Consider the following 144,179-nt stretch of genomic DNA (forward strand, 5'->3'; position numbering starts at 1 on the left):
TATCACAGCTTCCCTAAAACCAGACACACTCTCATTCTGTACTGCAGCTTACCTTATACCCCCCTAACACCTGGCACTCTCATTCAGGGGAGTATCACAGCTTCCCTTACACCAAACTCACTCTCATTCTGTACCGCAGCTTCTCTTCTACCCCCCTAACACCTGGCACTCTCATTCAGGGGAGTATCACAGCTTCCCAAACACCAGACTCACTCTCATTCTGTACCGCAGCTTCTCTTCTACCCCCCTAACACCTGGCACTCTCATTCAGGGGAGTATCACAGCTTCCCTAACACCAGACTCACTCACATTCTGTACCGCAGCTTCTCTTCTACCCCCCTAACACCTGGCACTCTCATTCAGGGGAGTATCACAGCTTCCCTAACACTAGACTCACTCGCATTCTGTACCGCAGCTTCCCTTATACCCCCCTAACACCTGGCACTCTCATTCAGGGGAGTATCACAGCTTCCCTTACACCAAACTCACTCTCATTCTGTAGCGCAGCTTCTCTTCTACCCCCTAACACCTGGCACTCTCATTCAGGGGAGTATCACAGCTTCCCTAACACCAGACTCACTCTCATTCTGTACCGCAGCTTCTCTTCTACCCCCCTAACACCTGGCACTCTCATTCAGGGGAGTATCACAGCTTCCCTAACACCAGACTCACTCTCATTCTGTACCGCAGCTTCTCTTCTACCCCCCTAACACCTGGCACTCTCATTCAGGGGAGTATCACAGCTTCCCTAACACCAGACTCACTCTCATTCTGTACCGCAGCTTCCCTTATACCCCCCTAACACCTGGCACTCTCATTCAGGGGAGTATCACAGCTTCCCTAACACCAGACTCACTCTCATTCTGTACCGCAGCTTCCCTAACACCAGACTCTCTCTCAGTCTGTACCGCAGCTTCCCTTATAGCCCTCTAACACTTGTCACTCTTATTCTGTACTGCAGCTTCCCTTATACCCCCCTAACACCTGGCACACTCATTCAGGGGAGTATCACAGCTTCCCTCACACCAGACACACTCTGATTCTGTACCGCAGCTTCCCTTATACCCCCTTACACCTGGCACTCTCATTCAGGGGAGTATCAAAGCTTCCCTAACACCAGACTCACTCTCATTCTGTACCGCAGCTTCCCTTATACCCCCTAACACCTGGCACTCTCATTCAGGGGAGTATCACAGCTTCCCTAACACCAGACACACTCTCATTCTGTACTGCAGCTTCCCTTATACCCCCCTAACACCTGGCACTCTCATTCAGGGGAGTATCACAGCTTCCCTTACACCAAACTCACTCTCATTCTGTACCGCAGCTTCTCTTCTACCCCCCTAACACCTGGCACTCTCATTCAGGGGAGTATCACAGCTTCCCTAACACCAGACTCCCTCTCATGCTGTACCACAGCTTCCCTTATACCCCCTAACACCTGGCACTCTCATTCAGGGGAGTATCACAGCTTCCCTAACACCAGACTTACTCTCATTCTGTACCGCAGCTTCTCTTCTACCCCCCTAACACCTGGCACTCTCATTCAGGGGAGTATCACAGCTTCCCTAACACCAGACTCACTCTCATTCTGTACCGCAGCTTCCCTAACACCAGACTCACTCTCAGTCTGTACCGCAGCTTCCCTTATACCCCTCTAACACTTGTATCACAGCTTCCCTAACACCAGACACACTCTCATTCTTTTCCGCAGCTTACCTTATACCCCCTAACACCTGGCACTCTCATTCAGGGGAGTATCACAGCTTCCCTAACACCAGTCTCACTCTCATTCTGTACTGCAGCTTCCCTTATACCCCCCTAACACCTGGCACTCTCATTCAGGGGCTTATCACAGCTTCCCTAACACCAGACTCGCTCCCATTCTGTACGGCAGCTTCCCTTATACCCCCCTAACACCTGGCACTCTCATTCAGGGGAGTATCACAGCTTCCCTAACACCAGATTCGCTCTCATTCTGTATCGCAGCTTCCCTTATACCCCCTAACACCTGGCACTCCCATTCATGGGAGTATCGCAGCTTCCCTAACACCAGACTCGCTCTCATTGTGTACCGCAGCTTCCCTTATACCCCCCTAACACCTGGCATTCTCATTCTGTACCGCAGCTTCCCTTATACCCCCTAACACCTGGCACTCTCATGCAGGAGAGTATCACAGCTTCCCTAACACCAGACTCACTCTCATTCTATACTGCAGCTTCCCTTATACCCCCCTAACACCTGGCACTCTCATTCAGGGGAGTATCACAGCTTCCCTAACACCAGACTCACTCTCATTCTGTACCGCAGCTTCCCTTATACCCCCTAACACCTGGCACTCTCATTCAGGGGAGTATCACAGCTTCCCTAACACCAGACACACTCTCATTCTGTACTGCAGCTTCCCTTATACCCCCCTAACACCTGGCACTCTCATTCAGGGGAGTATCACAGCTTCCCTTACACCAATCTCACTCTCATTCTGTACCGCAGCTTCTCTTCTACCCCCCTAACACCTGGCACTCTCATTCAGGGGAGTATCACAGTTTCCCTAACACCAGACTCACTCTCATTCTGTACAGCAGCTTCCCTTATATGACCTAACACCTGGCACTCTCATTCTGTACCGCAGCTTCTCTTCTACCCCCCTAACACCTGGCACTCTAATTCAGGGGAGTATCACAGCTTCCCTAACACCAGACTCACTCTCATTCTGTACCGCAGCTTCCCTTATACCACCTAACACCTGGCACTCTCATTCAGGGGCTTATCACAGCTTCCCTAACACCAGACTCGCTCCCATTCTGTACGGCAGCTTCCCTTATAACCCCCTAACACCTGGCACTCTCATTCAGGGGAGTATCACAGCTTCCCTAACACCAGATTCGCTCTCATTCTGTATCGCAGCTTCCCTTATACCCCCCAAACACCTGGCATTCTCATTTTGTACCGCAGCTTCCCTTATACCCCCTAACACCTGGCACTCTCATGCAGGGGAGTATCACAGCTTCCCTAACACCAGACTCACTCTCATTCTGTAAAACAGCTTCCCATATATCCCCCTAACACCTGGCACTCTCATTCAGGGGAGTATCACAGCTTCCCTAACACCGGACTCACTCTCATTCTATACTGCAGCTTCCCTTATACCCCCCTAACACCTGGCACTCTCATTCAGGGGAGTATCACAGCTTCCCTAACACCAGACTCACTCTCATTCTGTACCGCAGCTTCCCTTATACCCCCTAACACCTGGCACTCTCATTCAGGGGAGTATCACAGCTTCCCTAACACCAGACACACTCTCATTCTGTACTGCAGCTTCGCTTATACCCCCCTAACACCTGGCACTCTCATTCAGGGGAGTATCACAGCTTCCCTTACACCAAACTCACTCTCATTCTGTACCGCAGCTTCTCTTCTACCCCCTAACACCTGGGACTCTCATTCAGGGGAGTATCACAGCTTCCCAAACACCAGACTCACTCTCATTCTGTACCGCAGCTTCTCTTCTACCCCCCTAACACCTGGCACTCTCATTCAGGGGAGTATCACAGCTTCCCTAACACCAGACTCGCTCTCATTCTGTAGAACAGCTTCCCATATATCCCCCTAACACCTGGCACTCTCATTCTGTGCCGCAGCTTCCCTTATACCCCCCTAACACCTGGCACCTTCATTCAGTGGAGTATCACAGCTTCCCTAACACCAGATTCTCTCTCATTCTGTACCGCAGCTTCTCTTCTACCCCCCTAACACCTGGCACTCTCATTCAGGGGAGTATCACAGCTTCCCTAACACTAGACTCACTCGCATTCTGTACCGCAGCTTCCCTTATACCCCCCTAACACCTGGCACTCTCATTCAGGGGAGTATCACAGCTTCCCTTACACCAAACTCACTCTCATTCTGTACCGCAGCTTCTCTTCTACCCCCCTAACACCTGGCACTCTCATTCAGGGGAGTATCACAGCTTCCCTAACACTAGACTCACTCTCATTCTCTACCGCAGCTTCTCTTCTACCCCCCTAACACCTGGCACTCTCATTCAGGGGAGTATCTCAGCTTCCCTAACACCAGACTCACTCTCATTCTGTACCGCAGCTTCTCTTCTACCCCCCTAACACCTGGCACTCTCATTCAGGGGAGTATCACAGCTTCCCTAACACCAGACTCACTCTCATTCTGTACCGCAGCTTCCCTTATACCCCCCTAACACCTGGCACTCTCATTCAGGGGAGTATCACAGCTTCCCTAACACCAGACTCACTCTCATTCTGTACCGCAGCTTCCCTAACACCAGACTCACTCTCAGTCTGTACCGCAGCTTCCCTTATACCCCTCTAACACTTGTTACTCTTATTCTGTACTGCAGCTTCCCTTATACCCCCCTAACACCTGGCACACTCATTCAGGGGAGTATCACAGCTTCCCTCACACCAGACACACTCTGATTCTGTACCGCAGCTTCCCTTATACCCCCTAACACCTGGCACTCTCATTCAGGGGAGTATCACAGCTTCCCTCACACCAGACACGCTCTCATTCTGTACCGTAGCTTCTCTTCTACCCCCCTAACACCTGACACTCTCATTCTGGGGAGTATCACAGCTTCCCTAACACTAGACTCATTCTCATTCTGTACCGCAGCTTCCCTTATACCCCCTAACACCTGGCACTCTCATTCAGGGGAGTATCTCAGCTTCCCTAACACCAGACTCACTCTCATTCTGTCCTGCAGCTTCCCTTATATCCCCCTAACACCTGGCACTCTCATTCAGGGGAGTATCACAGCTTGCCTAACACCAGACTCACTCTCATTCTGTACCGCAGCTTCCCTTATACCCCCCTAACACCTGGCACCCTCATTCAGGGGCATATCACAGCTTCCCTAACACCAGACTCGCTCTCATTCTGTACGGCATCTTCCCTTAAACCCCCCTAACACCTGGCACTCTCATTCAGGGGAGTATCACAGCTTCCCTAACACTAAACTCACTCTGATTCTGTACCGCAGCTTCCCTTATACCCCCCTAACACCTGGCACTCTCATTCTGTACTGCAGCTTCCCTTATACCCCCTAACACCTGGCACTCTCATTCAGGGGAGTATCACAGCTTCCCTAACACCAGACTCGCTCTCAATCTGTAAAACAGCTTCCCATATATCCCCCTAACACCTGGCACTCTCATTCTGTGCCGCAGCTTCCCTTATACCCCCCTAACACCTGGCACCTTCATTCAGTGGAGTATCACAGCTTCCCTAACACCTGATTCTCTCTCATTCTGTACCGCAGCTTCCCTTATATCCCCATAACACCTGGCACTCTCATTCAGGGGTGTATCACAACTTCACTAACATCAGACTCACTCTCATTCTGTACCGCAGCTTCCTTTATACCCCCCTAACACCTGGAACTCTCATTCTGTACTGCAGCCTCCCTTATACCCCCCTAACACCTGGAACTCTCATTCAGGGGAGTATCACAGCTTCCCTAACACCAGACTCACTCTCATTCTGTAAAACAGCTTCCCCTATATCCCCCTAACACCTGGCACTCTCATTCAGGGGAGTATCACAGCTTCCCTAACACCGGACTCACTCTCATTCTATACTGCAGCTTCCCTTATACCCCCCTAACACCTGGCACTCTCATTCAGGGGAGTATCACAGCTTCCCTAACACCAGACTCACTCTCATTCTGTACCGCAGCTTCCCTTATACCCCCTAACACCTGGCACTCTCATTCAGGGGAGTATCACAGCTTCCCTAACACCAGACACACACTCATTCTGTACTGCAGCTTCCCTTGTACCCCCCTAACACCTGGCACTCTCATTCAGGGGAGTATCACAGCTTCCCTAACACTAGACTCACTCGCATTCTGTACCGCAGCTTCTCTTCTACCCCCCTAACACCTGGCACTCTCATTCAGGGGAGTATCACAGCTTCCCTAACACCAGACTCACTCTCATTCTGTACCGCAGCTTCCCTAACACCAGACTCACTCTCAGTCTGTACCGCAGCTTCCCTTATACCCCTCTAACACCTGGCACTCTAATTCAGGGGAGAATCACAACTTCCCTAACACCAGACTCACTCTCATTCTGTACCGCAGCTTCCCTTATACCCCCTAACAACTGGCACTCTCATTCAGGGGAGTATCACAGCTTCCCTAACACCAGATTCACTCTCATTCTGTACCGCAGATTCCCTTATACCCCCCTAACACCTGGCACTCTCATTCTGTACTGCAGCTTCCCTTATACCCCCTAACACCTGGCACTCTCATTCAGGGGAGTATCACAGCTTCCCTAACACCAGACTCGCTCTCATTCTGTAGAACAGCTTCCCATATATCCCCCTAACACCTGGCACTCTCATTCTGTGCCGCAGCTTCCCTTATACCCCCCTAACACCTGGCACTCTCATTCAGGGGAGTATCACAGCTTCCCTAACACCAGACTCACTCTCATTCTGTACCGCAGCTTCCCTAACACCAGACTCACTCTCAGTCTGTACCGCAGCTTCCCTTATACCCCTCTAACACTTGTTACTCTTATTCTGTACTGCAGCTTCCCTTATACCCCCCTAACACCTGGCACACTCATTCAGGGGAGTATCACAGCTTCCCTCACACCAGACACACTCTGATTCTGTACCGCAGCTTCCCTTATACCCCCTAACACCTGGCACTCTCATTCAGGGGAGTATCACAGCTTCCCTCACACCAGACACGCTCTCATTCTGTACCGTAGCTTCTCTTCTACCCCCCTAACACCTGACACTCTCATTCTGGGGAGTATCACAGCTTCCCTAACACTAGACTCATTCTCATTCTGTACCGCAGCTTCCCTTATACCCCCTAACACCTGGCACTCTCATTCAGGGGAGTATCTCAGCTTCCCTAACACCAGACTCACTCTCATTCTGTCCTGCAGCTTCCCTTATATCCCCCTAACACCTGGCACTCTCATTCAGGGGAGTATCACAGCTTGCCTAACACCAGACTCGCTCTCATTCTGTACCGCAGCTTCCCTTATACCCCCCTAACACCTGGCACCCTCATTCAGGGGCATATCACAGCTTCCCTAACACCAGACTCGCTCTCATTCTGTACGGCATCTTCCCTTAAACCCCCCTAACACCTGGCACTCTCATTCAGGGGAGTATCACAGCTTCCCTAACACTAAACTCACTCTGATTCTGTACCGCAGCTTCCCTTATACCCCCCTAACACCTGGCACTCTCATTCTGTACTGCAGCTTCCCTTATACCCCCTAACACCTGGCACTCTCATTCAGGGGAGTATCACAGCTTCCCTAACACCAGACTCGCTCTCAATCTGTAAAACAGCTTCCCATATATCCCCCTAACACCTGGCACTCTCATTCTGTGCCGCAGCTTCCCTTATACCCCCCTAACACCTGGCACCTTCATTCAGTGGAGTATCACAGCTTCCCTAACACCTGATTCTCTCTCATTCTGTACCGCAGCTTCCCTTATATCCCCATAACACCTGGCACTCTCATTCAGGGGTGTATCACAACTTCACTAACATCAGACTCACTCTCATTCTGTACCGCAGCTTCCTTTATACCCCCCTAACACCTGGAACTCTCATTCTGTACTGCAGCCTCCCTTATACCCCCCTAACACCTGGAACTCTCATTCAGGGGAGTATCACAGCTTCCCTAACACCAGACTCACTCTCATTCTGTAAAACAGCTTCCCCTATATCCCCCTAACACCTGGCACTCTCATTCAGGGGAGTATCACAGCTTCCCTAACACCGGACTCACTCTCATTCTATACTGCAGCTTCCCTTATACCCCCCTAACACCTGGCACTCTCATTCAGGGGAGTATCACAGCTTCCCTAACACCAGACTCACTCTCATTCTGTACCGCAGCTTCCCTTATACCCCCTAACACCTGGCACTCTCATTCAGGGGAGTATCACAGCTTCCCTAACACCAGACACACTCTCATTCTGTACTGCAGCTTCCCTTGTACCCCCCTAACACCTGGCACTCTCATTCAGGGGAGTATCACAGCTTCCCTAACACTAGACTCACTCGCATTCTGTACCGCAGCTTCTCTTCTACCCCCCTAACACCTGGCACTCTCATTCAGGGGAGTATCACAGCTTCCCTAACACCAGACTCACTCTCATTCTGTACCGCAGCTTCCCTAACACCAGACTCACTCTCAGTCTGTACCGCAGCTTCCCTTATACCCCTCTAACACCTGGCACTCTAATTCAGGGGAGAATCACAACTTCCCTAACACCAGACTCACTCTCATTCTGTACCGCAGCTTCCCTTATACCCCCTAACAACTGGCACTCTCATTCAGGGGAGTATCACAGCTTCCCTAACACCAGATTCACTCTCATTCTGTACCGCAGATTCCCTTATACCCCCCTAACACCTGGCACTCTCATTCTGTACTGCAGCTTCCCTTATACCCCCTAACACCTGGCACTCTCATTCAGGGGAGTATCACAGCTTCCCTAACACCAGACTCGCTCTCATTCTGTAGAACAGCTTCCCATATATCCCCCTAACACCTGGCACTCTCATTCTGTGCCGCAGCTTCCCTTATACCCCCCTAACACCTGGCACCTTCATTCAGTGGAGTATCACAGCTTCCCTAACACCAGATTCTCTCTCATTCTGTACCGCAGCTTCCTTTATATCCCCATAACACCTGTCACTCTCATTCAGGGGAGTATCACAGCTTCCCTAACATCAGACTCACTCTCATTCTGTACCGCAGCTTCCTTTATACCCCCCTAACACCTGGAACTCTCATTCTGTACTGCAGCCTCCCTTATACCCCCCCTAACACCTGGCACTCTCATTCTGTACCGCAGCTTCCCTTATACCCCCTAACACCTGGCACTCTAATTCAGGGGAGTATCACAGCTTCCCTAACACCAGACTCACTCTCATTCTGTACCGCAGCTTCCCTTATACCACCTAACACCTGGCACTCTCATTCTGTACCGCAGCTTCCCTTATACCCCCCTAACACCTGGAACTCTCATTCAGGGGAGTATCACAGCTTCCCTAACACCAAACACTCCCATTCTGTACGGCAGCTTCCCTAACACCAGACTCACTCTCATTCTGTACCGCAGCTTCCCTTATACCCCCTAACACCTGGCACTCTAATTCAGGGGAATATCACAGCTTCCCTAACACCAGACTCACTCTCATTCTGTACCGCAGCTTCCCTTATACCACCTAACACCTGGCACTCTCATTCTGTACCGCAGCTTCCCTTATACCCCCCTAACACCTGGAACTCTCATTCAGGGGAGTATCACAGCTTCCCTAACACCAGACTCACTCTCATTCTGTACCGCAGCTTCCCTAACACCAGACTCACTCTCAGTCTGTACCGCAGCTTCCCTTATACCCCTCTAACACTTGTATCACAGCTTCCCTAACACCAGATACACTCTCATTCTTTTCCGCAGCATCCCTTATACCCCCTAACACCTGGCACTCTCATTCAGGGGAGTATCACAGCTTCCCTAACACCAGGCTCACTCTCATTCTGTACTGCAGCTTCCCTTATACCCCCCTAACACCTGGCACTCTCATTCAGGGGCTTATCACAGCTTCCCTAACACCAGACTCGCTCCCATTCTGTACGGCAGCTTCCCTTATACCCCCCTAACACCTGGCACTCTCATTCAGGGGAGTATCACAGCTTCCCTAACACCAGATTCGCTCTCATTCTGTATCGCAGCTTCCCTTATACCCCCTAACACCTGGCACTCCCATTCAGGGGAGTATCGCAGCTTCCCTAACACCAGACTCGCTCTCATTCTGTACCGCAGCTTCCCTTATACCCCCTAACACCTGGCACTCTCATGCAGGGGAGTATCACAGCTTCCCTAACACCAGACTCACTCTCATTCTGTAAAACAGCTTCCCCTATATCCCCCTAACACCTGGCACTCTCATTCAGGGGAGTATCACAGCTTCCCTAACACCGGACTCACTCTCATTCTATACTGCAGCTTCCCTTAAACCCCCCTAACACCTGGCACTCTCATTCAGGGGAGTATCACAGCTTCCCTAACACCAGACACACTCTCATTCTGTACCGCAGCTTCCCTTATACCCCCTAACACCTGGCACTCTCATTCAGGGGAGTATCACAGCTTCCCTAACACCAGACACACTCTCATTCTGTACTGCAGCTTCCCTTATACCCCCCTAACACCTGGCACTCTCATTCAGGGGAGTATCACAGCTTCCCTTACACCAATCTCACTCTCATTCTGTACCGCAGCTTCTCTTCTACCCCCCTAACACCTGGCACTCTCATTCAGGGGAGTATTACAGCTTCCCTAACACCAGACTCACTCTCATTCTGTACCGCAGCTTCTCTTCTACCCCCCTAACACCTGGCACTCTCATTCAGGGGAGTATCACAGCTTCCCTAACACCAGACTCACTCTCATTCTGTACCGCATCCTGTCTTCTACCCCCCTAACACCTGGCACTCTCATTCAGGGGAGTATCACAGCTTCCCTAACACTAGACTCACTCGCATTCTGTACCGCAGCTTCTCTTCTACCCCCCTAACACCTGGCACTCTCATTCAGGGGAGTATCACAGCTTCCCTAACACCAGACTCACTCTCATTCTGTACCGCAGCTTCCCTTATACCCCCCTAACACCTGGCACTCTCATTCAGGGGAGTATCACAGCTTCCCTAACACCAGACTCACTCTCATTCTGTACCGCAGCTTCCCTAACACCAGACTCACTCTCAGTCTGTACCGCAGCTTCCCTTATACCCCTCTAACACTTGTATCACAGCTTCCCTAACATCAGGGGAGTATCACAGCTTCCCTAACACCAGACTCCCTCTCATGCTGTACCACAGCTTCCCTTATACCCCCTAACACCTGGCACTCTCATTCAGGGGAGTATCACAGCTTCCCTAACACCAGACTCACTCTCATTCTGTACCGCAGCTTCCCTTATACCCCCCTAACACCTGGCACTCTCATTCAGGGGAGAATCACAACTTCCCTAACACCAGACTCACTCTCATTCTGTACCGCAGCTTCCCTTATACCCCCTAACACCTGGCACTCTCATTCAGGGGAGTATCACAGCTTCCCTAACACCAGATTCACTCTCATTCTGTACCGCAGATTCCCTTATACCCCCCTAACACCTGGCACTCTCATTCTGTACTGCAGCTTCCCTTATACCCCCTAACACCTGGCACTCTCATTCAGGGGAGTATCACAGGTTCCCTAACACCAGACTCGCTCTCATTCTGTAAAACAGCTTCCCATATATCCCCCTAACACCTGGCACTCTCATTCTGTGCCGCAGCTTCCCTTATACCCCCCTAACACCTGGCACCTTCATTCAGTGGAGTATCACAGCTTCCCTAACACCAGATTCTCTCTCATTCTGTACCGCAGCTTCCTTTATATCCCCATAACACCTGGCACTCTCATTCAGGGGAGTATCACAGCTTCCCTAACATCAGACTCACACTCATTCTGTACCGCAGCTTCCTTTATACCCCCCTAACACCTGGAACTCTCATTCTGTACTGCAGCCTCCCTTATACCCCCCCTAACACCTGGCACTCTCATTCTGTACCGCAGCTTCCCTTATACCCCCTAACACCTGGCACTCTAATTCAGGGGAGTATCACAGCTTCCCTAACACCAGACTCACTCTCATTCTGTACCGCAGCTTCCCTTATACCACCTAACACCTGGCACTCTCATTCTGTACCGCAGCTTCCCTTATACCCCCCTAACACCTGGCACTCTCATGCAGGGGAGTATCACAGCTTCCCTAACACCAAACTCACTCTCATTCTGTACCGCAGCTTCCCTTATACCCCCTAACACCTGGCACTCTCATTCAGGGGAGTATCACAACTTCCCTTACACCAAACTCACTCCCATTCTGTACCGCAGCTTCCCTTATACCCCCTAACACATGGCACTCTCATTCAGGGGAGTTTCACAGCTTCCCTAACACCGGACTCACTCTCATTCTTTACTGCATCTTCCCTTATACCCCCCTAACACCTGGCACTCTCATTCAGGGGAGGATCACAGCTTCCCTAACACCAAACTCACTCTCATTCTGTACAGCAGCTTCCCTTATACCCCCCTAACACCTGGCACTCTCTTTCAGGGGAGTATCACAGCTTCCCTAACACCTGGCACTCTCATTCTGTACCGCAGCTTCCCTTATAGCCCCCTAACACCTGGCACTCTCATTCAGGGGAGTATCACGGCTTCCCTAACACCAGACTCACTCTTATTCTGTACCGCAGCTTCCCTTATACCCCCCTAACACCTGGCCCTCTCATTCAGGGGAGTATCACAGCTTCCCTAACACCGGACTCACTCTCATTCTGTACCGCAGCTTCCCTTATACCCCCTAACACCTGGCACTCTCATTCAGGGGAGTATCACAGCTTCCCTAACACCAGGCTCACTCTCATTCTGTACCGCATCTTCCCTTATACCCCCCTATCACCTGGCACTCTCATTCAGGGGAGTATCACAGCTTCCCTAACACCGGACTCACTCTCATTCTGTACTGCAGCTTCCCTTATACCCCCCTAACACCTGGCACTCTCATTCAGGGGAGTATCACAGCTTCCCTAACACCAGGCTCACTCTCATTCTGTACTGCAGCTTCCCTTATACCCCCCTAACACCTGGAACTCTCATTCAGGGGAGTATCACAGCTTCCCTAACACCGGACTCACTCTCATTCTGTACTGCAGCTTCCCTTATACCCCCCTAACACCTGGCACTCTCATTCAGGGGAGTATCACAGCTTCCCTAACACCAGGCTCACTCTCATGCTGTACCGCAGCTCGTCTGTTTCCTAACACTCGCCAAATACAGGATGAGGGTAAGATACAGCTGTCCGGAATGCCGCATGTCAAAATCCTGATTCTGGAAGCTCGACCAGGGACTAAAGATAGGCGCCTAAATCCCGACACCTTTCTTTAGCTCCACGCCGAAAACCCGAACAAAGGTAAGACGGGTTTTTAAGCTGTTAGCTGCTGAGGGAAGGGTTAGGGTTATACACCCCCAGAGAGGGTTAGGTACCCCCGACCCCCCTGGGTTAAGTTTAGGGTGCGAGAAAGGGGCGGCTAGGGTTAGCCACCACTTGGGGAAGGTTAGAGTTAGGCACCCCCCGCGGAGGTTAGGGTTAAGGAACGGTTAGGGGGAGAGGGGAGGGTTAGGGGGAGAGGGGAGGGTTAGGGTACTTACCAGCCCTAGCCGGGATCTTAACTGTTCAGGCTTCCGGCATCGGTATTTGGTCTGCCGGGAATAGATCCGCCGGCATTCTATACCGATTCCGCCAAATACACTTTTATTCAGGGGCGCACCACCGCTTGATTAAAAAAAATAATCCTAAGGATGCAGATTTACGTATAAAATGACCCTGGAAGTGGAGAAATTAATCTAATAAGAACTTGGAGGCGGACGCGTGGCAGCCTATCCAGTCACTAGGAGCCAGTGACATCACTGAGAATTAAGCCAATCCATACACTAGGAACCAGTGACATCACTGAGAATGCAGCCTAACCAGTCACTAGGAGCAAGTGACATCACTGAGAGTGCAGCCTATCCAGTCACTAGGAGAAAGTGACATCACTGATGATGCAGCCTATCCAGTCACTAGGAGCCAGTGACATCACTGAGAATGCAGTCTAACCAGTCACTAGGAGCCAGTGACATCACTGAGTGTGCAGCCTATCCATTCACTAGGAGCCAGTGATATCACTCACTGTGCAGCCTATCCATGCACTAAGAACCAGTGACATAACTGTGTTCAACCTATCCATTCACTATGAGCTAGTGACACCACAGAGAATGCAGCCTATCCATGCACTAGGAACCAACTGGTGACATCACTGAGAGTGCAGCCTATCCATTCACTAGGAACCAGTGACATCACTGGAATGCAGCATAACCAGTCACTAGGAACCAGTGACATAACTGTGTGCAGCCCATCCAGTCACTAGGAGCTAGTGACACCACAGAGAATGCAGCATTTCTCTTCACTAGGAACTAGTGATGACATTGAGAGTCCAGCCAATCCATTCACTAAGTACCAGTGACATCACTAAGAACTAGTATTGGCGTACTCTCTGGGGAGAGGTGCTAATGTGGTAATGATGTGTGGTGACAGTATTGGTATAATCAGTGAGTAGAAGTATGGGGATTGTGTTGGTGCAATGTGTGGGTAAAGGTGTGTGGGTGGTAGAGGGGTAATTGTGCAGAGAGATGTATTGGTGTAATGCATGGGGAGAGGTATGGGGGTGGTATTGGTATAATATGTGGGGAGAGGTGTGGGGGTGGTATTGGTATAATATGTGGGGAGAGGTGTGGGGGTGGTATTTGTATAATGTGTGGGGAGAGCTGTGGTGATATTGGTATAATGTGTGGGGAGAGGTGTAGGGCACTATTGATGTATGTGTGGGCATAGGTGTGGGGCTGTATTTGTGAAATGTGTATGGGGAGAGGTGTGGGGGCAGTATTGGTGTATTGCATGAGGAGAGGTGTGCGGTGGTATTGGTGTAATGCATGGGGAGAGGTGTGGGGTGGTATTGGTATTATGTGTGGGGAGAGGTGTGAGGGTGGTATTGGTATAATGTGTGGGTAGAGGTGTTGGGGTGGTATTGGTATAGTGTGTAGGTAGAGGTGTGGGCGTGGTATTGGTATAATGTGTGGGGAGAGGTGTGAGGGTGGTATTGATATAATGTGTGGGTAGAGGTGTGGGGTGGCATTGGTATAATGTGTGGGGAGAGGTGTGGGTGGTATTGGTATAATGTGTGGGGATGGTATCGGTATAATGCGTGGGGAGAGGTGTGGGGGTGGTAATGGTATAATGCATGGGGAGAAGGTGTGGGGGTGGTAATGGTATAATGCATTGGGAGAGGTGTGGGTGGTATTGGTATAATGTGTGGGGGTGGTAATGGTATAATACATGGGGAGAAGGTGTGGGGGTGTTATTGGTATAATGCGTGGGGAGATGTGTGGGGGTGGTATTGGTATAATGTGTGGAGAGAGGTGTGGGGTGGTATTGGTGTAATGTGTGGGGAGATGTGTGGGGGTGGTATTGGTATAATGTGTGCCGAGAGGTGTGGGGTGGTATTGGTATAATGCGTGGAGAGAGGTGTGGGGGTGGTATTGGTATATTGTGTGGGGGTGGTATTGGTATGTGTGGGTGGTATTGGTATAATGTGTGGGGGTGGTATTGGTATGTGTGGGTAGAAGTGTGGGGGGTATTGGTATAATGTGTGGGGAGAGGTGTGGGGGTGGGATTGATGCATGGGGAGAGGTGTGGGGGTGGTATTGGTATAATGTGTGGAGAGAGGTGTGGGGTTGGTATTGGTATAATGTGTGGGGAGAGGTGTGGGGGTGGTATTGGTTTAATGTGTGGGTGCTATTGGTATAGTGTGTGGGGAGATGTGTGGGGGGTGGTATTGGTATAGTGTGTGGGGAGATGTGTGCGGGTGGTATTGGTATGTGTGGGTAGAGGTGTGGGGTGGTATTGGTATAATGCGTTGGGAGAGGTGTGTGGTGGTATTGGTATAATGTGTGGGGAGAGATGTGTGGTGGTATTGGTATAGTGTGTGGGGATATCATTGGTATAGTGTGTGGGGAGAGATGTGGGGGTGGTATTGATATAGTGTGTGGGGAGAGGTGTGGGGGTGGTATTGGTATAGTGTGTGGGGAGAGGCGTGGGGGTGGTATTGGTATAGTGTGTGGGGGTGGTATTGGTATAATGTGTGGAGGTCGTATTGGTATAATGTGTGGGGAGAGGTGTGGAGGTGGTATCGGTATAATGTGTGGGGAGAGGTGTGGGGGTGGTAATGGTATAATGTGTGGGGGTGGTATTGGTATAATGTGTGGGGAGATGTGTGGGGTGGCATTGGTATAATGTGTGGGGAGAGGTGTGGGGTGGCATTGGTATAATGTGTGGGGAGAGGTGTGGGGGTTGTATTGGTATAGTGTGTGGGGGTGGTATTGGTATAATGTGTGGGGAGAGGTGTGGGGGTGGTATTGGTATAATGTGTGGGGAGAGGTGTTGGGGTGGTATTGGTATGTATGGGTAGAGGTGTGGGGTGGTATTGGTATAATGTGTGGGTAGAGATGTGGGGTGGTATTGGTATAATGTGTGGGGAGAGGTGTTGGTGGTATTGGTATAATGTGTGGGGAGAGGTGTGGGGGTGGTATTGGTATAATGTTTGGGGGTGGTATTGGTGTAGTGTGTGGGGGTGGGATTGGTATAATGTGTGGGGAGAGGTGTGGGGGTGGTATTGGTATAGTGTGTGGGGTGGTATTGGTATAATGTGTGGGTAGAGATGTGGGGTGGTATTGGTATAATGTGTGGGGAGAGGTGTTGGTGGTATTGGTATAATGTGTGGGGAGAGGTGTGGGGGTGGTATTGGTATAATGTTTGGGGGTGGTATTGGTGTAGTGTGTGGGGGTGGTATTGGTATAATGTGTGGGGAGAGGTGTGGGGGTGGTATTGGTATAGTGTGTGGGGGTGGTATTGGTATAATGTGTGGGGAGAGGTGTGGGGGTGGGATTGGTATAATGTGTGGGAGAGGTGTGGAAGTGGTATTGGTATAGTGTGTGGGAGTGGTTTTGGTATAATGTGTGGGGAGAGGTGTGGGGGTGGTATTGGTATAGTGTGTGGGGAGAGGTGTAGGGGTGGTATTGGTATAGTGTGTGGGAGTGGCATTGGTATAGTGTGTGGGGAGAGGTGTGGGGGTGGTATTGGTATAATGTGTGGGGAGAGGTGTGGGGGTGGTATTGGTATAATGCGTGGGGAGAGGTGTGGGGATGGTATTGGTATAATGCGTGAGGAGAGGTATGGGGGTGGTATTGGTATAGTGGACCACATTCAGAGTCGGTCGTTGCAGCCGCACGGTCGTACGCCACCGATGTTTCGCTATACTGTGCATGGGTAAAGTTCGCAATGCGCGTGCGCAAACTAGCCGCTACGATCAGAAATTTCTCTTTCCTTGAACACAGCCAGGTCGGTAGTTTGAGTGACAGATGGAGGCGTTTGTGGGTGGTAACAGGGGAAGGTGCTTGAAAACAGGGGAGTGGAGATCCGAACGCAGGCGAATGGCATTTTAATGGAGTGCATACTGATTATGGGAGTGCATAATTAACAAAGTAGCGTCATGGCACATTTGACATGGGAGGTTTTTACACTGACATGATCGTAGAGCTTAAGAGAGGGTATGGTCAACATCAAGCTCTACGACCAGTTCCGATGGTCTCGATTAATCCTTATATGCCCGGAGATGACGTGCAATGCGTACGAGAAGGGGGCGTATTTTTTTTTGTTTTCCGACCGCTTCCTCCCCTTGGTCGGCCAACTACCGATCCGAACTTAGGGACGCAACTTGCGAGGGAATCATTTGCATATCCGGCCCCTTTTTCCGTACGAACGTGCGGCCGCTTCGACCGACTCTGAATGAGGTCCAGTGTGTGGGAGTGGTATTGGTATAATGTGTGGGGAGAGGTGTGGGGGTGGTATTGGTATAATGTGTGGGGAGAGTTGTGGGAGTGGTATTGGTATGGTGTGTGGGGGTGGTATTGGTATAATGTGTGGGGAGAGGTGTGGGGGTGGTATTGGTATAGTGTGTGGGAGTGGTATTGGTATAATGTGTGGGGAGAGGTGTGGGGGTGGTATTGGTATAGTGTGTGGGAGTGGTATTGGTATAATGTGTGAGGAGAGGTGTGCGGGTGGTATTGGTATAGTGTGTGGGGAGAGGTGTGGGGGTGGTATTGGTATAGTGTGTGGGGAGAGGTGTGGGGGTGGTATTGCTATAATGTGTGGGGAGAGTTGTGGGGGTGGTATTGGTATAGTGTGTGGGGAGAGGTGTGGGGGTGGTATTGGTATAGTGTGTGGGAGTGGTATTGGTTTAATGTGTGGGGAGAGGTGTGGGGGTGGTATTGGTATAGTGTGTGGGGAGAGGTGTGGGGGTGGTATTGGTATAGTGTGTGGGGAGAGGTGTGGGGGTGGTATTGGTATAATGTGTGGGGAGAGTTGTGGGGGTGGTATTGGTATAGTGTGTGGGGAGAGGTGTGGGGGTGGTATTGGTATAGTGTGTGGGAGTGGTATTGGTTTATTGTGTGGGGAGAGGTGTGGGGGTGGTATTGGTATAATGTGTGGGGAGAGGTGTGGGGGTGGTATTGGTATAGTGTGTGGGGAGAGGTGTGGGGGTGGTATTGGTATAGTGTGTGGGGAGAGGTGTGGGGGTGGTATTGGTATAGTGTGTGGGAGTGGTATTGGTTTAATGTGTGGGGAGAGGTGGGGTGGTATTGGTATAATGTGTGGGGAGAGGTGTGGGGGTGGTATTGGTATACTGTGTGGGGAGAGGTGTGGGGGTGGTATTGGTATAGTGTGTGGGAGTGGTATTGGTATAATGTGTGCGGAGAGGTGTGGGGGTGGTATTGGTATAGTGTGTGTTGGTGGTATTGGTATAGTGTGTGGGAGTGGTATTGGTATAATGTGTGGGGTGGTATTGGTATAATATGTGGGGAGAGGTGTGGGAGTGGTATTGGCATAATGTGTGGGGAGAGGTGTGGGGGTGGTATTGGTATAGTGTGTGGGAGTGGTATTGGTATAATGTGTGGGGAGAGGTGTGGGGGTGGTATTGGTATAGTGTGTGGGGTGAGGTGTGGGGGTGGTATTGGTATAATGTGTGGGGAGAGTTGTGGGGGTGGTATTGATATAGTGTGTGGGGAGAGGTGTGGGGGTGGTATTGGTATAGTGTGTGGGGAGAGGTGTGGGGGTGGTATTGGTATAGTGTGTGGGAGTGGTATTGGTATAATGTGTGGGGGTGGTATTGGTATAATGTGTGGGGAGAGGTGTGGGGGTGGTATTGATATAATGTGTGGGGAGAGGTGTGGGGGTGGTATTGGTATAATGTGTGGGGAGAGGTGTGGGGGTGGTATTGGTATAGTGTGTGGGGAGAGGTGAGGGGTGGTATTGGTATAATGTGTGGGGAGAGGTGTGGGGGTGGTATTGGTATAGTGTGTGGGGAGAGGTGTGGGGGGTGGTATTGGTATAGTGTGTTGGAGTTGTATTGGTATAGTGTGTGGGGGTGGTATTGGTATATTGTGTGGGGGTGGTATTGGTATAGTGTGTGGGGAGAGGTGTGGGGGTGGTATTGGTATAGTGTGTGGGAGTGGTATTGGTATAATGCGTGGGGAGAGGTGTGGGGGTGGTATTGGTATAGTGTGTGGGAGTGGTATTGGTATAATGCGTGGGGAGAGGTGTGGGGCTGGTATTGGTATAGTGTGTGGGGGTGGTATTGGTGTAATGCGTGGGGAGAGGTGTGGGGGTGGTATTGGTATAGTGTGTGGGGAGAGGTGTTGGGGTGGTATTGGTATAGTGTGTGGGAGTGGTATTGGTCTAGTGCGTGGGGAGAGGTGTGGGGGTGGTATTGGTATAGTGTGTGGGAGTGGTATTGGTATAATGCTTGGGGAGAGGTGTGGGGCTGGTATTGGTATAGTGTGTGGGGGTGGTATTGGTGTAATGCGTGGGGAGAGGTATGGGGGTACTTCTCACAGTGATCAGGATATAGAAGCACCTGGCAGAACTGATGACATTAGTATATGTGTGAGTGGCATAGGGAGCATGAGAGGGCATCTGGTACAGCGGATGACATGTAAGGGGTATAGTGAAGGGCATATGCTGGTACACTAGTGGCACGGATATGGTGGTGACATAATGTTGTCAGTAAGAGCCCTGCATGAGCTTCCTCACACTTACTGCAGGAACACAAACGCTTATTCCTTAGGAAGAAGATATTTTCCCGGTTTCATTCTCTTTCTCTGATGTCATAAAGACAATTAGGGGAGATGTACCGAGCTTTGGAGAGAGAGAGAAAGTGGAAAAATTGCCCAAAGAAACCAATCAGCTTCTAACTGTCATTTCTACTTCAGGGTCCATAGGGGGTCCACAGGGTTGACCTTGGGGTATAGGTTGGGAACCATATCCGGGCACCAGGCAGTTAAAGCTTTTAGCTCCCAGGATGCACTTGGGTCCACTCTCCCTATAACCCCACTCCCAGCCAGAGGCACCTCAGTTTAAGTTGGTGCCCGGCCGGAGTCGGGTCACCGTTTAGTGCAGTGGGGAGCTGATTAACAGCCCCTAAGCTATATATTTTTTCAAAGAACAGAGGGCCTGATTCAGACCCACTCGCGAGCGGCTGTCCGCTCGCAAGTGGGTCGATGGTGTGCACTGCGCATGCGCACGACGGAGGGAGCTCCGTCGTGCACATGCGCGAGACGCGAGGAGCGAAGGACTTTCCTTCGCTCGTAGTGTCTGATCAAAGGGAGGGTGCTGTCGATGTTGATTGAGGGAACGCCTACCGTCAGAAGCCGGCCCCACAGACATGACTAGTGATGTCAGTGGGAGTGATTTTGGCTCTGATAGAGCCAAAATCACTCCGGGCCTTGCGGTTGAGAAACTCAACCGCAGGCTTCGGCTCGCAGTGGTGATGGTCGCGATGGTCAAGACCATCGCGACCATCATCCTGCACGCTCGTATATGCTGTGGGTGGTGACCCACAGCTATACGAGCGTCCAGGAGGACGCTCCATATTTATGGAGGTGGGCCCTGATTCAGAGCGAGCGCTCTGGTCAGAGCGTCCGGCTCTGAATCAGGGCCAGAGTTTTTTATTTTTTACTTTGGACTTTTAGAGCGGCAGCGTCGGACTGTCCATAGGACGTCTAAGCTGCCGCTCCGTCACCCCACCGGCGCTGAGACGCCAGTACAGATCTGGGGATCTCAGCGGGACCCCAGAGTCTATACTAGCCGGACTCTGCGGGGGCCCAGGACTGCTGCCGGATCCACGGGGAGCAGGTAAGGCGCGGGTCACCGCTTGCGGTGATCCGCGCATTTAATATGCAGTCCTGTGCCTCCGGTCTCTGGGGACAGACCGGAGGCGCCGGCAGTGGCGGTGGGCCCTCCCATACCCCGTGTGTCCACTAGACCACCAGGGACTTACTGATCGGTGCAGGGAGCCGGCGTCCCGGAGGTTAATAGCCGGCCAGGGGAGGCAGCCTTCTCTGTTACAGCGGCTCCTCCCCTCAGCTCAGCGCGCCTTTCAGTATGTATAGTCTGGCGTCGCTGAGCTGCTTCCTCCGCGGGCCACGCTTCTTCTGAGGTCTCCAGCGGCCATTTTCTTGTGGTGCAGCAGAAATCTCTGGAGATGGCAGTGAGTCCAGTCCCCCTGCTTACCTCACCATCAGGTCAGTGTACACAGCGCTGTAGCCTTCCCAGACACTGAATCTGGGTAAGTTGAATGCTGTGTAATAGTGCAGTATATTATATGACATGTTTATGTATATATCTGCATGGTATGTGACTTATGCTAGTGCTGACTGTCTGCATTTAATTCTCTCACCTGTCAGTGTATATCTATCCCTTTTCTTTATCTGCCCTAATACAGCTGTACTTAGGGTGGTTCTGAGACCTCACATTTATATACTCGTTAATATTTGTGAGGCTTGTCACATACTGTTGCGTGCTGCACGTTGCCACATTTTAGTTGGAACTGTGTGTTGCATACGCTGAAAATGGGTCCCTGCGGCTAATTTTGGCATCAGTCAGGACCAGTATAGCGCTGCTTGATATTTCCGCCAAGATTGGTCAGATATGTTTGACCAGCACCCATTTTTACTATCCTGCAAGCCATGTGCTGCAGGTGTTAGTGCGGAGGATTTGACTCATAAAGGGTTCTGTGTGTGGCGTCATCTGGTGCCGGCCCCTTTCACGACACCCTTGGGCGGTTTGTTTTCTCGGGATCCTCTCAATTTGCGGATCGCCGGGCGGGCCCCATTGTTGTACCTCACTTGAGGTTACTTCACCATACTGCCCTTTTCATCTCAGGGTATCTCGCAGTTTCTTGCACTCTTCCCCTGTGACACAGACTACCGCTCCCTGCAGGTTTTTTTTCGCAGAATATGAATTCCCCCTGGTGCCACAACAGTCTGTCATTCCCCTCGCAGGGATTACCACAGCAACCCTGGGTGGATGTCGTTTTCTACGAAACGCAAAGTGGCGTGGTTGACGCCCTGTGGTTACTTCCTAGTTGGCTCTGCCGTGAACTGGGTACTGTTGTGGGCTCTTTCCCTCTTACACGGGGGGAAGCCTATTTCAGGTATTATTATCCCTGCTTTGGGGCTGGTAGCAGGTCCATTCTGGTTAGAGTGAATGTTGACCTGCACCTGTATCTTACACCCTCAGTCTTACGTGCCTTCGGGTTCCCTGTTGCTGACTAGTGGGTGGATCGCATGGCGGGACTCTGGCTGTTGCCAGATACGAGGTATTGCAACAGATATGGGCCTCCTGTCCCAAATTCCCTGAGGGTCATCACGAGTCCCTCCTGGGGTGGATGGGCGTGCTACTCGTCTGATTTCAGACGTTGACGCCTTCCATTCCTGCGTGGTCGGATTCTTCGGATCCGTAGGGGGTAACTCTGCCTGAAGTCAGTATACTCGCTTTCAGGGCTTGTTACCCATCCTACCATGGCGATAGCATGGTTGGTTAGTACTATTGCATACTGAGCTGATGCATTTGTAATGTTTTTTCCCCTCCAACACGTCTGGGGTTCAAATGTATTTGGTCGCTCACGTAATATATGCAGTTGTCATAGGTGGAAATGCCTATATTGGATATCAGTCTCCTAACTTTCATGCGACTGTATCCTCCGTAATACCCTATGGCTGCGCTCTGGGAGTGCAGAGGTGCAGATACCATCTATAGGGTAGATCTTGTTTGGTCCTGACCTTGACAGGATTGTAGTAACATTGGCAGTATTACTAACGACAAGTTTACCGCCTTCAGCTATGCCCACTACAAGGCCTCAGACTAAGTCTGTTAAGTCTTTTTGTCCTCTGGATCAGCCTAAAGGTCTGTTTCTTCATAGACTGTCGGCCTCTACGAGGGCCGACATATCCAGTACCGAGCAGGCCTGGACTGCCAGCCGAGCCTGCTTCTGAACCTACGGATATCTCTTCAGCCTGACGAGTCAGGCCTACCACTGGGAGATGGCGATTTTCTCAGTTCGCCCAGTACTAGTGTCGAGTTGCCGCTTTCCAGGTGATGGTACGCAGGCCCTTATTCAGACCCGAACAGGGCCTTACAAATCCAGAAAGCTATACAGTTGTTGCGGTAAGCGGAGCTCATTAGGCCATCCCCACTTTCTCAGCGAGGGACTGGTTGTTCTGCTTTCTTTCCGGTGCGGTGGCTGAATGGTCCTCTTTGGACTATTCTCTGTCTCACTTCCCTGAACCAGTTCCTAAAGCTACCTGGGCTCAGGAGGCAATCCCTAGGCTCCATCATACTATGTTTGGAACCTGGGGACTTTATGGTATCACTAGATATACAGGACGCGTGCCTACGGGTACTTACAGAGACCTTGCCTCAGCATGGACTGAGGTTTGCTGTATCACAGCACTTACAATTTTTCGGGCTCTGCCTGTTGGGACTGTCCTTAGCCCCACAGGGGTTTACCAGCGTTTTGGATTTTCTGACAGTTCTCCTGTTCAGTATATCCCAATGCTCCTGTACCTGGACGGCCTCCTGCTCTTAGCAGGATTGCCGGGGTTCTCTACAGCCAGGTCAGGATGACCGTGGCTTCTTCAGGGTGCAGACGTTTAATCAACGGGGAAAAAGTCATCCCTGCATCCCTCTCTGGGTATTCTTCATCTAGGAGCCCTGCTGGATTCTCAGAATCTGAGAATTCTTCTGGCGTAAGACGGCATCTCCACTCTTCCATTAGGAGTACATGGATGTCTACGCAGTCGACATATGTCTTTACACTCTGGGATGCATGGTCCACTATTCAGTGTCTGCCTTTGGAAGGGTGGAATGGGCTCAGTTCCATTCCAGGCCTTTCCATAATTGGCTTATCTCCAGATGGAACGAGTTTTTTCTGTCGGATCACTGTTCAAACGATGATGCTCTCTCCGGAGGCAAGTCGGTCCCTTTCCGGGTGGCTATGGTCATCTCGTCCAGGGTATTCTTGGCTACGGACAGTGTCTGGTTCGCATCCATTTCAGTGCAGTTGGATGTCTGTCGATTCCACCCTGTCAATTAACTTGTTGGAACTTTAACCTGTCTTGGGCCTTCACTCTGGCATAACTCTTGTTTCCCGGTGAACCTGAAAAAGTTCAGTCCAGCAGGGTCAGGGCAGTGGCTTCCTTTTTAGCAACACTGTTCGTTGGGTGGCAATGATAGGCATGTCACACATTCGGACATAGTCCGGGGGTCTCCTCCCGACCATCTCGGCAGCGTTCATTTCAAGTCCTCAGCCGTCACAAAGTGCATCCTGGGGACTAGTCTCTTCCCCAAGAGAGGTTTCATCTCCTGGTGAGCAGGGGGGGGGCCCTGAGGTGACCCTCCTGGCCTTCTGACTTTATCACACTATGGTGTTACAGTCCAACTCTGGAGATTCTGAAGCAACCTTCAGTGACTCTTTGTCGGTGAAGTGGTCCTTCCAATTTGAGTACCTGTGTTCTCCGGTCTCCCTTCTTCCTCGTGGGAAGTGTTTCAAACGAGACGGAGATGCTTTCCTGCTGGTGGCTCCTGATTGCCCCAGATGTCAGGGGTACTTGGATTTTCGGAGTCTCTCCATCGATACTCCATTCCTTGGTTTTGCCTTGGACCTGGGTCGCTTGTCTTTGACTGCGTCCCCTACAGTGGTCTTACGGCTTCCCTGGCTTTGTAATCGTTGGAATGATTAGAGCACATGGATCAGCTTTTGCTGGGACCTACCACAAACTGTGGCAGTCATAATTTTTATGGTATTGTACCTGTCGGTAAAATCCTCCGGTGTCCAGGATTTCCTGATATTCTGGCATTCCTTCCGGCTGGCTTGGGTTGCACCCTCGGCCTGGCCTTCCTGTCAGTGCGGATCTCTACACTGTCAGTATGGTTAAGATATGGAATTGCTCCGCTCTGGTATCCAGTTCATCCTTTGGAGTGTTTTCTGGATTATTCCTCCATTTGTCCTCCCTAGTGGTTCTTCGGGGACGGTCTATGGAACCGCTGGTTGTGATAGCCATTACATGGTCTATTGCTTAGGCTCTCTCTTTCTCTCAGGGTGTTTATATCACCCAGATGAGTGTCGGAATTGGGAGCGTTCTCATGTGGCTCCCTCTTCTGGAGGGCGTCATGTCAGGGTGTGAGTTGCTCTCACCCTGTGTTTCTTCTTAGTGATTTTTAGGTTCCATATTATTCTGGAACTTATGATATGGCCATTCAGTCCCCAGTCCTCTCGGCTGGTGTGGCCTCATTGACTGTGGTCCGGCCTCTGTGGATTTATGTGATCCGTTCAGGCTCCTTACGGAAATCGGACTCCTTATTGGTGGTCTGAGATTTCTGGTTTTAACAGGAAAGGATGGCCGGCCTATAGCCAGATGTTTGCTGGACGGCCTCGTATGTCTTCTTCAGGGGCCTCCCTCAGGTAGGCCTTTCTGTTGTTGATGCTTGTTTTTTCTCGGGCCATGTAACCCTCGTGGGCGGCTCGCTGTGGCGCCTTGGCTGTGTTGCCTTACTAGGTGGCCACGTGGTCTTCTGTCCACACCTTTTTTAAGGTTCTAGGCATTGGTTTCCTTTGCCTCTCAGGATGCTTCCTTTTTGGCGACGGATTCTCCTCTCAGCACAGGAGCGTCCCCACCCTTGGTTGAACTGCTTTGGGACATCCCCAAGGTCAACTCTGTGGACCCCCTATGGACCCTGAAGTAGAAAACAAGAGATATGGTAAGAACTTACCTTTGTTATCTCTGTTTCTACGAAGTCCATAGGGTCCACAGGGCACCCGCCCTGTCGCACCTGGCTTCATATGGGCTGTGTGGCTGGTCACCGGTTTTCCGTCTCCCATTTCTGTGAGTATGGTTATTGAGTGTTCCAGTTTTCTCTCTCTTTTTCTCTCCTCCTCCGGCCTTTGGCTACTTACAAACTGAGGTGCCTCTGGCTGGGGGTAGGGTTATAGGGAGAGTGGACCCAAGTGCATCCTGGGAGCTAAAAAGCTAAAAGCTTTAACTGCGTGGTGCCCGGATTTGGTTCCCAACCTATACCCCAAGGTCAACCCTGTGGACCCTATGGACTTCGTAGAAACAGAGATAACAAAGGTAAGTTCTTACCATAACTCTTGTTTTATCTGATTGGTTGCTTTGGCCACTTTACCAGGGCTTGATACATATCCTCCTCAATGTTTCGGTATATAGGAATTCCACAATGCCTTTAGATAAAAAAAAATAGGAAAAATTAATAAACAAAGGTTTAAACAAATAATCCCCAAAAAGTGTCTGTTGCCGGCTTATTGTGACAATATATATATTTTTTTGCTTTGTTCCGAAATGTACCATATGGATTAGCCCTCCCTATAAAGAGCCTGAGCTTTCCTTGCCTGAGTAGCAGTGGAGCCTGGACAGTGTCCTGCATAAGACGTCAGTGCAGCTGGATTGCAGCCTCAGAGCATCAAAAAGAGGCATAACAATGGCGCTAATATCAACTGAACTTGAAAATTACTAAAATAAATCTAAAATAATGTTAAATAAAAATCTATACATAAATGTTAAATATATATGAACATATACAGTAGTGATGTACATCTGACGCTGCAAAAATAAAAATCTGCAAGTTCAAGCCATCTGGCTTAGACGCCCTTAAGAGTAAGAGTAAAGCTGCCCGACTGCGGCGTGCCACGCCATTGTGCCCAGCATTACATGTTATTGGGCTCATAGACCCCGGCTTTGGTACGCCACCTCCCAGGCTCTTTATCTCCAGCTTTAAAAATAAATAAATGTGGTTAGTAAATTACCGGCGTCCCTCTGCGGTTTCCTGATGTGCAGCACTAGGAGAGTAATTATGTCTGATACTCTCTAAGCTGATTTCTCTCCAATTTCCCCTCTAGTAACATCCCCCCTCCTGCCTTCTCTTTCCTAAATCCCCCTTGAGTTTTCCTAGGGGCGCTGAGAGAGGATGGGGTGGGTACAAATTACCCGAGCCGCTGTAGATGCCCAGGGGTACAGGGACGGCGTAACAAACGGTTAGTGTAGCATTTACACTCTAATCTCTTATTACAATAGGACATGTAATATTATTATTGGCACATTTTCATCTCATAACATTACACCCTGATAAAGGACATTTGTCTTTTTTTTATATCGTTTTTAATAAGTATTCTCAGTTATTTAAGAATATCATGTATACATCTTACTATAATATTCCAAAATGTTCTATTCAACGCATTTCACCTCCACGGCCGGAGCTGGCAAATAGAGCTGTCTATATGAAGGTAGTTTAGGATATTTCTATGCAAATCTCTGTAGGTGTTATTCTGACTTATTGCCTGTATTCTGTGCTATATATATATATATATATATATATATATATATATATATATATATAGATTCTAGGGACTTGCACTCACACCTCACTTAGCAAGCCAACATGGGGGTGCCACACGGATTTTTTAGGATCCAAAAATAGAAAACAATTGTCGTAGACAAGGGCACTCTCCATATGATAAACACAATTTTATTAAGGCTACATATAGCCGTCCATGATATAGAGAATATCAATCTTCCAGATATAAATCCAGATAAAATTCGTCAACGTTTCGGTCCCTGACGGACCTTCCTCAGGACATTACATCGTACAAGAATGAAACAATGATCTGGTCATCTATTACAGTAATATCTGCGGAAAAAACAAACATAGAAAAACACAGGCTCAGTCTCCCAGGCTTCAAAACTCTGTGGCCAAAAAATATATAAATGATAAATAAATAAATAAATAGAATAAATAAATAAATACAAAAAAAGAAACAAACAACATTACCCAACTGATATGAAATGTGTCAAATAAAAAATAATAAATAATACCATAAGGGAAACTCATAAAGTCCATATTCACATACCTTTGACACATACAAATAGTGTGGACACAGGATGAAAGGACCTAACAGTACACTATTCCATTACATACGCATGTCATACACATACAGATTGTGAGCTAGTGACTTAGTCACCACCACAAATCACAGGTGACTCAATGAAAAATATATGTGGTTATCCAATAGTATATACATGCCACAACACCAATTACAAGTGCAACAAATTGTATAATATACCTGAGTTGAATACTGAAACCCAATAAATGTAGTCACAATTTGCAGCTCACAGGGACCAGCGCGTGTATACAAAAAAAAACAGAGGGTCCAGTGCGGCTGAATAACAGAAGGAGCAGAAAAACGAATATTAATAGGTCATTGGACGACCAGCGTGTCCGCTGTGTACGTATACAAAAATACCAATGCTAAACAGATATGCCACCAACGGAATCTCGCTCCTGTATTCAGGACGCCCGCTTCCATCCGACACCAATGTGTGTGCCGCTGGACAAACCATGCCGCTCTCTTAAACCGGAGGTTCCGGAAGTGCGTCACGTGACACGCACGCTGATGAGTCATACTGCTAGTATCCTGCTTAGTCATGGAAACGCACAAGCTTGCGTTCCATGACAACTCAATAACCCCTGACACTAAACATCCGGTCTGCCTCACCCCTATCACAGGTGCATAACCCAATCACTGCATAGTCCATCTGTGCATATAAGTTTCCATCCAGGGACATAGTATAGAATATCTCTAGCTGGCTTAATTGCTATATCAGCCTGCCAGCAAAACATAGATAACGAAAGATAATAAAATAGAATGGACGTATGGTGATGTCATTGTACCACAAATCAACAGATAGGAATTTAGCATTGTGGCCCACTAGTTTTCATCCTCCAGCATTGAAAAATAATCTGCGTATTTCACAGTACCTGAGAGTGATGAGGATTAACGATCCCACGAATAGGGACAAGCAGCTTCAGGAAATGACTAATAAATTCAAGGAGAGAGGATATAAATCTGAACGACTGGTAACGCCATTGCAGGACAACAGACACTCAAAAATGATGGTTAGTAAAGAAGATATAGGGGCCTATTCATCAACACTAAAATAACAGTTTTAAGGACATTTTCCTTAATTACCGTTATTTTAGTATTCATGAACACACTTATCAAATTCCGTGTTGTGCAATGAATCGTACGATTCGTCGTTAGTAAAAAAAAAAAACCCTCACGATCGGCTGCCATCGTGTTCCAGGTTGGCTAATCTGCCCTACAGCACGACAGATCAGAGGATGCGAGGTATGAACCAGGAGACTCCCGCAGGATAGGGAAGTATGATCCTTACCGATACAGTGACTAGTATATACCCCACTGTGCCTAGAAGGCACACAACCCCCATACCCATATAGTGCTCAACAAACACCCCCATTCCCATAGTGTTCAGTATACACTAGGGATGAGCGGGTTCGGATTTCTGAAATCCGAACCCCCTCCCCGAGCCCCCGCGATCCGAGTCGTGTCCGAGTCAGGCTCGACTTTTCCCGTCTGACTCTGAACTGAAATCGAGGCAAAACATCATCATCCCGCCTTCCGGATCTCGCGGGTTTTGGATTCTATAAAAGGTCCCCGCGTCGGCGCCAGTTCTCACTCTGGTTGTGGACAGTGAAGAGGGAGGGTGGGAGCTAGGGCTGGCTGGGCTGTGTTGTGCTGCTGTTGTCCATAGGGGCTGTGACCACTCAGTCCGTAGGGGCTGACTGGGCTGTGTTGTGCTGCTGTCATAGGGGCTGGCTGGGCTGTGTTGTGCTGCTGATGTCCTTAGGGGCTGGCTGGGCTGTGTTGTGCTGCTGATGTCCTTAGGGGCTGGCTGGGCTGTGTTGTGCTGCTGTCATAGGGGCTGGCTGGGCTGTGTTGTGCAGTCAGTTGCAGTCATAGGGGCTGTGTCCACTCCAAAGTCTATAGGGGCTGGCTGGACTGTGTTGTGCAGTGTCCCATAAAGGCTGTAGTCCTAGAGGGGTGCTGTAGTGTTGTCCAGGGGGTGATCTGTGCATCAGGGGTGCTCCCCCAAAGTGCACTCCAAACAAAATAAAAACTTATTTTCTGTGTTTGTGAATTGTGTGCACTGTGGCCGCATGTGCATCAACAAAGTAGAGGCAAGCGTGCGCCTGAGTCATAACTAAAGGGTCGGCTGGCTCGTCTGTTAAAGGGTGGTGTAGCCCCCAAAGTGCACTCCAAACAAAATAAAAAAATATTTTCTGTGTTTGTGAATTGTGTGGGCTGTAGCCGCACCTGCATCCCCAAAGCAGCAGCGACAAGCGTGCGTCTGTCTGTTAAAGGGTGGTGTAACCCCCAAAGTGCACTCCAACAAAAATAAAACATTTTCTTCTGTGTTTGTGAATTGTGTGCACTGTACGTGCATCAACAAAGGAGCAGCACCAAGCGTGCGCCTGTGTCCCATAAGTCTGTTAAAGGGTGGTGTAACCCCCAAACTGCACTCCACAAAAAATAAACAATTCTTTTTTTTTCTGTGTTTGTGTGCGAAATGTATGCTCAGTAGACTCACGTGCATCAACACAGCAGCAGCGCCAAGCGTGCGCCTGTGTCATAAGTCAAGGGCCGGTTTGGACATCTGGTCCGGACTGAAGGACATGCCAACAATTTCTGTCAAGTCTACTGTCACTACATATGATACTGTCACCACTGACAGAATGGTGGAGGATTACATCGGTGACAGCATCCAAGTAGGCATGTCAGACAGTCCGTACCTGTACTGGCAGGAAAAAGAGGCAATTTGGAGGCCCCTGTACAAACTGGCTCTATTTTACCTGAGTTCCCGCCCCCCCTCCAGTGTGTACTCCGAAAGAGTGTTTAGTGCAGCCGGGAACCTTGTCAGCGAAAGGCGTAGGAGGTTGCTTCCACAAAATGTGGAGAAGATGATGTTCATAAAAATGAATTATCAACTCTTCTAGGGAGACCAGCCTCCAGAATGTACAGAGGCACCTGTGGTGGTGGATTCCAGCGGGGACGAGTTAATACTCTGTGAGGATGAGGATGTACACAACACCTGAAGAGGGTGAGGAATCGGTGGATGAGGACGACATCTTGCCTCCGTAGAGCCAGTTTGTGCAGGGACAGATTAATTACCAGCTTGTTTTGTGGGGGCCCAAACGAACCAATCATTTCAGCCACAGTCGTGTGGCAGACCCTGGCGCTGAAATGATCGGTTTGCTAAAGTGTGCATGTCCTGTTTATACAACATAAGGGTGAGTGGGAGGGCCCAAGGACAATTCCATCTTGCACCTCTTTTTTTTCTTTGCATTATGTACTGTTTGGGGCCTAGTTTTTCAAACTGCCATCCTGTCTGCCACTGCAGTGCCACTCCTAGATGGGCCACGTGTTTGTGCCGCCCACTCATGTCTCTTAGCATAGTCATCCAGCTACCTTGGTGCAATCTTTTGGACATAACACTATTGTGAGGTGTGAGGTGTTCAGAATAGACTGGAAATGAGTGGAAATTAAGGTTATTGAGGTTAATAATAGCATAGGAGCAGAAAAACCCACAAATTCTGTGATTTTAGCTGTTTTTATGCTTTTTAAAAAAAAAATACAGATCCAAAACACAAAACCCAGAACCCAAAACACTGAAGGGTGGAATGGCAAAACCGATCCAGATCCAAAACACGAAGAAAGATCCAGATCCAAAACCAAAACGCGAAAAGTGGCCGGTGCACACCCCTAGTATACACCCTCCCATACTTACACTCCGCATAAACCCCCCTATACCCATACAGTAATCACCATGCATCCTTACCAACACAGTGCCCAGTATATACCCCCACATATACCATACAGTGCCCAGCATGCATACCCCATACCAAAACAGTACCCAGTATATACCCCCACATATACCATACAGTGCTCAGCATCCATGCCCATACAGTGCCCAGCATGCACACCCCATACCAACACTGTGCCCAGTATATACCCCCACATATACCATACAGTGCTCAGCATACATACCAACACAGTGCCCTGTATATAGGGCCAGCCCTAGCCAAAAATTTTTGGTAAGTGAGTATACTTTTTGGCGCCCCCCTATGCAGTGCCCCTTTTACAGTGCCACCGGTAGTGGTCCCCCCTGTGCAGTGCCCCTTGTACCCCCAGTAGTATTCCCCTTATATAGTGCCCCCAGTAGTAGTCCCCCTATGCAGTGCCCCAAGTAGTGGTACCCCCTATGCAGTGCCCCTTATATAGTGCCCCCAGTAGTAGTCCTCCTATGCAGTGCAACCGGTAGTGGTCCCCTCTGTGCAGTACCCCTTGTGCCCCCAGTAGTATTCCCCTTATATAGTGTCCCCAGTAGTAATCCCCCCTTGTAGTGCCCCCAGTAGTAGCCCCCCCCTTGTGCCCCCAGTAGCAATCCCCCCCTTGTGCCTCCAGTAGCAATCCCCCCTTGTAGTGCCTCCAGTAGTGTGCCCCTAGTAGCAATCCCCCCCTTGTGCCCCCAGTAGCAATCCCCCCCTTGTAGTGCCTCCAGTAGTATTCCCCCCCTTGTAGTACCCCCAATAGTAATCCCCCCTTGTAGTGCCCCCAGTAGTAGCCCCCCTTGTAGTGCCCCCAGTAGTAATCCCCCCTTGTAGTGCCCCCAGTAGTAGCCCCCCTTGTAGTGCCCCCAGTAGTATTTCCACCCCTTGTAGTGCCCCAGTAGCAATCCCCCCCTTGTAGTGCCTCCAGTAGTATTTCCCCCCTTGTAGTGCCCCCAGTAGTAATCCCCCCTTGTAGTGCCCCCAGTAGTAGCCCCCCCTTGTATTGCCCCCAGTAGTATTTCCCCCCCTTGTAGTGCCTCCAGTAGTAATCCCCCCTTGTAGTGCCTCCAGTAGTATTCCCCCCCTTGTAGTGCCTCCAGTAGTATTTCCCCCCTTGTAGTGCCCCCAGTAGTAATCCCCCTTGTAGTGCCCCCAGTAGTAGCCCCCTCTTGTAGTGCCTCCAGTAGTATTTCCCCCCCCTTGTAGTGCCCCCAGTAGTAGCCCCCTCTTGTAGTGCCCCCAGTAGTATTCCCCCCCTTGTAGTGCCTCCAGTAGTATTCCCCCCCTTGTAGTGCCTCCAGTAGTATTTCCCCCCTTGTAGTGACCCCAGTAGTAATCCCCCCTTGTAGTGACCCCAGTAGTAATCCCCCCTTGTAGTGCCCCCAGTAGTAGCCCCCCCTTGTAGTGCCCCCAGTAGTATTTCCCCCCTTGTAGTGCCTCCAGAAGTAATCCCCCCCTTGTAGTGCCCCCAGTAGTAATCCCCCCCTTGTAGTGCCCCCAGTAGTAGCCCCCCCTTGTAGTGCCCCCAGTAGTATTTCCCCCCTTGTAGTGCCTCCAGAAGTAATCCCCCCCTTGTAGTGCCCCCAGTAGTAATCCCCCCCTTGTAGTGCCCCCAGTAGTAATCCCCCCCTTGTAGTGCCTCCAGTAGTAATCCCCCCCTTGTAGTGCCTCCCGTAGTATTTCCCCCCCTTGTAGTGCCTCCAGTAGTATTTCCCCCCTTGTAGTGCCTCCAGTAGTAATCCCCCCTTGTAGTGCCCCCAGTAGTAATCCCCCTCTTGTAGTCCCCCCAGTAGTAGCCCCCCCTTGTGGTGCCCCCAGTAGCAAACCCCCCTTGTAGTGCCCCCAGTAGTAGCCCCCTTGTAGTGCCCCCAGTAGTAGCCCCCCTTGTAGTGCCCCCAGTAGTATTTCCCCCCCTTGTAGTGCCTCCAGTAGTATTTCCCCCCTTGTAGTGCCCCCAGTAGTAATCCCCCCTTGTAGTGCCCCCAGTAGTAATCCCCCCTTGTAGTGCCCCCAGTAGTAGCCCCCCCTTGTATTGCCCCCAGTAGTATTTCCCCCCCTTGTAGTGCCTCCAGTAGTAATCCCCCCTTGTAGTGCCTCCAGTAGTATTCCCCCCCCTTGTAGTGCCTCCAGTAGTATTCCCCCCCCCTTGTAGTGCCTCCAGTAGTATTTCCCCCCTTGTAGTGCCCCCAGTAGTAGCCCCCTCTTGTAGTGCCCCCAGTAGTATTTCCCCCCCTTGTAGTGCCCCCTGTAGTATTTCCCCCCCTTGTAGTGCCTCCAGTAGTATTCCCCCCCCTTGTAGTGCCTCCAGTAGTATTTCCCCCCTTGTAGTGACCCCAGTAGTAATCCCCCCTTGTAGTGACCCCAGTAGTAATCCCCCCTTGTAGTGCCCCCAGTAGTAGCCCCCCCTTGTAGTGCCCCCAGTAGTATTTCCCCCCTTGTAGTGCCTCCAGTAGTAATCCCCCCCTTGTAGTGCCCCCAGTAGTAATCCCCCCCTTGTAGTGCCTCCAGTAGTATTTTCCCCCCTTGTAGTGCCTCCAGTAGTATTTCCCCCCCTTGTAGTGCCTCCAGTAGTATTTCCCCCCCTTGTAGTGCCTCCAGTAGTAATCCCCCCCTTGTAGTGCCTCCAGTAGTAATCCCCCCTTGTAGTGCCTCCAGTAGTAATCCCCCTCTTGTAGTGCCCCCAGTAGTAGCCCCCCCTTGTGTTGCCCCCAGTAGTAGCCCCCCCTTGTGGTGCCCCCAGTAGTAGCCCCCCTTGTTGTGCCCCCAGTAGCAAACCCCCCTTGTGGTGCCCCCAGTAGTAATCCACCTCCCCCCGACCGCAGTAAAAAAATACAAAAAAAACACTTACCTGAAACCCGCTCCTGCTCCTGGTCCCGCCGCCGATATCAGCTCCTCCGTCCGCCACTTTGCATGATGGGAGTGATGTCATGACGTCACTCCCATTACCCACTGCGGGAGCGGAAGATGTCAGGCTCTGGCAGTGGGAGCAGCAGCCGATGAGTCTGTCTGACTCTCATCAGCTGCTAAAGCAAACACACAGCTGCCGGAGCCGGCGACTGTGTGTTTGTGCCATGTAGCGCTGACCGAACTCCGTCCGGTCAGCGCTACACACGCGGTGCAGCTGTGTCACAGAGACACAGACTGCCCGCATGGTACGCAGCTGAGGCGCCCTTCACTATGTGGCGCCCTACGCAGCTGTGTACCATGCGTAACGGGAGAACTGGCCCTGCCTGTATATACCCCCACATATACCATACAGTGGCCATCATGCACCCCCTCCATACCCACACAGTGCGCTGGTACTTATAGTACCCCTGTAAAATGAATATTACAATAAAACAAGGACACTGATTGTTTTAACGTTTTATTTTTCTGCCCCTTCACCTGGGGGGCGGCAGCCTTTAAGCTCTTTCGCATGGCCGCCACCTATCCAGGACTTCCCCGGTGTCTTCTTTCTTCAGCAGGTCTTCTCTCCTGCCACCCGACCGATGGACTGCCGTGCTGTGCCCTCGCACTGGCTTATATAAGCCAGCTGAGGGGGTGGGGCGATGATGTCGCGTGCCGTGATTGGCTCGCGACAACCATCTTTGAATTTCCAAGATGACGCTGAGGCACCAATTTTTAAATGGGCACGCATGGTTCTCCCCATTGAATTCAATGGTGAGAACCGCTCATTGGCTGAGAGGCAGAAGGCTCGCCTCTCTCAGCCAATGAGCACTCCGCATAGTGATTTCTGTACTGAAATCCCGCGGCGGAGCTGTCATTCGGGTAGTAGTGTCCTTAGAGGACAGTACTAATGTCTGTGGTTTCAGTATTTCATTATTTTTGCCAAGACCCCGGATTGCCAACTTTGGAACGAAGAGGACAGATCCACGCATAGGAGGAGGTGAGTATGGATGTTTTATTACAGGTACCCTATGGATTAGCTACATGGAGAAGAGGACTGACTGGCTACAAGGATACGTAGGTGAGTATGTGAGATAGTGTGTGTGCATGTATGTTTTAATACAATTTTACTTTCTATGGTGTGTGTTAGTTCTGTTTTTTTAATATCGCTTTTGCTGTGGAACTACAGGTACCAGCGGGCCTGTAATGCAAGTACCAGCATGTGGGGGAGGCTTGCTGGGAACTGTAGTTCCACAGCAAAAGACAATATTTTAACTTTTTACTTGCACCACACTTTACATTATCAACCCGGCACCCACTGGCCAGGGGTGCCGGGGATAGTCCCGGCCTATCAACCTGGGCCTGGGGTGCCCTGGAGAGGGGGACACCTTTTTTGGGGGGGTCCCCAGCTCCACAAGGATCTGGGGCTGACTAGCGGTCAGGCGTGATGCTTCAGCTGGGGGGCACGGTGAAAGGGCTCCCCTGACTGTGGCATTACCCCCCCATTAGAAAGGTTCCGGTGCTTGTTCTGGTAAATGCAGGGGGACCCTACACATTTTTTCCCCCTGTATTTCCAGAACCAGGACAGGCTCAGAATCATCGTTATTTGTTCGCCGTATTTTGGAAACCGGGACTGGCTCTGAATAGCCTGGTGCTGGTTGTGCTTAATATGGTGGACCCCTATGTCATTTGTCCCCTGTATTTAGCACAACTAGTACTGGGTTTCCAAAGGCCGGTGCTGGTTGCTTTTATTTTTTGGGGGGGGAGGGGAGCACACTTTTTATTTTTACACAGGTTTTCTTTTCTTTTTTTTTTTTTAAACACAGATGCACAGACGGATCTCACTGATCCCATCCGTGATTCTGTGTTTGTTTATTTATTTAGGTATTATGGATCATTAAAATCCGAGCCTGCCTCTGTCTGCACCACCGACGCTAACGCCCACTACCGTCCCCGGGTCTTGGCCGCAGCTAATGCTCGCTACCCCCCCTTCCTTCCCATGGGTCCCAGCCATAGCTATTGGACGCTTTCTGCTACCGCCCGCACTGGCCAGCCATCTTGGTGCACCCAAGCTTTTGAGGTGTAGACCCTTAAACACCATGCCCCCCCCCCCCCACCCTCAGAAGTTCTTTATGGGAGAATTCCGTCTTTTTAGATTCAGCCTTAGTATAAGGGCAAGACTGTGGGGCCTATTCATCAACACTAAAATAAAGTTTTTAAGGACATTTTCCTTAAATAACGTTATTTTGGTATTCATGTAGCCACTTAGCACAGGAGATATCACAGATATCTCCTTGCTAAGTTCCCCTGCATTAATTTCCACACTCCCCATACATTAGTACATTAGTACATTAGTATGGGTACATTAGTATGGGGATGTGGAAATTATGGTATTCATCAAATTCCGAATTATGAATTTTCGGAATTTGATGCAGTTACTATTCGCCACTGTGAGGTGGCGAATAGCAGAATCGACTTACCTGTATCCGCGTGTGCAGGTCCCCCGACGAGTCCCTCCGGCGCTCTGCTCCGTCCTCAGGCTCCGGAGGCTGGTCGGACATGTGTGCTCCCCAGCAGAGCACAAGAAAGTTTAGAAAAAGAAATTTTTTTTTTTTCTTCTAATCTGTCATGTGGTCTGCTGGGAAACCACATGACAGACCAGCAGGACGGAGCCGGAGGCTGCTGCGCGGACAGGTAAGTCGGGGGGGGGGGTGAGCAGAGGGGGGAGAGGCGTTGGGGAGGATCGGGGGGGGGTACACAAACTTAACGCATTTGTAGGCAGTGCTGCGCATGCGCTGGTTTTACAGATGTAACAGCGCATGCGCAGCACTGTTTCCAGACGCGATAAGGTAGTGTAGAGAGGGAAAAGTATCTATTTCCCGAAAAGCTGTCATCGCAAAAATGACAGCTTTTCGGAATAGATACTTATGGAGAGGTGGAATGATGAATTCCACCTATAATTAACTAGGACTCCATGAGAGTTCTAAACCTAATTTTCTCCATCAAATTTTTAGGGTTAATGAATAGGCCCCTCAGTCCTTATAATATCCCTACCACAATGGACCGCTGCTTCTGATTATTGTTTTTTCAAAGCAATCGCATTATCCACTGGAAATTAATTACGTTTTTTCTTACACCTCATGGTGTTTCTCAGATTAACAACGTGACCAAATACATATATCATCAGTGTTACATTAATATCTGTGGTTCATTAGCTCATGCTCTCCCCAGAGCCCCCGGTGCTGTTTTACCACGTGGTTCGTGGTTCGTCTTCCAGCCTAGGCCGAACCTCAGGCCTGATGGGCGCTGTAGAGGGTTAGTGTGAGAGAAGGACGCTGTGGCTTTTGATTGGTCCTGGGGCTTACACGCCCCTTTCACAAACAATTTACATAAGTAAACACACAAATGTTCCCCCCCTGTAGATAGTAATACAGACCTAAAGGGGTAAATTTACTAAAGGCGGGTTTGGTGGCATTTTCTCCACCCTGTATAATGCCGGCAGTTTTCAGCTCCAAAGTGCTGGATGTACCCATCAGCGATGTGACGTTTGCCTTTAAACTCACAATAAATACTTTTGCTCACTTAATGAAATGAAACATTTTTCCATCCAATTATGTTAATAAAATAAGATTCCCCTATTAATTTTATTATTTATGTTATTTTCCTCCATAAAATTGTATAGTGATTCCTCACCTCCCGCATATAGACCGAGTGATTTCACCGGTCACAGCTACTTCTATCGCATTGCCGGTTATTCCAGTGGTTTTTCTGCGCTTTTTAAAAACCGCCACTTGATAAGTCAGGAAGTTTCTATTCTATACTAAGGAAAAATCGGGATGGTGATGTCCCTGACGACGGTTTCTAATGTGTTTCTGGCATTTTTTTCGGCGGTTTTGCCTTTGGTAAATTAAACTCTTTGAAAACCGTCTGGATACTGGTGGTTTTAAGAAAGTGACCTTTAGTAATTCCCTTCATCACACAATACAACACCAGCGCAACACAGATTAAACGGATCATACACAAACACTGGAACCTACTCCTAAAAGATGACGCACTTGCAGAAACACTCCCACCACGACCAAAAATAATCTACAGGAAGGCACCAGACGTCAAAAACAAGTTAGTCTCCAATCACATCCCACCACCCACCCTCAAACAAATGTCACTAAACAGTCAACCCATAAACAAGGGTTTCTACCACTGCGGCACATGCAACAATTGCCACACACTAGGGTACAGAAGCACAAACCAACAACAACCTTCACCTCAACCAAAATAGGCAAAGAATACACGATTGAAGAACACATCTCCTGCAATACCAGCCACGTGATCTACCTACTACAATGCACATGTAATCGACAGTATGTAGGCAGTACTAATAGGCCATTAAAAACCATAATAGCAGAGCACATTAGGAACATCTCAAACAAATCCGACAGCCATAATGTTCCATTACCTTTCCTGGAAAAACACCAAAGCAACCCCAAAGACATTAAATTCACAGGCATTAAAACCATCAACAAGTACTGGAGAGGAGGCGACATCATCAAATGGCTCAATCAAGAAGAAGTTAGATAGATGTTCACATCACGCACATTCACACCGCACGGCCTCAATATCGACAACGAAATCCAGTCAGTCATCTCCAAATAAACACAATACCCACTCTGTCCTTAAGACCATCATCAACACACTGGATTAACAAACGCAAGACCCCCCACCCTACTCCATCCCCACTGGCACAGACCTTCACCCGACACAACAATTTGCCGCACCGACACCAACCAGACGACCCACAAACAATTACCACACCCCACGACACACCACCATCACACATACCACACCCCCCCGGACACACACACACCCTCCACCCCCGGTAACACAACCCAACAAAACCCACCAGTAACTGAGACACACACAGACCAGCAACCACTACTAACACATCCCCGGTATAATACCAAGTCCACATCATCTATCACCTTTAGTGACAAACATACACCACGGTACCTCATCATCAGCGCCTGTACCCAAAACAACGGACTACACACACACGTCCACCCCGCATATACAACAGCAACCACGAACAAACTAGAACAGAAAGAGGGACCCACACACTGCACACAACCTAGGCCCCACACATAGGTACTATACAACCACATATCAACAACAGATCCACCCATTTAAAACAGATACACATATCCACCACATGTAACACATACACACCTAGTCCACACAACCACACTCCACACATTACTCATACTCATAACCACCCCCACGCACACTTAATCCACAACCCCATGATCCGCCAGATGCACCATAACCGCCCACTGATCACGATCCCAGACCACCGCGTGATCTGCCAGCTGCACCACAACCGCCCCCCGACCACTCCCCCCAAACACCACCCACCTCCACCTCACCAGTAAAGTCGCGATACCAACCATATAAAACGACACTCAAAGCCCCGCAAACACACACACCACCCCCCACCCCAACCACCCCGATCCACACACCCCATATAATTAAGTAATCCACAACAGCACGCTGACACACCACCTTGCACAGATACACACACGCCCACACACCTCCACCTCCCCATTGGACATAAACACCCCCCCCCCCCGCCCACCCACAGCGGTCATTGCACCTGCTCCACATCACTTCCATACACATCCTGATTGGCCCAGCCATCACACCTGACCAATCAACAGCTGACCTCTCCTGCTGATAAATACCCAGCCTCCACTTCAACTCAGTAACTCCTTGAGAAAGGCCAACGGGTCGCAACGCATCGGAGTCCTTGATACAGCTATTTACATCCACTTGAACTTGAACTTGCAATCTGCCAAGCCGGAACCTACTCCAATTCTTAAAACACTGCAGCATTTGCCCGCCCGCAAGCATCAGCAACACCACTCACGTCCAGGTCCCGTCCACACGAGAGCCGCGGCAGCAGGCGCACACAGCAGGCTACGCCAGCGACACCCCCACCGCCCATGCACCGCACGCGGCCCCCGCAGCAGCAGTGTGTGCACTCCCCAGCAGGCTTGCTGGTCAGAGTCAGTTACTCACGGCCGGCGCTCACCCACGCCGCAGCCCCCGACGGTACCACGCGGACTGCCGAGCACTAACACAAGGGTTATCACGCACAGCAAGCAGGTAACCCCTTCCTACACCCACAGGCACGCGGACCACCCACGCAGCCGCAACCAGACTACTGGGCCTCAACTGGAAACCGTGAGAACTGCTCCCTGCCACAGAAGTCGGGCACCTACCGGTAGGTAAGCATTACCTCTCCCCACCAGTGCGGACGCCGCAACTGAAAACACCCCCAATTCACCACATCCAGGGCATCCCAGTTCCCAAGACTGTAGACCATAGGTCCAGTAGGGGAACATGCAGTAGTCAGGACCGCATGCACAAGGAGCCCCCTCAAAGGGTCCACCTACCCCCAACTGTGGATTGCACCTGCTCACCCCACCTCCTTCTCACACCAACCGGGCAGCATGCCCCCACGAACTACCTAGAGACTACGAATTCCCGAGGAGCACTGTGACTCCACACGAAGGAAGGGACTTTGTGTCAGCAACAACTAACATCAATCACACGAATAAAATGTCTACCATTCCACTCACTAATCCAGCCTCATGTGTGTTCTTTACACCTCACCAACACACACCTGATACCACCCCCACTTCCCCACACACACCACCAAGGAGCGCGCGTAACCTAACCCTCCATCACGTACTTGAAAGTAGGATCAGGTACCCCTACTCTTATGCTACAGCACCACCACAATCCCAACACACATCCCTGAATCCCACTCTAAAGCGAAGCTCATCTGACCCAATAATCTTCAACATTTAGAAGATTTAAACCAATGTGTATTACCTGCAAACAGCGGAGGCAGCTATTGTGTGATGAATCCAATATTCGTAATCAATTCTCTATTGACCAGTGCCTCATGCCTCAGTGATGCCAGCACTAGTTGCTGTTGAGGTGATAGGCTACATTCTTATGAATTTTGTCTCAGCACACAAAATGGCTGCCTCCATCTCATGTAGCCGATAGGTCAGTCCTAATACACGTTAGTTCTATATACTGATGTACTAAAACCTTGGAAAGAGATAACGTGAAGGGAGATAAAGGGCCTCCTTCAGAGATGGACGCTAAGGCGATTTTTACGCAGATCAATAAGCGATTGTTCGCCTTTGCGCATGCAATATAAGCCGCGCTGCGCATACACTGCGAATGTCTTGCGATTCCGCATACACAGAGGATCCATTCGCAAAGTCAGTGACGGGTAGTTAGCATTTGGGGGAGGTAACGGGAGGGTGGTCAATAAAACGCAGGCGTGTCTGACTGTTTAAATGCCGTTACATGGGCATGTATAAATTAACCATGGCAACCTCCTATGCAGCATGAGGGCCCCCTGCGTGCCTGCCCAGTCTGAGGTTGGTCAGACCTGCCATATGGGCAAGATGCTGCTTGATGTGCATCAATGTTACCGATATTTACGCAGGTAGGCGACGTCGTACGCATTTGGGAAGGCAGCGGTGGGCGTCCCTATGCTCTGTAGGCTTTGGAACTATTAGCGTATTTTCACAGTGGCGTTCCGTTGGAAATCGCAGCTTCGATCGCACTACCAAATGGTGTATTGTGCTACAAAACCTGGCAAATCCCAGCCTACCGTTATTGCCTACCAGATAGACATTTATACGACATACAATTGTCTTACTTGCCAGATATGCACATTGTGTGGATAAAGGACATTATAAATCACTGAACCATACCAACCATATCATCTAGTTGACCCCGTAGCCTACACCGGTTATAATAACTGTTAGGTGTAACAAATAAGTTTTTTGATACCATAGAGCGCCACCCTGATGTATGATACGATTGCATTAGTGTCCATCTCTGAATCAGGCCCAAAGTTAGGAGCTGATTGGTTGGTACTTTCTCTCTCTCCAAGGCTTAGTACATAGACGCCCGTTCTCTTCTGTCCTTGAGGAAGTTCCTGTGTTTATAGTTTATACTGAGCATTGTACGGTAGCACCTGTCTCCCTGCATGTGCTGATCTCACGTTGGGGCGATTACTTCTCTCTGTGACTCATTAGGAGACTTTGTAGAGAATCCCACAGAAGGGGAAGTAATGTCCGAGCGCCTGGAACACTAATGGGCTATATTTGTGTACCTTAGTACAGAGGTTAGTGGCTGAAAATAATTGTAATAAGCCACTTCCAGGGCCTTTGTTCCGTCTAATAAAACTGAGAATATGTGGTGGTAAGGCGGGGGTTGGGGTGAGAGATGGGGAAGATGATTTGTTTAGTGAATATTATTTTCACAGCACCAAAGTGCCTCATTCTACCTTCTAATTTTTCATTTCTAACACCGTTAGGCACCTAGAATGTCTCTAAAACGAATGTTACAAAGAGCGTCTAAAGGTGCATACACACGTAACGATTTTTCGAACGTTTTAACTATAATGACGTCGTTATCGTTCAAAAAATTGTTCCGTTTCTGAGTTATAACAATGAACGATAATCGTTCATGCCCGTTCCCGTCTGTAGTTTGTAGTTCATCGTCCATTCAGACTGACCAACTTAACGATTTTCATTAAGGAAAGGAACATTTTTCGTTCATCGTTGAAAAAAATCGTTCATTACACTTCAAAAAATCGTTCACTTTTTCAAAGGAAAAACTGAACGAAAATCGTTACGTGTGTATGCACCTTAAGGGGTCACTGACCTGTTGATGAAGATTAATACGGAAGCTGCGCGTTTCATTGAGATAAGGAGGGGGGGGGTTATATTTATGGTTACAGAAACACATTTTTGTAGGGTTTACTAGAGGTATAAAACATTAGGGCCGTATTCAATTTGGAGCCAAAAGTCCAAAGCCGGACTTTTCGCTAACATCGGAGGTTTTTTTGCCTGCGAAAAAGTATTGCGCGTATCCTCGCGTATCCCTGTATTCAATTCCAAATCAGCCAAAATGGGATCCGGTGAAAATGAAATGAGCGGAAATTTTTTTTAATTTTTGTGGAAATCACCCTGACACCCCCCAAAATATGCTCTGACATGGGGGTGAAGAATAGCATTTAGCATCTTTTTTTGGGGAAAATAACTAGTCCCATTAAATTTGGGGTACATGAAAATGGGTGCAAGCATATTTTAAAGTTGCTAAAGTGAAGAATTAACCAAAAAAACAAAAAACGCACCTTCGGCAAACACCTGCAACCCAAAAAACACCTCCCCCATACATGCAGACCCCCCAAAGGCTATTTCGCTAGTTTTTGAATTTGTACCACCACTTTGAAGAAGTGGGTGAAAAAAAAAAAAATCAAAGTGCTTTTTGGGGTGTCCTTTGAGGGGCTGTTTTGCGTTTTTTTATGCAGTTAGCATCAAGGGGGGGTGTACAAAGGGTGCAGGGTGGTTCCCGCAAGTTTGCACCCCAAAACCCCAATTGTACACTTTTTTCCGCTGGGTATTCATAGGCGAAACTTTTTCGGCTATAACATTGCATTGAGTTTTCGCACCGGCGAAAAAACGCTGAAACTGAATACGGGGATGAATGAAATCGGTGAAAATTACGTAATCGGTGAAAAAGTTTTCGCCGAAAACGGCTTTTCGCTCTATATTGAATACGGCCCTAAGTACAGAAGAGAGGAGACTTTGTACTGTGCAGCTGACTAATGTGATTTATATCAGGGAAGTAGATCCCTCTGAGCAGGGTGCTCTGTGGTGTTATAGACAGGTGCCCGTCCTTGGTCTGTGATGTGAGTCTGGTTACCGCATCCTCTGCCCCGTCGCTCAGATTTGCACCATCCTTGTGTCATCTGGAGAATAACAAACACTCTCTGCAGTTATCAGTTAGCGGGTTGTACTGAAATAAATTCAGGTTGTGGTGTTACGTGTTCTACTTCTCCCCCACAGTGATGCGATTGAGGTTAATGCAGTTTCCTTTACTTGTTGCACTGGACAGAACATCAGTTAATTCCCCTTTCACAGTTGCTGCTGTCTCATAGCTGTAACTTACACGATGGAGTAGGTGAGGACCCCTCGTGTCGCTATGACTTTACACCGTCCTGACCTCAGCCTGCTGCTGGTGTGTTCTGTCCTCCGCATCGCAGGTAAGACAAGGTCCATGGTACATATATATGTCTCTTATTGTAACATGATGTTATAAAGACCAGCAATCGCTCTGTATGATCTAATAATGTACATGACAGCAGCACCATACAGAACATTGTGGGGGCACCTATAGTTCTGCTGCTAGCAAATGCTTACTCACTATGGTAAAAAAATAATAATAAAATATATATATATATATATATATATATACAGTATATATTAGGGGTGTGCACCGGCCACTTTTCGTGTTTTGGATCTGGATCTTTCTTCGTGTTTTGGATCTGGATTGGTTTTGCCAAAACCACCCTTCCGTGTTTTGGGTTCTGGGTTTTGTGTTTTGGATCTGTATTTTTTTTTAAAAAAGCATAAAAACAGCTAAAATCACAGAATTTGTAGGTTTTTCTGCTCCTATGCTATTATTAACCTCAATAACCTTAATTTCCACTCATATCCAGTCTATTCTGAACACCTCACACCTCACAATAGTGTTTTTATGTCCAAAAGGTTGCACCGAGGTAGCTGGATGACTATGCTAAGCGACACGAGTGGGCGGCACAAACACGTGACCCATCTAGGCGTGATACTGCAGTGGCAGACAGGATGGCAGTTAGAAAAACTAGGCCCCAAACTGTACATAATGCAAAGAAAAAAAAGAGGTGCAAGATGGAATTGTCCTTGGGCCCTCCCACCCACCCTTATGTTGTATAAATAGGACATGCACACTTTAACAAACCAATCATTTCAGCGCCAGGGTCTGCCACACAACTGTGGCTGAAATGATTGGTTCGTTTGGGCCCCCACAAAACAAGCTGTCAATTAATCTGTCCCTGCACAAACTGGCTCTACGGAGGCAAGATGTCATCCTCATCCTCCTCATCCACCGATTCCTCACCCTCTTCAGTGTGTAAATCCTCATCCTCACAAAGTATTAACTCGTCCCCACTTGAATCCACCACCACAGGTCCCTCTGTACGTTCTGGAGGCTGGTCTCCCTGGAAGAGCTGATAATTAATTTTGATGAACATCATCTTCTCCACATTCTGTGGAAGCAACCTCCTACGCCTTTCGCTGACAAGGTTCCCGGCTGCACTAAACACTCTTTCGGAGTACACACTGGAGGGGGGGCAACTCAGGTAAAATAGAGCCAGTTTGTACAGGGGCCTCCAAATTGCCTCTTTTTCCTGCCAGTACAGGTATGGACTGTCTGACATGCCTACTTGGATGCTGTCACCGATGTAAACCTCCACCATTCTGTCAATGGTGACAGTATCATATGCAGTGACAGTAGACATGTCAGAAATTGTTGCCAGGTCCTTCAGTCCGGACCAGATGTCCAAACTTGGTCCTGCCTGCCCTGCATCACCGCCAGCAGGTTGCTTAGGATACCTAAGTTTTTTCCTGGCAGCCCCAGTTGCGGGAGAAAATGAAGAAGGAGCTGTTGATGTGTCACGTTCCGCTTCAGCTGACAGTGTGTTCACCAGCAGGTCTTTGCACCTCTGCAGGCTTGTGTCGGCCGGAAAGAGAGACACCACATAGGCTTTAAACCTAGGATCGAGCACAGTGGCCAAAATGTAGTGGTCTGATTTCAACAGATTGACCACCCTGGAATCCTGGCAAAGCGAATGAAGGGCTTCATCCACAAGTCCCACATGCCGAGCGGAATTGCTCCGTCTTAGCTCCTCCTTCACTTTCTCCAGCTGCTTCTGCAAAAGCCTGATGAGGGGAATGACCTGACTCAAGCTAGCAGTGTCTGAACTGACTTCACATGTGGCAAGTTCGAAGGGCTGGAGAACCTTGCACAACACGGAAATCATTCTCCACTGCGCTTGAGTCAGGTGCATACCCCCTCCTTTGCCTATGTCATAGGTGGATGTATAGGCTTGAATTGTCTTTTGCTGCTCCTCCATCCTCTGAAGCATATAGAGGGTTGAGTTCCACCGCATCACAACCTCTTGCTTCAGGTGATGGCGGGGCAGGTTCAAGAGTGTTTGCTGGCGCTCCAGTCTTCGGCACGCAGTCGCTGAATGGCGAAAGTGGCCAGAAATTTTTCGGGCCACCCAAAGCGTCTCCTGCACGCCCCTGTCGCTTTTCAGAAAATTCTGCACCACCAAGTTTATTGTGTGAGCAAAACATGGGACGTGCTGGATTTTGTTCAGATGTAATGCCCGCACAATATTGGTGGCGTTGTCAGATATCACAAATCCCCAGGAGAGTCTAAGTGGGGTAAGCCACTGGGCGATGATTTCCCTCAGTTTCTCTAAGAGGTTGTCGGCGGTGTGCCTCTTACTGAAACCGGTGATACACAGCGTAGCCTGCCTTGGAACGAGCTGGCGTTTCTGAGATGCTGCGACTGGTGACGCTGCTGCTGTTGCTGCGTAAGGTGATACATCTACCCAGTGGGCTGTCACAGTCATATAGTCCTTAGTCTGCCCTGTTCCACTTGTCCACATGTCCGTGGTTAAGTGGACATTGGGTACAACGGCATTTTTCAGGAAACTGAGGACACTTTTTCTGACGTTTCTGTACAGTCTCGGTATCGCCTGCCTAGTGAAGTGGAATCTAGATGGGATTTGGAACCGGGGACACACTACCTCCATCAATTGTCTAAATCCCACTGCACTAATGGCGGATACCGGACGCACGTCTAACACCAACATAGCAGTCAAGGCCTCAGTTATACGTTTTGCTTCAGGATGACTGCTGTCGTACTTCATCCTCCTCGCTAAGGACTGTTGGAGGGTCAATTGTTTAGTAAAAGTAGTGGTGTTCCTACTTCCTCTCTGGGATGATGAACGACTCCCAGCAGCAGCAACAGCAGCAGCGGCAGCAGGAGGCGTAGTAATGCAGGATCCTCCAGAGGAATCCCGGATAGGAGAGTCAGTGATGCCAGTGACATGGCCTGTAGGACTACTTCCGATCCTGACTAAGGAGGAAATTGACGAGGAGGGAGTTGACGGTGTGGTTTGCAGGCGCTTGGATACAACAGGACAACGGGATTTAGGTGTCCCTGGACTGCTTACGGTCTTAGCCAAAGTTTCTGAACTTGACAGTAACTTATTATGAACGCGCTGCAGGTGCCGTATAAGGGAGGATGTTCCTAGGTGGTTAACGTCCTTACCCCTACTTATTCCACCTTTACATAAGGTACATATGGCAAAGACAGTTGTTGTCCGGATTTGGATAGACATATTGCCAGACCAAAGAGGTGGAATGTTGGGTCTTCTGCCCAGGCATGACCGTGATGGGCTTTTTCATCCCACGGACAACAACTGTCTCCCCCGGAGATTGATTTAAACAAACCACATCACCATCAGAATCCTCCTCGCCAACTTCCTCCTCAGCGCCAGCTACACCAGTATCCTCATCCTGTTGTACTTCAACAGTGACATCTTCAATTTGCATATCAGCAAGTGGACTGTGGGTGCTCCTTTCAGCACTTGCAGGGGGCGTGCAAATGGTGGAAAGAGCCACCTCTTCCCGTCCAGTGCTGGGGAGGTCAGGCATCGCAACCGCCACCACACTTGGACTCTCCTTGGGGATTTGTGATATCTTCTTAGAACGCACAGTTCTTCGCTGTGCTTTTGCCAGCTTAACTCGTTTGATTTTTTTAGTGGGTGGAGGGCTTCCATCGTCATGTGAAGCTGAACCACTAGTCATGAACATAGGGAAAGACCTTAGCTGTTCCTTGCCACTCCGTGTCATAAATGGCATATTGGCAAGTTTACGTTTCTTTTCAGATGATTTAAATGTTTTTTTTAAGGTCATTTTCCTGAACTTTGTCATTTGGGATTATATGTGGCTTCTACTATGACATTGGGCATCGGCCTTGGCAGACGACGTTGATGGCATGTTATCGTCTATGTCATGACTAGTGGCAGCAGCTTCAGCACTAAGAGGAAGTGGTTCTTGATCTTTCTCTATTTTATTTTTATTGGAGAAAGTTTGGTCCTCCATTTATGTTATATCGATTTGATATATATGTGCGGCTAAGGCGCACACAAACACAGAAAATATTTTTTTATTTTTGCTGGAGAGTAGTGCACTTTGTGGGTTACACCACCCTTTAAGAAATGAGCCAGCCGGCTCTTTACTTATGGGACACAGGCGCACGCTTGGCGCTGCTCCTTTGTTGATGCACGTGCGGCTACTGCGCACACAATTCACAAACACAGAAAATATTTTTTTTTTGGTTTGGAGTGTACTTTGGGGGTTACAGCACCCTTTAATGGTCAAGCCAGCCGGCCCTTTACTTATGACACAGGCGCACGCTTGGCACTACTTTGTTGATGCACGTGCGGCTACTGCGCACACAATTCACAAACACAGAAAAAATATTTTGTTATTTGGTTTGGAGTGTACTTTGGGGGTTACAGCACCCTTTAACGGTCAAGCCAGCCGGCCCTTTACTTATGACTTAGGCGCACGCTTGGCAATACTTTGTTGATGCATGTGCGGCTACTGCGCACACAATTCACAAACACAGAAAAAATATTTTGTTATTTGGTTTGGAGTGTACTTTGGGGGTTACAGCACCCTTTAACGGTCAAGCCAGCCGGCCCTTTACTTATGACACAGGCGCACGCTTGGCACTACTTTGTTGATGCACGTGCGGCTACTGCGCACACAATTCACAAACACAGAAAATATATTATTTTTTTAGCACTTGGGGGGAGCACCCCTGATGGACAGAGCACCCCCTGGACAACACTACAGCACCCCTTTAGGACTGGGACACTGCACAGGACTTTGGAGTGGACACAGCCCCTATGGAGAACTGACTGCACAACACAGTCCAGCCAGCCCCTATGGACTTTGAAGTAGTGGACACAGCCCCTATGGACAACAGCAGCACAACACTACACTACACTACACAGCCCAGCCAGCCCTAACTCCCACCCTCCCTCTTCACTGTCCACAGGCGAGTGAGAAAATGGCGCCGACGTGGGTACCTTATATAGGATCCAAAACCCGCGAGACCCGGAAGGCGGGATGATGACGTTTTGCCTCGATTTCAGATCCGAGTCAGGCGGGAAAAGACGAGCCTGACTCGGATCTGCCTCGGATCGGGGGGGCTCGGGGGGGTTCGGATTTCAGAAATCCGAACCCGCTCACCCCTAGTATATATATATAATTATTAACAGCTACTTATATAGTGCAGCATATTCCGTTGCGCTTTACAATTGGAAGCATACATAGAACAAAACTGGATAATAACACAGATATATAGGTAGGAAGGCCCTGCTCGTAAGCTTACAATCTATAGGGAAATAGGCATTGATACACAAGGATAGGTGCTATATATATTGCAATTTGGTCCGGCCAGAATGCAGAGTTTCTTGGTGGGCTGCATGATCCAGTCACACAGGAATGTCGGCCAAATGTCAGTAGTATGTGAAAGAAGGACAATATGTGAGGTTATGTGTGGACTGGGATAGGGGATGTAATTAGATATGGAAGCTATGGAAGGTTATGTGGGCAGTCCTGGAATCTGAAGAGGTGAGTTTTCAGGGAACGCTTGAAGAATTGGAGACTAGAGGAAAGTCTTATTGTGCATGGAAAGGCATTCCATAGAGTGTGTGCAACTCGAAGAAAGTCCTGTAACCGTGATTGGGAGCAAGTAATGCGTGGGGATGAGAGACGCAGATCTTGTGCTGAGCAGAGAGGTCGGGTTGGGAGATATTTTGAGATGAGTGAAGAGATGTATGTTGGTGTGGTTTGGTTAATAGCCTTATGTGTAAGGAAAAGTATTTTATATTGAATACGGTAGAAACCAGCAACCAATGGAGGGACTGACAGAGCGGGGCAGCAGACTATGGGCCTGATTCAGACCCACTCGTGAGCGGCTGTCCGCTCGCAAGTGGGTCGATGTTCTACACTGAGCATGCGCACGACGGAGGGAGCTCCGTCGTGCGCATGTGCCAGACGCGACGAGCGAAGGATTTTCCTTCGCTTGTAGTGTCTCTTCAAAGGGGGCATGCTGTCGATGTTGACTGACAGCACGCCCCCTTTGGTGGGCGTGCCGGGGGCGTGCCTCCCTGATGGGGGCATTCCCACGGGAACGCCTTCCATCAGAAGCCGGCCCACTGACATCACTAGTGATGTCAGTGGGAGTGATTTTGGCTCTGATAGAGCCAAAATCACTCCTGAGCTTGCGGTTGAAAACCTCAACCGCAGGCTCCGGCTCGCAGTTTCGACTGTCGCGATGGTCGTGACCATCGCGGCCATCAAAATGCACGCTCGTATAGGCTGTGGGTGGTGACCCACAGCTATACGAGCGTCCAGGAGGACGCTCCATTTTTATGGAGGGCGGCCCTCATTCAGAGTGTGCGCTCTGCTCAGAGCGTACGGCTCTGAATGAGGGCCTATGAACGTTTGGTAAGGAAGATAAGCCTTGCAGCTGCATCCCTAATGGATTGTAATGGCGATAGCCTGTTTTTGGGAAGACCAGTAAGGAGACTATTGCAATAGTCAATGTGGGAAATAATGAGTGCATGTATTAGAGTTTTTGCAGTGTCTTGTGTGAGATATGGTCGAATTTTGTATATGTTTTTTAGATGTATGTAATAGGATTTTGAGACAGATTGTGTATATATACTGTGTGTGTGTAAATATATGTGTATATATATATATATATACACAAATACACAGGTTCATTCCTTTCTTCCTCCATTAACTTTACATCAGCCACATATTTCACTACTTCACTCATAGGAGCCCATTTATCAATATATATTTACTGCTTATTCCCCCAAAACACCCGTTTTCACAATATTTAGTATCCCCTGAATGAATGAGAGGTACCGCAGCAGATCCCCCCATTCCCTCCATGCAGATCCCCCCATTCCCTCCATGCAGATCCCCCCATTCCTTCCATGCAGATCCCCCCATTCTTTCCATGCAGATGCCTCCATGCAGATCCCCCATTCCTTCCATGCAGATCCCCCATTCCTTCCATGCAGATCCTCCATTCCCTCCATGCAGATCCCCCCATTCCCTCCATGCAGATCCCCCCATTCCCTCCATGCAGATCCCCCCATTCCCTCCTTGCAGATCCCCCCATTCCCTCCATGCAGATCCCTCCATTCCCTCCATGCAGATCACTCCATTCCCCCCATGCAGATCCCCCCATTCCCTCCATGTAGATCACTCCATGCAGATCCCTCCATTCCCTCCATGCAGATCCCCCATTCCTTCCATGCAGATCCCCCATACCTTCCATGCAGATCCCCCCATTCCCTCCATGCAGATCCCCCCATTACCTCCATGCAGATCCCCCCATTCCCTCCATGCAGATCCCCCCATTCCCTCCATGCAGATCCCTCCATGCAGATCCCCCCATTCCCTCCATGCAGATCCCCCCATTCCCTCCATGCAGATCCCTCCATGCAGATCCCCCCATTCCCTCCATGCAGAGCCCCCCATTCCCTCCATGCAGAGCCCTCCATACCCTCCATGCAGATTCCTCCATTCCCTCCATGCAGATCCCTCCATTCCCTCCATGCAGATCCCTCCATTCCCTCCATGCAGATCCCCCCATTCCCTCCATGCAGATCCCCCCATTCCCTCCATGCAGATCCCCCCATTCCCTCCATGAAGATCCCTCAATTCCCTCCATGCAGATCCGTCAATTCCCTCCATGCAGATCCCTCCATTCCCTCCATGCAGATCCCTCCATTCCCTCCATGCATATCCCTCCCTTCCCTCCATGCAGATCCCCCCATTCCCTCCATGCAGATCCCCCCATTCTCTCCATGCAGATCCCTCCATTCCCTCCATGCAGATCCCTCAATTCCCTCCATGCAGATCCCTCAATTCCCTCCATGCAGATCCCTCCATTCCCTCCATGCAGATCCCCCATTCCCTCCATGCAGATCCCTCCATGCAGATCCCCCCATTCCCTCCATGCAGATCCCTCCATGCAGATCCATCCATTCCCTCCATGCAGATACCTCCATGCAGATCCCCCTATTCCCTCCATGCAGATCCCCCCCATTCTCTCCATGCAGATCCCCCCATTCCCTCCATGCAGCTCCCTCCATTCCCTCCATACATCTCCCTCCATTCCCTCCATGCAGCTCCCTCCATTCCCTCCATGCAGATCCCCCCATTCCCTCCATGCAGATCCCCCCATTCCCTCCATGCATATCCCCCCATTCCCTCCATGCAGAGCCCCCCATTCCCTCCATGCAGATCCCTCCATGCAGATCCCTCCATGCAGATCCGTCCATTCCCTCCAAGCAGATCCCCCCATTCCCTCCATGCAGATCCCTCCATGCAGATCCCCCCATTCCCTCCATGCAGATCCCTCCATTCCCTCCATGTAGATCACTCCATGCAGATCCCTCCATTCCCTCCATGCAGATCCGTCCATTCCCTCCATGCAGATCCCTCCATGCAGATCCCTCCATTCCCTCCATGCAGATCCCTCCATGCAGATCCCCCCATTCCCTCCATGCAGATCCCTCCATGCAGATCCCCCCATTCCCTCCATGCAGATCCCCCCATTCCCTCCATGCAGATCCCTCCATGCAGATCCCCCCATTCTTTCCATGCAGATCCCTCCATGCAGATCCCCCATTCCTTCCATGCAGATCCCCCATTCCTTCCATGCAGATCCTCCATTCCCTCCATGCAGATCCCCCCATTCCCTCCATGCAGATCCCCCATTCCCTCCATGCAGATCCCCCCATTCCCTCCTTGCAGATCCCCCCATTCCCTCCATGCAGATACCTCCATTCCCTCCATGCAGATCACTCCATTCCCCCCATGCAGATCCCCCCATTCCCTCCATGTAGATCACTCCATGCAGATCCCTCCATTCCCTCCATGCAGATCCCCCATTCCTTCCATGCAGATCCCCCATACCTTCCATGCAGATCCCCCCATTCCCTCCATGCAGATCCCCCCATTACCTCCATGCAGATCCCCCCATTCCCTCCATGCAGATCCCCCCATTCCCTCCATGCAAATCCCTCCATGCAGATCCCCCCATTCCCTCCATGCAGATCCCCCCATTCCCTCCATGCAGATCCCTCCATGCAGATCCCCCCATTCCCTCCATGCAGATCCCTCCATTCCCTCCATGCAGATCCCCCCATTCCCTCCATGTAGATCACTCCATGCAGATCCCTCCATTCCCTCCATGCAGATCCCCCCATTCCCTCCATGCAGATCCCCCCATTCCCTCCATGCAGATCCCTCCATGCAGATCCCCCCATTCCCTCCATGCAGATTCCTCCATTCCCTCCATGCAGATCCCCCCATTCCCTCCATGTAGATCACTCCATGCAGATCCCTCCATTCCCTCCATGGAGATCCGTCCATTCCCTCCATGCAGATCCCTCCATGCAGATCTCTCCATTCCCTCCATGCAGATCCCTCCATGCAGATCCCCCCCATTCCCTCCATGCAGATCCCCCCATTCCCTCCATGCAGAACCCTCCATTCCTTCCATGCAGATCCCTCCATGCAGATCCCTCCATTCCCTCCATGCAGATCACCCATTCCCTCCATGCAGATCCCTCCATGCAGATCCCCCCATTCCCTCCATGCAGATCCCTCCATGCAGATCCATCCATTCCCTCCATGCAGATACCTCCATGCAGATCCCCCATTCCCTCCATGCAGATCCCCCATTCCCTCCATGCAGATCCCCCTATTCCCTCCATGCAGATCCCCCCCATTCTCTCCATGCAGATCCCCCCATTCCCTCCATGCAGCTCCCTCCATTCCCTCCATACATCTCCCTCCATTCCCTCCATGCAGCTCCCTCCGTTCCCTCCATGCAGATCCCCCCATTCCCTCCATGCATATCCCCCCATTCCCTCCATGCAGAGCCCCCCCATTCCCTCCATGCAGATCCCTCCATGCAGATCCCTCCATGCAGATCCGTCCATTCCCTCCAAGCAGATCCCCCCATTCCCTCCATGCAGATCCCTCCATGCAGATCCCCCCATTCCCTCCATGCAGATCCCTCCATTCCCTCCATGTAGATCACTCCATGCAGATCCCTCCATTCCCTCCATACAGATCCGTCCATTCTCTCCATGCAGATCCCTCCATGCAGATCCCTCCATTCCCTCCATGCAGATCCCTCCATGCAGTTCCCCCCATTCCCTCCATGCAGATCCCTCCATGCAGATCCCCCCATTCCCTCCATGCAGAACCCTCCATTCCCTCCATGCCGATCCCTCCATGCAGATCCCCCCATTCCCTCCATGCAGATCCCTCCATTCCCTCCATGCAGATCCCCCCATTCCCTCAATGTAGATCCCCCCATTCCCTCCATGCAGATCCCTCCATGCAGATCCCCCCATTCTTTCCATGCAGATCCCTCCATGCAGATCCCCCATTCCCTCCATGCAGATCCCTCCATGCAGATCCCTCCATTCCCTCCATGCAGATCCCTCCATTCCCTCCATGCAGATCCCCCCATTAACTCCATGCAGATCCCTCCATGCAGATCCCCCCATTCCCTCCATGCAGATCCCTCCATTCCCTCCATGCAGATCCCCCCATTCCCTCCATGTAGATCACTCCATGCAGATCCCTCCATTCCCTCCATGCAGATCCGTCCATTCCCTCCATGCAGATCCCTCCATGCAGATCCCTCCATTCCCTCCATGCAGATCCCCCCATTCCCTCCATGCAGATCCCTCCATGCAGATCCCCCATTCCCTCCATGCAGAACCCTCCATTCCCTCCATGCAGATCCCTCCATGCAGATCCCCCCATTCCCTCCATGCAGATCCCTCCATTCCCTCCATGCAGATCCCCCCATTCCCTCCATGCAGATCCCTCCATGCAGATCCCCCATTCCCTCCATGCAGATCCCTCCATGCAGATCCCTCCATTCCCTCCATGCAGATCCCTCCATTCCCTCCATGCAGATCCCCCCATTAACTCCATGCAGATCCCTCCATGCAGATCCCCCCATTCCCTCCATGCAGATCCCTCCATTCCCTCCATGCAGATCCCCCCATTCCCTCCATGTAGATCACTCCATGCAGATCCCTCCATTCCCTCCATGCAGATCCGTCCATTCCCTCCATGCAGATCCCTCCATGCAGATCCCTCCATTCCCTCCATGCAGATCCCCCCATTCCCTCCATGCAGATCCCTCCATGCAGATCCCCCATTCCCTCCATGCAGAACCCTCCATTCCCTCCATGCAGATCCCTCCATGCAGATCCCCCCATTCCCTCCATGCAGATCCCTCCATTCCCTCCATGCAGATCCCCCCATTCCCTCCATGCAGATCCCTCCATGCAGATCCCCCCAATCCCTCCATGCAGATCCCTCCATGCAGATCCCCCATTCCTTCCATGCAGATCCCCCCATTCCCTCCATGCAGATCCCCCCATTCCCTCCATGCAGATCCCCCCATTCCCTCCATGCAGATCCCTCCATGCAGATCCCCCCATTCCCTCCATGCAGATCCCTCCATTCCCTCCATGCAGATCCCCCCATTCCCTCCATGTAGATCACTCCATGCAGATCCCTCCATTCCCTCCATGGAGATCCGTCCATTCCCTCCATGCAGATCCCTCCATGCAGATCTCTCCATTCCCTCCATGCAGATCCCTCCATGCAGATCCCCCCCATTCCCTCCATGCAGATCCCCCCATTCCCTCCATGCAGAACCCTCCATTCCTTCCATGCAGATCCCTCCATGCAGATCCCTCCATTCCCTCCATGCAGATCCCCCATTCCCTCCATGCAGATCCCTCCATGCAGATCCCCCCATTCCCTCCATGCAGATCCCTCCATGCAGATCCATCCATTCCCTCCATGCAGATACCTCCATGCAGATCCCCCATTCCCTCCATGCAGATCCCCCATTCCCTCCATGCAGATCCCCCTATTCCCTCCATGCAGATCCCCCCCATTCTCTCCATGTAGATCCCCCCATTCCCTCCATGCAGCTCCCTCCATTCCCTCCATACATCTCCCTCCATTCCCTCCATGCAGCTCCCTCCGTTCCCTCCATGCAGATCCCCCCATTCCCTCCATGCATATCCCCCCATTCCCTCCATGCAGAGCCCCCCCATTCCCTCCATGCAGATCCCTCCATGCAGATCCCTCCATGCAGATCCGTCCATTCCCTCCAAGCAGATCCCCCCATTCCCTCCATGCAGATCCCTCCATGCAGATCCCCCCATTCCCTCCATGCAGATCCCTCCATTCCCTCCATGTAGATCACTCCATGCAGATCCCTCCATTCCCTCCATACAGATCCGTCCATTCCCTCCATGCAGATCCCTCCATGCAGATCCCTCCATTCCCTCCATGCAGATCCCTCCATGCAGTTCCCCCCATTCCCTCCATGCAGATCCCTCCATGCAGATCCCCCCTTTCCTTCCATGCAGAACCCTCCATTCCCTCCATGCCGATCCCTCCATGCAGATCCCCCCATTCCCTCCATGCAGATCCCTCCATTCCCTCCATGCAGATCCCCCCATTCCCTCCATGCAGATCCCCCCATTCCCTCCATGCAGATCCCTCCATGTAGATCCCCCCATTCTTTCCATGCAGATCCCTCCATGCAGATCCCCCATTCCCTCCATGCAGATCCCTCCATGCAGATCCCTCCATTCCCTCCATGCAGATCCCTCCATTCCCTCCATGCAGATCCCCCCATTAACTCCATGCAGATCCCTCCATGCAGATCCCCCCCTTCCCTCCATGGAGATCCCTCCATTCCCTCCATGCAGATCCCCCCATTCCCTCCATGTAGATCACTCCATGCAGATCCCTCCATTCCCTCCATGCAGATCCGTCCATTCCCTCCATGCAGATCCCTCCATGAAGATCCCTCCATTCCCTCCATGCAGATCCCTCCATGCAGATCCGTCCATTCCCTCCATGCAGATCCCTCCATGCAGATCCCCCCATTCCCTCCATGCAGAACCCTCCATTCCCTCCATGCAGATCCCTCCATGCAGATCCCCCCATTCCCTCCATGCAGATCCCTCCATTCCCTCCATGCAGATCCGCCCATTCCCTCCATGCAGATCCCCCCATTCCCTCCATGCAGATCCCTCCATGCAGATCCCCCCATTCCCTCCATGCAGATCCCTCCATGCAGATCCCCCATTCCTTCCATGCAGATCCCCCCATTCCCTCCATGCAGATCCCCCCATTCCCTCTATGCGGATCCCCCCATTCCCTCCATGCAGATCCCTCCATGCAGATTCCTCCATTCCCTCCATGCAGATCCGTCCATTCCCTCCATGCAGATCCCCCCATTCCCTCCATGTAGATCACTCCATGCAGATCCCTCCATTCCCTCCATGCAGATCCCCCCATTCCCTCCATGCAGATCCCCCCATTCCCTCCATGCAGATCCCCCCATTCCCTCCATGAAGATCCCTCAATTCCCTCCATGCAGATCCGTCCATTCCCTCCATGCAGATCCCTCCATTCCCTCCATGCAGATCCGTCCATTCCCTCCATGCATATCCCTCCATTCCCTCCATGCAGATCCCCCCATTCCCTCCATGCAGATCCCCCCATTCTCTCCATGCAGATCCCTCCATTCCCTCCATGCAAATCCCTCCATGCAGATCCCTCAATTCCCTCCATGCAGATCCCTCAATTCCCTCCATGCAGATCCCTCCATTCCCTCCATGCAGATCCCCCATTCCCTCCATGCAGATCCCTCCATGCAGATCCCCCATTCCCTCCATGCAGATCCCTCCATGCAGATCCATCCATTCCCTCCATGCAGATACCTCCATGCAGATCCCCCATTCCCTCCATGCAGATCCCCCATTCCCTCCATGCAGATCCCCCTATTCCCTCCATGCAGATCCCCCCCATTCTCTCCATGCAGATCCCCCCATTCCCTCCATGCAGATCCCCCCATTCCCTCCATGCATATCCCCCCATTCCCTCCATGCAGAGCCCCCCCATTCCCTCCATGCAGATCCCTCCATGCAGATCCCTCCATGCAGATCCGTCCATTCCCTCCAAGCAGATCCCCCCATTCCCTCCATGCAGATCCCTCCATGCAGATCCCCCCATTCCCTCCATGCAGATCCCTCCATTCCCTCCATGTAGATCACTCCATGCAGATCCCTCCATTCCCTCCATGCAGATCCATCCATTCCCTCCATGCAGATCCCTCCATTCCCTCCATGCAGATCGCTCCATGCAGATCCCCCCATTCCCTCCATGCAGATCCCTCCATGCAGATCCCCCCATTCCCTCCATGCAGAACCCTCCATTCCCTCCATGCAGATCCCTCCATGCAGATCCCCCCATTCCCTCCATGCAGATCCCTCCATTCCCTCCATGCAGATCCCCCCATTCCCTCCATGCAGGTCCCCCCATTCCCTCCATGCAGATCCCTCCATGCAGATCCCCCCATTCTTTCCATGCAGATCCCTCCATGCAGACCCCCATTCCCTCCATGCAGATCCCTCCATTCCCTCCATGCAGATCCCTCCATTCCCTCCATGCAGATCCCCCCATTAACTCCATGCAGATCCCTCCATGCAGATCCCCCCATTCCCTCCATGCAGATCCCTCCATTCCCTCCATGCAGATCCCCCCATTCCCTCCATGTAGATCACTCCATGCAGATCCCTCCATTCCCTCCATGCAGATCCCTCCATTCCCTCCATGCAGATCCCTCCATGCAGATCCCTCCATTCCCTCCATGCAGATCCCCCCATTCCCTCCATGCAGATCCCTCCATGCAGATCCCCCCATTCCCTCCATGCAGAACCCTCCATTCCCTCCATGCAGATCCCTCCATGCAGATCCCCCATTCCCTCCATGCAGATCCCTCCATTCCCTCCATGCAGATCCCCCCATTCCCTCCATGCAGATCCCCCCATTCCCTCCATGCAGATCCCTCCATGCAGATCCCCCATTCCTTCCATGCAGATCCCCCCATTCCCTCCATGCAGATTCCCCCATTCCCTCCATGCAGATCCCCCCATTCCCTCCATGCAGATCCCTCCATGCAGATTCCCCCATTCCCTCCATGCAGATCCGTCCATTCCCTCCATGCAGATCCCCCCATTCCCTCCATGTAGATCACTCCATGCAGATCCCTCCATTCCCTCCATGCAGATCCCCCCATTCCCTCCATGCAGATCCCTCCATGCAGATCCCCCCATTCCCTCCATGCAGATCCCTCCATTCCCTCCATGCAGATCCCCCCATTCCCTCCATGTAGATCACTCCATGCAGATCCCTCCATTCCCTCCATGCAGATCCCCCATTCCTTCCATGCAGATCCCCCATTCCTTCCATGCAGATCCCCCCATTCCCTCCATGCAGATCCCTCCATTACCTCCATGCAGATCCCCCCATTCCCTCCATGCAGATCCCTCCATGCAGATCCCCCCATTCCCTCCATGCAGATCCCTCCATTCCCTCCATGCAGATCCCCCCATTCCCTCCATGTAGATCACTCCATGCAGATCCCTCCATTCCCTCCATGCAGATCCCCCCATTCCCTCCATGCAGATCCCCCCATTCCCTCCATGCAGATCCCTCCATGCAGATCCCTCCATTCCCTCCATGCAGATCCCCCCATTCCCTCCATGTAAATCACTCCATGCAGATCCCTCCATTCCACCCATGCAGATCCGTCCATTCCCTCCATGCAGATCCCTCCATGCAGATCCCTCCATTCCCTCCATGCAGATCCCTCCATGCAGATCCCCCCCATTCCCTCCATGCAGATCCCCCCATTCCCTCCATGCAGAACCCTCCATTCCCTCCATGCAGATCCCTCCATGCAGATCCCCCCATTCCCTCCATGCAGATCCCTCCATTCCCTCCATGCAGATCCCCCCATTCCCTCCATGCAGATCCCTCCATGCAGATCCCCCCTTTCTTTCCATGCAGATCCCTCCATGCAGATCCCCCATTCCTTCCATGCAGATCCCCCATTCCTTCCATGCAGATCCTCCATTCCCTCCATGCAGATCCCCCCATTCCCTCCATGCAGATCCCCCATTCCCTCCATGCAGATCCCCCCATGCAGATCCCCCCATTCCCTCCATGCAGATCCCTCCATTCCCTCCATGCAGATCCCCCCATTCCCTCCATGTAAATCACTCCATGCAGATCCCTCCATTCCACCCATGCAGATCCGTCCATTCCCTCCATGCAGATCCCTCCATGCAGATCCCTCCATTCCCTCCATGCAGATCCCTCCATGCAGATCCCTCCATGCAGATCCCCCCCATTCCCTCCATGCAGATCCCCCCATTCCCTCCATGCAGAACCCTCCATTCCCTCCATGCAGATCCCTCCATGCAGATCCCCCCATTCCCTCCATGCAGATCCCTCCATTCCCTCCATGCAGATCCCCCCATTCCCTCCATGCAGATCCCTCCATGCAGATCCCCCCATTCTTTCCATGCAGATCCCTCCATGCAGATCCCCCATTCCTTCCATGCAGATCCCCCATTCCTTCCATGCAGATCCTCCATTCCCTCCATGCAGATCCCCCCATTCCCTCCATGCAGATCCCCCATTCCCTCCATGCAGATCCCCCCATTCCCTCCTTGCAGATCCCCCCATTCCCTCCATGCAGATACCTCCATTCCCTCCATGCAGATCACTCCATTCCCCCCATGCAGATCCCCCCATTCCCTCCATGTAGATCACTCCATGCAGATCCCTCCATTCCCTCCATGCAGATCCCCCATTCCTTCCATGCAGATCCCCCATACCTTCCATGCAGATCCCCCCATTCCCTCCATGCAGATCCCCCCATTACCTCCATGCAGATCCCCCCATTCCCTCCATGCAGATCCCCCCATTCCCTCCATGCAAATCCCTCCATGCAGATCCCCCCATTCCCTCCATGCAGATCCCCCCATTCCCTCCATGCAGATCCCTCCATGCAGATCCCCCCATTCCCTCCATGCAGATCCCTCCATTCCCTCCATGCAGATCCCCCCATTCCCTCCATGTAGATCACTCCATGCAGATCCCTCCATTCCCTCCATGCAGATCCCCCCATTCCCTCCATGCAGATCCCCCCATTCCCTCCATGCAGATCCCTCCATGCAGATCCCCCCATTCCCTCCATGCAGATTCCTCCATTCCCTCCATGCAGATCCCCCCATTCCCTCCATGTAGATCACTCCATGCAGATCCCTCCATTCCCTCCATGGAGATCCGTCCATTCCCTCCATGCAGATCCCTCCATGCAGATCTCTCCATTCCCTCCATGCAGATCCCTCCATGCAGATCCCCCCCATTCCCTCCATGCAGATCCCCCCATTCCCTCCATGCAGAACCCTCCATTCCTTCCATGCAGATCCCTCCATGCAGATCCCTCCATTCCCTCCATGCAGATCCCCCATTCCCTCCATGCAGATCCCTCCATGCAGATCCCCCCATTCCCTCCATGCAGATCCCTCCATGCAGATCCATCCATTCCCTCCATGCAGATACCTCCATGCAGATCCCCCATTCCCTCCATGCAGATCCCCCATTCCCTCCATGCAGATCCCCCTATTCCCTCCATGCAGATCCCCCCCATTCTCTCCATGCAGATCCCCCCATTCCCTCCATGCAGCTCCCTCCATTCCCTCCATACATCTCCCTCCATTCCCTCCATGCAGCTCCCTCCGTTCCCTCCATGCAGATCCCCCCATTCCCTCCATGCATATCCCCCCATTCCCTCCATGCAGAGCCCCCCCATTCCCTCCATGCAGATCCCTCCATGCAGATCCCTCCATGCAGATCCGTCCATTCCCTCCAAGCAGATCCCCCCATTCCCTCCATGCAGATCCCTCCATGCAGATCCCCCCATTCCCTCCATGCAGATCCCTCCATTCCCTCCATGTAGATCACTCCATGCAGATCCCTCCATTCCCTCCATACAGATCCGTCCATTCCCTCCATGCAGATCCCTCCATGCAGATCCCTCCATTCCCTCCATGCAGATCCCTCCATGCAGTTCCCCCCATTCCCTCCATGCAGATCCCTCCATGCAGATCCCCCCATTCCCTCCATGCAGAACCCTCCATTCCCTCCATGCCGATCCCTCCATGCAGATCCCCCCATTCCCTCCATGCAGATCCCTCCATTCCCTCCATGCAGATCCCCCCATTCCCTCAATGTAGATCCCCCCATTCCCTCCATGCAGATCCCTCCATGCAGATCCCCCCATTCTTTCCATGCAGATCCCTCCATGCAGATCCCCCATTCCCTCCATGCAGATCCCTCCATGCAGATCCCTCCATTCCCTCCATGCAGATCCCTCCATTCCCTCCATGCAGATCCCCCCATTAACTCCATGCAGATCCCTCCATGCAGATCCCCCCATTCCCTCCATGCAGATCCCTCCATTCCCTCCATGCAGATCCCCCCATTCCCTCCATGTAGATCACTCCATGCAGATCCCTCCATTCCCTCCATGCAGATCCGTCCATTCCCTCCATGCAGATCCCTCCATGCAGATCCCTCCATTCCCTCCATGCAGATCCCCCCATTCCCTCCATGCAGATCCCTCCATGCAGATCCCCCATTCCCTCCATGCAGAACCCTCCATTCCCTCCATGCAGATCCCTCCATGCAGATCCCCCCATTCCCTCCATGCAGATCCCTCCATTCCCTCCATGCAGATCCCCCCATTCCCTCCATGCAGATCCCTCCATGCAGATCCCCCATTCCCTCCATGCAGATCCCTCCATGCAGATCCCTCCATTCCCTCCATGCAGATCCCTCCATTCCCTCCATGCAGATCCCCCCATTAACTCCATGCAGATCCCTCCATGCAGATCCCCCCATTCCCTCCATGCAGATCCCTCCATTCCCTCCATGCAGATCCCCCCATTCCCTCCATGTAGATCACTCCATGCAGATCCCTCCATTCCCTCCATGCAGATCCGTCCATTCCCTCCATGCAGATCCCTCCATGCAGATCCCTCCATTCCCTCCATGCAGATCCCCCCATTCCCTCCATGCAGATCCCTCCATGCAGATCCCCCATTCCCTCCATGCAGAACCCTCCATTCCCTCCATGCAGATCCCTCCATGCAGATCCCCCCATTCCCTCCATGCAGATCCCTCCATTCCCTCCATGCAGATCCCCCCATTCCCTCCATGCAGATCCCTCCATGCAGATCCCCCCAATCCCTCCATGCAGATCCCTCCATGCAGATCCCCCATTCCTTCCATGCAGATCCCCCCATTCCCTCCATGCAGATCCCCCCATTCCCTCCATGCAGATCCCCCCATTCCCTCCATGCAGATCCCTCCATGCAGATCCCCCCATTCCCTCCATGCAGATCCCTCCATTCCCTCCATGTAGATCACTCCATGCAGATCCCTCCATTCCCTCCATGGAGATCCGTCCATTCCCTCCATGCAGATCCCTCCATGCAGATCTCTCCATTCCCTCCATGCAGATCCCTCCATGCAGATCCCCCCCATTCCCTCCATGCAGATCCCCCCATTCCCTCCATGCAGAACCCTCCATTCCTTCCATGCAGATCCCTCCATGCAGATCCCTCCATTCCCTCCATGCAGATCCCCCATTCCCTCCATGCAGATCCCTCCATGCAGATCCCCCCATTCCCTCCATGCAGATCCCTCCATGCAGATCCATCCATTCCCTCCATGCAGATACCTCCATGCAGATCCCCCATTCCCTCCATGCAGATCCCCCATTCCCTCCATGCAGATCCCCCTATTCCCTCCATGCAGATCCCCCCCATTCTCTCCATGTAGATCCCCCCATTCCCTCCATGCAGCTCCCTCCATTCCCTCCATACATCTCCCTCCATTCCCTCCATGCAGCTCCCTCCGTTCCCTCCATGCAGATCCCCCCATTCCCTCCATGCATATCCCCCCATTCCCTCCATGCAGAGCCCCCCCATTCCCTCCATGCAGATCCCTCCATGCAGATCCCTCCATGCAGATCCGTCCATTCCCTCCAAGCAGATCCCCCCATTCCCTCCATGCAGATCCCTCCATGCAGATCCCCCCATTCCCTCCATGCAGATCCCTCCATTCCCTCCATGTAGATCACTCCATGCAGATCCCTCCATTCCCTCCATACAGATCCGTCCATTCCCTCCATGCAGATCCCTCCATGCAGATCCCTCCATTCCCTCCATGCAGATCCCTCCATGCAGTTCCCCCCATTCCCTCCATGCAGATCCCTCCATGCAGATCCCCCCTTTCCCTCCATGCAGAACCCTCCATTCCCTCCATGCCGATCCCTCCATGCAGATCCCCCCATTCCCTCCATGCAGATCCCTCCATTCCCTCCATGCAGATCCCCCCATTCCCTCAATGTAGATCCCCCCATTCCCTCCATGCAGATCCCTCCATGCAGATCCCCCCATTCTTTCCATGCAGATCCCTCCATGCAGATCCCCCATTCCCTCCATGCAGATCCCTCCATGCAGATCCCTCCATTCCCTCCATGCAGATCCCTCCATTCCCTCCATGCAGATCCCCCCATTAACTCCATGCAGATCCCTCCATGCAGATCCCCCCATTCCCTCCATGCAGATCCCTCCATTCCCTCCATGCAGATCCCCCCATTCCCTCCATGTAGATCACTCCATGCAGATCCCTCCATTCCCTCCATGCAGATCCGTCCATTCCCTCCATGCAGATCCCTCCATGCAGATCCCTCCATTCCCTCCATGCAGATCCCCCCATTCCCTCCATGCAGATCCCCCATTCCCTCCATGCAGAACCCTCCATTCCCTCCATGCAGATCCCTCCATGCAGATCCCCCCATTCCCTCCATGCAGATCCCTCCATTCCCTCCATGCAGATCCCCCCATTCCCTCCATGCAGATCCCTCCATGCAGATCCCCCATTCCCTCCATGCAGATCCCTCCATGCAGATCCCTCCATTCCCTCCATGCAGATCCCTCCATTCCCTCCATGCAGATCCCCCCATTAACTCCATGCAGATCCCTCCATGCAGATCCCCCCATTCCCTCCATGCAGATCCCTCCATTCCCTCCATGCAGATCCCCCCATTCCCTCCATGTAGATCACTCCATGCAGATCCCTCCATTCCCTCCATGCAGATCCGTCCATTCCCTCCATGCAGATCCCTCCATGCAGATCCCTCCATTCCCTCCATGCAGATCCCCCCATTCCCTCCATGCAGATCCCTCCATGCAGATCCCCCATTCCCTCCATGCAGAACCCTCCATTCCCTCCATGCAGATCCCTCCATGCAGATCCCCCCATTCCCTCCATGCAGATCCCTCCATTCCCTCCATGCAGATCCCCCCATTCCCTCCATGCAGATCCCTCCATGCAGATCCCCCCAATCCCTCCATGCAGATCCCTCCATGCAGATCCCCCATTCCTTCCATGCAGATCCCCCCATTCCCTCCATGCAGATCCCCCCATTCCCTCCATGCAGATCCCCCCATTCCCTCCATGCAGATCCCTCCATGCAGATTCCCCCATTCCCTCCATGCAGATCCGTCCATTCCCTCCATGCAGATCCCCCCATTCCCTCCATGTAGATCACTCCATGCAGATCCCTCCATTCCCTCCATGCAGATCCCCCCATTCCCTCCATGCAGATCCCTCCATGCAGATCCCCCCATTCCCTCCATGCAGATCCCTCCATTCCCTCCATGCAGATCCCCCCATTCCCTCCATGTAGATCACTCCATGCAGATCCCTCCATTCCCTCCATGCAGATCCCCCATTCCTTCCATGCAGATCCCCCATTCCTTCCATGCAGATCCCCCCATTCCCTCCATGCAGATCCCCCCATTACCTCCATGCAGATCCCCCCATTCCCTCCATGCAGATCCCTCCATGCAGATATCCCCATTCCCTCCATGCAGATCCCTCCATTCCCTCCATGCAGATCCCCCCATTCCCTCCATGTAGATCACTCCATGCAGATCCCTCCATTCCCTCCATGCAGATCCCCCCATTCCCTCCATGCAGATCCCCCCATTCCCTCCATGCAGATCCCTCCATGCAGATCCCCCCATTCCCTCTATGCAGATCCCTCCATTCCCTCCATGCAGATCCCCCCATTCCCTCCATGTAGATCACTCCATGCAGATCCCTCCATTCCACCCATGCAGATCCGTCCATTCCCTCCATGCAGATCCCTCCATGCAGATCCCTCCATTCCCTCCATGCAGATCCCTCCATGCAGATCCCCCCCATTCCCTCCATGCAGATCCCCCCATTCCCTCCATGCAGAACCCTCCATTCCCTCCATGCAGATCCCTCCATGCAGATCCCCCCATTCCCTCCATGCAGATCCCTCCATTCCCTCCATGCAGATCCCCCCATTCCCTCCATGCAGATCCCTCTATGCAGATCCCCCCATTCTTTCCATGCAGATCCCTCCATGCAGATCCCCCATTCCTTCCATGCAGATCCCCCATTCCATGCAGATCCTCCATTCCCTCCATGCAGATCCCCCCATTCCCTCCATGCAGATCCCCCCATTCCCTCCTTGCAGATCCCCCGATTCCCTCCATGCAGATCCCTCCATTCCCTCCATGCAGATCCCTCCATTCCCCCCATGCAGATCCCCCCATTCCCTCCATGTAGATCACTCCATGCAGATCCCTCCATTCCCTCCATGCAGATCCCCCATTCCTTCCATGCAGATTCCCCATACCTTCCATGCAGATCCCCCCATTCCCTCCATGCAGATCCCCCCATTACCTCCATGCAGATCCCCCCATTCCCTCCATGCAGATCCCCCCATTCCCTCCATGCAGATCCCTCCATGCAGATCCCCCCATTCCCTCCATGCAGATCCCCCCATTCCCTCCATGCAGATCCCTCCATGCAGATCCCCCCATTCCCTCCATGCAGATCCCTCCATTCCCTCCATGCAGATCCCCCCATTCCCTCCATGTAGATCACTCCATGCAGATCCCTCCATTCCCTCCATGCAGATTCCTCCATTCCCTCCATGTAGATCACTCCATGCAGATCCCTCCATTCCCTCCATGGAGATCCGTCCATTCCCTCCATGCAGATCCCTCCATGCAGATCCCTCCATTCCCTCCATGCAGATCCCTCCATGCAGATCCCCCCCATTCCCTCCATGCAGATCCCCCCATTCCCTCCATGCAGAACCCTCCATTCCTTCCATGCAGATCCCTCCATGCAGATCCCCCCATTCCCTCCATGCAGATCCCTCTATGCAGATCCCCCCATTCTTTCCATGCAGATCCCTCCATGCAGATCCCCCATTCCTTCCATGCAGATCCCCCATTCCTTCCATGCAGATCCCCCATTCCCTCCATGCAGATCCCCCCATTCCCTCCATGCAGATCCCACCATTCCCTCCATGCAGATCCCCCATTCCCTCCTTGCAGATCCCCCCATTCTCTCCATGCAGATCCCTCCATTCCCTCCATGTAGATCCCTCCATTCCCCCCATGCAGATCCCCCCATTCTCTCCATGCAGATCCCCCATTCCCTCCATGCAGATCCCTCCATTCCCTCCATGCAGATCCCCCCCATTCCCTCCATGCAGATCCCCCCATTCCCTCCATGCAGATCCCTCCATGCAGATCCCCCATTCCCTCCATGCAGAACCCTCCATTCCCTCCATGCAGATCCCTCCATGCAGATCCCCCCATTCCCTCCATGCAGATCCCTCCATTCCCTCCATGCAGATCCCCCCATTCCCTCCATGCAGATCCCTCCATACAGATCCCCCCATTCCCTCCATGCAGATCCCTCCATGCAGATCCCCCATTCCTTCCATGCAGATCCCCCCATTCCCTCCATGCAGATCCCCCCATTCCCTCCATGCAGATCCCCCCATTCCCTCCATGCAGATCCCTCCATGCAGATTCCCCCATTCCCTCCATGCAGATCCGTCCATTCCCTCCATGCAGATCCCCCCATTCCCTCCATGTAGATCACTCCATGCAGATCCCTCCATTCCCTCCATGCAGATCCCCCCATTCACTCCATGCAGATCCCTCCATGCAGATCCCCCCATTCCCTCCATGCAGATCCCTCCATTCCCTCCATGCAGATCCCCCCATTCCCTCCATGTAGATCACTCCATGCAGATCCCTCCATTCCCTCCATGCAGATCCCCCATTCCTTCCATGCAGATCCCCCATTCCTTCCATGCAGATCCCCCCATTCCCTCCATGCAGATCCCCCCATTACCTCCATGCAGATCCCCCCATTCCCTCCATGCAGATCCCTCCATGCAGATCTCCCCATTCCCTCCATGCAGATCCCTCCATTCCCTCCATGCAGATCCCCCCATTCCCTCCATGTAGATCACTCCATGCAGATCCCTCCATTCCCTCCATGCAGATCCCCCCATTCCCTCCATGCAGATCCCCCCATTCCCTCCATGCAGATCCCTCCATGCAGATCCCCCCATTCCCTCTATGCAGATCCCTCCATTCCCTCCATGCAGATCCCCCCATTCCCTCCATGTAGATCACTCCATGCAGATCCCTCCATTCCACCCATGCAGATCCGTCCATTCCCTCCATGCAGATCCCTCCATGCAGATCCCTCCATTCCCTCCATGCAGATCCCTCCATGCAGATCCCCCCCATTCCCTCCATGCAGATCCCCCCATTCCCTCCATGCAGAACCCTCCATTCCCTCCATGCAGATCCCTCCATGCAGATCCCCCCATTCCCTCCATGCAGATCCCTCCATTCCCTCCATGCAGATCCCCCCATTCCCTCCATGCAGATCCCTCTATGCAGATCCCCCCATTCTTTCCATGCAGATCCCTCCATGCAGATCCCCCATTCCTTCCATGCAGATCCCCCATTCCATGCAGATCCTCCATTCCCTCCATGCAGATCCCCCCATTCCCTCCATGCAGATCCCCCCATTCCCTCCATGCAGATCCCCCCATTCCCTCCTTGCAGATCCCCCGATTCCCTCCATGCAGATCCCTCCATTCCCTCCATGCAGATCCCTCCATTCCCCCCATGCAGATCCCCCCATTCCCTCCATGTAGATCACTCCATGCAGATCCCTCCATTCCCTCCATGCAGATCCCCCATTCCTTCCATGCAGATTCCCCATACCTTCCATGCAGATCCCCCCATTCCCTCCATGCAGATCCCCCCATTACCTCCATGCAGATCCCCCCATTCCCTCCATGCAGATCCCCCCATTCCCTCCATGCAGATCCCTCCATGCAGATCCCCCCATTCCCTCCATGCAGATCCCCCCATTCCCTCCATGCAGATCCCTCCATGCAGATCCCCCCATTCCCTCCATGCAGATCCCTCCATTCCCTCCATGCAGATCCCCCCATTCCCTCCATGTAGATCACTCCATGCAGATCCCTTCATTCCCTCCATACAGATCCCCCCATTCCCTCCATGCAGATCCCCCCATTCCCTCCATGCAGATCCCTCCATGCAGATCCCCCCATTCCCTCCATGCAGATTCCTCCATTCCCTCCATGTAGATCACTCCATGCAGATCCCTCCATTCCCTCCATGGAGATCCTTCCATTCCCTCCATGCAGATCCCTCCATGCAGATCCCTCCATTCCCTCCATGCAGATCCCTCCATGCAGATCCCCCCCATTCCCTCCATGCAGATCCCCCCATTCCCTCCATGCAGAACCCTCCATTCCTTCCATGCAGATCCCTCCATGCAGATCCCCCCATTCCCTCCATGCAGATCCCTCTATGCAGATCCCCCCATTCTTTCCATGCAGATCCCTCCATGCAGATCCCCCATTCCTTCCATGCAGATCCCCCATTCCTTCCATGCAGATCCCCCATTCCCTCCATGCAGATCCCCCCATTCCCTCCATGCAGATCCCACCATTCCCTCCATGCAGATCCCCCCATTCCCTCCTTGCAGATCCCTCCATTCCCTCCATGTAGATCCCTCCATTCCCCCCATGCAGATCCCTCCATTCTCTCCATGCAGATCCCCCATTCCCTCCATGCAGATCCCTCCATTCCCTCCATGCAGATCCCCCCCATTCCCTCCATGCAGATCCCCCCATTCCCTCCATGCAGATCCCCCCATTCCCTCCATGCAGATCCCTCCATTCACTCCATGCAGATCCCCCCATTCCCTCCATGCAGATCCCTCCATGCAGATCCCCCCATTCTTTCCATGCAGATCCCTCCATGCAGATCCCCCATTCCTTCCATGCAGATCCCCCATTCCTTCCATGCAGATCCCCCATTCCCTCCATGCAGATCCCCCCATTCCCTCCATGCAGATCCCCCCATTCCCTCCTTGCAGATCCCCCCATTCCCTCCATGCAGATCCCTCCATTCCCTCCATGCAGATCCCTCCATTCCCTCCATGCAGATCCCCCCATTCCCTCCATGCAGATCCCCCCATTCCCTCCATGCAGATCCCCCCATTCCCTCCATGCAGATCCCCCTATTCTCTCCTTGCAGATCCGTCCATTCCCGTCGACAGCTGCAGCCCCCATAGGTACCTATGGGGGATGCGATGCTGCCGTACATATATATATATATATATATATATATGAATATATGGGTATGTATGTACAGAGCCGTAAGTAGACTTTTTGGTGCTCTGGGCATCCAGTGCGTAGTTCAAACAGGGACATACGGCACGCTTCCAAAAATCTGATTCATTCCATATGATGATGAAGGGGTTCCGACCCCATTGTACCACTGTTATCCAGGTGTCACTGCCAGTGGCGTAAGTTCATCCCAGATGCCCGAAGGCAAGTTATAATTTGGTGCCCCCTAAAACAAAAGGGAAATTAAATATGGTGCATATCTATCTATTTGTCTATCTGTCTGTCTGTCTGTCTATTTATCACATATGCACAAAAACACTAATATAGAATAGCCTCAAGTGGGGTGAATATATTGTGGATAATGGAGGAGGTGTCCCTTGAGTGCTGGAGCCCGGCGGCAGGTGCCTCCATTGTTTCCCATAGTTCTGCCCCTGGTCACTGCCAAATACAGCGTACAGTGTACTTTGAAATATGTGCAGTAAAATAAGGGAGGATGTGACTGAAAGTACTTAGGGATGTGGCCAGGGAGGAGATGGGGGCGACCAGGAGACGCCGGGGACATCAACGCAAGGAAAGCTGCAGTGAAAATGATAATAAAAAGAAAATTGACGCCGCTGAACAGCGATCCCCGCACTGTGGCGACCTGTGTAAGGGCCTGATTCTAAAGATATAAATATACACACAGACACAGTGATATTTCCGGTGGTTCTTAACGGTATCATTATTAATACTAATCTAGTTCCCGAAACAGGAAGAAATCTGTTAGCTACATAAATGAATAACGTGGGCACCTGAAGCATAGGCGAAGCTAGAGATTTGATAATGGGTGGTCCCAGTTTTAGCACCATGTCAGATATTGTGTTCCTGTTTCTTGGAGAAAAAAATTGTATCACACACACACGCCAGTGTCATCTGTCCCCATGGTGTCACCAATGCGGTGAGGGATGTTGAAAAAGGGGGCATGGCCTCGTGGGCATGGGCTTGGTCACTTGGGAAGGGTTTATGGCCTCGCGGCCTAAACCCCAGTGGTCCAGTGTGTGGGGGTGCCAGAGGTGCGGGTGAGCACTGTGCAGTGCCGGCTTCCCCACACTGCCAGGAGCTGAGTGCTACACTTAATGCTACAGTGCAGCACTCGGCTCATGTCACCTTGGTGTCACCCCGCGGCAGGTTTTTGGGGCCCCAGTCAGTTTGAAAGTCTCTTCTTTCTCGGTTTCTCTGCAATGGGGAACCTCTGAGGAATTTGAGCCTCACTGGGCAGTGTCTTTAGCCGATATATACTATTCATGTAGGAGATCACATTGTCTGGAAGATGCCTGTTTACGTAGAAATATAACCCCGGTCACCATCATAACCAGATAATATACACTTTAGTAACAGAAGCTTTTGTGCAGGAAAAATTTGAATTTCCCTGATCAAACTTCTGTGTCTCTCCAGGCTCCCCTGTGTTACTCCAGACCCCCCAATGTCTCCATCCCCAGGATCCCCTGTAGATTCCCCCAGCCCCAGTGTGCGTCTCTCAGCCTCATTCCCCCTGCCCTAGTGTGCATCTCTCTGCCCCATTCCCCCAGCCCCAGTGTGCATCTCTCTGCCCCATTCCCCCTGCCCCAGTGTGTGTCTCTCATCCCCATTCCCCCAGCCCCAGTGTGCGTCTCTCAGCCCCATTCCCCCTGCCCCAGTGTGCATCTCTCTGCCCCATTCCCCCAGCCCCAGTGTGCATCTCTCAGCCCCATTCCCCCTGCCCCAGTGTGCATCTCTCAGCCCCATTCCCCCGGCCCCAGTGTGCGTCTCTCAGCCCCATTCCCCCGGCCCTAGTGTGCATCTCTCTGCCCCATTTCCCTGGCTCCAGTATGCGTCTCTCAGCCCCATTCCCCCGGCCCTAGTGTGCATCTCTCTGCCCCATTTTCCCGGCCCCAGTGTGCGTCTCTCAGCCCCATTCCCCCAGCCCAGTGTGCGTCTCTCAGCCCCATTCCCCCAGCCCTAGTGTGCGTCTCTCTGCCCCATTCCCCCAGCCCCAGTGTGCATCTCTCTTCCCCATTCCCCCGGCCCAGTGTGCATCTCTCAGCCCCATTCCCTTGGCCCCAGTGTGCGTCTCTCAGCCCCAGTCCCCCGGCCCCAGTGTGCATCTTTCAGCCCCAGTCCCCCGGCCTCAGTGTGCATTCCTTTGCTCCATTCCCCCGGCCCTGTGTACTGTAGTCAGCTACAACCTTCTCCCCAAGCCCCCTGTGCAGTCATCTCCAATCCCCCCTCCCAGCCCCCTGTGCAGTCAGCCCCAATCCCCCCTCCCCCTCCCTGCAGTCATCACCACCACCAACACTTACATGCTGATCCTCTGTTTGGCTGCTTGTGGAAAGAACTGTTACTGTGCATGCGCAGCAGCTCCCCCGGTGGCCATTTTTTTTTAAGGTAAACTTGAGCGTGCAGAAGTCGCGGCAGCGGGTGTGGGAGAGTGCAGGGTGGCTGCTGGCCACTGTAGGGACCGGCCCTGGATGGTGGTAGGTGGGCAGTGTGAGGCCGGTGGTCGGGCAAGCCGGGTGGAGGCAGATCGGTGAACTGGGCTAATGGGTGGTTCTGTGCACCCCCGGACCACCCCCCAGTTTCGCCTATGGCCTGAAGGTTTGTCCAGAGTATGGAAGGTTCTATAAATCATGTAACTGTACCGGCACATTTATTCACAGGAAAAAGAAACACTGTATATTTTCTGCATGAGCCATTCTGACTGCACATATGAGTGTGTTTGGCGGAATGCTGGGGATCCTGTAGGGGGCACACTTCTCATGGTGGTGGTTATGAGTGTTCTTTGTTGTGTCACATAGGAACCTTGGCTGGACCATCCATTCGGACCGACAATATCACAGCCATGGCCGGAAGCGATGTCACCCTGAGTTGTGAGCTCCTCCTTGAGGATACCAAAGTCACACAGGTGAACTGGAACTTCTGCAACGACATACACATTGCCATTCATGTGCGGAACTATCAAGTTGAAGGCCAAGTGTTGAAGGAATTCTCTGACCGGGTGTCCTTGGCAAAGGATTACGGGATTACAATATCAAACGTGAATGGGAACGACACCGGACTGTACTGCTGTGTCTACAACACCTTCCCGCGTGGTAAATTCATTGGGAAGATTTATCTTCAGGTCTTAGGTAAGTACAAAAATACATTTCATTCTAATATGTAGTGTTCCATTCTCCAACCGGCGGAGCGGCTGCATTTTCCTGTATCCTCTGGAAGGGAGAGTGGATGCTGATTTGTATGGACTGTCCCAGGGATGTGAACATATATTCTCAGTACTGCCCGGTTGATGCCCCTCAATGTAAGTGATGAACTGTGAGTGTAGCGCTGGGTTATGATGTCATAGGCCAGCACCTCATTGGGGTATATGTTCAAAGCACAATGGAGAGAGTGTCACCTCTGGCAAGGTGAACTGGACCTTTCTCATGGCATCACCACTTAATTCACATAGAATACTTTTATCACTTCTCTATTTGTTTGTATATTATTTATGTAATTTTAATTCTTTCTCATTAACACTTATTGATTTATCCTGGCTGGAATTTTTTTGGGGTGCCTTGCTTCTCGGACGTGTTAGGGATGCCAGTATAGAGGAGCCTTGACGATTGGCCTGGCGCTTATTCATATATTTGCAAATGTATGTAACTAATACCTCTGAATCTCTAAGTAAGTATTAAGTATTGTTTTTGCTGCAGTGTGCTGGGGGGCAAATCTCTTTTTTCTATGTCATGGATAACATAAATAAATAAAGCCCCTCTGCCCCCCACCACTTACTGGCCAAGCGCATGGTGCTGCACCTATTTGTTTGATGATGTCAATAAATTCTGTTTTTGTTATTATTCAGCTTTACCTGGAGATGACACAAAGTGCAGGTTATTTCTAGGAGTTTCCACTACACAATAATGCAGGTTTCATGAAAACCGGTTCAGTAGTTTTTAGAAAAAACAGACAGACACAACATTCTTATATTAGTGATTTTATATATATATATATATATATATATATATATATATACACACACACACACACACACACACACACAAGTCCAAAATTATCCGCACTCCAGTTATATTAAAACTTCTGTTGGTCTTATCAACGCTTTCCGTACTAGATCGCCGTCTCCCCAATCACTGCTGTGCCGGGTTGAACGTGTTACGTCAGTTCATTTGTGACTGCAGTGCAATAAAAAATGGCTGCCCCACTTGTGATTTGCATGAAAGAAGATCAGCGAGCAGTGATTCATTCTTTGTGGTCTGAGGGCCTGATTCAGACCCGCTCACGAGCGATGAGCGCTCGCATGCGGGTCGATGTTGCTCTAGTGCGCATGCGCTCGACGGAGGGAGCTCCGTCGTGCGCATGCGTGAGACCCGAATAGCGACGGCCAAGCCGTCGCTATGGGTCTCGCACCAAAGGGGGCGTGCTGTCGATGGTGAGTGACAGCACGCCCCCTTTGGTGGGCGTGCTGGGGGCGTTGCTGCCCAGACGGAGGCGTTCCCATGGGAACGCCTATCGTCTGGGGCCGGCCCCACTGAGATCACTAGTGATGTCAGTGGGAGTGCTTTTGGCTCTGATAGAGCCAAAAGCACTCCGGGCTTGCGGCAGACGAGACCCTACCGCAAGGGTCTCGTCGCAAGCCCGATGGTCATGATGGTCTTGACCATCGCAACCATCTTTTTGGCCGCTCGCATAAGCTGTGGGTGGTCACCCACAGCTATGCGAGCGGCCAGGAGACTGCTCCAATAATAAGTAGGACGGCCCTGATTCAGAGCGAGCGCTCTTGTCAGAGCGTCCGGCTCTGAATCAGGCCCTGAGTGTGAGTCTGGTGCTGATATTTACAGTATGGAGAAAGTGTTTTGTTGTGAAGAAGTGTGTATGAAGTATGAATGGATAGAGACGATCAAAGAAGGTCTGATGAGAGCATTGAGCTTGCACTTGAACTGATCTTGCCCCATCGGACACTTACCTGTTTGGTCCCCTGAAAGAAGCCCTAAGGACAAAGATTCACATCTGATGAAGAGGTGAAGACAGCGGTGCATCCGTGTCTCACAGCTCAGCCTAAAACATTTTTTAATGAGGGAATACGAAAGCTTGTTGCCAGATGGACAAAGTGTATTGAAAAACAGGAAGATTATGTACTTTGTTCGTGGCATGATACACTTCCACAAACATGTGTTGTGAACATCAGACTTTAATAGATCCCGGTTCTTTTAAAAAGACAGGTTGTCCACTCAAACCGGATTGTCATCCCATAGATTGAAAATACCGGACTCTAATTTCACCTTCAAAATATCTGCTGTGCCAAAAGGTTCACATACTTTTGGCGATCACAGATATGTGATATTGGATCATTTTCCCCCCCCCAAAAAATGAGCATGTCTAATTTTTTTGTTTCATTTGTTTGATTTGGTCCTTTATCTACTTTTAGGACTTGTGTGAAAATCTGAGATAGTTTTAGGCCAAATTTCAGCAGAAATATAGAAAATTCTGAAGGGTTCACAAACTTAAAAGCACCACTGTATGTCGAATAATAATGTATTTGTCTTTTCTGAAAGTTGATTAAAATAAATTCTACAGCCAGAGTGCGGATAATTTTTGACTCACCCTCGTGTGCACATGTCACACCGTCCCAGTTGCGTTCCTGGATATGTACATTGGATATAAATATATTTACATAAAAATACAGTGATTTTTTCTGAGGGTGCTCAACCATATCATTATTGATACTAAACTAGTTCCAGAACAGGAAGAAATCTGTTAGATAGTTGCATAAATGAATAACGTAGGCACCTGAAGACTTGTCCAGAGCATGGAAGTTACTATAAATCCTGTATAAACTTGTAACTGTACCGGCACATTTGTTCATAGGAAAAAAAAAACACTGAGTATTTTCTGCATGAACTATTCTTACTGCATATATGACTTATTATGGGCTGACATTATAAGTACTTGCACACAGGGATTATATACAAATTATGTCACCAGAATAAAATCATAGGGCTGATTTATATGTCCACCATCACCAAACAATAACCAAAAGCAGGAAGACCATTCGGCTGATGGTTATAAAGACAGTGCATTGAAACGCCGGACCAGTGAAACACAAAATACAAAAGAGCATATATATATATATGTATATATATATATTGTGTGACTACTATTGCCAAGTGACCACAAACACAAGCAGTGCACCCAGGGAAGCTACAAAGACCTGGCCATACTATAGACATCAAAGTGACAATAAAAGTAAACACAAGCAGTGCATGAATGGAGAGATGGAATATCACACATTAGGGCAGATGTATTAAGCTCGGGAAAGTGATAAAGTGGAGAGTGATAAATGACCAGCCACTCAGCTCCTAACTGTCATGTTACAGGCTGTGTTTGAAAAATGCTAGGAGCTGATTGGTTGGTCATTTATCACGCACCACTTTATCACTTTCCAGAGATTAATACATCTGCCCCATTGCGATGTGTAAGTATACAAGTATCCGATAAACAGACTGAGCACACTTACAGAAAGCAATGCTGAGCCACATCTAAAAATCGTGGATGTGATATTAAAAAGCGAAAAACAAATGTTTAGTGTATAGAGAAAAAATAAACCATGAGAAAAGGGTCAGTCCAAATATGCTTACGCTCATAGTATTTGATATTACAGTTAGTATTTGACCCCATTGCGGTGCCCTGTAACTGCAAATAATAAACTGTTCTCAAATGAAATAAAGTTCTTGTAAAGAATAACAACAATTAACAAAATGAAATAGTCAGCAGGTGGAGCAGAATGGAGTGCACTGGTGAGAACTGTCCCTCTGCATCGATACCATCTGCATAGGGAATGCCAGTGTACAGCACACACATGATGGAGTATGTTGGACAATAAGGCTGCAGCATGGCACAAAGATCCACGTCCTGTATACAGACATCGATAGAACCAACATGGATAATACAATCAATCTTTTCTTTTAAGTTTACAGTTTTTGTTGGGTTAACCCGAAGAGATTTGTAACAGCTGATAAAGTTCTCTCCTAATGTAATTTACATAATCCTCGTGGAGAACCAGAACAGCTCCACCCCCCACGTCTTCCATATGAGTAACAATATGAGAAAGTATTGTGAACGGCCATTAAAGCCTAATTTTCACATGGTGTAAGGTTATTAAAAGAAAGTAACTATTTATTAGTAATATTTTATTGATCTGGCACCTCCACTTGTCCACAGTGATGTTCAGGAATAATACACACAGGTAATGCAAAATAAAAAGGTTCAAAAATGAGAGTTAAAGGGGAAATATCAAACAGTAAATAAACTAGGTGACGGGTACAGTATAAAAACAGCAATCGATGATTTAGGGGACCATGTATCATTCTATATTTGTAACTATATCCCCCGAAAAGACCCCTTTTTGTGGGTTAACCGCAAATATTAAGTTTCCCCTGGATGTATGAAGGAGGGACGGCAGCAAATATCTCCGATACCTTCTGCTATCCCTCCATTCCTGCAGTGATCCCTCCATTCCTGCTGTGATCCCTCCATTCCTGCTGTGATCCCTCCATTCCTGCTGTGATCCCTTCACTCCTGCTGTGATCCCTCCATTCCTGCTGTGATCCCTCCACTCCTGCTGTGATCCCTCCATTCCTGCTGTGATCCCTCCATTCCTGCTGGCAGCCGCATCCCCCAAAGGTTTGTATAGGGGATGCCATGCTGACACATTTACCAACATCCGGAATGCGATACATTCCAGACATTGGCCCCCGCAGCTAACGCCATCTGAAGGTGCCGTTAGCCGCTGTAGTGTATGGGCTACACCGCGCATAATTAGCCCATGGAGGGTTCCTCTGGATTTCTCCCCGATAATGTTGGCTGTGTATGTACAGTAACCCTGGCAGCTCTCCGGGCACATCGCAGGAATGAGCTCAGAGCCCGTCCCTGCGTGTGCCAGATGGTACGTTCAGGCGATAGGATCGCATCTTGCAATGCGGTCGTAGGCGGTAGTGACATGCCATTAATAAATTGGGGCCTTAGTGCTCTGGGAAGGGCGGACAGAGGGTACCGGAGTCACTGGAGACGAGGATAATGCAGGCTGAGAACCGAGGGGTGAGAGGGTTATGTACAATAGTGTCTCGGTGATCTGTAAGAAGTAAAGTGATCATATACTGCATGCAATCATCTTACTGCTGACTCCTGCATCCCCTCTGCGGTACTGTGTATGCGCCATCTGTCAGCTCCTGTGCAAGCAGATATGAACAGGAAGGGGGCCCTTTATGTCTAACGACATAATTTTACAACAAAGGGGGCAGGATTTGTGCCCGGTGCCTTATGTCTAATGACATCATTTTACAACAAAAGGGGCAGGATTTGTGACCGATGCCTTGTGTCTAACGACATCATTTTACAACAAAAGGAGCAGGATTTGTGCCCGGTGCCTTATGTCTAACGACATCATTTTACAACAAAAGGGGCAGGATTTGTGCCCGGTGCCTTATGTCTAACGACATCATTTTACAACAAAAGGGGCAGGATTTGTGCCCGGTGCCTTATGTCTAATGACATCATTTTACAACAAAAGGGGCAGGATTTGTGCCAGGTGCCTTATGTCTAACTACATAATTTTACAACAAAAGGGGCAGGATTTGTGCCCGGTGCCTTATGTCTGACGACATCATTTTACAACAAGTGGGGCAGGATTTGTGCCCGGTGCCTGACGACATCATTTTACAACAAGAGGGGCAGGATTTGTGCCCAGTGCCTTATGTCTAACGACATCATTTTACAACAAGAGGGGCAGGATTTGTGCCCGGTGCCTTATGTCTAACGACATCATTTTACAACAAAAGGGGCAGGATTTGTGCCCGATGCCTTATGTCTAACGACATCATTTTACAACAAAAGGGGCAGGATTTGTGCCCGATGCCTTATGTCTAACGACATCATTTTACAACAAAAGGGGCAGCATTTGTGCCCGGTGCCTTATTTATAACAACATCATTTTACAACAAAAGGGGCAGGATTTGTGACCGATGCCTTGTGTCTAACGACATCATTTTACAACAAAAGGAGCAGGATTTGTGTCCGGTGCCTTATGTCTAACGACATCATTTTACAACAAAAGGGGCAGGATTTGTGCCCGGTGCCTTACAGCGTGTCTAATAACATCATTTTACAACTAAAGGGGCAGGATTTGTGCCCGGTGCCTTATGTCTAATAACAAAATCTTTCAACTTTAACTATGAATATTTTTTTCCAAACAAAAACTCTCTGGCAATAGGTTTGTATAGCGGAGCCCCTTACTCATCTCTGAGTGGGAGTATAGTTACAGCGTTGTGTCGGCCGCCTATGTCCCTTCAAGTTAATGTTCTTATTTTCCTTCTTGTCTTCTTGCTTGATTTGAGTCAGCACATTGCTAGATATATGGGATCATGCAGTAAATAGGCCTATGACTTGGGGACAACTGACCAATCCCCTAATGGCTGTAATGAGCTGTTGAATCTGATTTGTTGAGTTTTCACAATAACAACTAATCTGATTCTTTCAGAGGGATTTTGCGTATAGTAGATCATTATTGTGCATCTCCCATTTCCAGTGTTTGAGCCAGATAAGAAGCCGCCATTTCAGCCGGAAGATTTGTGATTTTAAAAAAAGGAAAGAAAAAAACAAGATTAGTTCTTCAACCTGTTAATAAAGTGTCATTAGAAACAACTAGATCTAAAGTAAATTCCAAAGGAGAGACTGATATTTACCCCACAGCTCTGCTATAGTGTTTATATCGCATTGTAATCTAAAAATATTCCTTAGAAATTCCCAATAGATCATGAAAATTAAAGAGATCAACTTTTGAAAATAAGAATTAACCCGCCAATATAATATAATACCATGTGACCCTGTATTTACTAAAAGGGGGTTATTCAGAGACGGACGCATCTTTTGGCACAGCCGTTACTGCCTTTTTATGTTAATGCCACAGCTATGAAGACCCCTGCCAGCTGCAGTGCATATCTGCCAATGTGAGTGCAAATATGCACTATAGACAGACCATCGGTCACACTATCAGATATTGCAACTTCCCATGGCAGGTGAAGAACTTCTGAGGCACCATGGCCGCCGTGTCAGTGGAACTACATGTTCAAATGCAATTGCTGACACCGAAACGCCTGTGACGCGCCTGCGACTGCTGCCCCCCCAGTTACCACCTAGGAACGCCAACTGAAACTTGCATGGAATACCATTCAATTCTAAATGGCGTCCCACCGGGATGCATGTACAGTGCAGCTCGGACACATACATCACTAGCATCTACATCTGCATCGCCCGGCAAGCGTTATTACTCCATATAGTATAAACATTTCATACACTTATAAAGAAAATGTCAGTTCCCTGGATCTGTACAAGAATTAATCTTATAAATGTTAAATAATTGTTAAAAACAAAAACAATACTCTTGTGTGAATGAAGGGATGTGTGGGTGCTGCTAGCGAATGAGGGGGTGCTGCTGGGGTGTTGGCAGTAAAAAAGAGGAGTATGGGTGTTTCTAGTGAAAGAGGGGGAGGTGCTGCTGGCCGGTTGGGTGCTGGCAGTTAATGCGGTGTTGGGATGTAGACACTGCTTGGGTGGTGAAATAACGGGATGTCTGAGAGTTGCTAGGTGTTGGTAGTGAATTAGGGAGGTGTCTGTGTACTACTAGGTGATGGTGAATGAGTGGATGGGGTCTCTTGGTGCTGCTGGGGTGTTGGTAGTGAATGAGTGGGTGGGATGTCTGGGTGCTGTTGAGGTGTTGGTAGTGAATGAGTGGGTGGGTGTCTGGGTGCTGCTGAGGTGCTGGTAGTGAATTAGTGGGTGGGGTGTCTGGGTACTCCTGAAGTGTTGGTAGTGAATGAGTGGGTGGGATGTCAGGGTGCTGCTGAGGTGTTGGCAGTGAATGAGTGGGTGGGTGTCTGGGTGCTGCTGAGGTGCTGGTAGTGAATGAGTGGGTGGGTGTCTGGGTGCTGCTGGGGTGTTGGTAATCAATGAGTGGGTGGGGTGTCTGAGTGCTTCTGAGGTTTTAGCAGTGAATGAATGGGTCAGATATCTGGGTGCTGCTGGGGAGTTGGTAGTGATTGGGTGGGGGTCTGGGTGCTGCTGAGGTGTTGGTAGTGAATCATTGGAATGTGTGTCTGAGTACTGCTGAGGTGTTGGTAGTGAATGAGTGGGTGGGGTGTCTGGGTGCTGCTGGGGTGTTGGTAGTGAATGATTGGATTGGTTGTCTGGGTACTGCTGAGGTGTTGCTAGTGAATGCGTCGGTGGGGTTTCTGGGTACTGTTGGGCTGTTGGTGAATAGGTGGAGTGTCTGGGTGCTGCTGAGGTGCTGGTAGTGAATGAGTGGGTAGTGTGTACGGGTGCTGCTGAGGTGTAGTGAATGAGTGAGTGGGGTGTCTGGGTATTGCTGAGGTGCTGGCAGTGAATGAATGGGTGGGGTATCTGGGTACTGCTGAAGTGTTGGTAGTGAATGAGTGGGTGGGGTGTCTGCATTCTGCTGGGGTGATGGTAGTGATTGGGTGGGGTGTCTGGGTGCTGCTGAGGTGTTGATAATGAATGAGTGGGTGGGGTTTCTGGGTGCTTCTGAGGTTTTAGTAGTGAATGAGTGGGTGGGGTGTCTGGGTGCTACCGGGGTATTGGTAGTGAATGATTGGAACGTGTGTCTGAGTACTGCTGGGGTGTTGGTAATGAATGAGTGGGTGGGGTATCTGGGTGCTGCTGGGGTGTTGGCAGCAAAAAAGAGGAGTATGGGTGTTGCTAGTGAAAGAGGGGGAGGTGCTGCTGGCTGGTGGGGTTCTGGCAGTTAATGCAGTGTTGGGATGTAGACACTGCTTGGGTAGTGAATCAGGGGGATGTCTGACAGTTGCTGGGTGTTGGTAGAGAATTAGGGAGGAGTCTGTGTGCTGCTAGGTGATGGTGAATGAGTGGGCGGGGTGTCTGGGTGCTGTTGAGGTGATGGTAGTGAATGAGTGGGTGGGGTGTCTGGGTGTTTCTGAGGTTTTAGCAGTGAATGAGTGGGTCAGATATCTGGGTGCTGCTGGGAAGTTGGTAGTCCATGAGTGTGTGAGGTGTCTAGGTACTGCTGGGGTGTTGGTAGTGAATGATTGGATCGGGTGTCTGGGTGCTGCTGAGGTGCTGGTAGTGAATGAGTGGGTGGGATGTCTATGTAATGTTGGGGTGTTGGTGAATGGGTGATGTGTGTGGGTGCTGCTGAGGTGTTGGTAGTGAATGAGTGGGTGGGGTATCTGGGTACTGCTGAAGTGTTGGTAGCGAATGAGTGGGTTGGGTGTCTGGGTGTTGCTGGGGTGTTGGTAGTGAATGATTGGATCGGGTGTCTGAATACTGCTGAGGTGCTGGTAGTGAATGAGTGGGTGGTGTGTATGGGTGCTGCTGAGGTGTAGTGAATGAGTGAGTGGCATGTCTGGGTATTGCTGAGGTGCTTGTAGTGAATGATTGGATTGGATGTCTGAGTACTGCTGAGGTGTTGGTAGCGAATGAGTGGGTGGGGTGTCTGGGTGTTGCTGGGGTGTTGGTAGTGAATGGGAGGGGTGGCTGGGTGCTGCTGAGGTGGTGGTAGTGAATGAGTGGGTTGGGCATTTGGGTGCTGCTGAGGTGTTGGTAATGAATGAGTTAGTGGGGTTTCTGGGTACTTCTGAGGTTTTAGTAGTGATTGAGTGGGTTAGATGATTGAGTACTGCTGAGGTGCTGGTAGTGAATGAGTGGGTGGGGTGTCAGGGTGCTACTGGGGTGTTGGTTGTGAATAATTGAATTGGATATCTGAGTACTGCTGAGGTGTTGGTAGTGAATGAGTGGTTGGGGTATCTGGGTGCTGCTGGGGTGTTGGTAGTGAATGATTGGATCGGGTGTCTAAGAACTGCTGAGGTGTTGGTAGTGAATGAGTGGGTGGGGTTTCCGGGTACTGTTGGGTTATTGGTGAATGGATGGGGTGTCTGGGTGCTGCTGAGGTGCTGGTAGTGAATGAGTGGGTGGGGTGTCTGGGTGCCTCTGAGGTGTTGGTAGAAAATGAGTGGGTGGGGTATCTGGGTACTGCTGAAGTGTTGGTAGTGAATGAGTGGGTGGGGTGTCTGTGTGCTTCTGAGGTGCTGGTAGTGAATAATTGAATTGGATATCTGAGTACTGCTGAGGTGTTGGTAGTGAATGAGAGGTTGGGGTATCTGTGTGCTGCTGGGGTGTTGGTAGTGAATGATTGGATCGGGTGTCTAAGAACTGCTGAGGTGTTGGTAGTGAATGAGTGGGTGGGGTTTCTGGGTACTGTTGGGTTGTTGGTGAATGGATGGGGTGTCTGGGTGCTGCTGAGGTGCTGGTAGTGAATGAGTGGGTGGGGTGTCTGGGTGCTTCTGAGGTGTTGGTAGAAAATGAGTGGGTGGGGTATCTGGGTACTGCTGAAGTGTTGGTAGTGAATGAGTGGGTGGGGTATCTGTGTGCTGCTGAGGTGTTGGTAGTGAATGAGTGGGTGGGGTGTCTGGGTGCTGCTGGGGTGTTGGTAGTGAATGATTGGATTGGATGTCTGAGTACTGCTGAGGTGTTGGTAGTGAATGAGTGGGTGGGGTGTCTGGGTGTTGCTGGGGTGTTGGTAGTGAATGATTGGATCGGGTGTCTGAATACTGCTGAGGTGCTGGTAGTGAATGAGTGGGTGGTGTGTATGGGTGCTGCTGAGGTGTAGTGAATGAGTGAGTGAGTGGCGTGTCTGGGTACTGCTGAGGTGCTTGTAGTGAATGAGTGGGTGGGGTGTTTGGGTACTGCTGGGGTGTTGGTAATGAATGAGTGGGTGGGGAGTCTGGGTACTGCTGGGGTGTTGGTAGTGTACGAGTGGGTGGGGTGTCTGGGTGCAGCTGGGGTGTTGGTAGTAAATTAGTGGGTGGGGTGTTTGGGTACCGCTGGGGTGTTGGTAGTGAGTGACTGGGGTGTCTGGGTGATTCTGAGGTTTTAGTAGTGAAAGAGTGGGTTAGATGTCTATGTGCTGCTGAGGTGTTGGTAGTGAATGATTGGATCGGGTGTCTGAGTACTGCTGAGGTGTTGGTAGTGAATGAGTGGGTGGGGTGTCTGGGTGCTGCTGGGGTGTTGGTAGTAAATGAGTGGTTTGGGTATCTGGGTGCTGCTGAGGAGTTGGTAGTGAATGAGTGGGTGGGGTTTCTGGGTGCTTCTGAGGTTTTAGTAGTGAATGAGTGGGTTAGATGTCCGGATGCTGCTGAGGTGTTGAGAATGAGTGAGTGGGTGGGGTGTCTGGGTAGTGCTGGGGAGTTGGAATCGGTGGGTTGGGTGTCTAGGTGCTTCTGAGGTTTTAATAGTCAATTAGTGGGTTAGATGTCTGGATGCTGCTGAGGTGTTGAGAATGAGTGAGTGGGTGGGGTTTCTCGGTACTGCTGGGGTGTTCGTAGTGAGTGAGTGGGTGGGGTGTCTGGGTGCTGCTGGGGTGTTGGTAGTGAATGGGTGGGGTGTGTGGGGTGCTCCTGGGGTGTTGGTAGTAAATGATTGGATTGGGTGTCTGGGTGCTGCTGAGGTGCTGGTAGTGAATGAGTGGGTGGAGTGTCTGGGTTCTGTTGTGGTGTTGGGGAATGGGTGAGGTATCTAGGTGTTGCAGAGGTGTTGGTAGTGAATGAGTGTGTGGGGTGTCTTGGTGCTTCTGATGTTTTAGTAGTGAATGAGTGGGTTAGATGTCTCGATGCTGCTGAGGTATTGGTAATCAGTGAGTGGGTGGGGTGTCTGGGTACTGCTGGGGTGTTGGTAGTGAATGAGTGGGTGGGGTGTCTGGGTGCTGCTGGGGTGTTGGTAGTGAATGATTGGATCGGGTGTCTGGGTGCTGCTGAGCTGCTGGTAGTGAATGAGTGGGTGGGATGTCTATGTACTGTTGGGGTGTTGGTGAATGGGTGATGAGTGTGGGTACTGGTGAAGTGTGGGTAGTGAATGAGTGGGTGGGGTGTCTGGGTACTGTTGGGGTGTTGGTGAATGGGTGGGGTGTCCGGGAGCTGCTGGGATGTTGGTAGTGAATTAGTGGGTGGGGTGTCTGGGTGCTTCTGAGGTTTTAGTACTGAATGAGTGGGTTAGATGTCTGGGTGCTGCTGGGGTGTTGGTAGTGAATGACTGGATCTGGTGTCTGTGTACTGCTGAGGTGTTGGTAGTGATGAGCGGTTGTGGTGTCTGGGTGCTGCTGAGCTGTTGGTAGTGAATGAGTGGGTGGGGTGTCTGGGTGCTGCTGGGGTGTTGGTAGTGAATGATTGAATCGGGTGTCTGAGTACTGCTGAGGTGTTGGTAGTGATGAGCGGTTGGGGTGTCTGGGTGCTGCTGAGGAGTTGGTAGTGAATGAGTGGGTGGGGTGTCTGGGTGCTGCTGGGGTGTTGGTAGTGAATGATTGTATCGGGTGTCTGGGTGCTGCTGAGGTGCTGGTAGTGAGTGAGTTGGTGGGGTGTCTGGGTGCTGTTGAGGTGTTGGTAGTAAGTGAGCTGGTGGGGTATCTGGGTGCTGCTGGGGTGTTGGTAGTAAATGAGTGGGTGGGGTGTCTGGGTGCTTCTGAGGTTTTATTAGTGAATGAGTGGGTTAGATGTCTGGATGCTGCAGAGGTGTTGGTAATGAGTGAGTGGGTGTGGTTTCTGGGTACTCCTGGGGTGGTGTTTGTGAATGAGTGGTTAGGGTTTCTGGGTGCTGCTGAGCTGCTGGTAGTGAATGAGTGGGTGGGGTGGATTTGTGCCCAGTGCCTTATGTCTAACGACATCATTTTACAACAAATGGGGCAGGATTTGTGCCCGGTGCCTTATGTCTAACGACATCATTTTACAACAAAAGGGGCAGGATTTGAGCCCGGTGCCTTACAGTATGTCTAATAACATCATTTTACAACAAAAGGGGCAGGATTTGTACCAGGTGCCTTATGTCTAATAACAAAATCTTTCAACTTTAACTATGAATATTTTTTCCCAAACAAAAACTCTCTGGCAATAGGTTTGTACAGCGGAGTCCCTTACTCATCTCAGTCTGAGTTGTAGTATAGTTACTGTACAGTATCTGCACAGCATTGTGTCGGCCGCCTATGTCCCTTCAAGTTAATGTTCTTATTTTCCTTCTTGTCTTTTTGCTTGATTTGAGTCAGCACATTGCTAGATATATGGGATCATGCAGTAAATAGGCCTCGTACTGCCCCTTCATCTCCTGGACGTTGTCGGATGTCACTGTGTACGGCTGTGTCCTGTATGACTTGGGGACAACTGACCAATCCCCTAATGGCTGCAATGAGCTGTTGAATCTGATTTGTTGAGTTTTCACAATAACAACTAATCTGATTCTTTCAGAGGGTTTTTGCGTATAGTAGATCATTATTGTACATCTCCCATTTCCAGTGTTTGAGCCAGATAAGAAGCCGACATTTCAGCCGGAAGATTTGTGATTTTAAAAAAAGGAAAGAAAAAAACAAGATTAGTTCTTCAACCTGTTAATAAAGTGTCATTAGAAACAACTAGATCTAAAGTAAATTCCAAAGGAGAGACTGATATTTACCCCACAGCTCTGCTATAGTGTTTATATCGCATTGTAATCTAAAAATGTTCCTTAGAAATTACCAATATACCATGAAAATTAAAGGGATCAACTTTTGAAAATAAGAATTAACCCGCCAATATAATCTAATACTATGTGACCCTATATTTACTAAAAGGGGGTTATTCAGAGATGGACGCATCCTTTGGCACAGCCGTTACTGCCTTTTTATGTTAATGCCATGGCTATAAAAACCCCCACCAGCTGTAGTGCATATCTGCCAATGTGAGTGCAAATATGCACTATAGACAGACCATCGGTCACACTATCAGATATTGCAACTTCCCATGGCAGGTGAAGAACTTCTGAGGCACCATGGCCGCCGGTGTCAGTGGAACTACATGTTCAAATGCAATTGCTGACACCGAATTGCCCATTACTAGCATCTACCTCTGAATCGCCCCTCCAGCATTATTATTCCATATAGTATTAACATTTCATACACTTATAAAGAAAATGTCAGTTCCCTGGATCTGTACAAGAATTAATCTTATAAATGTAAAATAATTGTTAAAAACAAAAACAATACTCTTGTGTGAATGAAGGGATGTGTGGGTGCTGCTAGCGAATGAGGGGGTGCTGCTGGGGTGTTGCCAGCAAAAAAGAGGAGTATGGGTGTTTCTAGTGAAAGAGGGGGAGGTGCTGCTGGCCGGTTGGGTGCTGGCAGTTAATGCGGTGTTGGGATGTAGACACTGCTTGGGTGGTGAATTAGAGGGATGTCTGAGAGTTGCTGGGTGTTGGTAGTGAATTAGGGAGGAGTCTGTGTACTACTAGGTGATGGTGAATGAGTGGATGGGGTCTCTCGGTGCTGCTGGGGTGTTGGTAGTGAATGAGTGGGTGGGATTTCTGGGTGCTGTTGAGGTGTTGATAGTGAATGGGTGGGTGCCTGGGTGCTGCTGAGGTGCTGGTAGTGAATTAGTGGGTGGAGTGTCTGGGTACTCCTGAAGTGTTGGTAGTAAATGAGTGGGTGGGATGTCAGGGTGCTGCTGAGGTGTTGGTAGTGAATGAGTGGGAGGGTGTCTGGGTGCTGCTGAATTGTTGGTGATGAATGAGTGGGTGGGGTTTCTGGGTGCTTCTGAGGTTTTAGTAGTGAATGAGTGGGTTAGATGTCTGAGTGCTGCTGAGGTGTTGGTAGTGAATGATTGGAACGTGTGTCTGAGTACTGCTGAGGTGTTGGTAGTGAATGAGTGGGTGAGGTGTCTGGGTTCTGCTGGGTTGTTGGTAGTGATTGGGTGGGTGTCTGGGTGCTGCTAAGGTGTTGGTAGTGAATGAGTGGGTGGGTGTCTGGGTGCTGCTGAGGTGGTAATGAATGAGTGGGTGGGGTTTCTGGGTGCTTCTGAGGTTTTAGTAGTGAATGAGTGGGTTAGATGTCTGAGTGCTGCTGAGGTGTTGGTAGTGAATGATTGGAACGTGTGTCTGAGTACTGCTGAGGTGTTGGTAGTGAATGAGTGGGTGTGGTGTCTGGGTGCTGCTGGGGTGTTGGTAGTGAATGATTGGATCGGGTGTCTGGGTGCTGCTGAGGTGTTGCTAGTGAATGAGTCGGTGGGGGTACTGTTTGGGTGTTGGTGAATAGGTGGGGTGTCTGAGTACTTCTGAGGTGTTGGTAGTGAATAAGTGGGTGGGGTTTCTGGGTACTGTTGGGTTGTTGGTGAATGGATGGGGTGTCTGGGTGCTGCTGAGGTGCTGGTAGTGAAAGAGTAGGTGGGGTGTCTGGGTGCTACCGGGGTGTTGGTAGTGAATGATTGGATCAGGTGTCTGGGTACTGCTGAAGTGTTGGTAGTGAATTAGTGGGTGGGGTGTCTGCGTTCTGCTGAGGTGCTGGTAGTGAATGAGTGGGTGGGGTGTCTGGGTGCTGCTGAGGTATTGGTAATGAATGAGTGGGTGGGGTTTCTGGGTGCTTCTGAGGTTTTAGTAGTGAATGAGTGGGTTAGATGTCTGGGTGCTGCTGAGGTGTTGGTAGTGAACAATTGGAACGTGTGTCTGAGTACTGCTGGGGTGTTGGTAGTGAATGAATGGGTGGGTTGTTTGGGTACTGCTGGGGTGTTGGTAATGAATGAGTGGGTGGCGTGTCTGTGTGCTGCTGTGGTGTTGGCAGCAAAAAAGAGGAGTATGGGTGTTGTTAGTGAAAGAGGGGGAGGTGCTGCTGGCTGGTGGGGTGCTGGCAGTTAATGCAGTGTTGGGATGTAGACACTGCTTGGGTAGTGAATCAGGGGGATGTCTGACAGTTGCTGGGTGTTGGTAGTGAATTAGAGAGGAGTCTGTGTGCTGCTAGGTGATGGTGAATGAGTGGGCGGGGTGTCTGGGTGCTGTTGAGGTGTTGGTAGTGAATGAGTGGGAGGGTGTCTGGGTGCTGCTGAGGTGCTAGTAGTGAATGAGTGGGTGGGGTGTCTGGGTGCTGCTGGGGTGTTGGTAATAAATGAGTGGGTGGGGTGTCTGGGTGTTTCTGAGGTTTTAGCAGTGAATGAGTGGGTCAGATATCTGGGTGCTGCTGGGAAGTTGGTCGTCAATGAATGTGTGAGGTATCTGGGTACTGCTGGGGTGTTGGTAGTGATTGGGTGGGGTGGCTGGGTGCTGCTGAGCTCGTGGAAGTGAATGAGTGGGTTGGGCATTTGGGTGCTGCTGAGGTGTTGGTAATGAATGAGTTGGTGGGGTTTCTGGGTGCTTCTGAGGTTTTAGTAGTGAATGAGTGGGTTAGATGTCTGGGTGCTGCTGAGCTGTTGGTAGTGAATGATTGGAACATGTGTCTGAGTACTTCTGAGGTGTTGGTAGTGAATAAGTGGGTGGGGTTTCTGGGTACTGTTGGGTTGTTGGTGAATGGATGGGGTGTCTGGGTGCTGCTGAGGTGCTGGTAGTGAATGAGTAGGTGGGGTGTCTGGGTGCTACCGGGGTGTTGGTAGTGAATGATTGGATTGGGTGTCTGAGTACTGCTGAGGTGTTGGTAGAGAATGAGTGGGTGGGGTGTCTGGGTGCTGCTGGGGTGTTGGTAGTGAACAATTGATTTGGATATCTGAGTACTGCTGAGGTGTTGGTAGTGAATGAGTGGTTGGGGTATCTGGGTGCTGCTGGGGTGTTGGTAGTGAATGATTGGATCGGGTGTCTAAGAACTGCTGAGGTGTTGGTAGTGAATGAGTGGGGGGGGGTTTCTGGATACTGTTGGTTTTTTGGTGAATGGATGGGTTGTCTTGGTGCTGCTGAGGTGCTGGTAGTGAATGAGTGGGTGGGGTGTCTGGGTGCTTCTCAGGTGTTGGAAGAAAATGAGTGGGTGGGGTATCTGGGTACTGCTGAAGTGTTGGTAGTGAATGAGTGGGTGGGCTGCCTGTGTGCTGCTGAGGTGTTGGTAGTGAATGAGTGGGTGGGGTGTCTGGGTGCTGCTGGGGTGTTGGTAGTGAATGATTGGATCGGGTGTCTGAATACTGCTGAGGTGCTGGTAGTGAATGAGTGGGTGGTGGGTATGGGTGCTGCTGAGGTGTAGTGAATGAGTGAGTGGTGTGTCTGGGTATTGCTGAGGTGTTTGTAGTGAATGAGTGGGTGGGGTGTTTGGGTGCTGCTGGGGTGTTGGTAGTGAATGATTGAATCGGGTGTCTGGGTACTGCTGGGGTGTTGGTAATGAATGAGTGGGTGGGGAGTCTGGGTACTGCTGGGGTGTTGGTAGTGTATAAGTGGGTGGGGTGTCTGGGTGCAGCTGGGGTGTTGGTAGTGAGTGGATGGGGAGTCTGGGTACTGCTGGGGTGTTGGTAGTGAGTGAGTGGGGTGTCTGGGTGCTTCTGAGGTTTTACTAGTGAAAGAGTGGGTTAGATGTCTATGTGCTGCTGAGGTATTGGTAGTGATTGATTGGATCGGGTGTCTGAGTACTGCTGAGGTGTTGAGAATGAGTGAGTGGGTGGGGTTTCTCGGTACTGCTGGGGTGTTGGTAGTGAATGAGTGGGTGGGGTGTCTGGGTGCTGCTGGGGTGTTGATAGTAAATGATTGGATCGGGTGTCTGGGTGCTGCTGAGGTGCTGATAATGAATGAGTGGGTGGGGTGTCTGGGTTCTGTTGTGGTGTTGGGGAATGGGTGAGGTATCTAGGTGCTGCAGAGGTGTTGGTAGTGAATGAGTGTGTGGGGTGTCTGGGTGCTTCTGAGGTTTTAGTAGTGAATGAGTAGGTTAGATATCTGGATGCTGCTGAGGTGTTGGTAATCAGTGAGTGGGTGGGGTGTCTGGGTACTGCTGGGGTGTTGGTAGTGAATGGGTGGGGTGTATGGGTGCTCCTGGGGTTTTAGTAGTGAATCAGTGGGTTAGATGTCCGGATGCTGCTGAGGTGTTGGTAATGAGTGAGTGGGTTGGGTGTCTGGGTAGTGCTGGGGTGTTGGAAGTGAATGGGTGGGTTGGGTGTCTGGGTGCTTCTGAGGTTTTAGTTGTCAATGAGTAGGTTAGATATCTGGATGCTGCTGTGGTGTTGGTAATCAGTGAGTGGGTGGGGTGTCTGGGTACTGCTGGGGTGTTGGTAGTGAATGGGTGGGGTGTATGGGTGCTCCTGGGGTGTTGGTAGTAAATGATTGGATAGGGTGTCTGGGTGCTGCTGAGGTGCTGCTAGTGAATGAGTGGGTGGAGTGTCTGGGTTCTGTTGTGGTGTTGGGGAATGGGTGAGGTATCTAGGTGCTGCTGAGGTGTTGGTAGTTAATGAGTGTGTGGGGTGTCTGGGTGCTTCTGAGGTTTTAGTAGTGAATGAGTGGGTTAGATGTCTGGATGCTGCTGAGGTATTGGTAATCAGTGAGTGGGTGGGGTGTCTGGGTACTGCTGGGGTGTTGGTAGTGAATGAGTGTGTGGGGTGTCTGGGAGCTGCTGGGGTGTTGGTAGTGAATGATTGGATCGGGTGTCTGGGTGCTGCTGAGGTGCTGGTAGTGAATGAGTGGGTGGGATGTCTATGTAATGTTGGGGTGTTGGTGAATGGGTGATGTGTGTGGGTGCTGCTGAGGTGTTGGTAGTGAATGAGTGGGAGGGGTGTCTGGGAACTGGTGAAGTGTTGGTAGTGAATGAGTGGGTGGGGTGTCTGGGTACTGTTGGGGTGTTGGTGAATGGGTGGGGTGTCCGGGAGCTGCTGGGATGTTGGTAGTGAATTAGTGGGTGGGGTGTCTGGGTGCTTCTGAGGTTTTAGTAGTGAATGAGTGGGTTAGATGTCTGGGTGCTGCTGGGGTGTTTGTAGTGAATGACTGGATCTGGTGTCTGAGTACTGCTGAGGTGTTGGTAGTGATGAGCGGTTGGGGTGTCTGGGTGCTGCTGAGGTGTTGGTAGTGAATGAGTGGGTGGGGTGTCTGGATGCTGCTGGGGTGTTGGTAGTGAATGATTGGATCAGGTATCTGGCTGCTACTGGGGTGTTGGTAGTGAATGAGTGGGTGGGGTGTCTGGGTGCTTCTGAGGTTTTATTAGTGAATGAGTGGGTTAGATGTCTGGATGCTGCAGAGGTGTTGGTAATGAGTGAGTGAGTGTGGTTTCTGGGTACTCCTGGGGTGGTGTTTGTGAATGAGTGGGTAGGGTTTCTGGGTGCTGCTGATCAGCTGGTAGTGAATGAGTGGGTAGGGTGGATTTGTGCCCAGTGTCTTATGTCTAACAACATCATTTTACAACAAAAGGGGCAGGATTTGTGCCCGGTGCCTTACAGTATGTCTAATAACATCATTTTACAACAAAAGGGGCAGGATTTGTACCAGGTGCCTTATGTCTAATAACAAAATCTTTCAACTTTAACCATGAATATTTTTTTCCAAACAAAAACTCTCTGGCAATAGGTTTGTACAGCGGAGCCCCTTACTCATCTCAGTCTGAGTGGGAGTGTAGTTACTGTACAGTATCTGCACAGCGTTGTGTCGGCCGCCTATGTCCCTTCAAGTTAATGTTCTTATTTTCCTTCTTGTCTTTTTGCTTGATTTGAGTCAGCACATTGCTAGATATATGGGATCATGCAGTAAATAGGCCTCGTACTGCCCCTTCATCTCCTGGACGTTGTCAGACGTCACTGTGTACGGCTGTGTCCTGTATGACTTGGGGACAACTGACCAATCCCCTAATGGCTGCAATGAGCTGTTGAATCTGATTTGTTGAGTTTTCACAATAACAACTAATCTCATTCTTTCAGAGGGTTTTTGCGTATAGTAGATCATTATTGTACATCTCCCATTTCCAGTGTTTGAGCCAGATAAGAAGCCGCCATTTCAGCCGGAAGATTTGTGATTTTAAAAAAAGAAAAAAACAAGATTAGTTCTTCAACCTGTTAATAAAGTGTCATTAGAAACAACTAGATCTAAAGTAAATTCCAAAGGACAGACTGATATTTACCCCACAGCTCTGCTATAGTGTTTTTATCGCATTGTAATATAAAAATATTCCTTAGAAATTCCCAATAGATCATGAAAATTAAAGGGATCAACTTTTGAAAATAAAAATTAACCCGCCAATATAATATAATACCATGTGACCCTGTATTTACTAAAAGGGGGTTATTCAGAGATGGACGCATCCTTTGGCACAGCCGTTACTGCCTTTTTATGTTAATGCCATGGCTATGAAGACCCCCACCAGCTGTAGTGCATATCTGCCAATGTGATTGCAAATATGCACTATAGACAGACCATCGGTCACACTATCAGATATTGCAACTTCCCATGGCAGGTGAAGAACTTCTGAGGCACCATGACCGCCGGTGTCAGTGGAACTACATGTTCAAATGCAATTGCTGACACCGAAATGCCCATTACTAGCATCTACCTCTGCATCGCCCGGCAAGCATTATTATTCCATAGAGTATTGACATTTCATACACTTATAAAGAAAATGTCAGTTCCCTGGATCTGTACAAGAATTAATCTTATAAATGTAAAATAATTGTTAAAAACAAAAACAATACTCTTGTGTGAATGAAGGGATGTGTGGGTGCTGCTAGTGAATGAGGGGGTGCTGCTGGGGTGTTGGCAGTAAAAAAGAGTATGGGTGTTTCTAGTGAAAGAGGGGGAGGTGCTGCTGGCCGGTTGGGTGCTGGCAGTTAATGCGGTGTTGGGATGTAGACACTGCTTGGGTGGTAAAATAGAGGGATGTCTGAGAGTTGCTAGGTGTTGGTAGTGAATTAGGGAGGTGTCTGTGTACTACTAGGTGATGGTGAATGAGTGGATGGGGTCTATTGGTGCTGCTGGGGTGTTGGTAGTGAATGAGTGGGTGGGATGTCTGGGTACTCCTGAAGTGTTGGTAGTGAATGAGTGGGTGGGATGTCAGGGTGCTGCTGAGGTGTTGGTAGTGAATGAGTTGGTGTCTGGGTGCTGCTGAGGTGCTGGTAGTGAATGAGTGGGAGGGGTGCCTGGGTGCTGCTGGGGTGTTGGTAATCAATGAGTGGGTGGGGTGTCTGGGTGCTTCTGAGGTTTTAGCAGTGAATGAATGGGTCAGATATCTGGGTGCTGCTGGAGAGTTGGTAGTCAATAAGTGGGTGAGGTGTCTGGGTTCTGCTGGGGTGTTGGTAGTGATTGGGTGGGTGTCTGGGTGCTGCTGAGGTGCTGGTAGTGAATGAGTGGGTGGGGTGTCTGGGTGCTGCTGAGGTGTTGGTAATGAATGAGTGGGTGGGGTTTCTGGGTGCTTCTGAGGTTTTAGTAGTGAGTGAGTGGGTTAGATGTCTGAGTGCTGCTGAGGAGTTGGTAGTGAATGATTGGAACGTGTGTCTGAGTACTGCTGAGGTGTTGGTAGTGAATGAGTGGGTGGGGTGTCTGGGTGCTGCTGGGGTGTTGGTAGTGAATGATTGGATCGGGGGTCTGGGTACTGCTGAGGTGTTGCTAGTGAATGAGTCGGTGGGGTTTCTGGGTACTGTTGGGGTGTTGGTGAATAGGTGGGGTGTCTGGGTGCTGCTGAGGTGCTGGTAGTGAATGAGTGGGTAGTGTGTATGGGTGCTGCTGAGGTGTAGTGAATGAGTGAGTGGGGTGTCTGGGTATTGCTGAGGTGCTGGCAGTGAATGAGTGGGTGGGGTGTCTGGGTGCTGCTGGGGTGTTGGTAGTGAAAGATTGTGTCAGGTGTCTGGGTACTGCTGAAGTGTTGGTAGTGAATGAGTGGGTGGGGTGTCTGCGTTCTGCTGGGGTGTTGGTAGTGATTGGGTTAGATGTCTGAGTGCTGCTGAGGTGTTGGTAGTGAATGATTGGAACATGTTTCTGAGTACTGCTGGGGTGTTGGTAGTGAATGAGTGGGTGGGTTGTTTGGGTACTGCTGGGGTGTTGGTAATGAATGAGTGGGTGGGGTGTCTGGGTGCTGCTGGGGTGTTGGCAGCAAAAAAGAGGAGTATGGGTGTTGCTAGTGAAAGAGGGGGAGGTGCTGCTGGCTGGTGGGGTGCTGGCAGTTAATGCAGTGTTGGGATGTAGACACTGCTTGGGTAGTGAATCAGGGGGATGTCTGTCAGTTGCTGGGTGTTGGTAGTGAATTAGGGAGGAGTCTGTGTGCTGCTAGGTGATGGTGAATGAGTGGGAGGGGTGTCTGGGTGCTGTTGAGGTGTTGGTAGAGAATGAGTGGGTGGGTGTCTGGGTGCTGCTGGGGTGTTGGTAATAAATGAGTGGGTGGGGTATCTGGGTGTTTCTGAGGTTTTAGCAGTGAATGAGTGGGTCAGATATCTGGGTGCTGCTGGGAAGTTGGTAGTCAATGAGTGTGTGAGGTGTCTGGGTACTGCTGGGGTATTGGTAGTGATTGGGTGGGGTGGCTGGGTGCTGCTGAGGTGGTGGTAGTGAATGAGTGGGTTGGGCATTTGGGTGCTGCTGAGCTGTTGGTAATGAATGAGTTGGTGGGGTTTCTGGGTGCTTCTGAGGTTTTAGTAGTGAATGAGTGGGTTAGATGTCTGGGTGCTGCTGAGGTGTTGGTAGTGAATGATTGGAACATGTGTCTGAGTACTGCTGAGGTGTTGGTAGTGAATGAGTGGGAGGGGTTTCTGGGTACTGTTGGGCTGTTGGTGAATGGATGGGGTGTCTGGGTGCTGCTGAGGTGCTGGTAGTGAATGAGTGGGTGGGGTGTCTGGGTGCTACCAGGGTATAGGTAGTGAATGATTGGATCGGGTGTCTTAGTACTGCTGAGGTGTTGGTAGAGAAAGAGTTGGTGGGGTGTCTGGGTGCTGCTGGGGTGCTGGTAGTGAATAATTGAATTGGATATCTGAGTACTGCTGAGGTGTTGGTAGTGAATGAGTGGTTGGGGTATCTGGGTGCTGCTGGGGTGTTGGTAGTGAATGATTGGATCGGTGTCTAAGAACTGCTGAGGTGTTGGTAGTGAATGAGTGGGTGGGGTTTCTGGATACTGTTGGGTTGTTGGTGAATGGATGGGGTGTCTGGGTGCTGCTGAGGTCCTGGTAGTGAATGAGTGGGTGGGGTGTCTGGGTGCTTCTGAGGTGTTGGTAGAAAATTAGTGGGTGGGGTATCTGGGTACTGCTGAAGTGTTGGTAGTGAATGAGTGGGTGGGGTGTCTGTGTGTTGCTGAGGTGTTGGTAGCGAATGAGTGGGTGGGGTGTCTGGGTGCTGCTGGGGTGTTCGTAGTGAATGATTGGATTGGGTGTCTGAATACTGCTGAGGTGCTGGTAGTGAATGAGTTTGTGGTGTGTATGGGTGCTGCTGAGGTGTAGTGAATGAGTGAGTGGCGTGTCTGGGTATTGCTGGGGTGTTCATAGTGAATTAGTGGGTGGGGTGTTTGGGTGCTGCTGGGGTGTTGGTAGTGAATGATTGGATCGGGTGTCTGGGTGCTGCTGACGTGCTGGTAGTGAATGAGTGGATGGGGTGTCTGGGTGCTTCTGAGGTTTTAGTAGTGAATGAATAGGTTAGATATCTGGATGCTGCTGAGGTGTTGGTAATCAGTGAGTGGGTGGGGTGTCTGGGTACTGCTGGGGTGTTGGTAGTAAATGGGTGGGGTGTATGCGTGCTCCTGGGGTGTTGGTAGTAAATGATTGGATCGGGTGTCTGGGTGCTGCTGAGGTGTTGGTAGTGAATGAGTGTGTGGGGTGTCTGGGTGCTTCTGAGGTTTTAGTAGTGTATGAGTGGGTTAGATGTCTGGATGCTGCTGAGGTATTGGTAATCAGTGAGTGGTTGGGGTGTCTGGGTACTGCTGGGGTGCTGGTAGTGAATGAGTGGGTGGGGTGTCTGGGTGCTGCTGGGGTGTTGGTAGTGAATGATTGGATCGGGTGTCTGGGTGCTGCTGAGGTGCTGGTAGTGGATGAGTGGGTGGGATGTCTATGTACTGTTGGGGTGTCAGTGAATGGGTGATGTGTGTGGGTGCTGCTGAAGTGTTGGTAGTGAATGAGTGGGAGGGGTGTCTGGGTACTGGTGAAGTGTTGGTAGTGAATGAGTGGGTGGGGTGTCTGGGTACTGTTGGGGTGTTGGTGAATGGGTGGGGTGTCCGGGAGCTGCTGGGATGTTGGTAGTGATTTAGTGGGTGGGGTGTCTGGGTGCTTCTGAGGTTTTAGTAGTGAATGAGTGGGTTAGATGTCTGGGTGCTGCTGGGGTGTTGGTAGTGAATGACTGGATCTGGTGTCTGAGTACTGCTGAGGTGTTGGTAGTGATGAGCGGTTGGGGTGTCTGGGTGCTGCTGAGGTGTTGGTAGTGAATGAGTGGGTGGGGTGTCTGGGTGCTGCTTGGGTGTTGGTAGTGAATGATTGGATCGGGTGTCTGGGTGCTGCTGGGGTGTTGGTAGTGAATGAGTGGGTGGTGTGTCTGGGTGATTCTGAGGTTTTATTAGTGAATGAGTGGGTTAGATGTCTGGATGCTGCAGAGGGGTTGGTAATGAGTGAGTGGGTGTGGTTTCTGGGTACTCCTGGGGTGGTGTTTGTGAATGAGTGGGTAGGGTTTCTGGGTGCTGCTGAGCTGCTGGTAGTGAATAAGTGGGTGGGGTGGATTTGTGCCCAGTGCCTTATGTCTAACGACATCATTTTACAAAAAAAGGGGCAGGATTTGTACCAGGTGCCTTATGTCTAATAACAAAATCTTTCAACTTTAACCATGAATATGTTTTTCCAAACAAAAACTCTCTGGCAATAGGTTTGTACAGCGGAGCCCTTTACTCATCTCAGTCTGAGTGGGAGTATACTTACTGTACAGTATCTGCACAGCGTTGTGTCGGCCGCCTATGTCCCTTCAAGTTAATGTTATTTTCCTTCTTGTCTTTTTGCTTGATTTGAGTCAGCACATTGCTAGATATATGGGATCATGCAGTAAATAGGCTTTATACTGCCCCTTCATCTCCTGGACGTTGTCAGACGTCACTGTGTACGGCTGTGTCCTGTATGACTTGGGGACAACTGACCAATCCCCTAATGGCTGCAATGAGCTGTTGAATCTGATTTGTTGAGTTTTCACAATAACAACTAATCTCATTCTTTCAGAGGGTTTTTGCGTATAGTAGATCATTATTGTACATCTCCCATTTCCAGTGTATGAGCCAGATAAGAAGCCGCCATTTCAGCCGGAAGATTTGTGATTTTAAAAAAAGAAAAAAACAAGATTAGTTCTTCAACCTGTTAATAAAGTGTCATTAGAAACAACTAGATCTAAAGTAAATTCCAAAGGAGAGACTGATATTTACCCCACAGCTCTGCTATAGTGTTTATATCGCATTGTAATATAAAAATATTCCTTAGAAATTCCCAATAGATCATGAAAATTAAAGGGATCAACTTTTGAAAATAAAAATTAACCCGCCAATATAATATAATACCATGTGACCCTGTATTTACTAAAAGGGGGTTATTCAGAGATGGACGCATCCTTTGGCACAGCCGTTACTGCCTTTTTATGTTAATGCCATGGCTATGAAGACCCCTGCCAGCTGCAGTGCATATCTGCCAATGTGAGTGCAAATATGCACTATAGACAGACCATCGGTCACACTATCAGATATTGCAACTTCCCATGGCAGGTGAAGAACTTCTGAAGCACCATGACCGCCGGTGTCAGTGGAACTACGTGTTCAAATGCAATTGCTGACACCGAAATGCCCATTACTAGCATCTACCTCTGAATCGCCCCTCCAGCGTTATTATTCCATATAGTATTAACATTTCATACACTTATAAAGAAAATGTCAGTTCCCTGGATCTGTACAAGAATTAATCTTATAAATGTAAAATAAAAGTTAAAACCAAAAACAATACACTTGTGTGAATGAAGGGATGTGTGAGTGCTGCTAGCGAATGAGGGGGTGCTGCTGGGGTGTTGGCAACAAAAAAGAGGAGTATGGGTGTTGCTAGTGAAAGATGGGGAGGTGCTGCTGGCCGGTGGGGTGCTGGCAGTTAATGCGGTGTTGGGATGTAGACACTGCTTGGGTGGTGAATTAGAGGGATGTCTGAGAGTTGCTGGGCGTTGGTAGTGAATTAGGGAGGTGTCTGTGTACTACTAGATGATGGTGAATGAGTGGATGGGGTCTCTCGGTGCTGCTGGGGTGTTGGTAGTGAATGAGTGGGTGGGATGTCTGGGTGCTGCTGAGGTGTTGGTAGTGAATGATTGGAACGTTTGTCTGAGAACTGCTGAGGTGTTGGTAGTGAATGAGTGTGTGGGGTGTCTGGGTGCTGCTGAGGTTTTAGTAGTGAAAGAGTGGGTTAGATGTCTGAGTACTGCAGAGGTGTTGGTAGTGAATGATTAGATCGGGTGTCTGAGTACTGCTGAGGTGTTGGTAGTGAATGAGTGTGTGGGGTGTCTGGGTGCTGCTGAGGTTTTAGTAGTGAAAGAGTGGGTTAGATGTCTGAGTACTGCAGAGGTGTTGGTAGTGAATGATTAGATCGGGTGTCTGAGTACTGCTGAGGTGTTTGTAGTGAATGATCAGGTGGGTTGTCTCGGTGCTGCTGAGGTGTTGGTAGTAAATGAGTGGGTGGGGTATCTGGGTGCTGCTGGGGTGTTGGTAGTGAATGAGTGGGTGGGGTATCTGGGTGCTGCTGGGGTGTTGGTAGTGAATGAGTGGGTGGGGTATCTGGGTGCTGCTAAGGTGTTGGTAGTGAATGAGTGGGTGGGGTATCTGGGTGCTGCTGAGGTGTTGGTAATGAATGAGTGGGTGGGGTGTCTGGGTGCTTCTGAGGTTTTAGTAGTGAATGAGTTGGTTAGATGTCTGGATGCTGCTGAGGTGTTGGTAATGAGTGAGTGAGTGGGTGGGGTGTCTGGGTAGTGCTGGGGTGTTGGTAGTAAATTATTGGATCAGGTGTCTGGGTGCTGCTGAGGTGCTGGTAGTTATTGAGTGTGTGGGGTGTCTGGGTTCTGTTGGGGTGTTGGTTAATGGGTGCGGTATCTGGGTGCTGCTGAGGTGTTGGTAGTGAATGAGTGGCTGGGGTGTCTGGGTGCTTCTGAGGTTCTAGTAGTGAATGAGTGGGTTAGATGTCTGGATGCTGCTGAATTGTTGGGAATGAGTGAGTGGGTGGGGTTTCTGGTTACTGCTGGGGTGTTGGTAGTGAATGAGTGGGTGGGATGTCTAGGTACTTTTGGGGTGTTGGTGAATGGGTGGTGTGTGTGGGTGCTACTGAGGTGTTGGTAGTGAATGAGTGGGTGGGGTGTCTGGGTACTGGTGAAGTGTTGGTCGTGAATGAGTGGGTGGGGTGTTTGGGTACTCTTGGGGTGTTGGTGAATGGGTGGGGTGTCGGTGCTGCTAAGGTGTTGGTAGTGAATGAGTTGCTGGGGTGTCTGGGTGCTGCTGGGGTGTTGGTAGTAAATTAGTGGATGAGGTGTTTGGGAACTGCAGGGGTGTTGGGAGTGAGTGGGTGGGGTGTCTGGGTGCTTCTGAGGTTTTAGTAGTGAATGAGTGGGTTAGATGTCTGGGTGCTGCTGAGGTGTTGGTAGTGAATCATTGGATCGGGTGTCTGATTACTGCTGAGGTGTTGGTAGTGAATGAGTGGGTGGGGTGTCTGGGTGTTGCTGGAGTGTTGGTAGTGAATGACTGGATCGGGTTTCTGAGTACTGCTGAGGTGTTGGTAGTGATGAGCGGGTGGGGTATCTGGGTGCTGCTAAGGTGTTGGTAGTGAATGAGTGGGTGGGGTGTCTGGGTGCTGCTGAGGTTTTAGTAGTGAATGAGTGGATAAATGTCTGGATGCTTCTGAGGTGTTGGTAATGAGTTAGTGAGTGGGTGGGGTGTCTGGGTGCTGCTGAGTTGCTGTTAGTGAATGAGTGGGTGGGGTGTCTGGGTTCTGTTGGGGTGTTGGGGAATGGGTGACTTATCTGGGTGCTGCTGAGGTGTTGGTAGTGAATGAGTGGGTGGGGTGTCTGGGTGCTTCTGAGGTTTTAGTAGTGAATGAGTGGGTTAGATGTGTGGATGCTACTGAGGTGTTGGTAATCAGTGAGTGGGTGGGGTGTCTGGGTACTGCTGGGGTGTTGGTAGTGAATGAGTGGGTGGGGTGTCTGGGTGCTGCTGGAGTGTTGGTAGTGAATGATTGGATTGGGTGTCTGGGTGCTGCGGAGGTGCTGGTAGTGAGTGAGTGGGTGGGGTGTCTGGGTGCTGTTGAGGTGTTGGTAGTAAATGAGTTGGTGGGGTATCTGGGTCTGGGTGCTGCTGGGGCATTGGTAGTGAATGAGAGGGTGTGGTGTCTGGGTGCTTCTGAGGTTTTATTGGTGAATGAGTGGGTTAGAGGTCTGGATGCTGCTGAGGTGTTGGTAATGAGTGAGTGGATGTGGTTTCTGGGTACTGCTGGGGTGTTGTTAGTGAATAAGTGGGTGGGGTGTCTGGGTGCTGCTAGGGTGTTGGTAGTGAATGAGTGGGTGGGGTGTCTGGGATTTTTGTAGAGGTGTTGATGAATGAGTGGTGTGTCTGGATGCTGCTGAGGTGTTGGTGATGAATGAGTGGGTGGGGTGTCTGGGTACTGGTGAAGTGTTGGTAGTGAATGAGTGGGTGGGGTGTCTGGATACAGCTGAAGTGTTGGTAGTGTATGATTGGATCGGGTGTCTGGGTGCTGCTGAGGTGTTGGTAGTGAATAAGTGGGTGGGGTGTCTGGGTACTGCTGAAGTGTTGGTAGTGAATTAGTGGGTGGGGTGTCTGGGTACTGCTAAAGTGTTGGTAGTAAATGAGTGGGTGGTGTATCTGGGTGCTGCTGAGGTGTCTGTAGTAAATGAGTGGGTGGGGTATCTGGGTGCTGCTAAGGTGTTGGTAGTAAATGAGTGGGTGGGGTTTCTGGGTACTGCTGAAGTGTTGGTAGTGAATGAGTGGGTGGGGTGTCTGGGTGCTGCTGAGGTGTTGGTAGTAAATGAGTGGGTGGGGTGTCTGGGTACTGCTGGGGTATTGATAGTGAATGAGTGGGTGGGAGGGTATCTGGGTGCTGCTGGGGTGTTGGTAGTGAATGAGTGAGTGGGTGGGGTGTCTGGGTGCTGCTGGGGTGTTGGTAGTGAACGAGTGGGTGGGGTGTCTGGGTGCTGCTGGGGTTTTAGTAGTGAATGAGTGAGTGGGAGGGGTATCTGGGTGCTGCTGGAGTGTTGGTAGTGAATGTGCAGGGGAAGGAAAGGGGGCACCATCCACTATTTTGCCTGGCACCTGAGATGAAATTATGCTACTGACACTGCTGATATGTTGAATAAGGCTTTGAGGTCAAATGAGAGAAAAATGGAGCTATTGGTCACAATTGAAATCTCTGTGTGTGACACAAATCTAACACTGCCCATTCCTCAGCAAACACAGGGCCAAATTCTGACCCATTCGCAAAGCTGCATTTGCACGCAGCCATCCCCAGTCAAAGTATGCAAATTCCGCAATCGCAAGCAAGACATTAGCACGCCCACTATGTTTTGCCGTGCGATTGCGGTATGTATTAGATGCCCACTTTCCCTTAGAAACACATGTAATCTCCAGGAAGTGTATCAAGCACTGCGAGTGCCGCTGTGTGTATTTCAGCCGTGTGACGTGTATGCTGATGCTGCATCTTAATTATGCACGCCCCGGAAATGGCGTTTTGATGCTCAGACACGCCTGTGTTCGCATGGCACCACACCCCCGTTACCATTGAGCACCCCGTCACGACCCACAAACGGCTCGTCCTGTCACTTATGCTTGTGAAGCATGTATGTACTGGCTGTGATCGCTTCCCAATCGCAGCATCTGGTTCGCGCACTGCGTCTTATACGCATGCGCATATTGCGAACATCGGCCGGCTGCATGCGAACGGGTCTGAATCGGGCCCACAATCCCAACAGTGAAGAATGATGGTGGCAGCATCACGAGTGGGGTCTGGACATCTTGTTATTGAGGGACGGATGGTGTAAAATACAGGGAGATGCTGGACAACCTGCATCAGTCTGCTGGACCACTAAAGCCTGGGGGGGGGAGTTTCCCTGCCAGCAGGACAATAGGCCTCCATCAGACAGGGGCGCCGAGAGGGGGGGGAGTGGGTACAGATTACCGGGGCACGGGCTTCCTGAGGGGCCTGGCAGGGGCCCGGGTCCGGCGCCGCTCCCCCTCCCTCACAGCAGCCCAGCACACAGCGTGCGCTGAACTGCAGTGGGAGACTGCTTGTGGGAACGCCTCCGTCTATGCAGCCACAACCCCCGGCATGCCCCCATCAAAGGGGGCGTGCTATCAATCACCATCGACAGCACGCCCCCTTTGGTGCAAGACCCTTAACGACGGCTTGGCCGTCGTTGTTCGGGTCTCGCGCATGCGCACGACGGAGCCGTCTCGCGAGCGGGTCAGAATCAGGCCCACAGTTCATTGTGGTGAGGTTTCCGAAAGGATTATTAAAAAGCTTGCTGTGCGATTGATGTACAATACATTATTTAGATATTGCCATATTATTTAATCTGAAATGGCGCCGAGCGCCCAGTCACAGAGTAGCGTGGTGTGCCATTCACAAAATGGCGTGGGGCAGCTGTATGGGGTGCGTGCACAACTGGATGATTGCATGCGCATTGGGATCGCGATCACGCACGGGTGCGTGTGCAAATGTGCGTCGGGAGCGTAAATGATTTTAAGAAGTGACTGCGGACGATCAAATCGTCCGATGAATATCGTGAAGCGGGTTATGCGCAATTATGCGATTGCTTACAATCTATTTGGCTTCGACAAGAGTCGCAGGCACCCAGATTCTTTAAAGTTAGAAATTCATCTTTAGACAAGTTAGGATACACAGGTAATTCCACACATGATAGTGTATGGTGTGCGTATAAATCATGTACGAGGTATGATGGAAAACAATCGTTTTAGGCTACAGGGGACCGGTGTGTGGTGTCCATTAAAACATTGAAGAGCAACATCATCTAAGCCTAGAACAATAGGGCAATAATTCATAGCAGCAATCATTACATACAATGGGCTCTATGTATTATTTATTTATTTACAATAGTGACCCTTATATTTCTGCGTCTTCTACCATGGTCTTAGCAGGAAGATCATTTTGGTTTAGAATGGTAAGCACACCCATATCGGATAAGTGAGAGCAGGGTGCCAGTACTTGTCACAAGGTTTATATACTGTATTAAGTGTTACCAGGTTGATTCTATAGGTGCCATTAGGTTTATCAGGGTATCAGTCACCCTGATAATTTGTGCCAACCGCTGGCTAAGACATGTAGGGACCTCCTCTGCTAGCAGTTCGCTATGTTGGGTCTGAAGTGTCGGTCAGCTATAAAATGACTTTTGGCTAAAAAGACACTCAGGGGTTAACTAATGGTTAGGAGAGAAACCTAATGGAGTTACATGTTATTACCTAACAAAGTGATGTCCAATGTCCTCCTATGTACAAGGCTAGACTTCCTGGAGTCACTCTCCACATGGTGTCTTCTACAATTTGAGGACTTGAGGAAGGCACAGTGGCTACACTCCACTATGCAGGTGCCCATTCCAAGCAGGATAATTGTTATCACAGACCTGTCCCTCCAACCCACCCATTAATAAAACCTTGCTTTGCAACAAAGGTCTCAAAGCTAAATGGTATAAAGTGGTAATCACACCCATATTGTGTTTTTTTTTTAGCTAATTTTATGGCGTGTTTACAACTTAAGTATTATTGGATAACATGATCCCTCATACTCTGCTCATCTTCCATGGTCACACGATCAGGATGATTCTAACAGGGATCAACTGACACAACATCTTCCTCCTTTATAATGCTATGTGATCATGCACATGCTCTCTGTGCTGTTATCAAACATGGCACAGAGAGGAATTATTTCAGTACATACATGGGAACTTTCCCAGATTGATTAGGTCAACAAAAACGGCCTCTGATCAAGCCAAAGGTTCTGTCTTTGACCAATCTGGAGGAGGTATGCACTGAATTGTATGTCAACGAGGAGCTAGAATCCATGGTGACAGAGGGTACGAGCTGTCTCCTGCAAATAGAATACATATAAGTTGAGAGAAAAAAAACAATGTGTGGTTATGGGCTAACTTGTCAACAAGGATGTCTGGCAAGCCTCACACAATATGCTGTTTTTTAGACATATTTGTACATGATCCGAATATATTGTGTCCAAGGTGGGAAATTGTTGGCACTTAAACATGTTTTTGAAATAAATACTGGTTGAAGTGGGCTGCAATATAAATGAAAATGGTTTAAAACCACAAATGCTGATATCACTGTATTTGTGTGCAGCATGCAAGAGCAAAGCCTTTGCTTGGTACACTGACATTTAGTAAACTACCCTAATGCAGCACAACAATCTTAAGGTAAAACTCTGGTGTCATCCCTGGAGCAATGGGGCAATATATGCATTAACACATAATGGTCCTAATTAGAGCAAAAAAAAATATGATACAGGCACACACTTATCTACTAGCCACTCATGGTCGTCTGATCCCGTCTGATGTTTGTCGAATTGCTATTTGCCTCATTGTAAAGAAGTCATGGATGCGACAACCAGGCTACGAATGAGCAGTGATGCATCTCATATAACCTGCACAGTGATAGGATGGTAATGCTTCAGGTTACTCAACATTGATTCATTTTGCACCAGTGGAATAATGGCCGCACATGGCATGCAGGAATTGAGCAATGTCATGAAGTCTGTCTGTTATCCGATTGGATGGAATTTCCAAATCACCTGTTTTAGCGCACGAAGAAAAGCAGTTTGTGACATCGCTCCCGCCACATCTATAAAGATCCAATGCACAGAAATGTAACACATGCTTAAATAATCTGTACTGCTGTGAAAGTCTCAATTAGCTTTTCTGCTAATATGCAGAGTAAATATTAGGCGTGTATGAGATGGAGATTCCATGCAATAAGGTTCTCAGGTCCCGCTCAATATTCCTCTCCTGTTTGTCTATATGTGCCCGGTTCTTTACCCAATCAGATCATTGGGATGTTGCCAAAAATAAATCATTATTGGACAGATATTGGGGATGAGATGTAGTTGGCATCCTGGCACTCAGAATCCTGCCACCAGAAACCCGACAGGAGTCAGAATCCCTGTTACTATCCCAATGGTATTAGGGTTAGGTTTAGGCACTAGGGGGAGAGTTAGGCAGTGGGAGGGAAGGGTTAGGGTTAAATTACTTACCTGTATCCTTCCGGATTTCCACGATCAGCATTCCGGCGCCGGCATTGTGTGTACCCAACCCACTGAGGATATGCGTGCTGCTGTAAGGGGCTATTTATTTATTTATTAACAGTTTCTTATATAGCGCAGCATATTCCGCTGCGCTTTACAATTGGAAACATTTATAGAACAAAACAGGGTAATAACAGACAGACATAGAGGTAAGAGATTACTGACATTATCACTGACAGTTCATTGTGTGTGCCCAAATCTTTCTTTATCTTATTCATTAACTGTCTGTACGCTCCCCGGCTCCTCCTCGTAGAACCTTATGATCATTTTCTCTATTCTGGCTCATTTTTATAAAAAATATTATTCTATATTTCACCAGCCAAAGGCTTCCTATGGACACCTGGACATTATCTTGTGATTTTCATGGCTTTTGGAATTCTCCTTCTGGTCAGTGGGAGCGTTGGAATTTTCTGCCACAAGGTAAGAGTGTAAACTATTAAATATGACAGAGTCAGGTTCTGTGTAGACTGACGGAGCAGACGCATGATAAATTGTTGTTATGGAATGACAAAGAAGACAATGTTTATTATATTACTTTCAGAATTTAAAGCCGTAAACCTTACCTGAGTGCCTGACCTCTGTGTACCAAAAACCTGCAACGTCTATGGAAATACAGTAATTATCCATTAAGCTGTATCATCTATATACATCTGTGCTGTTGTCTCTGAAGATATAAAGCATGCAAAACTGTTGAAACTCAAGTCAGTAGATTTCAGCTAATAAACTTAAAGGATAGAATTGATACAAAAATGACAAATTACTCAACAATTTGTAAAAAAAAATAGTAAGTTCTTCTGTACCTTCAAAAGTCATATTTTAGCCTTGTGTCTGGGTAGGAAACTGGTAAAAAAATATTCAAAGCATATTCACTTATATTCAATTACCCACCAGACATTGGCGCTTGTGTGGCCACCAACAGTTTCCATTATAGCACTGTCATTGTAACCATACAACCATACATTTACTGATGCAATATTTATAAATGACAGAAGTTGTTCACTTTGGACAAACCCACCTCTTATGTAAGTTACTCCCATGTTACACTTTGGTGTGGAATCCCCCCCAGAATTGCACTTATTAACTGAGACACCAGACAATAGCTGCTAAGAGGCCGCATCCTTACAAAGAGGGGACCTCCAGTACTTCAACTGTGGTGCAAGTTTACAGGTGCAACTATGGGTTTGAGAGGGCACGTAACGCCTTCCTGCCCACATACAGAAAATGTAAAGTTGTCCTGGAATTGGAAATGGAAGCCAGGTTGAGAGACCCTTCCCTTGGATGAAGTTGTTTTTTGTCTGATTATCACATGGATAACCCAATATTCGCTTTTATGAGGGCACCCAGTTTAAAAGATAGGACTCCCCTCTGTTAAATGAGCTCCTCCATCTTTTTAGGTGCCAGGGTGGGAAAAATATAGACACTCAAACTCCCTCCAGCTGCACACAGTCCCCACTGAACCTCTGTAGTGGTGAGGAAGAGATTAATTTGTTTGTTTTTGCAGGTGTCAGTTGATGTAGAACAAATAAGATTTGATCTCCACAGTCTTAATGCCTAGCACCGCTCATCCACTGCAATAAAAAGATTAAAATATGTTGAGAAAGAGAGTGTTTTATTTGCATGTATGCTGTTCCTGCAATGCTCAAAATGCTTATTTAGTATTTTAGTCATCCGACGTATATGCTGGACTCCACAGTATAGTGATAATAATGAGTAATTATTTTTAATAATTTTACATAAAGAATTTGTGTAGGTATTATATTGACATACAAAAATATTTCTTTAACATATTTTTTTAAATTTAGGTAATTTCTATTGCTGTCCAATCCTATCAGTTGCTAGAGACTCAGAATGTTCATTCTCTGCTACATGTCACTTCACTATTCTCTTAAAATGACAGCTCATATTTTGACACTTATTAAATCAGTGCTGTGGTAAGAGGGTTATTGTCACAAGCAGTCTGAGGTAATTAAATTGTATTTAAATTGGGAATTCACACTTTCAAATGTCCAGAGAGGAATTATTTTATATTCTATTTCTTTTATTCTACTTTATATTTTTTCTAGTTTGAGTCTCAATAGTGTCTTTATATTCTTGGTACCGCCATGGGCTCCAGGTTTGCCCCAAGTTATGCCAACCTTTATACAAGCAATTTTGAGGACTAATTTACCTGGCACAGCCCTTTTGTGGCATATTTAGTACTTCCTCTTCTATTTCTTACTTTGTCACTCATTTGAATTGTAATTGTGTAAGAGATCATAAACTTCTCTGGCTACTGCAGAAACCGGTCAGGTTTTCCTATTCTGATTGCAATTAATTTATTATCAGAAAAGTTTACTAAAATAAAAATATTTTCAATAATTCATGTAGAGCCCTTTCTGATGAAAGATTTCATTAGTTGCATTTTAACATGTCTAATATGCTATTCACTGTAGTGTGGTGTTGAGTACAGTATACAGGCTGAAAGACTAGGACACAATTATAAGGTTTTATGAGCATGGCAAGAACATCTTAAATGCGACTAAAATAGATTATTTATCCCAGCATATTTCAAACTGTCACAAGGGAAATATTAACAGTATTTGATACAGGATCTTGAATTAGTGAAAAGTATGCCTTAGTAAGCAGAGAAATATGTTTGAGGCTCTGATGTTCATTGGTTTAGAAATTGCTGTTTAAGTTTGTGTCTTCCTCTCTAAACCCTGAATTATACTTCTATGCCTTCCACATGTGGGGACAGGATGTGGCTGTCAATTCAGTGAATTACAAGCACACTTTGGACACACTTAAACAAAGCACAGCTATTAATGCTGGGAGACTGCCCTGCTTTCATCCACTAGTGGGTAATTATTTGGCTCCCTTTCAGCTGGAACTTTTCTAGCTGTGTTTATGGAGTGTCCTATTTGAACTATATAGGCTGTCTTTATTGTGTATGCACCAATATCCTTCTGCAGAGTAGGTGCTTACGGCCTCTAAAACATTTGCCGCATTAAATTCCACAGCTAAACCACCGAAAAAAGGGCAAACAGTGTTTTTAAAAACCAGCATTTAGTAAATAAACCCCTAGTAGCATATGTGGATTCGTATATTGGATATCTGAGACAGCAGTCCTGTACAAGGCCTTACATATAGATCATACTGATATATAAACATTTATCAGAACTGCTTGTTTAGGAAACATTGCAGCCACAATCCAAATCTGGTCACTGAGAGCCCTCAGCCAAAGTCGTTTCATAGGAGGAGGAACAATCTAGCTGAACTGACCAAAATGTATTGATGCATCTGTAATTGATATACAAGGCTTTCTATAGGTATATTTTAATTTACTACATTACACATATCTAACTTTGTACAGTGAAGAATTACATCATAGTACATAAAATGTAGAGATTCAACAAGTAAGCAAAACAGAACAAGCAAAGGTAACATGCAGAGCATGCAAGTAGCATAAATGCAATAGTACTTAACAATGAAGCATTATATTTAAGATGAAATAGATAATACAGGACACTTCTCTCTCCTCCCTTTTGTCTCCAGACTTCTTGAGCATACTGTTTACAACCCCCTTACCACTTTACTTTCCTCCTACTCCCTCCTTGACCCATTTCAGTCTAGCTTCCGTTCTCTCCACCCCACTGAAACTGCCCTCATGAAAGTCAGCAATGACCTCCCTACTGCCAAACCCAAAGGCCACTACTCTCTGCTCATTCTCCTCGAATTCCCTTCTGCCTTTGACACTGTGGACCACCCTCTCCTCCTGAAAATCCTTCACTCCCTTCACCACCCTCTCCAGGCTGGCCTACTACCTCTCTGTCTCCTCTCATGACTCTTCTTCCCCCCCATTTCCACTTACAGTAGGTGTTCCCCAAGATTCTGTTCTTGGACCATTCCTATTCTCCCTCTATATGTGCTCTCTATGACCTCTAATATCATTTCTATGCTGATGATCCTCAGATCAACCTTTCCTCCCCAGGCCTCTCCCCCTCTCTCCTCACTTGTATCTTCAACTATTTCTCTGCTATCTCTTCCTGGATGCCCCAGCACTTTCTTAAACTTAATATGTCGAAGACTGGGCTGATCATCTTCCAACCCTCCCGAATAACCTCAGTTTCCACATTTTCTTTTTAATTGACAGCACAACTATCTCCTTTAGTCCCAAAGTGCACTGTCTTGGAGTTATCCTGGACTCCTCCCTCTCCTTGAAACTACACATTCAGCACCTCTCACAGTCCTGCTGTTTCCAACTAAAATTCACCCAGGATGTTACCACAGTCCTCATCCACTCAATGGTCATCTCCAGATTGGACTACCGTAACCCCCTCCTATCTGGCCTCCCTGATTCCCACCTCTCTCAACTCCAATCTGACCTCAATGCTGCTGTTCAGTCTTATTTTCCTCTCAAAATGTTCTACATCTGCCTCCCCTTTCATACAAGCCCTCCACTGGCTCCCCCTTCCCCTTCAAAAACCTAATGTAATATTCTTACACTCACTTACAAAGCCCGCTACCATTCCTCTCCCATTTACATCTCTGACCTCATCTCCCTTCAAACTCATGTCCACCCTCTTCAAAAAATCCAAAATGCATGCTGTCTCTCTTGCCAACTGCTTCCTCCCACTTCCAAGATTTTGCCCATGCTGCGCCCTACCTCTGTAACTCTCTCCCTCTCCCCATTACACTCTCCACCTCTCTACAAATCTTCAAATGGGCTCTGAAGATCCATTACTTTATCAAATCCTTCCAGCTCTCATCCTAACCCACTGGTTCATGCTCCTTCCTCCATCTACCCCATTTGTGTCACGCCTGTTTGTCTGCACCTCCCCATTAGAATGTAAGCTCCCACGAGCAGGGCCCTCTACCATCTTGAGCTTCTCCTTACTTATACTTTCATCTACTCCTTACTCCCCACTAGGGCACCTAACACTTGGCTGGTTACGCCCTGTTGCTTATTTGAGTGTTATGATTGCTAATGCAGCAATATATACAAACCTTGTCCTTGTCTTGCATTGTGCTGTACTGTAAGTCAGTGGTTTCTTGTTCACTTATTTATGTACTTTGTAAGGCGTTGCCAAATGGGATCGGTATGAAATACCACTGTCCCTCTGGCCGGCAGTTCGAATCCCGGGCACGGCAGGCCGACAGAAGCAGAGATCCCGGCAGCAGAAGCCCGACAGCGCTGGAAATCCCGATCGTCCCTAGGTAAGTGAAAACTAACCTAACCCCCTAACCCTCCTTAGGGGTGCCTAAACCTAGCCTCCCCCCCAAGTGAATAAACCTAATCCCCCCTGTAAGTGCCTAACCCTAACCCCCCCTTCCCCACTGCCTAAACCTAAGTCCCCGGGGGGGTGCCTAACCCTAAGTCCCCCCCGGGGGTGCCTAACCCTAACCCTCCTCCCCCTAGCCTAACCCTAACTCTCCCGGGGGGGTGCCTAACCCTAAGTCCCCCCGGGTGCCCTAAACCTAACCCTCCCCTCCCCGCGGCGCCCGGTATCCCTTCGATCGGGATGCGGGTGCCTGTCTCCCGGCATCGGGAAAATGACAGGCATCTACATATAGACGCCTTCATTTAACCCTCGCCGCGGGATAAAGCAGTCAGGAAGCCGGCTGTTGGGATTAAGACAGCCGGTTTCCCGATTGCAGCCCTTGCCAAACACTTCTGGCGCCACATAAATAAAGGATAATAATAAAGCAAACTAGAATACAGAAAATGCAAGCACACATGGGGGATGAGATGGTAATGAGACAAGAGAGATTAGATGGAAAGCTAGTAGGCTTTGATAAATAGGTGAGTTTTAAAGGAATGTTTAACATTTTGGAGGCTGGTGGAGAGTCTAATTGGGTGTGGAAAGTACAGAAGTCCTAGAGGAAGAAGTGAGATGTGAATATCATTGGGGAGAGGAGGCACCAGTGATTTCATGGGGAGGAAAGGGTGCAAATAGAGACAAGCAGGGTTGCTGGCTGCGAGTGTGAGTTTTAGGTGTTGTGCACACAGATCTTATTGTGCAAATAATAAATACTCCTATATTCATTAAAAAAAAAGATTTACCTTGCATCCAGTGGGATTTATGTTACAAAAAATTACTTTAATGGAAAGCCATATTATATAATGATTTACTAAATTGAAACTTAATTTACCTTTAACAACTTGAAGGTTTACATGAATGCTTGGGTTGGGTTATAAAATTGGCACACAAAATTTTCATAGAGTTTGAGCACAGTACACATAAAAAAAATACAGAAAATATGCCAGAAACACCATTTCAAAATTAAATTGGCCTCAACAGATGAAAATGTTGCTAAAAATAAATTTTTATAGTATGGAAAAAAATTGAAAAATGTATATTGTATTAAACAGAGTTTCTCAAATCACTTATGTCATGTCTCTCATCCAAAAGTTTTTATTGTGGTTTAACACTTGAACAACACAAATTATAAGTGACATCTTGCCTATAGTTGTTGTAATATAATTTTATAGAATTTAACAGCAATGACATTTATCTAACATACAAAATAAAAAATTTCTTACTTAGATAAAAATGACTTAAATACTTTTGTTTTGAAACAATGGCATAATGATCTGAACATTTTTTTCACACTTTCTAATTCTTGCTTAAAGCCAGTTTATAGAATAGACACTATGATCAATTACTTTTCGAAAACTAGTACATTTCATTCATTGAACCAGGATGAAGTGGCGCTTTTTTGATGAATATGACACAAACACTGTCACAATTAATATAAAATTACAAAGACCCTATAGGTCACTTTAATAAAATATTGCATAAAATGAATATGGTGAAGAAAAAGCCAGTGTATACATATGATACAGACCACATCAACACACTTCCTGTTTATAATGCCAAATATTAGGGGAAAAAAATAGCACAGAAATGTCACTTGGATGGTTAAGACATGGTCTTCTAACGCGTTTCGCTGTATCAGCTAAGCTTTTTTGAAAAAGCTGTTAGCTGATACAGCGAAACGCGTTAGGGGACCACCAAGGAGACTATTGAACTATCTCCATACTGCCAAGTGTTTATACACACACAACGACCGGATTGAACGATTTGGATCCATCTTCCTGGAATATTTTTTTATGCCTGGGGATATTTTTCATCTTATTGCCCTACTTCAAAGACCGGGACTTCCCAAACAGACCCTGCCGTATACTTTGGAGGACTCCAAGTGCAGCATACTTTTGTATGTAAATAGGAACATCCTCCTATCGGCAATAGGATCTGGTAACTATACCCTGGACTTTTGAATATACACTAGTTTGGTGTGGCACGATTCCATCTAGTGTCCTTGTTCTGGACTATATATGTCTTAACCATCCAAGTGACATTTCTGTGCTATTTTTTTCCCCTAATATTTGGCATTATAAACAGGAAGTGTGTTGATGTGGTCTGTATCATATGTATACACTGGCTTTTTCTTCACCATATTAATTTTATGCAATATTTTATTAAAGTGACCTATAGGGTCTTTGTAATTTTATATTAATTGTGACAGTGTTTGTGTCATATTCATCAAAAAAGCGCCACTTCATCCTGGTTCATTGTTTGTTTTATATTGGGCCTGACTAGCCCTCTTTTCAGTGGCAGCTAGGAATAACCACTCATTACAGCGCCTGTATCCAATTTTTTGGTATTCCTTTTACATTTCATTCATTGGTCTTGTACAATTTTGCAGTGATGTATAAAGCACTAGAGTATCTCAAATACTAAACAGCAGCTCATAATTGAATATTTGTGGTTTTTTTTAGAGGAAACGAAAAGCAGTCCAGTCTGGTGTAAGACCAATATCAGCACCAGCTGCAGGTTCAGCAACACCAAACTCAGTGCCAGCCATACAAACAGCTGAGGAGGAAGAGGATGACAGTCAGTCACAAGATTACTTTAATGTCATTCTCTATAAAAACATCTATACTATATAAAAGTTTGGAAATGAGGGGTGGCTTCTGTACAAACTTCAAACTGTCTATAGGAATCTATTTAGTTTAAAGTCTAAATATAAACTATATTCCTATTCATTTATAGATTGGCCAGTATTTAAAACTAGTAAATTACCATTTATACCCATATGTCTTTGTAAAGAAATAATCAGCAAGGTTATTGGTTGTTTTTGTATGTTTTTTTTTTAATTTGTGTCCCAACTGTACAGATCTAATTTAGATAAGATTAACATTTAAAATCAAAATATTAAATGTTGACCCTGTGCATCAATCCATTAATCTGCAGCCTGTACAGAGCATTCATGTTACCTAGGAGACTGCAAGGCAAACATAAAAGATCCCCTTTGTACTCTGCTTCATGGTGATGCAAGATTGAGAAATTTTAGTCTCCTAAGAAATGTGCATTTCACTAAATGATAAAAGCAAGGCGTATGCTGGAAATATTTAGTGAAGTATAAATATGTCAGTTATTTAAGGTATATTACTTAGCTCAGTAATATGCTAACTTAGACATAATAATGTCTAAAATGGCTTCACTTTCTCTTTAAAGAAGATGCTCCTAGCCATATCTTCCGGCAGTCTTGAGTTTCATAGGGCAGACAAGAATTTTGGCAAATTAAAGAGAAATGGCAGCCAGAAATGAGGTGAGGTCTTGATTTAAATGACATTGTTTGAGTAGATGAGACTGGTCTGGGCAAATTGTGTGTAGCCTATTTTTGCCCTTATATTAAAGAAGTGTTGGCCAATTTGAAATATAGTTGTTCTAAAATACATTTAGCATCATCAGAACTTGCCATCCAACTCTAGGTTAAGTCCCATAGCTAGACATTTAATATGGTCTGTAGACTTCTTTATGAAATGTTTTAGCATTTTGCTTTTATTCTGTAAAATGCAACAAAGATGTAAATATGCCACGCCAAATAAATTAACATAACCACAGAAAAGAGTTTTCATTTCTTTTTCTTTTATTATTCCTTCATATTCAAACTTCACAAACAGTGTGAATTTTACAATACCTCAGAAAGTGAAACTTACAAAAAAGTGCTGGTAACATTTAAAAAAAATAAAATAAAAATAAACAAAAAACATCATCCTTTAGCAACATCGATAACTCTTCCACACAGAACAGAAAAACTTGTAAAAGTTTTTTTTAAATCGTATTTAAGGCGTAATACTTCTGTATAAAGTATATGCAAGAGATAAACTTTCACAGTATTCAAAAAATGTCACAATAGTAATATAATAGAATATTGAAGCGCTACAATTATGTTCTTTTTTTGTTTTTTTTATAAGTTTTTGTCCTGTTTAAATAACAAATACAAATCACAGGTAAATATAGGTGTCAAAGATAAGAGGCTATTTAGTAGATGGCCTTAAGGGTTCTGCCACTGTTTGAAAAAAAAGCTGTCAAGATGTGTGTAGTAATTCTATATTTTAAAGCACTTGATGAAAAAGGCGTATGCATTTTTAAAAAATCTTAAGTCTTATATTATTCTGTTTGATTATTTTCCATAATTGACAAATGTTACTGTAAAAAAAGATAAGAAACTCAAAAACAATGAAGTGACAATTAATGTTTCACCCAAACTCTAGACTGTTGGCCTGCCTTCCGACAAAGACGCAATACATTGGGATGTTCATTTGGGGGGCTAGCAAGCCCACAGACAAGCAAACAAATAGGGTGCTGATCCATAATGACATGTTAATGGCTGATTTAACTATGGTAATGGACATTACTTAGTGTGGAAAGGAAAGATGGAAAATATTACAATTTGTTTTTGTTTATGCTGTTTTATTTTGTTTTTCCATTTCTATCTGCTGTAAATTGTAATATCGCCTATCTAGGCTATATTTTCAAAATGTCTAATAAAAATCTTCAAATTAAAAAAGAAAGGTGGAAAAGATATCACTATGCTGTTTCTTGTATTTTGTCTAGGTTACCATTTTAGAGATGTCTATGCAGTAAAAAAATATTAATGGATGCGCTTTAATAAGCGAATGTGCAGTGCACACATTTATTGATGGGAAAATTTGCAGGAAAAGATGCAGTAATGTTGACATGAAGGTTTGTGTATGTGGATTATGGCTCAGTGGGAAAAAAAAGACAAAATGGGCATTAAATTAAGTTTTTAAAAAATGCTCTGGTCATGGAATGAATGAGCATAAAACAAAAAGCAGACAGGGACTCATTCTACAGAACATGAGTGCGCCAATCTGGCACTCCTACGTGTATAAGGTGCTCAGTGTGACAACAATGGCATGTAATGTGCCATACTAAGGTGCTTTGAGAATATTAAAAAAAAAATTTACGCTCACTTTCACACATTCTCCCCCAAACCCTGATTAAAAAACCAAGGACAAAATCAATGTTTGAAAGGCAGGCCAAGAGCAACTGGCATTCCTTGTATGAGCCACTTACACAAGGGATATGGTACTGCTACCAGTAGATAAATTATCTTCAATTTTCTGTTTATTTTTACCCAATTGTTTTTTTTTCTGATAAATACATATATATACATGTCTAATCACACATACAGAATACATGAATGTATATATAAAGACATACAAACAGTATATACGTATATACATATGTATATATACATATATGCTGCAGAAAAACACTTGTAAAGCGGAAGAAAATTGAACAGTACCAAAAACAATTAATGAAAAGATGCGGCTGTCTTGATTCACAATGCTTTGCCCATTTTATTTTGCTCCTTAAAAACACAATTTCTTATTTTACTCCTCAATTCTTCTTTAAACTGAAATATTAACACAACAGCTGGAAATGGCAGCTGTTAACTGTGTGTGGATGACTAGTTAAATTCTGCTTGTTGCTCAGTTATGGTGCAATTGGTTTACTGAGTGCGTGATCCGGTGTTGGAGGTCATGACCTCTGTCTGGACTATCTGTGAGGGATAGTTTGGGTTTATTTCAATAGTTTTTTTTTTTAAAGGAACTGAGTAAGCGGAGTTTGCACCCTGGTCTGTCTGACCTTTAGTCCTCACCTGGTAATTTTCTCTCGGTTGAGTATCATTCATTAATCCCATCACCACCAATCGTGTGATGCGTATAGCGCAAACTGCTTGCTTTGATTTAGTGCTTCTTCACTTGCTAAACAGGAGGCTTGGTTTAGCAGGGCACTGGCTTGTTTTAATAAGTGTATTATGATTAATCAACAGTAGAAAAAAATATTAGAAGGTCAGCTCTAGGTCACTTGACCGCTACTGTAAAATGCTGAGAGGGTTTGTGCATACAGCATTGGATATTGGACCACTTTGGGTTATGAAATTACATATCTCAGGTGAGGATCATACACCTACAGACCAGAGAGTCGCAACCTGTCCAGTTTACTACACTTTTTCCATCCTGCATTTGGTTTTCAGTCGTAAAAGTCATTTAGGAGGAAACCAAAAGTGGGTAAAATTTAAAAGATAAATAAAGTAAAAGAAATAATATATTCAAGCTTTTAAGGAGGCAGTTTTCACAGTGAAATATAGACATCAATCTGGCAGTGATGAAGTCTCTAAATCCTTAAGAACTGGGGAACATTTCAGAGTACAGCGATGGGTTTGCCAGCACCCCCTAGGGTATTTGGAGGCCACATCTGTGATAGGAAGCACTAAATGGGTCTATGGATCTAACTTTATCTGCAACAGCCGACTACTACAAAAACATTTACACCCTGGGTCCGATATCATTGAATGAGAAGTAAAATATACATAAGTGCAATATATGTTTAATAGGTACAGTATGAGCTGGGAAAGTGAACAAATGAGTTTAAGGCCACAATCTATGTTTCTAATAAAAAGAAGTACAGTACCATGATCAGGACTAATGTATTATCAAGGTAGTGAAGGCTCCTTATATCTTGCTAAGGAATGAAAGGAAATTCAAGACAAAACTGTAATAATGCACAATAATCTTGTGCCAGCCATTTCTGGGCTTGATTATGGTGGCTTTGTGCTAATTTCAATGAGAAGACAGAGAGACAGCATTAGGTGGTGGTGGTGGTGGGCAGTGGTTTTCCAGCTGGATTACTTTTAAAAGCAGAAACGAAGGCACATACTAGAAACTGTATGATTACAAGTTACATGGGAAGAAAGAATGGAACCCCAATTCAACATGCACTTAAAGTGCTTTTTTGTGCTCTGTCTAATCTCACACTGAACAGGGAATGAGGGGGAGACAACCCTCTTGGTTTCGCTCCCAAGTGACTGTAGATTTGGTTGCATTTAATGCTCAGGATGGAGAAAGTACCAGGATGGTGCATGGATTTCCGCAAGTCAGCTCATTTAGTATATTGCCATTTTGTGTTTGAATGTTTCTGTGCCCCCAACCTCATCTCCTTGCACCAAGAGATTTGTCAGTCACAGCTTTTACAATCCATACTGGTTTAGGAGAAAAGTTTTTTTTATTATAAATAGTGTCATAGTTACAATTGGGAGAAATAATTATGTCTAAATAACTATGTAATTTTTTTTTTGTTCAACAATCTCCTCCTATTCCAAATGGACCGTTTGATGTGAACTTTGGACCGTTTGATGTGAACTTTAAGCAGAGGTGATTGTAAGTTTCTTTATCAAGGATAAAAAAATAGAAAAGCTTAATGTGACTCATTATATATTAGGATGTAAAGGAGATTGGAGAGTGGGGGCGCCATTTATCAATATATTGTATAACTGGAAAATGTTTTTTATTTTTATTTTTTTACACTAAAACTCCAAGTCCAGTGTTTGACATCTCATAAATAATATTTTTCTTAATTAAAAAAAAAATTAAACTCGAAAATACAACAATCCCTTTTCTACGTCCTTTTCAACACAAAATTAACAGCAGTGGATACAAATATTATCTTAACAAGTACAAAAAAAATGTTATCCCATCTTTAACACTCATTGACAAATCAGCTTTAATATTTCTGAACTGCAGCATATCCATAAGGGCAAACATAGATTGTTTCAAATTGTCTTTCCATTTATTTGTATTTTTTTATTATTTTTTTTTATTAATGCCTTCACCAAAGAGAATTAAAACAAACAAAAAAACAAACAGTCTTATACCAATAAAATGCATTAAAAAAAATAGAAATTATTACACAAAAAAATAGGTTTCCTTCGTTTAAAAAAAAAAAAAAAAATCGGACATTTCTCATTTCTAGACAATTTCAGTTAAGGGAACACAATGTAGGAACATTTTAGTGTGGTTAGTGATCCCCCCAATTTGTCGCATTGCAGGCCCCAGCCCATAAGAAGGGTTTCTTTGTAGAGTTTCCATGGAAGATGTTAAAATGTATGCACAGCTGAAACCATAGCTATAGACCACAACTTACAGGCAATGAAAAATATTGATTACACAATAAATTATAATTTAGCTTTTCAAATGTAAGTACTTTTCTTGAGAATTACTAAAGGCAGTATATAAGCAAATACAAAACAGGTTTGGCCTTGAAATAATTTTTAGTGTACTGCAGCCCTGTTTTCTTTATAAAAGTATTTAAAAAAAAACATTTTGGCCACAACAAAACATTTCATTTGTTTTAAATAAATGATTCTGTCTCTGGGACCGGTCAGTAGCACTTCTAGGGACTGGGCATAATAAATGATTTAGCACCATTAAATGAGTAACTTTTAATACTGAACTGCTGATAATTTATATTTACATCAAGAAAATATACCCAGGGAACTTATTATATTTTTAGCTTCAAATAGGGTTCAATCGGTCAGCAATAAGGGTGGCATTTAATAAAGTTTCTTAGTAAAGCACAGGTCAGCAATGGAATTTCCAACTGAAATGATGACCTTTATATACTGGATTATATTCTATTGTTAGACTGTAGTGACCAAATACAAATATTTCTGGGCATTACACTGTATGAAACAACAGTGTCACTGGTCCATCTCAGTAAATAACTTGCATTTCTTAAAAATTAGTGTGAGGGACCTGTACAGTGTCTTATTAGTGCTAATGTTTCTATTTAATAATACAAAACTGACTATACACTTAGAATATACTAGGAAAACTAAAACAGAGTAACGTTGGGTGCATGATCATATTTTGCATTTACCAAAGGCTGAACTACAGTACAAGGCATTTGGTGCCTGCAGTCTAGTAGCTGTACTAGAATTGGGTGCATATGGATTTAGAATCTTGGGATGGTGGAAGAATCATTGTAAGCACATTTTAAAACATTTTGACTGTGTAATATAGATAATTTTTCATAGCCTGGAGCTGTCTCCACCATCTATAGTTTAAATGTAGTAAAACAGTAAAAGAGTAAAAGGTGTACCCACAGCAAGGTACCTGGCTCACCCCCTGGACATAACTACGTCATGGTACCAGGGACATCCTCTAGACATAACCGTGGTATGGTACCAATTACACTCTCTAGACATTAGCACACAATTTACACATACAGTATGGTACCAGATACAGGCCCTAGATGTAGCCATGATATGATACCAGACACAGCCTCTAGATGTAGCCATGGTATGGCACTAGGTACTAGGTACAGCCTCTAGACATAGTCATGGTATGGTAGCAGGCACAGCCTCTAGACGCAGCCATAGTAATGTACCAGGCACAGCCTATAGATGCAGCCATAGTATGGTACCAGGTACAGCCTCTAGGCGCAGCCATGGTATGGTAGCAGACACAGCCTCTAGGCGCAGCCATGGTATGGTACCAGACACAGCCTCTAGAGGTGGCCATGGTATGGTATCAGACACAGCCTCTAGAGGTAGACATGGTATGGCACGAGACATAGCCTCTAGACTCAGCCATGGTATGGTACGATATAACACAGCCTCCAGAGGTAGCCATGGTATGATACCAGACGCAGCCTCTAAACATAGCAACAGTATGGTACTAGAAACAGCCCCTAGACGCAGCCATGGTATGGTACCAGACACAACCCTGTAGTGCATTCTTATTACAAAGAGCTTCTGACATAACAGTTTCTTCCTTCCTACTAGAATTATATAAAAAGCTAGAATATATACTGTAATATATACAATAACATAACTCAATGCATTGTCTAAACACAAAGGCCCCTCAATATTTCCAACCCCTCAATTCACCACAACCCGCAATGCGCTTCTGTCTTGGTACTGAAGGAATATACAATAACATAATAAAATGGTTATATGATTAAAAAACAACAAAAAAAACAAACAAGAAATAGTGTTGTTTTGAAGAAGCTCCCTATAACTGTATTGCGCTGTGTTATCTCTTTGGCTGCCAGATGGGAGAGCGATACATAAGTCCCCTGACAGCTCAGAGCGAAGCTAATTGATAAGGCGTCTTACGATACATTAAGCATATAAACGCTCGCCGCGTTTGCTCACGGCACCTTACCAAGCTGTCTGCCTGAAATGAAGCCTCCACCCTAATATTTGGTCTACAGTAGAATTACATATCAACAACGTGAAAAATGAAAAACGACAAAAAAAAAATATATGAATATCTAATAATAATAAACAATTATTTTTTTTTTTTTTAAGTCATTGCTTTTCACATGAACGGTCGATACTGCTTGTAAAGATTAAATACAAGGAACGGTGTTAGTAATTTAAAAAAATGTTAATTAAAAAATAATCTGCTCTATAGATAACTAACGTTTTAGTGAAATAAGTGCTGCTGTGTGGACAGTGATTGACATGGACATGGGGGAGGGGGTGTCCTAGTCAAGTTGTTTCAGATGTATTCAAAATATCTTACTGGAAATGTACAATATAGAAAGAGAAACGTTAATTGAGACCAGTTAGTGTTTTGGTCTTTCTGGCTGAGCCAAACTCGCTGGCCGGTGTGGCTAAACCAGTGGATTTAAAATGTCTGACGACCAATACAAGGCAGTATGGTGTTTTCTTTTTCTGTAAACTTGTACTCGATTGGTGCAAGCAGATTCCCGTTTCAAACGCAATAAATAAATCCGCTAATTCGCCCAAACTAATGACTGCCTGGGGTAAATAGCTAGTGACGCTCCACCCCTCCCCCACCTCTTCACCAACGCCAGACTTTAGTTGCCAAAGTACTTTACGCAGGATGACAATTTGGTCAACTTTCCCAAACTCATGAATTTTATTTATTTATTTTGTTACGACTCTTGATATTCCTTGCAAGAAAAAAAAAACAATTATATATTATTCCCCATATTTTACACGGGGAAAAAGTGCAATACTTCATTTTTAGCACACAAACAAACCTGTCAAAAAAGCAGACGCCAACAAGCCAATGACTCAAGAAAGACATCCCCGCGCTCTACGGCGAGTCGGGGGTGAATGTAAACGACGACAAGCAGTGGACTGTAGCCGAATGGGTATGTTAGTTATCATGATCCGAGTTCTATTCAGATACTGGCCAGTCGTAAAGAGACACGACGCTGTGTGTGAAATGAAACATGAATGTCGGGCACGTGGCTTACGTGGGACCCAGTATGTACAGAGTGTATGCTCATAGGACAAATGAAGAATGTGACGTCAGAGTGTGCGTGTAACCTCTAGTTGTGCAGCTCCAGCTGATAGTACTTGTCTAGTGCAAATATCATCTAATCACAGCATTGCGGGCGAAGGGTCCCACCTCTCCAGGCCAGCGTCTCTTTGCCTGATTTCAGTAGGATATTGCAGCAAGCAGCCATTAAATACAAGAGCTTAACGTTTCCCAGGAAAAGCATAAGGCTGAGACCTAAACACATTTTCCTAATACTTGTAGTACAAGTCTGGATTTGTCATCATTTGTCTGGTCTAGTAGTTCAGACACAAGTCTAAGCAAGATTATGGCTGTTCAGTATTAAAGTCGTTAGCGGTTCAGAGTCCCCTTTCAAAGATAGGCGGAACTCGTGGACTTCTGTGGAATTAGACGGGAACAATGTCTGTCCCCTTTACATAAAAAGTATCACAGATCAACAGAACAATTGTTATCATCCATTAATTTGTCACGTCGGGTCTGTGAAATCCACAACATCTGCTAGGTCTTTCCCTCCAATTGGAATTAACCCTTCCTGGGAGCCCCTAAGAGCCCCACCTGCCCTTACGGCCTACTTATGGACCACTATCTCTCCCACCGAGCTCTGGTTTCACATCCCTGTCAGGAAGCACAAATGCAATTCAGCATCACAGAAAACTACATTTGAAAATTCAATGGCGTAAAAGTATGTTAGCGTAGTCGCATCTCGCGTCAGAAGTTGGCTGAGGATGTCCGCACTCAGACATCGGTAAATGCCCCTACATTAGGTTTGTTTCTGACGGATCCGCTTCCAGGTGTTAATTAGGGCGACTACTCTTCACATATAAATGCATGTGAAAATTAGGGAGGGGGAAGAAAGGCGACCAGTCCTGGTTTACTCATTTATACCTATCTAGGAAGATCAGCTATTATTTATATATAGATTTTTTTAAAGTGGGTTAAACCCATTCCAGCTTTGTAGCTAGTGTCACATCGCCAAACCTCTCTCTGCGCTTTTCGGCCTGTGCAATGACTTGTCAGTAGTGCAACGCAGTGCAGTCAAACTTAGTGCAATAATAATAATAATAATTAAAAAAAGAACACACACACAAAACAACGAAGGCGAAGAGCAAACTCACAAACCAGAAAGAACTGACGGAAGAAGATTGGCTGGTCACCAACGCGAGCGTAAAGAACAGGCGCCCCCTTCACCTCTCAACACTGATTAATGCTATCCAGGCACGGTACCTTAAATAAACCACACACGGGCACAGTGACCACTGTGAGCCATATAGAAGTCCAGTGAGGCCGAATCCATATCTGCAGTCGTGGCGACCCTATAGGACTAGATCTGTATGCCCTTCTCTGGAAATAATATTGCTATAAAGAGAAGGTTCCGATGGGGGTGGGGAGGGGGCAGCAGTCTCTCTGAGCCCCTGCGGAGAACTGTGTCCAATAACAAGATGAGAGTACAGCGATTTCATCGTGAAATACACAGAATTGACTGATGTCAGCATTGGGGCTGGGTGCGGAGGTGCTAATCGCTAGCTGTGCGTCAGGTGAGGCCATCTTCTAAATTAGTGCAAAATATTTCATAAGGAGACATTACAAGTGACTGTATGGTGCGTATTGCTCTCTATGAGACTGCGGTACGCATGGGAACGGCACAGAGATGGCGGTAGGGCGAGGTGGGAGGGGTTTGTTGCTGCTGATATGGGGGGGGGGGTCTGCATGCCGTGATGTTATTCTCCACTCTTCTTGTTGATACAAGGAGGGCAAAAAACAATCGGTCTCCAGCTACATTAAGCTGCCGCCTTCATAACAACGGTATCCTTCAGTCAGTGTATAAAATCACCACAATGGAAGACAGGTACACTAAGGGATTATTCTCCATTCTGCAAAGATCTTATTTATTGGCCATCGGCTGCTTGGGTCTAGTGTACTGGAGATGTAACTGTGTATTACTAGGGTTTGGGACCTCTATGTGGTTAAGTTTGTGCAATGTCAGACAATCTCACTGCGCCATGCTGTTACCATGTGTGTACACTCCGGACTGGTGTGTTCTATACAACAACAAGACTACTATGTGATTAGTTAATTTCGTCAGCTAAAATGGACCACTCATCTAGACCCATTGGAGGCACCAATTTCTTTGCAGTTACAGTATAAATAGAAATATCTAACGTTTCTCAAACCTTTTCCCACAAACATTCGAGGACATGAGCCATTCTCTGGGGGGCGATTACATTTTTTTAACCGGCGGCTATTTTTTTTTAAGGTGCCTGACGGAGCAATGCAATTATTGCTCTGTCTGAGCACGATAGGTGCCGTCATTTCTGCTCGCACCCTCAGGAGGGAGCGAGCAGAAATGAGTGCCCAGAACAATTGAATTGCAAAACCGGACGCTCATTAATTACGCGACAATTGAGTCGCCCCACTGTGTCAGAAAAAAAAGCGCTATTAATAATCTTTTATATAAGTAGAGGATGAGACACTGGCTGTGTTGTGCATTACACGGTAGCTGTGTAGGGTGAAAATGAACATTTTACTTTGGAAAACCCTATTTATTTCCTCATGTTTCACAATGACGTGCTTTAAGTTCTTCCAGCCTTTGAGTTGCCTGCACAAGTATAAGTTACTAATATACTGGAATAGGGTAATAACTCTGCCAGTAACATAAGCTATGCACAAAATATTTGCATATCGTCTCCATCCATAGCCGCTGTTGACGTTGATTGCGTTTATTGTAATATTTATGTTACATCGTACATATTATTCCTTTGATCTCCGTAGGAGACTCTGAAATATGTAACATTGTTCTAGGCAAAGTCTTTTCTAGGAAATTTAATAAAACAAAACAAAAAAAACTTGCTGCTGGTTCTTCAAACGCAATCAATTGGTTAAGTTGCAGAGACTAATGGCTCATGATTTTAGGCTAAAGGCCATCAGCAGCAATAACAATGAAGAAAAAGGTTTGGGAAAGTCAGAGACATCTAGTGGATGAAATTGAGAATGCAGTGGACTGTGCGACCACTTACCGAACATTTCTTTACCTCTTCCTGTATCTTTTCTGTCTACTTTTTTTTTTTAAGATACGTACAGTAGCAACTCATAGCCCATCTAAGTACAGTATGGTCTCCTGGAGGTACAGTATGGTCTCCTGGAGGCTCTAAGGGGTAAAGCTGATCTATGACGTGTGTGAATTATGTGACAAGACTGTCTCATACACTCGGGCTTGGAGACACTTACACTAGCAGTACATGTGTATCAATATGAAACAAGGACTATAGTGCAAACTATCATAGGACTGACATATTGTTTATTTATTTTAAATGGCACTTCCCGTACTCTTCATATAATCTACATATCTCGTAGACTGAATTGATCACAGTGCAAATAAAAGTTCACCAACCGACTCTTCCAATCGTCCTGACTTATCACAATTAGGGTTTGTTTGTTTTTTCCCAACACATTAGCACAGTAGTTCATTATCCTCATTTAAACCAGCACGGGTGGAATTTCTACAACCGCAAACTGAAGTTTCTAAACTGTTTCACAAAGTCAGATTATCAAAAATAAAACTAAAACGCTGAATCTCCCATCCTAATACAAACAGGTAAATACAAGGCGCGAGGCCTCCTCTAGAGCAGAGGTAATGAAACTATACGACTCTACCAGTGCTCAGCCAGGTATGCTGGGAGATGTAGTTCCTGGGCAGTTGCCGAGACTTAAGTTGCATACATCTGATCTAGACACTTCAGTTTCAGGGTATATGTGTGATAAACAATCTTGAATGGGAGTCTCATATACTCAACCTAACAAATACTACAACATATTGCATCAGGAAACAAGGCTGAGGACTTGCAGTTCTAGCAACGGGTTGTGTGAAGTTTACTCACGTATTGTTTTTTGTTTTTTCTAAACGTCCAACAATATTGTATATTCCTGTCTAAGTAACTCTAAGGCTATGCAACAAATGTAAGGAAAAGCTTTCCAATGAGATTATATAACACATAGAGGCAATTTCTGGACCTTTTGCCTTCAGCTACCACACTCTCCCTACAGCCCTTTCACATATGCAGAAAAACGGGCGTTTGTAAATCTGTACATGGCAGAATATGCACATTTGTTGCAATGGGTCAACATTCCCACATTAGGCTTTATATGCGCATCTACCAATGCACCGTATTAGGGGACTCTTAAAGGTAATATCTGGTATTTGCCATTCTAAAGTCACAAAACTGTGCATATTGCTCACCGGTATGAGCGTCAACCCATTCCCACATATTGATGATACCCAAATTTAGACTAAATGGGCAGCAGGTGTTAAAGAGCCTTATTTGGATTATAAAGTCACTGGTGAGGAGTCATGCTGATTTTTATTTATTTTTTCAAATGTGCCATTAAAGGGTATCAAATTCGCGACACTTCTATATTTTCCTTTAATCATTTGTGGACAAAAGTCCCTGATTATATACTGGCTCCAATGGTTAGTACAGTGCTTTGTCTAGTTCCAATCGTACAATAGCACAGAACGAATACAAGTATACACGAGTTACTGAGAAGCGTATAATTGCATATAGTAAAACTATGTGATACGATTCATATTATTATTTCCTGTTATTTTGATCACTTTTAATGAAAGTCAAAATGTCTTAGAGACCAACTAGCGTAAAGAAAGCAAAAAAAAAAAAAAGTACTGAATTTTCTTAAACGTTAAAGAAATATTATCCTGACGTTTAGGTTGTATAAAGCTCAGGCTGGTGTCACCCCAGCGTTACGCAAGCAGCGGTTTATAGGTCAGTGCAAAGCGGCAAATAAACTCATATCGCCGCTGTCTAAGAGATCCGTTATTTGCGGAAACACTGGCTGCCTCCTAATCTTGTTATGCCCGGGAGCGCTACACGCAGTGTGGATAAATAACGCTTCAGAAATTTGGGTCTATGGATATGGGACTAATGAATTATCAAAGCAGCTTTTTCCTGGCGGATAAGGAAAACTCAAAAACCATTGAGAGAATGCTCCCAAAAAGTGTCTGCAGGAATACGCTGATTCTAGATCGCCAGCGTGGCACCAGCTTGAGTATAACCAGAGCTTACAATTTATTTCACTTGGATAAAAGACATCCTCTGCCTGCATATAACGCTCATCACCATGCCCCTTCCCCTTCACTATACTTGTTTCTCTTTTGTTATACACAGGGAGAGACTCCAAAGTTCTCCACGTACATAAAGGAACAGGGGCATCACAACAAAAAAACAAGTTTTTCTAATAAAATAAATTGTAAAGCTCAGTTACATTTCCTTTTACACATAAAAATACACTAATTCTGCTTTTAAGGCAGCGAGGAAAATATAGTGTTTGTAATAAGTCGTCATTATTTACAAATAACCGAATAAATGTTGCGGCAATATGTCAATCCTAACAGGCCTCAGAACACCGTTATCAGACAGGCGTGATATAGAGCAGCCATGACCGGTTACAGGATGCTGTCTCCTACATAGCTCACTATCTGGAGACGCCGGGAACGCGTCGCTTGTACTTCTCATCCAGTCTGCGGACGCTATAAATGTCCAGGGAATAAGTGTTTACGAAAAAAAAAAACACACACAGTATAAACAGGAAGCATCTGGCACAGCCTCTACCAAATGATTGGACAGCATTCTACCGGTGATTTACCGCAACAGTCAAGAGAGAAAGCCAACAAAAGATGCAGCCGAGGATTTTGCCGTAAACGCCTATTTTTGCCCTTAAGCGGAAAATGGAGGCCGTCAAGATAAAAAAATCTCTTTCAGACTATAAATGCCTGAATTCTTTTTAGCATTTTTCGTTTAAGGGCAAAAATAGACGCTTACGGCAAAATCCGCAGTCTGGTCACCATCTCTTACTGTAGCCTTACCGTAACTTACGGCGGTCTTACTGTAGGCCGAACAAACGGTGACCATTGGTTAAAGGGTTCTGTGAATGTAAATTCTCTGTCCTAGATTTTCCAGACCATTAAGGACACCCCTCAGGGACGTCAATCATAGTTATTAAACGTATTAATGAGATAGATGTTGGGGTTATTCCACAGTTTCCCAACCATTAAATGGGGGTCCAGGAGAAACAACGTTCTATCTGGCAGATAAGTGCTCTTAAAATAACAAGACAAAGTTCTTGGTATCAATCTACATAAATCATTTCACATCTTCACACATGGGGCAATAAGTGCTTCCAAACTTTATGTTTGCTCTTTTATAGACTCTAGAGTATTAAGCTAAATAAGTGTATGTCCGCTACCCATCCTGCTGTCTGACACGTAACCCCGGGGTAGCTGAAGGATGGGTTTTGGCAATTCCCGTGAGACAGTGATGCTAGGAACGCCTGCAGAGATAGTGTGGAACCGTCACTTCACGCCATACTTTAGAAGCATTTAAATTGAATGAAAGGAGCCTGTTCCTCTATCTGCTCGGGGGGGACACCAACGTCCTGCTGGGTCAATGACCATTAAAAAGATTTTCGCTCTGAGATTCAATCAAAGATAAGATCAACTGGACGCCCCAAGAGTGTCAGATCAGTTACTCCAAAACACAAGTGTATGGGAAGAAGACATAAAAAAAACCCAAAACCCTCAAGTGATACAATGTATCCGATGCTCGATAAGAGGAAACAGTCTGCTTTAATTGACAGCCCCTGTGATTAAACATAACCGCCAACCTCACCCCGTTTGGTAATACCCTAGAACAGATGCCACCACTAGAAGAGCTCCATAGCACACCTCCAATCTGTGAGTGAAGGTACAAAAATAATAGGAATATGTTTGCTATACCTCAGCTGTTAGTCTGTGACGTTGGTTGTCCTTATCCTGTACTGCATCAGGAACTCAGATAATGACGCAAACAGACAGGAATTTTTCAACATATTTTGCTTCTGTCACTGCAATTTTTTTTTTTAAAAACAAAAAAACCATGAAACAAAAAAAAATAACAGCCACATATTTTGCCCTTATGTGTTTGATGTTGTTCTCTCAGTTCCTTATCGTCTTCAGCTGCAAATGAAATTCATGGACGGGTAGGAGGGTGAAGAGAGGGGGATTATGGGTATTCTGATTGACCAGGCAGTACAAAGCACCAGACCCCCCCCACACTCCGGTACTAGGTGCTAAATTACGCCTGGGGTCTCTCATTCCAGCCTCTTACAACTGACCGTTCAACCTACCCACTTCCCCCAACCCACCAAAAAAAGAAAAAAAAGACATTTAATGCCACAGAAGCCAACGGGGAAAAATAGGAGCGCAGTTTTTAGCCATCAGATAGTGTCAAGTCCGAGCGGGTAAATGCAGAGAAATGTCCACCAGATTGAAAGTAAAAAGCAATGAAAAAAAAAACAAAAACAAAAAAAAAACACTGTAGGCGGCACGATAAGAGACAGTAGGCCTTTTTGTAATAATTTCGTTATATTATTTGTTTTTTGTTTTTTTTTGTAGTGCTCTACACAAGTGGAAAAAGGGTTCAGTTTTTGTTTTTGTAACTTTTTCATGATTTTTTTTTTACATGTGTCTTTTTGTATATTTTTTTTTTTATTTTTTTTTAAGAAGGGTTGTATTTAGAGGCCAGTAGTTTGAATTCCAACCAGTGGAATTCAGGTAAATCTACCAGGCCTTAAGGCCACCATCTGAGGGAGACTGGATAAAATATATATGCAGGTTATATATCTTGATATATATAGATATATATATTCACCCACTCTCCGGAAATGTAATGTACCAGCAGGCAAATTCAGTTCTTCATGTAGTACAAAATGTCAAAAAAAAAAGGAAAAAAAAAACCCCTAAAGATAAAAACAAAATTCTTTAAATTCTAGTGCCATAGCTTTTGTTTTGTTTTTTTGTTCGTAACAATGGATGGTATCTATCCGTCTGAAACGTGCATTCTCATGTGGTCGTTAAACTGCTCGATTTGGTCAAACTTTGCTGGGCAGACTGAGCAAACGTACGTTGTGCCCTCAGAGCAGCCTGTGGCCCCGCTGTTTGGAGGGCACGGACGAGGGAGCAGAGGCGGGCCAGGAGGCGGAGCAGCGGTGGGGGGTGGAGCCAGTGATGGTGTCGGTACTAAGGCAGAGACCAAAAGTGGAGCTGGAACTAAGGCTGGAGTTGGAGCCAGAACTGGACCAGGTGCCAAAACCGGAGTTGCAGGCAGCACCGAGGTCGGAGGCAGCACCGGGGTCGAAGGCAGCACCAGTGCAGGTGCCAAGCTGGGAGCAGGGGGCAAGCCTTGTCCTGGAGTGGAGACAGGAGCCTGAACCGATCCCGGAGCTGAGCTTGAGAGTGGAACGGGGACTGGGATGCTGGCGGTGCCGTTGGAAGCGCTGTGGAGGGCCACGTGTCTTTCCAACAGCGTTTTGTGAGAAAACTTCTTTTTGCAAATGTAGCACTCGTAAGACTTCTCTCCCCGGTGCAAGCGCATGTGCACGTTCAGGGAGCTCTTCTGGGTGAAGCGCTTGTTGCAGATGCTGCACTGGTAGGCTCTCACGCCGGTATGCGTCACCATGTGTTTGATTAGGTAATCCTTTAATGAGAACGACCTCCAGCAGATGGTGCACTGGTGTGGCTTCTCGCCTTTAGTACGTGCCAATAAAGAAGGGAGAAAGAGAATAGATGAAGTCAGTGAAACGCTAACAAATAATCAGATCACTTTGTGTATGAGCTGTAAGCAGAGACGTTGCAATATTTAGCATTGTGAATATATCCCGCGCCTTAATAAAAAGCACAGCAGGGAGAGATAACAGTATTGCTTTAAGGAGTGTTGCTTCCGAAAATAAGAGGGTTTAAACAAACAAAAACAAGACAATGTTAAGACAGAACCGTGCTGCATCCTGTCTAATTAGACGTTCATGGCTGGGCTGGGAGACAGGACACTGGCACAATTTACACCACATCAAGCAATTAGAGAAGCTATACAGACAGGCAGCTAGACCAGTTACATACATCACGGCTGACGGGGTAAAGGACAGATCATTTATTGAGGATGCAATTTACAGATGTTATTGTTAGAGTAATTAACAGAGCGCCCCCATTCCCCATTGTGAGACTCCCATCTGTATGGAAAACTATCACTACTGGATCCAAGACGTCGGTCTTGCACTATCATTAGAATTGTGTCATATTGTGTTTACTGGTGTTTCTTGCAATGTATAATAAATAATGATTTATGTCTTCACAGAGAAAGTGAGCAGTGTGTGTGGGACTCTTCGGTGGTGCATGGGTGTAGTAAAGGTTAGTGTAGGGTAGTGAGGGTGAGCAAGGTGGACCTTGTGAAGTAGTAAGAGTAGGTCTCGTTGGGGGAGTGAGAGTAGACCTCAATGCTGGAGTGAGGATGGGCCTCGACGCTGCAGTGAGGGTGGTCCTCATGAAAGTAGGTCTTGTCGGTGGAATGAAGATGGGTCTCTTTGGTAAAGTGAAGGTGGGCACGAGTGAGAATGAACTACATCAGTGGAGTGAGAATGGATCTAATCAATGGAGTGAGGGAGGGTTTAGTCGGCGGAGCAAGGGTGGGCCTTGTCAATGGGAGTGAAATTAGGCCTTGTTGGCAGAGCGAGCATGGGCCTCTTAGTGGGAGTGAGAATTGGACCAGTCGGTAAAGTGATGGTGGTCCTCATTGGTAGAGTTAGGATAGGCTTTGTAGGTGAAATAGGGTGATCTTCATCAATGGAATGAAGGTTGTCAAGGTGTGTCTCATTGGTGGAAGAAAGGTGGACTTCGTCAGTAAAGTGTGGCTTGTCGTTGGGTGAGGTGAACCTCAATGGCAAAGTGAGGTTGACTTTCATTGGCACAGTAGGGTGGGTGAGGTGGGCTAAGTGAGGGTGTGTAAAATAGACCTCAATCTAAGTGTGAGAGTGGATAAGATGGGTCTCGATGGTAATGTGAGGGAGGATGAAATGGGCTTAGACGGTGAAGGGAAAGAGGGCAAGGTGGCCTCAACGGTAAAGGTTGGTAGTGTGAGGTGGAACTTGATGATGAAGTGAGGGAGGGTGCGTTGGAGCTCAGTGGCAATGTGAGGGAAGGTGAGATGGGGCTTGACATCAAAGTGAGAAAGGGTGAGGTAGGGCTTGATAGCAAAGGGAAGGAGTGTGAAATAGGCCTCGGCTGCAAAGTTAGGGTGGGTGAAATGAATGATAATAAATTGAGGTATATATATATATGTGTATATATATATATATATATATATATATATATATATATAAACTAAATACACCCTTTCTACACCCTATGAAGCCACCTTCAAATATATTTCACATAGAGTAATGTCAATTTCTTAAAGAATAATTGCTCTAAATAGATGACTTAAGAAGGAGCTATGTGGACTTACCCGTGTGTACGAACATGTGCTTCACATAATTCTGTTTGGCGGTGAAGGTTTTGTTGCAGAGGGTGCACTCATAAGGCTTTTTTTCTCCCTGTCCGCTGGCTGTGCTGTGTCCTCCTTGGGATTGTTGGTGTTGAATTTGGGAAGAATATCCAGGTTGGGGAACCGTCACAAACTGAGGTGGCTGGCCAGCCATAGGCTGGGGCAGGCTGAAGAGGAAGGGCTTGGGACCACCCCCTGCCGCTTGCGCTGTAAAGAGGGTTGGAAGGTAAGTATTGCCAGCCGTGCCAATGACCTGGGTATTACTGGTCAGAGTTAGCGGCATTCTCAGACTGCTGGTGAGTGTTTCCGTCTGGCGTAAGTACAACTGAGTGGTTGGCAAAGTCTGCGCAATTGACTGGGTGACGGAATTCTGCAGGACCTCTTTGTCGGTGCTATTGCTAACACTAAGCACTGTGCTGTCCACGTCAATGTTATTCCTCTTCTCAGGGTAGCAAGAGCTGGTATCTACATGCTGTTGGTTCTGGTCTTCTATGCATTCAGTGGGCAAGTTGTTTGACTCAACTTTGGAAGGATCCAGCTGTCCCTCTCGTACAAGACTAGGCATGTACTGTGGCTCCACCGTGTCAGGCTCTGTGCCAATAGATGAGCTTACGCCAGAGTCAAAGCTTTCCCCTTTCGGTTCGCTCTCCGTGCCCTCAGCTTGATCGGTGTCTTCAGTGCACTCTTCTGACTCATTGCGCTCGAGGCCCTGCGACCTCTGCTGCCCATAGTAGTCATAGTCATCATCCACCTCTTGCTTTATGTGTATGTTTCCCATCAATGTCTGAATACGGACTGGGCGAGGCTGCTTACGGCAGTGGGTGGTTTCAGGAGTGGTCGCGAGGTACCTCTCCATCCGCTGGGAGCGTTGATGTATGCGCGTGATCCAGCTTGGCTCCTCTATGTGATGTTGTCTAGGTAGCCCTAATGCAGTCTCGTGGTGGCTCACCAGGGCGCCACTGTAAAAGGAGCGCTCCCCGCTGCCATTCTGCATGGAACATGTGTATAAGGCAGAGTAGATCCTGTCCACACTGTGCTGACGATGGCTCTGCAGGAAGCCAGATTCTGTGTCGCTGCTCTGCCCAGAGGTACCTGATTCCGGAGTTCCCCTGGGTGTCTCTTGGCCAGAGTCCTGTATCAGGGGATATACCCCACCTACGTTTTGTGAAACAATTCGTGTGCACTCGTCAATGACCACTTTGATCTGCAGGATGCTGGCGGCCGTCAGGATCTGAAGAGCCTCTGATTGGGAGACCCGTAGCACCCCGCTGTACATGAAGTCAATGAGCTTCTGCACTGCATGGACAGACACCACCGAAGGGATTTCGATGTCGCTGTATCCTAGCAGCAGCTTGTCCTGAAAGAAGGGGCTGCCAGCGGCCAGCACGCAGCGGTGGGCCCGCAGCATGCTTCCGTGGATTCGCACCGTCACGTCACAGAAGTGGCCACGGTTGCGCTGCTCGTTGAGTGTCTCGAGCACGGAATTGCTGAAGTTGTGAAGGTTGATACTGTGAATGCGCTCTGTCATCCCCTTGCAACTGATGTCACCTGCGGGCAAGACAAAGGGACGCCATTAGTTGTAGTCACAAAGTTATATAGTAACATAAAGGCGCTTTATGTAGCGTTTCCTCAGTGGACACTTTCAGATAAACGCCTCCTGCAACTCTGCCAAAGCCGATTCTCTCGCTCTCTTGCTGTGCTCTTCACCAATGTTTATCATCTACTCTGCGCTGAGGATTTAGTTGTCCCTTGGAATGACACAGCTGCCTATGCCACCCGTACTGTGACTGTATCATACCTGAACATTTTGGGCCTGATTCAGAGGCTGCGCACTAGCGGACGACATTCTTTGAGTTTGCGCGTGCGTCTGAGTCTCACCGAGTCCCAATGGTCACAGCCGGGAGACGCAGAACTAATTTAGACGCAGAGAGAGGCAGTTTCAGTGGGCGTCTCTAGGTGGTTGCAGGAGGGTGGCTAACCAGACGCAGCCATGTCGGGGTCAGCGACTGCGTCTTCTGACGCAGTGGCACTGATTCCGGCAGCCATTTTCAGACAGAGATTTTGCGCTGAAGCAATGCGTGTCTTAATGTGCACAGCTGCAGATTAGCGCCTCAGATGATGAGCGTCTCTGTACGAATCCCATTGGCTGCGGCGTTAGCATACAGGCACAGTCGTGCTGCGGCAAGGGCAGACACCTCTGAAACAGGCCCTTGGTCTATATTACAAACCAGAGTTTCAGTGACAGTGATCTTAAAAAAGTGGGACTTCACCTGCAAATTGGGGACAGTCTGGCAGCATCTTAATAAAAGAAGCACTAGGGGCATTTGCTTTGGAGACGCCAGGGCAGGAGAAACACCATAAGACTCCTTAGTAAATCAGACCTTAGTAAAGCAGAGGTTGTAATACACCTTTTATCTCAGCCCTCCTTGAGGAAACATTAGCTCCCGTCTTTACGGTGAGCTGTTTTATCTTAAGTAAAGCCAAATAAAAAGAAATAAATTCAAATCAGCACCAATCTGAACCTTAAACTAAATCAGTCTTAGGGCCTGATTCAGCAAGGATCGCAGATTCTACGTACGCGGACAGCCGATGTTTGCTTTCTGCGCATGCGTCTCACTGCGATCGGGAAAGCGATTGCAGATATCGCGCAGATTCATTGTAAAGTGATTGACGGGAAGTGCCGTTTGTGGGTGGTTACGGGGAGTGGTCAGCCGAATGCAGGCGCGCCAGTGCGTTTGAATGCCGTTACAGGGGCGTGCATAAATTAGCCACTGCGATGCCATACGTAGCTTGAGGGTTCACTGCGTACAGGAAAGTTAGCAATTTATAAGTGAGGTCTGACCTGCTGTAATTGTGCGAGTGGCTCCGATGGTACTCGATGTTACCGATGTTTTGGCTGGATTGCAAGGTATTACGGATGTGCGAGAGGGGAAGCGGGCGTCTACATGTTGTCCGTGCGAGTGCTTTGCAATTGCAAACATTAGCATACTCTCGCGGCAGACTTGCATAAGCGATTGCGACCACGATCGCATTAGCGATCCTTGCTGAATCAGTCCCTTAATCCGAACATGTACGAAGCTTTACCATTTGCTGGTAGACTATGAAAGTAGTAAATTCATGCAATGCTAGAATTGGTCACACGGTGGCAGCAGAGCTCCTTTCTATGCTTGAACCAAGGTTTTAAATTTCGGGGCAAGCATAACCTGGAATTGGCACGTTTCCAGTGCGGATGGGGGGGTGGGTGAAAGAAAAGACACAGATAACTTCCTAAACACATTCATGTGAATAGATGCAGAGCAACGTTCCTGTTCCAAAAGTGGGGCCTCGGTGATAAAAGATGCACTAATTCTCATTTACATAATTATGATGCATTAAATTATCACCACATTAGCACCCATTCGGCACCAGAGGAGTTTGCACAATGGCGTCCAGAATCAGAGGGTGGACGCAGTGTCCACGCCGCACGCTAGCGGACGATCTTTTCCGTTCGCGCATGCATCCTAATGGTTACCGTTGAGAGCCGCAGAACATATTAGCACCGCGGCCGGTGGCCGGCTCTGTACGAATACCATTGGCTGCGGCTCTAGACTTCCTATTACGAACTGGTAGAGATCCTCAAACATATCGAACCGTTTTGACATTAGATCAAATGTCACCGGTTGGAAGAACAGTTTGTTGCCTGCACTTGCTCTTTTTTAGTTTGTTTTAAATATTTTTAAATAATAATATTTTTAAATAATGTTGAAAACAATAATAATGAATAATAATAATTAACTCCAACAATAGTGATGCACCTGTACACTCCTATCTCAGGGGGGTGGGGGTGGGGGGTTACTGCTGGGTTTCTAAGTGGCCTAAACACGCTAAAAAATTCCCAACAGTTGATTGTAATATCAGGGAGAACGCTGGAGAACACTAGTGAGGTTGTGGCGAGATCAGTAATGGCCTCTCTTATATATATTTATATTAGTTATTCTTCTCATTTTCAGGGGTCTATTTACTAAGCAGCGTTAGGAGTCAGAGTGAAAAGTGATAAGAAAGTGATAAGGTGCCAGCCAATCAGCTCCCCAACTGTCATTTTTCAAACAGCCTGTGAGATAACAGTGGGGAACTGATTGGCTGGTACCTTATCACTTTCTTATCATTTTTCACTCTGTCTCCTATAGTAATAGACCCCTTAAGCTTGAACGTATTTGAGATGGTTCTTACATTGCCAAACATGGTTTAACTGTATGGGACTGGCTAGTACATGGTGGAACTGGCTAGTACATGGTGAAATTGGCTGGTACATGATGGAACTGGCTAGGACTTGGTGGAACCTGTGGGGACATAGTGGAATTAGCTAGTACATGGTTGAACTGGCTAGGACATGGTGGAATTGGCTCGTACATGGTGGGACTAGCTGGGTCGTAGTGGAACTGGCTGGGACATGGTGGAACTGGCTGGGACATGGTGGAACAAGCTGGAACAATGTAGAACTGGCTGGAACATAGTGGAACTGGTTGGAATATGGTAGAACTGGCTGGAACAATGTAAAACTGGCTGGAACATGGTGGAACTGGTTGGAACATGGTGGAACTAGCTGGAACAATGTAGAACTGGCTGGAACATAGTGGAACTGGTTGGAACATAGTGGAACAGGTTAGAATATGGTGGAACTGGCTGGAACATGGTGGAACTGGCTGGAACTGGCTGGAATATGGTAGAACTGGTTGGAACATGGTGGAACAGGTTAGGATATGGTGAAACTGGCTGGAACATGGTGGAACTGGCTGGGACATGGTAGAACTGGCTGGGAATTCCAACTGGCTGGGATATGGTGGAACTGGCTTGGACATGGTGGAACTGGCTGGGACATGGTGGAACTGGCTGGGACATGGTGGAACGGGTTGGAATATGGTAGAACTGGCTGGAATATGGTAGAACTGGCTGGGACATGGTAAAACTGGCTGGGATATGGTAGAACTGGCTGGAATATGGTAGAACTGGTTGGGACATGGTAAAACTGGCTGGGATATGGTAGAACTGGTTGGGACATGGTGGAACCTGCCCTAATTTAGCTCTAAATGTCCTCATCAATCCACAAGAAATTCCACCTAATCTTCCAATCTTTGTCCAGATTTAATGAACCAGTAGCCGCTGGCTCCAGTGCTTCTACTGACTGGTAGCTGGTAAGGTTTACGTTCTCACGGATTTCACTCCTGACTCGCCCTCTGATGTCCTGATCTCTACAACATCTAGCAATACTGCATGAATTTAGATTGTCTGCTCTTTTGAGCAAGGTCCTCATTCCTACACGTGTTTCCGTGTTTATGTAACATATCCCTTATTCCCAGCTTCATACAGTTATCATGCCTTAGATAACCTATGCTGCCTTATACATTCATATGCATTGTGTCAGCTTAATATGCGCAGCGCCAGGGAAGATGCTGGCACTTTATAAACAGGTAAATAATAAAGTTGATCGCTAGATAGTAACCAATATAACTCCACATGCTAAATAAAGTGAGAAGAGAACATTACGTTGCAGAACATACCAGTAAACAAGTCTCTGTATATTGTATTACCTTAGGATGAGAGCAGCTTCTAATCAGCATTCATCGCCTGCTCGTTAGTACTGACTTAGGAGACAAAACGTCCAGCAACTTTGTAAAATATGCCACACTATAACACAACCTAGGATATGCCACACTATAGCACAACCTAGGCTATTCCACACTATAGCACAACCTAGTCTATTCCACACTGTAACACAACCTAGGCTATTCCACACTATAACACAACCTAGTCTATTCCACACTGTAGCACAACCTAGGATATTCCACACTATAACACAACCTAGGCTATTCCACACTATAACAGAACCTAGTCTATTCCACACTGTAGCACAACCTAGGCTATTCCACACTATAACAGAACCTAGTCTATTCCACACTGTAGCACAACCTAGGATATTCCACACTATAGCACAACCCTACTCTATTACACACTATAGCACATCCTAGTCTATTCCACACTATAACACAACCTAGTCTATTCCACACTATAGCACAATCTAAGCTATTCCACACTATAACACAACCTAGGATATGCCACACTATAGCACAACCTAGGCTATTCCACACAATAACACAACCTAGGATATTCCACACTATAGCAAAACCTAGACTATTCCACACTATAATACAACCTAGGCTATAACACACTATATAACACAACCTAGGATATGCCACACTGTAGCACAACCTAGGCTATTCCACACTATAACAGAACCTAGGATATGCCACACTATAGCACAACCCAGGCTATTCCACACTATAACACAACCTAGGATATTCCACACTATAGCAAAACCTAGACTATTCCACACTATAATACAACCTAGGATATTCCACACTATATAACACAACCTAGGATATGCCACACTGTAGCACAACCTAGGCTATTCCACACTATAACAGAACCTAGTCTATTCCACACTGTAGCACAACCTAGGATATTCCACACTATAGCACAACCCTACGCTATTCCACACTATAGCACATCCTAGTCTATTCCACACTATAACACAACCTAGTCTATTCCACACTATAGCACAATCTAAGCTATTCCACACTATAACACAACCTAGGATATGCCACACTATAGCACAACCTAGGCTATTCCACACTATAACACAACCTAGGATATTCCACACTATAGCAAAACCTAGACTATTCCACACTATAATACAACCTAGGCTATTCCACACTATATAACACAACCTAGGATATGCCACACTATAGCACAACCAAGGCTATTCCACACTATAACACAACCTAGGATATTCCACACTATAGCAAAACCTAGACTATTCCACACTATAGCAAAACCTAGACTATTCCACACTATAATACAACCTAGGCTATTCCACACTATAGCACAACTTAGGATATTCCACACTATAACACATCCTAGGCTATTCCACACTATAAAACAACCTAGTCTATTCAACACTATAGCACAACCTAGGCTATTCCACACTATAACACAACCTAGCCTATTCCACACTATAACACAACCTAGTCTATTCCACACTATAACACAACCTAGGCTATTAGACACTATAACACAACCTAGTCCATTCCACACTACAGCACAACCTAGTCTATAGCACAACCCAGGCTATTCCACACTATAACACAACCCAGGCAATTCCACACTATAGCACAACCTAGGATATTCCACACTATAGCACAACCTAAGATATTCCACACTATAGCACAACCTAGGGTATTCCACACTATAACACAACCTAGTCTATTCCACACTATAGCACAACCTAGGATATTCTACACTATAGCACAACCTAGTCTATTCCACATTATAGCACAACCTAGGATATTCCACACTATAGCACAACCTAGTCTATTCCACACTATAGCACAACCTAGGATATTCCACACTATAACAAAACCTAAGCTATTTCACACTATAACACAACCTAGGATATTCCACACTATAGCACAACCTAGGCTATTCCACACTATAGCACATCCTAGTCTATTCCACACTATAACACAACCTAAGTATCCCACACTATAACACAACCTAGGCTATTCCACACTATAGCACATCCTAGTCTATTCCACACTATAGTACAACCTAGACTATTCCACACTATAGTACAACCTAGACTATTCCACACTATAACACAACCTAGGCTATTCCACACTATAGTACAACCTAGGCTATTCCACACTATAACACAACCTACTGTAGGCTATTCCACACTATAACAGAACCTAGGCTATTCCTTACAATATAGCACAACCTAGGATATTCCACACTATAACATAACCTAGGCTATTCCACACCTTAAAGGGTGCAAGGCCAGGCAAGCAGCAGAACATTTACAATTTCATCAAGAGAGGTTGGCAAATTAGCTGGGAGCTTCTCTGAAACCGTCACTGGACAGCTGGAATACCACAGGGGCTAAGTATGGTTCAGTGGTGGCAGGGAAGAAGGTACAGCTAGAGTGATGGGGGCAGGACATCTGGGCAGAAAGGAGGGAGATGGTACGCCTAGAGTGCAGGAGGCAGGACACCTGGACAGACAGAGGGAGCCAGTACACCTGGAGTGAAGGAGAGAGGACACCTGGGCAGGCAGAGGGTGCTGGTACACCTGGAGTGAAAGAGGCAGGATAATTGGGTAGGTGGAGGGAGACAGTACTCCTGGAGTGAAGGACGCCTCGGCAGGTGGAGGGAGATTGTACACCTAGAATGAAGGAAGAAGGACGCCTCGGCAGGTGGAGGGAGACGGTACACCTGGAGTGAAGGAAGAAGGACGCCTCGGCAGGTGGAGGGAGATGGTACACCTGGAGTGAAGAAGGAAGGACGCCTCGGCAGGTGGAGGGAGACGGTACACCTGGAGTGAAGGAAGAAGGATGCCTCGGCAGGTGGAGGGAGACGGTACACCTGGAGTGAAGGACACCTGGTCAGGGAGAGGGTGATGGTACACCTGGAGTGACCGTGGAAGGACACCTGGCCATGCAGAGGGAGATGGTTCACCTGGAGTGAAAGAAGCAGGATACTTGTGTAGGCGAAGGGAGACGGTACACCTGGAGTGAATGTGGAAGGACACCTGGCCAGGCAGAGGGAAATGGTACACCTGGAGTGAAGGAGGAAGGACACCTGGCCAGGCAGAGGGAAATGGTACACCTGGAGTGAAGGAGGAAGGACACCTGGCCAGGCAGAGGGAGATGGTACACCTGGAGTGAAGGAGGAAGGACACCTGGCCAGGCAGAGGGAGATGATACACCTTGGGTTGAAGGAGGAAGGACACCTGGTCAGGCAGAGGGAGATGGTACACATGGAGTGAAAGAAGCAGGATACTTGTGTAGGGGGAGGGAGACAGTACATGTGGGTAGAAGTAGGCTGAATATCTGGGCAGTTGGAGGGAGACGGTACACCTGAAGTGAAGGACACCTGGTCAGAGAGAGGGAGATGGTACACCTGGAGTGAAGGAGGAAGGATGCCTTGGCAGGCAGAGGCAGACAGTACACCTGGAGTGAACATGGAAGGACACCTGGCCAGGCAGAGGGAGATGGTACACCTGGAGTGAAAGAAGCAGGGGGAGGGAGACAGTACATGTGGGGAGAAGTAGGCTAAATATCTGGGCAGTCGGAGGGAGACGGTACACCTGAAGTGAAGGAGGCAGGACACCTGGAAGGACTAGAATGGAATACCTATAATAATGAAGGTTGGGTACTGGAGTGTGGGAGGCTGAACACCTGGAGTGAAGGAGATGGAAAACTGGCTAAGAAGGAGACTGTGGGGCCTATTCATCAACAATAAAATAATGGTTTTAAGGGCATTTTCCGTAATTACCGTTATTTTAGTATTCATTAACACACTTAACACAGGAGATATCACTGATATATCCAGGTTACATCCGCCTGTGTTAATTTCCACACTCCCCGTACATTAGCACATTAATACATTAGTATGGGGATGGAGAAATTAGGCTATTCATCAAATTCCGATATAAATATATAGCGGGTTACACTTACCCGCTGTCAGCGTGGGCAGGTCCTCCTCGGCTCCCTCCGTCGCTCCCTGGTCCCTCCACCGGCTCCGGCTCTGTCTGTGTTCTCCCGACAGAACACAGTAAAGTTAAAAAAATAAAAATTATATATATATATTTTTTAACTTCACTGTTTTCTCCCCTTCAGACGTGAGGTCGGGGTCCACGGCTGCAGCGGCCAGCTATGTGGGGTACAGGGAGGTGAGCGGAGGGGGGGAAGGGGGGACACACAGAATGACCACAGCTATAATCATTGCTGTGCATGCGCCGCTTTTGTGAACGGAACGGCGCATGCGCAGCACTGAATACAGCTGCGGTAAGTTAGAGCAGGCGGGGTAAAGTATCTATTTCCCGAAAAGCTGTTTTTGGAATAGATAGTTATGGAGAGGAGGAATGATGAATCCTCCGGTAATTAGGTAGAACTCCATGCCGGTTCTAAACCTAAATTACCTCCATTGAGTTTTTTAGTTATGATGAATAGGCCCCTGTACTGTATGTCTGCCATGATGGTGACACCGCACCTATAGGAGGATAC

The 144,179-nt window shown here is 48.3% G+C and overlaps 2 protein-coding genes across 3 annotated transcripts in view; one reads left to right on the forward strand and one right to left on the reverse strand.

The window, feature by feature from the left end:
* Positions 1–44,735: 44,735 nt before the first annotated feature.
* On the forward strand, positions 44,736–115,235 carry TIGIT (T cell immunoreceptor with Ig and ITIM domains). The gene is made up of 4 exons (XM_088461774.1): positions 44,736–44,796; positions 74,069–74,398; positions 107,622–107,722; positions 115,065–115,235. Exons 1-4 carry the CDS (start codon positions 44,736–44,738, stop codon positions 115,233–115,235), a joined length of 663 nt encoding a protein of 220 aa, XP_088317900.1.
* A 16,349-nt stretch (positions 115,236–131,584) lies between these two features.
* The window catches only part of ZBTB20 (zinc finger and BTB domain containing 20), a 13,314-nt gene continuing 719 nt past the window's right edge, over positions 131,585–144,179 (reverse strand). The window contains exons 2-4 of one of the 2 annotated variants that reach the window (XM_088461768.1): positions 134,042–135,628; positions 132,028–132,291; positions 131,585–131,748 (exon numbers count right to left, since the gene is read on the reverse strand). In XM_088461768.1, the coding sequence (XP_088317894.1) occupies positions 131,585–131,748; positions 132,028–132,291; positions 134,042–135,608 (1,995 nt within the window). In that variant the 5' untranslated portion in view covers positions 135,609–135,628. Of the gene's footprint in view, positions 132,292–134,041; positions 135,629–144,179 lie in introns of those variants that run through there. The other variant, XM_088461767.1, reaches the window with a different exon arrangement.

Source organism: Taudactylus pleione, unplaced genomic scaffold, assembly GCF_031769625.1.
Source record: "Taudactylus pleione unplaced genomic scaffold, aTauple2 ptg001095l, whole genome shotgun sequence".
Taxonomy (NCBI): Eukaryota; Metazoa; Chordata; class Amphibia; order Anura; family Myobatrachidae; genus Taudactylus; species Taudactylus pleione.

What these genes read in the sequence shown, in the direction of transcription:
- TIGIT (XM_088461774.1), top strand. Translation starts at nt 44,736, where the DNA reads ATGACTTTACACCGTCCTGACCTCAGCCTGCTGCTGGTGTGTTCTGTC. An exon ending in TTCTGTCCTCCGCATCGCAG is followed by an intron (nt 44,797 to 74,068) that starts GTAAGACAAGGT and finishes TGTGTCACATAG; the next exon opens with GAACCTTGGCTGGACCATCC. An exon ending in TTGGAATTTTCTGCCACAAG is followed by an intron (nt 107,723 to 115,064) that starts GTAAGAGTGTAA and finishes GGTTTTTTTTAG; the next exon opens with AGGAAACGAAAAGCAGTCCA.